The sequence below is a fragment of the Pelodiscus sinensis genome, unplaced genomic scaffold, assembly GCF_049634645.1.
Source record: "Pelodiscus sinensis isolate JC-2024 unplaced genomic scaffold, ASM4963464v1 ctg34, whole genome shotgun sequence".
NCBI lineage: Eukaryota > Metazoa > Chordata > Testudines > Trionychidae > Pelodiscus > Pelodiscus sinensis.
The window spans coordinates 6,468,725-6,572,219 of NW_027465849.1; the positions used below are offsets into that span (position 1 = coordinate 6,468,725).

At 58.8% G+C, this 103,495-nt stretch overlaps 2 protein-coding genes across 4 annotated transcripts; one reads left to right on the plus strand and one right to left on the minus strand.

Annotated features, from left to right (window-relative positions):
* Positions 1–4,437: 4,437 nt before the first annotated feature.
* MYPOP (Myb related transcription factor, partner of profilin) lies at positions 4,438–7,954 on the minus strand. The gene is made up of 2 exons (XM_075915352.1): positions 7,144–7,954; positions 4,438–5,802 (listed from the first exon to the last, which is right to left on the minus strand). Exons 1-2 carry the CDS (start codon positions 7,574–7,576, stop codon positions 5,105–5,107), a joined length of 1,131 nt encoding a protein of 376 aa, XP_075771467.1. The 5' UTR covers positions 7,577–7,954; the 3' UTR covers positions 4,438–5,104.
* A 19,796-nt stretch (positions 7,955–27,750) lies between these two features.
* On the plus strand, positions 27,751–77,698 carry NOVA2 (NOVA alternative splicing regulator 2). 3 transcript variants are annotated; one of them, XM_075915101.1, is made up of 4 exons: positions 27,751–27,996; positions 42,545–42,688; positions 60,461–60,627; positions 66,787–77,698. In XM_075915101.1, exons 1-4 carry the CDS (start codon positions 27,825–27,827, stop codon positions 67,801–67,803), a joined length of 1,500 nt encoding a protein of 499 aa, XP_075771216.1. In that variant the 5' UTR covers positions 27,751–27,824; the 3' UTR covers positions 67,804–77,698. The 3 variants fall into 3 exon arrangements, with proteins under 3 accessions (XP_075771216.1, XP_075771218.1, XP_075771217.1); XM_075915103.1 differs by lacking the exon at positions 27,751–27,996 and adding an exon at positions 29,223–29,265; XM_075915102.1 differs by lacking the exons at positions 27,751–27,996; positions 42,545–42,688 and adding an exon at positions 59,628–60,140.
* The last annotated feature ends 25,797 nt before the right edge of the window (positions 77,699–103,495 follow it).

Consider the following 103,495-nt stretch of genomic DNA (forward strand, 5'->3'; position numbering starts at 1 on the left):
CCCCTCCCCCCCACTAGGCCCCGGCCCCCAAAGCGGGATTAGCCCGCCCGCTGCAAGCGCAGCTCCCATCCCTGATACCCCGGTGAGGGGCGTGCTGAGGATGGGCACGTGGGGGGGGGGGCATCGGAGAGGGGGTACATAGAGCGGGGGGGGGGGTTGTCTACATAAAGGGGTGGACAGAGGATTGCAGGGACGGAGGGGTGGGGGATGGATGGATAGAGGGGGGTGCGCAGGAGGGAGGGGTGGATAGAAGGGTGGGGGGGTGGATGGATAGAGGGGGGTGCGCAGGAGGGAGGGGTGGATAGAAGGGTGGGGGGGTGGATGGATAGAGGGGGGTGCGCAGGAGGGAGGGGTGGATAGAAGGGTGGGGGTGGATGAATAGAGGGGTGTCTGCAGGAGGGAGGGGTGGATAGAAGGGCGGGGGGTGGATGGATAGAGGGGTGTCTGCAGGAGGGAGGGGTGGATAGAAGGGCGGGGGGGGTGGATGAATAGAGGGGTGTCTGCAGGAGGGAGGGGTGGATAGAAGGGTGGGGGGGTGGATGGATAGAGGGGTGTCTGCAGGAGGGAGGGGTGGATAGAAGGGCGGGGGGGTGGATGAATAGAGGGGTGTCTGCAGAAGGGAGGGGTGGATAGAAGGGTGGGGGGGTGGATGGATAGAGGGGTGTCTGCAGGAGGGAGGGGTGGATAGAAGGGTGGGGGGGTGGATGAATAGAGGGGTATTTGCAGGAGGGAGGGGTGGATAGAAGGGTGGGGGGGTGGATGGATAGAGGGGTGTCTGCAGGAGGGAGGGGTGGATAGAAGGGTGGGGGGTGGATGGATAGAGGGGGGTGCGCAGGAGGGAGGGGTGGATAGAAGGGTGGGGGGTGGATGGATAGAGGGGTGTCTGCAGGAGGGAGGGGTGGATAGAAGGGCGGGGGGGTGGATGGATAGAGGGGTGTCTGCAGGAGGGAGGGGTGGATAGAAGGGTGGGGGGATGGATGGATAGAGGGGGGTGCGCAGGAGGGAGGGGTGGATAGAAGGGTGGGGGGTGGATGGATAGAGGGGTGTCTGCAGGAGGGAGGGGTGGATAGAAGGGCGGAGGGGTGGATGAATAGAGGGGTGTCTGCAGGAGGGAGGGGTGGATAGAAGGGTGGGGGGGTGGATGAATAGAGGGGTGTCTGCAGGAGGGAGGGGTGGATAGAAGGGTGGGGGGTGGATGGATAGAGGGGGGTGCGCAGGAGGGAGGGGCGGATAGAAGGGCGGGGGGGAGGGAGGGGTGTCTGTAGGGGGGAGAGGTGGCTAGCGGGGGGTGTAGCAGGGGGATAGATGGAGGGGTGTCCGTAGGGGGGAGAGGTGGCTAGCGGGGGGTGTAGCAGGGGGGATAGATGGAGGGGTGGGCTACCGTGGGGGGCTGGATGCCGAGATCAGTGGTTATCTGCAGGAATAAACCAATAGCCCCCCCCCGTCGCAGCTCCCCCCCCCAGTAGAAGACACCCCACAGCTCGCAGGGGTTCATATGAAAATAGTTTATTGCGTGTCCCGAGGGTCGGCATTTGCAGCCTGGGGGGGGGGGTGGATCAAGGGGTGCGAAGGGCCCCCCCAACAGCGGACAGCGCCTTCCCTGGCAGGGGGGCCCGGGATGTCTGCCATCCCCCCCCCACCGTCGGGGTGACCTTAAGGGGATGTGACGCAGGAAGGAGGGGCTAGATTTGGCGCCTCTCCCCCTCCGGTCATGTGGGCTGAAGTCACCCCTCCTTTTGGAGGGCCGTTAACCCTTTGCTCCCCAGCGCCTCCCTAGCTGGGCTCCCCCGCCCCTGCTGAATGGGGTGTCAGCTTGTCCGCAGCTGCACACATCCCATCCCTGCGGAAGCCGCCCCCTTGGGCTGGCGGGAGCGGTGGCAACCCTGGCGGAAAAGGGGGGGCAGTGGGTCCTGAAAGTGGAGCCCAGAACGTGGGGCTGGGCCCTCGGCCTGAATCCAGGGATTGTGGATCCTGCCCCTTGGGGCATGGGGGGGGAGACAGACTCAGAAATGGGGGGGGACCCTGGAGGGAGGCCACAATGGCTCCTCCCTCCCCTGGGGGGGCCACAGTTCTCCCCCTCCTCCTGGCCAGTGTGGATCCATCTTACAAACCAGCCGGCGGACACAATTTAGGAACATTTACCAGTTCCGGGAGCAGCAGGGACTGCGGGTCGGTCGGGAGTGAGGGGCGCCAGGGAGCCCAGCGCTGGGCTAGTGGGGAGGGGGTGCAGGTCAGGAGTGAGGGGCGCCAGGGAGCCCAGCGCTGGGCTAGTGGGGAGGGGGTGCAGGTCAGGAGTGAGGGGTTGGGGGGGAGCCCAGGGCTGGGCTAGTGGGGAGGGGGTGCAGGTCAGGAGTGAGGGATTGGGGGGGAGCCCAGGGCTGGGCTAGTGGGGAAGGGGTGCAGGTCAGGAGTGAGGGATTGGGGGGGAGCCCAGGGCTGGGCTAGTGGGGAAGGGGTGCAGGTCAGGAGTGAGGGATTGCGGGGGGAGCCCAGGGCTGGGCTAGTGGGGAGGGGGTGCAGGTCAGGAGTGAGGGATTGGGGGGGAGCCCAGGGCTGGGCTAGTGGGGAAGGGGTGCAGGTCAGGAGTGAGGGGTTGGGGGGGAGCCCAGGGCTGGGCTAGTGGGGAAGGGGTGCAGGTCAGGAGTGAGGGATTGCGGGGGGAGCCCAGGGCTGGGCTAGTGGGGAAGGGGTGCAGGTCAGGAGTGAGGGGTTGGGGGGGAGCCCAGGGCTGGGCTAGTGGGGAAGGGGTGCAGGTCAGGAGTGAGGGGTTGGGGGGGAGCCCAGGGCTGGGCTAGTGGGGAAGGGGGTGCAGGTCAGGAGTGAGGGGTTGGGGGGGGAGCCCAGGGCTGGGCTAGTGGGGAGGGGGTGCAGGTCAGGAGTGAGGGGTTGGGGGGGGAGCCCAGGGCTGGGCTAGTGGGGAGGGGGTGCAGGTCAGGAGTGAGGGGTTGGGGGGGAGCCCAGGGCTGGGCTAGTGGGGAGGGGGTGCAGGTCAGGAGTGAGGGATTGGGGGGGAGCCCAGGGCTGGGCTAGTGGGGAAGGGGTGCAGGTCAGGAGTGAGGGGTTGGGGGGGAGCCCAGGGCTGGGCTAGTGGGGAGGGGGTGCAGGTCAGGAGTGAGGGGTTGGGGGGGAGCCCAGGGCTGGGCTAGTGGGGAAGGGGTGCAGGTCAGGAGTGAGGGGTTGGGGGGGAGCCCAGGGCTGGGCTAGTGGGGAAGGGGTGCAGGTCAGGAGTGAGGGGTTGGGGGGGAGCCCAGGGCTGGGCTAGTGGGGAGGGGGTGCAGGTCAGGAGTGAGGGGTTGGGGGGGAGCCCAGGGCTGGGCTAGTGGGGAGGGGGTGCAGGTCAGGAGTGAGGTGTTGGGGGGGAGCCCAGGGCTGGGCTAGTGGGGAGGGGGTGCAGGTCAGGAGTGAGGGATTGCCGGGGGAGCCCAGGGCTGGGCTAGTGGGGAAGGGGTGCAGGTCAGGAGTGAGGGGTTGGGGGGGAGCCCAGGGCTGGGCTAGTGGGGAAGGGGGTGCAGGTCAGGAGTGAGGGATTGCCGGCTGGGCTAGTGGGGAGGGGGTGCAGGTCAGGAGTGAGGGGTTGGGGGGGGAGCCCAGGGCTGGGCTAGTGGGGAGGGGGTGCAGGTCAGGAGTGAGGGGTTGGGGGGGAGCCCAGGGCTGGGCTAGTGGGGAGGGGGTGCAGGTCAGGAGTGAGGGGTTGGGGGGGAGCCCAGGGCTGGGCTAGTGGGGAGGGGGTGCAGGTCAGGAGTGAGGGGTTGGGGGGGAGCCCAGGGCTGGGCTAGTGGGGAGGGGGTGCAGGTCAGGAGTGAGGGGTTGGGGGGGAGCCCAGGGCTGGGCTAGTGGGGAGGGGGTGCAGGTCAGGAGTGAGGGATTGGGGGGGAGCCCAGGGCTGGGCTAGTGGGGAGGGGGTGCAGGTCAGGAGTGAGGGGTTGGGGGGGAGCCCAGGGCTGGGCTAGTGGGGAGGGGGTGCAGGTCAGGAGTGAGGGGTTGGGGGGGAGCCCAGGGCTGGGCTAGTGGGGAAGGGGTGCAGGTCAGGAGTGAGGGATTGGGGGGGGAGCCCAGGGCTGGGCTAGTGGGGAAGGGGTGCAGGTCAGGAGTGAGGGGTTGGGGGGGAGCCCAGGGCTGGGCTAGTGGGGAGGGGGTGCAGGTCAGGAGTGAGGGGTTGGGGGGGAGCCCAGGGCTGGGCTAGTGGGGAAGGGGTGCAGGTCAGGAGTGAGGGGTTGGGGGGGAGCCCAGGGCTGGGCTAGTGGGGAGGGGGTGCAGGTCAGGAGTGAGGGGTTGGGGGGGAGCCCAGGGCTGGGCTAGTGGGGAAGGGGTGCAGGTCAGGAGTGAGGGGTTGGGGGGGAGCCCAGGGCTGGGCTAGTGGGGAGGGGGTGCAGGTCAGGAGTGAGGGGTTGGGGGGGAGCCCAGGGCTGGGCTAGTGGGGAAGGGGTGCAGGTCAGGAGTGAGGGGTTGGGGGGGAGCCCAGGGCTGGGCTAGTGGGGAGGGGGTGCAGGTCAGGAGTGAGGGGTTGGGGGGGAGCCCAGGGCTGGGCTAGTGGGGAAGGGGTGCAGGTCAGGAGTGAGGGATTGCGGGGGGAGCCCAGGGCTGGGCTAGTGGGGAGGGGGTGCAGGTCAGGAGTGAGGGGTTGGGGGGGAGCCCAGGGCTGGGCTAGTGGGGAAGGGGTGCAGGTCAGGAGTGAGGGGTTGGGGGGGAGCCCAGGGCTGGGCTGGCAGGGGCTGTGGGTTGGGAGTGAGGGGCAGCAGCAGGGTTGCGGGGAGCCCAGGGCTGGGCCTACAGGGGCTGCGGGTGAGAGTGAGGGGCACCGGCAGATCTGGGGGGGGGGTGGAGAGGGGAGGGGCCAGGGGATGTTGCGCTGTCTCCAACTTCCGACACGTTCAGCCCTTGTGCCAGCGTTTGGTCCTCCGGGCCCCTGGTCCAGAGCAAAGTCCAGGGGCAGAGCAGGAACCGTAACACAGACGGCGCCGCCTGCACCCTGGCTTGGGTGGGACGATTGGCTCGGGGGCTGACGGAAAACTGCCCTGCGAGGGGCTAAGCTCGCGCTGTCCCGTGGCTGGTGCCCTGCACCTGCCTAGGACTGGGGGCAGAATCTGCCCCAGGCTCTGGGGCTTCACACATTCTTCCATCGCCCCCTCCGCTTGCGAATGGGGATCCCCTTTCTTCTCTTGGGTGGCGGGGAGCTGGGGCAGGGGGGTCCCCCCGGCACCTCTGGGGGTCCCCCTTCCTCTTCCAGAGGGAAACCCCCTTGAGCTTGGTCCCTGTTCTCCACCTGGTCGGGAGATGCTTCCACCTTGGGGGTGAAGGTCTCAGCCGGGAGCGGGCTCTTGGCAGGGGCCGCTGGCCGTGGCGAGGCGACGGGGGTTTGCTGGTGGAAGAGCCCCCCCCGGCCGGCATCCAAGCCCGGTCCCTGGCTCGGGAGGAGGGGCAGGAGGGCAGCCACCACCTCGGTGAGACGGTCGATGCTTTGGCGCACGGTGTAGGTCAGGTCACGGATGGCCTCGGCCGTCTCCCGCTGAGCGGCCAGGAAATCCAGAGAGGGCTCCGGGGGCGGCTCGGGGCGGGGCCGCCGGCTCTGGGGAGGCAGGGAGCCCGGGGGCTGCTCCCTGCCCAGCTCCATGGGCGAGTGGGGCCGGCGGCCCAGCCCGGCCGGTGAGGGGGCCAGCCGCACAGTCTGCAGGGAGGGCTCCGCCAAGGGGGGCGCCGGCGAGTCGCAGTCCTTGGGCGGCAGCAGGACCCTGTCCAGGGCGCAGCCCGGGGGCTGGAGCGAGGGCTCGGGGCTGGAGGAGACGGTGCCCCCGGGCAGCGTCTCTGCGGAGAGAGGAGAGAGCCAGCTCTGGAGACAGCACCACGCGGGGCAAAGGGCTGTCCCCTCCCGTCTGTTCCTGCTGGGGCACCCCCTCCAGTCTGTCTCCCCGGCTTTCACCCTCCTAAAGTCCTAGAGCCGGGCTTCCCCCGGGTACCTGCCCGGCTGCCACAGGGGACAGGGGCGCTGTTGCCAGCACAAGCAGCCACCTTGGCAGAGGGGGGTACGGCATGGTCAGTCCTAATGAACTAGCTGTGCCCCCCAAGAGATGCCTGAGTCCCACCAAACTCGACACAGCCGCGCAGAGCACATGGTGGGGGGGCAGAGATGGGGGGAGGCAGCTGGCCAGCTGGTCAGTCAGCGTTTCTGTCATGCCCTGGTGTCATGCTAGGGGGTGCTGTGTGTGCACCTGCTGGGCCCCACCCCCTCTTACTGCATGGGGGCCCCCAGCCCCGCTGTCTGCAGCACAGCGCCCCCCTAGTGTTGCAATGGGCTTAGCACTGACTACCAGCCCCCAGCTGAGCCCTGTGCCCTGCAGCACGGCGCCCCCTAGTGCCACAATGGGCTCAGTGCTGACTGCCAGGGCAGAGCGCCCCCTACAGAGCTCCCAGCCCTGCTCTCTGCGGTACCGCGCCCCCTACAGAGCTCCCAGCCCTGCTCTCTGCGGTACAGCGCCCCCTACAGAGCTCCCAGCCCTGCTCTCTGCGGTACAGCGCCCCCTAGTGCTGCCCTGGGACATTGGGGTCGCACTGCTGCCAGGGCAGAGCGCCCCCTACAGAGCTCCCAGCCCTGCTCTCTGCGGTACAGCACCCCCTAGTGCTGCCCTGGGACATTGGGGTCGCACTGCTGCCAGGGGAGAGCGCCCCCTACAGAGCTCCCAGCCCTGCTCTCTGCGGTACAGCGCCCCCTACAGAGTTCCCAGCCCTGCTCTCTGCGGTACAGCGCCCCCAACAGAGCTCCCAGCCCTGCTCTCTGCGGTACAGCGCCCCCTAGTGCTGCCCTGGGACATTGGGGTCGCACTGCTGCCAGGGGAGAGCGCCCCCTACAGAGCTCCCAGCCCTGCTCTCTGCGGTACAGCGCCCCCTAGTGCTGCCCTGGGACATTGGGGTCGCACTGCTGCCAGGAGAGAGCGCCCCCTACTGAACTCCCACCATGGTACCTGGATTTCTCTCTCCTATCTCAGCTCTGACTTTACCCCATGGCGCTTAGCGTGGCAGCTTCCTCTCTCCAATCCCCCAGCCACTGTCTGGCTCACGAGGGGGTGTTGGCAAGCCCCTGGTTCTAGTGCCCCTGGCCGGGGGAGTCGGTCCTGCCCTCTAATGGCCCGTCCCGGGGTGGGCACTCACCCGAGCCATGGTGGTATCCGTGAGCGAAGGCTGCGCGGTGCCGCTCCGCGCCTCCGGGCCCCCTCACCACGCCAGGCCCCAGGATGGCGAAGATGGTCTCCTCCTCTGCCGAGAAGGCGTCTTCTCCGGCGGCCGGTCCCCCGGCGCCCTGGGTGGAGTGGGGCACCCGCGCCAGCTTCTCCTTGGTGCGCCGCTTGAAATCATTCCAGCGCTTCTGCACCTCCTGGCCTGTCCGCTTCCAGCGGGTGACGGCGTTGATCTTGGCAGCGACGCCCTCCCAGACGCACCGCCGCTCGGCCACCGTCCCCTGCCGGCTCTGGGCCCCGTACAGCTCAGCGTAGTGGGCGCGCACCTCCTGGATCAGGATCTGGTTCTCCTCGTAGGAGAAGCGGGGCTTGCGCAGGCGGGTGATCTCCCGGCCGTCCCCGGGCATGCCTGGCACCGGCCAGGCACCACGCACAGCGGGCACCCCCGGGGGAGGGAGCGGCTGGCGGGGCCCCGGAAGGGGGTGGGTGCCCCGCGCTGCCAGGCGGGCACCACAGGGGCGCTAGCAGCAGGGGGCACGGTGCCCGGCACGACGGTGCCCCGTGGATGGCAACGGTTCGGGGACTTTACGGCCGGAAGAGACCATGGTGTTCATCTAGTCTGCTCCTTCCTGCCGTGCACGCGGCCCAGCCCCCCTCCCGGCCGGAGGGCTGGGGGCGGGGTCTGTGCCCCCCACTCTGCAATGCGTGCCCCTGCCCACTCCGGCTCCTGCAGCATCCCGGCGCCAGCCTCCCCCGTCCTTCCTCCTGGCTGCGTCCCCTCCCCTTCCCCGGCACCAGGCATGCTCAATGCCAGCCCACTCCCAGCAGGCCAAGGGCGCTCGCGGTCTCCTAGCAACCCTGGCTGGGTCCTCACCCCCCCTTCCATGGGCTGGAGGATGCAGGGCCCGGAGCCTGGCACCCGTGGGGATGAGATGCACGCACCCCCCCTCCCACCTGCTCCCCAGACTCCAATGGGGTGTGTGTCTCCAGAGTGATGGATCCATTGAGCTATCAGTATACATCCCTCCAGCCTCCACGTACACCCCTCCAGCCACCCGCATACACCCCTACAGCCGCTCGCGTACACCCCTCCAGCCTCCACGTACACCCCTCCAGCCACCCACATACACCCCTCCAGCCACTCGTGTACACCCCTACAGCCACCTGCATACACCCCTCCAGCCACCCGCATACACCCATACAGCCGCTCGCGTACACCCCTCCAGCCTCCACGTACATCCCTCCAGCCTCCACATACACCCCTCTAGCCGCTCGCGTACACCCGTACAGCCTCCACGTACACCCCTCCAGCCACCCGCATACACGCCTACAGCCGCTCGCGTACACCCCTACAGCTCCACATACACCCCTCCAGCCGCTCGCGTACACCCCTACAGCCACCCGCATACACCCCTACAGCTTCCACATACACCCCTCCAGCCAGCCACATATACCCCTACAGCTTCCACATACACCCCTCCAGCCACCCGCGTATACCCCTACAGCTTCCACATACACCCCTCCAACCATCTACGTACATCCCTGCAGCCACTTGCATACACCACTCCAGTCTCCACATACACCCCTCCAGTCACCCACGTATACCCCTCCAGCCATCTGCGTACACTCCTCCAGCCTCCACATATACTGCTCCAGCCACTGCGTACATCCCTGCAGCCACCTGGGAATACCTCTCGAGCCACCCGCATACACCCCTCCAGCCCCCCTGCGTGCATCCCTCCAGCAATCCACGGACACCCCTCCTGCCAGCCAGCCCCCTAGACACCCCTCCAGCCAGTCCCTCCTGCCGTCTGCATACACCGTTCCAACCAGCCAGCCAGTGTCTGCACCCCTCTATCCACATCTCTCTCTCTGTAATCGAACTACCCGTCCGTCCCCCTTTGTCTCTGCCTGTTGGACTGTGAACATTCCCCCAGGGGAGGGGAGAAGCATCCGAGGAGGAGCAGTCCTGAGGGGAAAGGGGAGGGAAGAAGCTAAGTCCGGGGTCCCTTTTGGGATCCCCTGTTATCTCCCCACTGGCGAGGGGCTGGCTGCATGGGGGATGGGGCTGCAAGATTCCCCTTTTCTATTGCCCCCTGCCCCACGCACCAGGGGAGTCCTGGGTCTCAAAGGAGCAAAGGGGGATTTTTCCTCCCTACACTCAGGAGCAACCACAAGGACCTCGGAGAGCTGGTGGCATGGGGCAGCTGAGGGGCCCAGTGCCTCCCTCTGCAGCCCCTGGGGAAGGGGGCTAGAACCCCCATGCACTTCCTGTCCTGCTGGGGCGGGGTTGTCTTGGCCCCTGGGACGTGGGACTGGGAGCCAGCTCCCCATTGGGGTGCCCGGGGTAGCTCCCCCGCCATAGCGCGGGGCCCAGGCTGTGTTCTCGTGGCTGCAGGGGCTGTGTCCCTCAGCCTGGGTCTCCTGTGCCTGTGTCCCCCTCCCCCAGTTGTTGCGCCTTTGTTCAGCCAGGAGCGAAGGGGACATGGGGGTCCCCTGTATTTGTGGATCTTTGTCCCTCTCCAGTGGCCGCAAGATATAAGGGGAGGAGGCGTCCCTACGGCTGCTAGCTGCAGAGTTATGTGTAGACCCGGGGGCTGGGGCAAGCATTGACCCCCCGACTAGTGACCCCCAAATCCTCACTGATCTATTGGCTGGGGTCCAAAGCCTGAAACTGACAAGAACAAAAGGTGAAATTGACCCGCTGGCGCGTGGCTCTTTGGGGTGCCTCTGTACAGCCCTGGTGCCATGCAGGGCCGGACTAAGGGGTGGGTGAGCCGGGCAGCTGCCAACCGATGGGGGGGGGGTGCCTGATGGCAGCTGTAAGGGGCACGCGGTGCCCCTTATAGCTACCATCAGGTGCCACACACCCAGCTCCCGGCGGGCTGCAGTGGCTGCCCGGGGCTGGGGCCATGTTAACTCCTGCAGTGCCCTTCCCCCCGTGGCTGTGGGGCCCTGCATGGCCAGGCGTAGGTGGCCCCAGGCTGCACGCCAGCGGCGGTGGCCGGCCTGCACCCCTGCGCCGTGCGCCCGCCCGTGCACCCCGAGGGCGGGCTCGCGCATGTGCCGTGCGCCTGGATGTGGGCCCACATGCTCTGGTGGGGCAGGGCTGCACGCTCAGGGTGCCAGAATGCCTTGGGCCGGCCCTGGTTCCATGGACAGCCTGGGACAAGAAGCTACTGTAATACAACTAATAGCAACACAAATGTACAGCGCCTGGCACAATGGAGGCTTGGCCCAGGCCTGGGATGTCTAACTGTTACCATAATGCATCTAATAGCATCACCCATGTACAGTGCCTGGCACAGTGGGGGTTTGGTTCATGACTGGGTACCTCGGCACTACCGTAGTACACCTAATAGCAATACAATGTGTAGTAGAGTCAACCACTCGCATTCCCACCCCCTATATCTGAGACATAAAGGGGAAGGGGAGGGGGGGAAGAAGCAGGAGCTGGTGCTGGGGGGGGGGCGGTTAGCCAGCTTAAAAGCTGTTTCCCCCAGCACTGTCTCTGTGGTGCCGCCTGCTCCCTGTGCACCACATAAAGGGGGAGGGTGAGACATACAGGGGGAGGGGGGAGGGGAGGCTGCACTAGCAGCAGCCCCTGTCCGCGGGGGTCCCAACTCCCTGCTGGGCCCCCCCCCCCCGGTGGACAGGGGCTGCTGGACCCGAGTCCCCTGCCCTGAGCCTTTCTTTATACCTCAGTCCTGGCTCCTGTACCCCTCACATCCCCAACCCTAACTCCTGCACCTCAATACCCCCAGCCTGGCTCCTGCACCCCTCACACCTCCAGCCCGGATTCCTACACCCTCTAGCCTCTTACCCCGGGCCTCCCACCCCCCATTCCACTGCCCTAAGCCCCCCTCCCCCCGCAGGGTGTGTGTGTGGGGCAGGACAGCACCTGTAAGCCACTTAAGTTACCTTCACCCTGGGCATTCCCACAACACAGATACGATCACAGTTACTGACCCCACACCCCGCCAGCATTTCATGCCCCCTCCCATTGCATGCAGCTGTTTTCAGGGTCAGGCTGGGGCATTGGAACCCAGTTACTCTCCCCCCACCCCGCCCCGCCTCTAAGGGTGACCCCTTGGGCTGTGTTCCTTCCCCGCCATGGCCAGCAGGGCGCAGCCTCCCCAGAGCCAGCTGCCCCACGGGACAGGCAACCCGGCGCCCCTTGCTAGCCCTGAAGCCGAGGTGAATCCAGGACCCTGAGACAGTCCGGCTGCCTGGCGGGAGCTTCAAGCCGGGTTTTACCCTCTGTCGGGGGGCTAGGCTGCTCCCGGCTCAGAGCTGACCTGAGCCCAGTCCCGGGCCCGGAGGCTGGACACGGTCTGCCTGGCAGGACGCATGACTCTGTAACCACTGGGGGGGGGGAGGGTTACGCGTGGGCTCCGCGTGGGGCAAGGTTTCCAACAGAGGGGCGCCTGGAGCGACTTGGGGAAAGTCTCCGGCCCGTGGGCCTGTCTACATGTAACACACAGGCACTGGACCAGGGGAGCAGAGCCCCCCCCACACTTTTTACCGGCTGTAAGGGCCGGTGTTGGAGGCAGTCGGTAGGGGGCGGAGCCTCAGTGGAAGAGAGGATATGAGGGCGGGGCCTAGGAGGAAGGGGCGGGGCCTCATGGAAAGGGGCGGGGGAGAGCAGGTGTAAAGGTGGGGACTTAGAGGGAGGGGCAGGGCCTTGGAGGAAGGGGCGGGGCGTCAGGGGCAAGGTGGGGATTGAAGGGGGAGGGCTGGTGGGGGGATCAAGAAGACGGCGCAGTAGGGGCCATGGTTTGAGCCCTGCCCCACTTTTAGGGAACTTTCGCTGCCTCTGTTAAAATACCACACTGGCTCAGCTGCCTTGGTGGGATATCCCAGGGGGGCTCCCTATTGGCACAGGTAACTCACCTCCCCCCCGAGTGGTAGCTATGAATTTTGCCCTCGGCCCAGCACTGCCCACACTGGGGTCAGGTGGGCACCGCGCCATCTCTCAGGCTGTGAGCGCTGTGGCTGGGCCAATGGATGTACCCAGGGCTGGGCACAGTGGTCCCTCCCGGCCTGGGAATCTGAGTCTGGGACCCCTGGAGGTGGCGGTCACTGGACATCCCACCGATCACAGGCCAGGGAGAGGAGGGTAGCCATGCTGGGCTGGGGCAAGAGACCGGGAGGTCCTAGGGAGGGGGGAAGGGTCTGTCATCTGAGGCGAGGGGCACAGCTCCCAAAAGCCATGAGAAGCAGCTTTGCACCTGAGCCCGGGAGATTTCCAAGAAAAAATCCACAGGACTGAGAATGGTTTGAGTTTCCCGGTAAGTCCTGGGAATACTCACCAAGCCCCAGTGAGGCACCAGGGGGCGCTGTGCTGCAGAGAGCAGGCTGGGGGCTCACTAGGGGGCGCTGTGCTGCAGAGATCAGGCTGGGGGCTCACCAGGGGGCACTGTGCTGCAGAGATCAGGCTGGGGGCTCACCAGGGGGCGCTGTGCTGCAGAGAGCAGGCTGGGGGCTCACCAGGGGGCGCTGTGCTGCAGAGAGCAGGCTGGGGGCTCACCAGGGGGCGCTGTGCTGCAGAGAGCAGGCTGGGGGCTCACCAGGGGGCGCTGTGCTGCAGAGAGCAGGCTGGGGGCTCACTAGGGGGCGTTGTGCTGCAGAGAGCAGGCTGGGGGCTCACCAGGGGGCGCTGTGCTGCAGAGATCAGGCTGGGGGCTCACCAGGGGGCGCTGTGCTGCAGAGAGCAGACTGGGGGCTCACTAGGGGGCGCTGTGCTGCAGAGAGCAGGCTGGGGGCTCACCAGGGGGCGCTGTGCTGCAGAGAGCAGACTGGGGGCTCACCAGGGGGCGCTGTGCTGCAGAAAGCAGGCTGGGGGCTCACCAGGGGGCGCTGTGCTGCAGAGAGCAGGCTGGGGGCTCACTAGGGGGCGCTGTGCTGCAGAGAGCAGGCTGGGGGCTCACTAGGGGGCGCTGTGCTGCAGAGAGCAGGCTGGGGGCTCACTAGGGGGCGCTGTGCTGCAGAGAGCAGGCTGGGGGCTCACCAGGGGGCGCTGTGCTGCAGAGAGCAGGCTGGGGGCTCACCAGGGGGCGCTGTGCTGCAGAGAGCAGGCTGGGGGCTCACTAGGGGGCGCTGTGCTGCAGAGAGCAGGCTGGGGGCTCACCAGGGGGCGCTGTGCTGCAGAGAGCAGGCTGGGGGCTCACCAGGGGGCGCTGTGCTGCAGAGAGCAGGCTGGGGGCTCACTAGGGGGCGCTGTGCTGCAGAGAGCAGGCTGGGGGCTCACTAGGGGGCGCTGTGCTGCAGAGAGCAGGCTGGGGGCTCACCAGGGGGCGCTGTGCTGCAGAGAGCAGGCTGGGGGCTCACCAGAGGGCGCTGTGCTGCAGAGAGCAGGCTGGGGGCTCACCAGAGGGCGCTGTGCTGCAGAGAGCAGGCTGGGGGCTCACTAGGGGGCGCTGTGCTGCAGAGAGCAGGCTGGGGGCTCACTAGGGGGCGCTGTGCTGCAGAGAGCAGGCTGGGGGCTCACTAGAGGGCGCTGTGCTGCAGAGAGCAGGCTGGGGGCTCACTAGGGGGCGCTGTGCTGCAGAGAGCAGGCTGGGGGCTCACTAGGGGGCGCTGTGCTGCAGAGAGCAGGCTGGGGGCTCACCAGAGGGCGCTGTGCTGCAGAGAGCAGGCTGGGGGCTCACCAGGGGGCGCTGTGCTGCAGAGAGCAGGCTGGGGGCTCACCAGGGGGCGCTGTGCTGCAGAGAGCAGGCTGGGGGCTCACCAGGGGGCGCTGTGCTGCAGAGAGCAGGCTGGGGGCTCACCAGGGGGCGCTGTGCTGCAGAGAGCAGGCTGGGGGCTCACTAGGGGGCGCTGTGCTGCAGAGAGCAGGCTGGGGGCTCACCAGGGGGTGCTGTGCTGCAGAGAGCAGGCTGGGGGCTCACCAGGGGGCGCTGTGCTGCAGAGAGCAGGCTGGGGGCTCACCAGAGGGCGCTGTGCTGCAGAGAGCAGGCTGGGGGCTCACCAGAGGGCGCTGTGCTGCAGAGAGCAGGCTGGGGGCTCACTAGGGGGCGCTGTGCTGCAGAGAGCAGGCTGGGGGCTCACTAGGGGGCGCTGTGCTGCAGAGAGCAGGCTGGGGGCTCACTAGAGGGCGCTGTGCTGCAGAGAGCAGGCTGGGGGCTCACTAGGGGGCGCTGTGCTGCAGAGAGCAGGCTGGGGGCTCACTAGGGGGCGCTGTGCTGCAGAGAGCAGGCTGGGGGCTCACCAGAGGGCGCTGTGCTGCAGAGAGCAGGCTGGGGGCTCACCAGGGGGCGCTGTGCTGCAGAGAGCAGGCTGGGGGCTCACCAGGGGGCGCTGTGCTGCAGAGAGCAGGCTGGGGGCTCACCAGGGGGCGCTGTGCTGCAGAGAGCAGGCTGGGGGCTCACCAGGGGGCGCTGTGCTGCAGAGAGCAGGCTGGGGGCTCACTAGGGGGCGCTGTGCTGCAGGGAGCAGGCTGGGGGCTCACTAGGGGGCGCTGTGCTGCAGAGAGCAGGCTGGGGGCTCACCAGGGGGCGCTGTGCTGCAGAGAGCAGGCTGGGGGCTCACCAGGGGGCGCTGTGCTGCAGAGAGCAGGCTGGGGGCTCACCAGGGGGCGCTGTGCTGCAGAGAGCAGGCTGGGGGCTCACTAGGGGGCGCTGTGCTGCAGAGAGCAGGCTGGGGGCTCACCAGGGGGCGCTGTGCTGCAGAGAACAGGCTGGGGGCTCACTAGGGGGCACTGTGCTGCAGAGAGCAGGCTGGGGGCTCACTAGGGGGCGCTGAGCTGCAGAGAGCAGGCTGGGGGCTCACTAGGGGGCGCTGTGCTGCAGAGAGCAGGCTGGGGGCTCACTAGGGGGCGCTGAGCTGCAGAGAGCAGGCTGGGGGCTCACCAGGGGGCGCTGTGCTGCAGAGAGCAGGCTGGGGGCTCACCAGGGGGCGCTGTGCTACAGAGAGCAGGCTGGGGGCTCACCAGGGGGCGCTGTGCTGCAGAGAGCAGGCTGGGGGCTCACCAGGGGGCGCTGTGCTACAGAGAGCAGGCTGGGGGCTCACTAGGGGGCGCTGTGCTGCAGAGAGCAGGCTGGGGACTCACTAGGGGGCGCTGTGCTGCAGAGAGCAGGCTGGGGGCTCACTAGGGGGCGCTCTCCCCTGCCAGTCAGTGCTGAGTCCCTGTGCAGGGCTAGGGGGCGCCCTTTGCACTCCTGTGCAGCTTTCCCATAGGCCCCAGTGCTGCCTGGGATTCTGGGGGGACCCTGAGGCAGTGGGGAGCGTCCTGCCCACTTGGTGCCCCACGGGCAAGCCCCCTTGGCAGACAGAGCCTGTGCCAGGGACACCAAGGGGGGGGGAGGTCTGTGTCGCAGGAGGCGGCGTGGTGGGGGAGGGGTGCGCGGCGTCCAGATGTGGCGGCCGTGGACAATAGCCGAGCGGGAAGGGACAGATGGGGCGGCGCACACAATGCGGGAGCCGCTTAGCATTCAGGAGCCGTGCTCGGCCGCCTCCCCTCCTCCCCCTGCGCTATTGAGCCCGGCCGAAGGCTGCAGCTACGCCTGGGGGGATGAAAGGGCCCATCTGCTCCCAGCGCCGCGGCTCTCGGGGCACGGCGGGACACGGCCCCAGTGATCCAAATCCCCCTGCACCTGTACCCCTGGCAGGGCCGTCTGTCCCTCCCGGCCGGTTCCCCCGCGGCCGCTCCAGCGAGGGGCTCACCCCCCGTCTGGTTCCCCTCTGCCTGGCCTGGGGGCCCTGCACCCCGAGGAATCTGGGGCCTCTTTGCTCTCCCCCAGGCGGCTCTGGCCACCGGGCCACCCTCCCGGCGCGTGCTGGGAACAGCAGCCAGGCACCTGCCTTCCCAGCCCTGCAGCGAGGGAAAGAGCCCACGAGCAGACCCGCCAACCCTCAGAGAACCTCTCCCTTTCCAGGGCCTGGGATACAACCCAGGAGTCCTGGCTCCCAGCCCCTCCCCTCCCGGCTCTAACCACTAGTCTCTCACTCCTTTCACAGAGCTAGGGGCAGACCCAGGAGTCCTGGCTCCCAGCCCCTCCCCCCTGGCTCTTACCACTAGTCTCTCACTCCTTTCACAGAGCTAGGGGCAGACCCAGGAGTCCTGGCTCCCAGCCCCTCCCCTCCCGGCTCTAACCACTAGTCTCTCACTCCTTTCACAGAGCTAGGGGCAGACCCAGGAGTCCTGGCTCCCAGCCCCTCCCCTCCCGGCTCTAACCACTAGTCTCTCACTCCTTTCACAGAGCTAGGGGCAGACCCAGGAGTCCTGGCTCCCAGCCCCTCCCCCCTGGCTCTTACCACTAGTCTCTCACTCCTTTCACAGAGCTAGGGGCAGACCCAGGAGTCCTGGCTCCCAGCCCCTCCCCCCTGGCTCTTACCACTAGTCTCTCACTCCTTTCACAGAGCTAGGGGCAGACCCAGGAGTCCTGGCTCCCAGCCCCTCCCCCCTGGCTCTTACCACTAGTCTCTCACTCCTTTCACAGAGCTAGGGGCAGACCCAGGAGTCCTGGCTCCCAGCCCCTCCCCCCGGCTCTAACCACTAGTCTCTCACTCCTTTCACAGAGCTAGGGGCAGACCCAGGAGTCCTGGCTCCCAGCTTTCCTTCCTCCCAACCGCCAGATAGCACCCCCTTAGCAGAGCCAAAAAGTCCTGTGCCCACATAACCAAGCCAGCCCTAAAACTTTCCTATGGAATCACCCCCACCCACCGAAGCAGACTACGTGGGCCCTCCTTTAGGGTGAGAGGGAGAAACATCCTCTGGGGTTTGGGGGTGGTTGGGGAGCCATCCTAGAAGGAGTCACTGCTGGGCTGTGGAAATACAGCCCGGCCTCTCCCTCGGGGGTCACTGGAGACAGCTGGGAGCTGTGGCCCTGCTCTGGGAGTGGCCGCTCCAAAAGTCCCCTCGCCACCCCACCACCAGCAAAGGTGCAGCCCAGGCCCAAGAGGTGAGACACACCAAGAGTGATGGAGTTTCAGGCTTGGGGAGGGGGCACAATCCCTGTCCCTCCCCTGCCCCAGTACAGCCCTGGCTGCTACATTCCCCCCAGCTCACACATGCACAGTCAACCTGTGGAACTCCTTGTCACAGGATGTTGTGAAGACCAAGGTTTTAACAGAGTTCGAAAAAGAGCTAGATAGATTCATGGAGGTGAGGTCCATCAATGGCTATTGGGCAGGAATGGGGGGAGTGAAGCTGTTCGAATCCTGGGTGATCTAGGCCACGTTGCTTCCCCTTGTTGAGTCTCTGTTTCCCCACCCGTCCAGTCAGCTGTCTCCCCTGTTCTCCGCCCGCAGTTCACCGACGCTCGGCCTCCTGGGACAGAAATGATTCGGCGGCGAAAGGGTCGCTGAGGTGAGCTGGGAGCTGCAGGCTGGCTCGCGTTTCCACAGCGTCCAGCCTCTTCTGGGGGTGGAGGGGGGCAGCCGGGGCTAGCCGAGGGCCTGGGGAATAGCTGGGAACGCCGAGGGAAAGGCAGGGATTGTGCCCAGAAAGCCACGTCGGGCTGGAGGTGAGGCCCAGGGAGGGGATGGGACACTGGAGATTTCTAAGGGCAGGTTGGGCACGCACCTGGCAGGGGCGGGGGAGTCATTACCTGCGGGGGGCTGGCCTCTCTAGGCCCAGGGGTACACGCCTATGGCTCTGTGGTCTGTGCTGCAAATGGGCATCTTCCCACGGTCTCCTCTGGCACCGTCCCTCAGCAGCCCCCAAAGTGCTTAGGCACCACTGGGGAAACTGAGGCAGGGGGCAGGTCACACACCAGGCCAGCGCAATATCCACTAGGCCACGGTGCCTCCTGCAAGTCCCGTCCTTCACATGCTACCCCGACTTCTCAAAGGGGGTCCGGGGCGAGGGCTTGGCCCTGATCTCCAAGGCACACAGGGCTTTGGGCCCAGGGATGGAAAAGAGCCAAAAGTGCTGGGATGGGGCAGACCTGTTTCTCTGGCTCAACAGGGATCCCCACGGTCGGGGGGTGGGAGAACACGGGACAGGCGCCCATCACCTCACTCGCTGCCTCACCCGGAGGTGCCCAGACACTATGGTGATGGGCACCAGAGAAGAACCTGGGAGAGCGCGAAAGGAATTGGAGCTCAAAGGTGACATTTTTGGAAGCAAAAATCCAACCACCAGCCCCTGACTGACACCAGCGAGGGCAGGGGGTTGTTTGGCTTCTCTGGTGCACTGCCCCAGCTGCTGGGATCGGGCATTCTGTCCCCCGGCCAGTGGGGGAATAACGCTGGGGAATCCCAATGTGAAATGGAGCCAAACTGGAAAGTGAAACTGACCAGGCACAGGCGGGTGCAGAATGCTGTAATGCCTCGCTGATCAGTGTCTCGTTTATCAGTTCTGCCGCTGACTCTAGTGGAGTGACTCTGGAGTCACACCTGGCTCAGTGCGAAAGGAGCTAGTCCCATTGACACCAGTGGAGTGACTTCAGATTCACTCCTAGCTTAGTGAGAAAGGAACTAGTCCTGTTGACCTCCGTGGAGTTACACTGGAGCCACACTTGTCTCAATGAGAGGGAAATCAATCCTGTTGACACCAGTGGAGTTACTCCAGAGTCACACCTGGCTCAGTGAGAAGGGAACCAGTCCTGTTGTGGATTCTGGATTCATGCCTGGCTCAATGAGAGGGAAACCAAACTCCACAAATAGTATTTTAGGCTATGTCTAGACTACAGGCTTCTTTCGGAAGAAGCTTTTCCGGAAGAGATCTTCTGAAAAAACTTCTCCCGAAAGAGAGCATCCAGACTGCAAAAGCGCATCAAAAAAGCCATCTGCTTTTTCGAAAGAGCGTCCAGTGCTTGCTATGGACGGAATAGCCACCAGGGCACCTGTGCTTTTTCCTCTTTCCTCTTCTTCCGAAAGAACTCCCTCTTCCCTGTCCACACATGCCTTTTCCCGAAAGAGCTCTTCACAAAAAGGCTTCTTCCTCGTAGAATGAGGGTTACTGATGCCAGAAAACCCCCTCTGTTCTTCCGATTTTCTTGCGGAAGAGCGCAATTGCAATGTGAACATTCCTTAAGTTTTGTCAGAAAAACATCCTTTTTCCCAACAAAACTCTGTAGTGTAGCCATACCCTTAGGCTATGTCTAGACTGCGAGCCTCTTTCGAAAGAGGCTTTTTCGAAAGATACTTTTGAAAAAGCCTCTTTCGAAAAAGAGCATCTAGACTGCAAACAGTACTTTCGAAAAAGCGGCTTGCTTTTTTGAAATAGAGCACCCAGGCAGTCTGGATGCTCTCTTTCAGAAAAGCCCTGTTTGCATTCAAGAACGCCTGTTTTCAAAAGAGCACTTTCGAAACAAGGCGTTCTTCCTCGTGAAATGAGGAGTACCGCCATCGAAAGAAAAGCCGCACTCTTTCGATTTAATTTCGAAAGAACGTGGCTGCAGTCTAGACGCAGGTGACGTTTTTTCAAAAAAAGGCTATTTTTTTCGAAAAAACCCTGCAGTAAGACACAGCCTTACTGAAAAAAGTCCAGAGTGGGGTTTAAACAAATGACGCGGGTTGAAAAAAAAATACATTACAAAGAAATTGAGGCGTGTGGGAAGGGTGACAGAAAAAGCCTTTTTGGACCAAATGGCAATTTTCACTAATCATGCCTGGGTTTGGTAGAAATGTTTGATTTCTTGTAGACACCTTAAAATACTGCAAGGGACATTCCAAGCCTGCTGACAGTGGCTTGCCTCCTCTAGGTGAAGTAACATGGTCTTCCTGTTCTTTTACCTAACAGAAGGTGACATCACATGTCACTCCTCAAGGATTCCTCCAGATACGGAATCCACGGCCACAATGGAGCCAAGATCAGACGCCAAGCAACCGCTAACAACACCTGAAATCATTAAAAGGGGGAATCTATTTCAACCCATTCACGCGTTACGCTGAACACCCGTCATTTCCCTTTCATTGTGTCCTTAACACCCCCAGACTTTCCATACTGGTGTTTCATTCATACCTGCATCCATCACCTATAAATGACCCATTTGTGCCCACGTGCTTTCAATTTCAAAGCTCCCAACTAAGGCGGTCGATTAATTGCAGTTCACTAAAAAAGCCTGTGTTTTGAAAAATGAATCATGCTGTAATCATGGTTTCAGTCGCACTGTTAAACAATGGAATACCACTTGAAATGTATTAAATATTTGTGGTCTTTTTCTACAGTCTCAAATATAGTGATTTCAGTTACAACCCCGAATGCAAAATGTAGAGTGCTTCCTTTATATAATTTGTATTGCAAATATTTCCACTGTAAAAATGATAAAAGAAATGTTATTTTTTAGTTCGCCTCATACAAGTCCTTTAGTGCAATCTCTGAATTGTGAAGCTGCAACTTACAAATGTAGAGCTTTTTTTGTCACCTAACTGCACTCAGAACAAAAACAATGTAAAGCTTTAGAGCCCACAAGGCCACTCAGTCTTACTTTCTGTTCAGCCAATGGCTTGGAGAAACAAATTTGTTTATTTTTGTGGGAGGTGTTGCTGCTCACTTCTTGTTTACAGAGTTACCTGAATGTGTGAAGAGGTGTTTATGTAGCACTTTTGTAGCCGGCCTAGCAAAGCATTTGCACCCCAAATATGCTAAACATTCATATACTCCTTCGTGCTTTGGACACCATCCCAGAAGACATGGTTCCATGCTGATGACACTCATTAAAAACAGTGCGTTATTTTAATTTGTGACTCAAATCCTTGGGGGAGAATTGTGTGCCTTCTGCTCTGCACTTTACCTGCGTCCTGCCATATCTTTCACGTCAAACCGTCTTGGATGGTTGTCCATTAATTAAGAATGCTTTCCCTTCAGATCTGACAACACACAAAGAAGGTACCAGCGAGAGATGTCTTAAAGCAGCTACAGCACTTGACCCAAGGTTTAAAGATCTGAAGTGCTGTCCAAAATCAAAGCGGGAGAAGACTCTTCTGTGCATTTGGCATGTAAATATCTTGTAATGCCGGCTGCAACAATGACATGCAAGTAGTAAATGGTGCGATAGCTCTCGTCACCATGGTCTTTTGACAGGTGCCCCTGCGAACGCCTGTTCTCACTTTCAGGTGACATTGTAAAAAAGAAGAGGGCAGCAACGTGTTTGTCGGAGCCAGGGGTGGGGAACCTAAGGCTGGGGGGGCGGATACAGCTCCCTCAACCCTCTGTGGGGCAGGAACACACAAAATCTACTAGCTTGCCCTCCCTCCCGCCCCCCGAGTTGATATGCAAGACGTATGTGGAGGAATGTCTTTCTCCTTCTCAGTCAGGAACCACGTCAATGAGGGGTGTTGGTTTCTGGTTTTGCTTCTCACTTGTGTGTGGCCCCCGACTGACTTTTTCCCTGTGGGTCAGTGTCCCCCAACCCAAAAAAGGATCCCCACCTCTGAAGCGATGGGCTGAGCACAACATAGGACCAAGTAGACTCGTAGGCGCCGAAGTTTCACATTGTTTTTGTTTTCCAATGCGGGAATATTTTTATACACAGTTCTACACATGGAAGTTCAACTGTCATGAAAAAGATTGCACTGCACGACTTGGAATAGGCAAATTGACAAATACTATTTTGTTTGGTTTTTTTACAGCAGAAATACTCGCAATCAGAAATGAAGGGAGCACCTTACACGTGGTATTCAGTGTTGTAATTGAAATTGATCATATTTGAACATGGAGAAACCACCCAAAAATGGTTAAACAAACAGCATTCTGTTGTTTGCAAGTGTGATTAATTGTGATTCATTTTTTAATTGTTTGACAGCCTGGCCTTCTCAAATCTACCAGACCTGGCCGGGCAGCTGTCTGTCATTTCCTTCTCCAGGGCAAGAGTCCCATATTTGCTTTCCCCAGCCTTTAAGGATGGAGGATCTGGTCTTTCCCAAAAGGAAGCTATCGCACATGGGGCTGCTGGTAGCGAGTGTTCACTCGGCCTTTCTCCAAGTCAACTGTGTGTTGATGTCCAGTTTCACCTTCAGGGTCCTTGTTAGTGCAAGGATGGGTGTCGGGTACTACAGGGGTGGGTGTTGGGCACTGTAGAGGGTGTGTGGGTGTTGCACACTGCAGGAGTGGGTGTTCACACTGCAGGGATGGGTGTGGGGCACTGCAGGAGTGGGTGTTCACACTGCAGGGATGGGTGTGGGGCACTGCAGGAGTGGGTGTTCACACTGCAGGGATGGGAGTTGCACACTGCAGGAGTGGGTGTTCACACTGCAGGGATGGGTGTGGGGCACTGCAGGAGTGGGTGTTCACACTGCAGGGATGGGTGTTGCACACTGCAGGGATGGGTGTGAGGCACTGCAGGAGTGGGTGTTCACACTGCAGGGATGGGTGTTGCACACTGCAGGAGTGGGTGTTGCACACTGCAGGGATGGGTGTTGCACACTGCAGGGATGGGTGTCGGGCACTGCAAGGGATGGGTGTCGGGCACTGCAGGGGGATGGGTGTCGGGCACTACAGACAGTGGATGGACATTGTCGTTTCAGGGTGAGGAACGTCAGTTTTAAGACATTGGCTTTAACCATTTTTTATTTCTTGTTTTTTTTTTCTTGTTGTTTTCTTTTTAAATTGTTGAAAGATTTCCCACTGGGCTCAGCTCGTACAAAGCTGACATGTTTGGTGGCCTAGATTGTATCTCAGCCCTCAAAGCAGAAAGGGAGCTGCAGCGAGAGGTAGGGGTGTGTGTGTGTGTGTGTGTGCACGCACCCTGGGTAGACAGACAGACAGACAGACAGACAAACACACACATACACCTGAAGCAGTGCTCTGTGTAGCTTGAAAGCTTCTCTCTCTCCCACTGACAGAAGCCGGTCCAATAAAAGTGTTTCCCTCATTCACCGGGGGTCTGTCATGTCCTGGGACCAGCACAGCCCATGGCAACACTGCAGGGATAGACAGATGGGATGTCTAGGGGTGCATGGGTGGGTTGGGGTGTTTGGGGATCGATCAACTGATACTTTGATAGATGCATAGACAGAGATGTGGGATGTAGACATAGGTTGGAGCATGAGATAGATGAATAGATAGATGGATGATGTGTATGTAGATGGATGGATGGATTGGGGTGTTTGGAGACAGACAGGTGTGTGGAAAGAGACAGATGGATAGCTGGGGGGTGTACAGGGATGGATAGATAGGGGTGTACAGGGGTGGATAGGTGGGATGTACAGGGATGAAAACGTGGGATATACAGGGACGGTTATACGTGAGCGTGTACAAGGACAGATAGGTGGGGTGTACACAGACAGATAGGTGGGGGAGTACAGGAATGGAAATGCAGGGTCTACCTGGACGGATAGGTGGAGTGTACAAGAATGGATAGGTGGAGTATACAGGGACGGTTAGGTGGGGGGTGCACAGGGACGGATAGGTGGAGTACTCGGACGGTTAGGTGGGGGTGTACAGGGAAAGATAGATGGGGGGTGTGCAAGGACAGATAGGGGTGTGTATATAGGGATGGATAGGTGGGACTGTATAGGGACAGCAAGGTGGAGGATGTACAGGGAAAGATGGGGTGTGTGTACAGGATGGATAGGTGGGGGTGTAGAGGGAGGGATAGGTGAAGCGTACATGGACGGATGGGTTGTGTGTACAGGGATGTATAGGTGGGATGTACAGGGATGGATAGGTAGGTTGTACAGGGACAGATAGATGGGGTGTACAGGGATGTATAGGCAGGGGGTGTACAGGGATGGATAGGGTGTGTGTACAGGATAGATAGGTGGGGGGGTTAGAGGGATGAAGAGGTGGGGTGTACCGGGACAGATAGGGGTGTGTGTACAGGGACAGATAGGGGTGTGTGTACAGGATGGATAGGTGGGGGGTTTAAAGGGATGGATGGGTGGGGTGTACAGGGACGGATGGGGTGTGTGTACAGGGATGGGCAGGTGAGAGGTTGTACAGGGATGAATAGGTGGGTTTGGGGGCTCTCAGGGGTAGGGATGTATAGATGGGCAGGGGGTGGGGATACAGGACATAGGAGTGATGGATTGATGGGGTGTGGGGAGGGGTAGATGGGTGTGGGGTGGACACAGGCTGTAGGGATGGATCGATGGGAGCGTGGGGGGGGGTTAGGAGGGTAGATGGGTGTGGGGGAGGACACAGGCCGTAGGGATGGATCGATGGGAGCGTGGGGGGGGGGTTAGGAGGGTAGATGGGCGTGGGGGAGGACACAGGCCGTAGGGATGGATCGATGGGAGCGTGGGGGGGTTAGGAGGGTAGATGGGCGTGGGGGAGGACACAGGCTGTAGGGATGGATTGATGGGAGCGTGGGGGGGTTAGGAGGGTAGATGGGCGTGGGGGAGGACACAGGCTGTAGGGATGGATTGATGGGAGCGTGGGGGGGTTAGGAGGGTAGATGGGCGTGGGGGAGGACACAGGCTGTAGGGATGGATTGATGGGAGCGTGGGGGGGGGGTTAGGAGGGTAGATGGGCGTGGGGGAGGACACAGGCCGTAGGGATGGATCGATGGGAGCATGGGGGGGGGGTTAGGAGGGTAGATGGGTGTGGGGGAGGACACAGGCCGTAGGGATGGATCGATGGGAGCGTGGGGGGGGGGGTTAGGAGGGTAGATGGGCGTGGGGGAGGACACAGGCTGTAGGGATGGATCGATGGGAGCATGGGGGGGGGTTAGGAGGGTAGATGGGTGTGGGGGAGGACACAGGCCGTAGGGATGGATTGATGGGAGTGTGGGGGGGTTAGGAGGGTAGATGGGCGTGGGGGAGGACACAGGCTGTAGGGATGGATTGATGGGAGCGTGGGGGGGTTAGGAGGGTAGATGGGCGTGGGGGAGGACACAGGCTGTAGGGATGGATTGATGGGAGCGTGGGGGGGGGGTTAGGAGGGTAGATGGGCGTGGGGGAGGACACAGGCCGTAGGGATGGATCGATGGGAGCATGGGGGGGGGGTTAGGAGGGTAGATGGGTGTGGGGGAGGACACAGGCCGTAGGGATGGATCGATGGGAGCGTGGGGGGGGGGTTAGGAGGGTAGATGGGCGTGGGGGAGGACACAGGCTGTAGGGATGGATCGATGGGAGCATGGGGGGGGGGTTAGGAGGGTAGATGGGTGTGGGGGAGGACACAGGCTGTAGGGATGGATTGATGGGAGCGTGGGGGGGTTAGGAGGGTAGATGGGCGTGGGGGAGGACACAGGCTGTAGGGATGGATTGATGGGAGCGTGGGGGGGTTAGGAGGGTAGATGGGCGTGGGGGAGGACACAGGCTGTAGGGATGGATTGATGGGAGCGTGGGGGGGGGGTTAGGAGGGTAGATGGGCGTGGGGGAGGACACAGGCCGTAGGGATGGATCGATGGGAGCGTGGGGGGGGGTTAGGAGGGTAGATGGGTGTGGGGGAGGACACAGGCCGTAGGGATGGATCGATGGGAGCGTGGGGGGGGGGTTAGGAGGGTAGATGGGCGTGGGGGAGGACACAGGCCGTAGGGATGGATCGATGGGAGCGTGGGGGGGTTAGGAGGGTAGATGGGCGTGGGGGAGGACACAGGCTGTAGGGATGGATTGATGGGAGCGTGGGGGGGTTAGGAGGGTAGATGGGCGTGGGGGAGGACACAGGCTGTAGGGATGGATTGATGGGAGCGTGGGGGGGTTAGGAGGGTAGATGGGCGTGGGGGAGGACACAGGCTGTAGGGATGGATTGATGGGAGCGTGGGGGGGGGGTTAGGAGGGTAGATGGGCGTGGGGGAGGACACAGGCCGTAGGGATGGATCGATGGGAGCATGGGGGGGGGGTTAGGAGGGTAGATGGGTGTGGGGGAGGACACAGGCCGTAGGGATGGATCGATGGGAGCGTGGGGGGGGGGTTAGGAGGGTAGATGGGCGTGGGGGAGGACACAGGCTGTAGGGATGGATCGATGGGAGCATGGGGGGGGGGTTAGGAGGGTAGATGGGTGTGGGGGAGGACACAGGCCGTAGGGATGGATTGATGGGAGTGTGGGGGGGTTAGGAGGGTAGATAGGCGTGGGGGAGGACACAGGCCGTAGGGATGGATCGATGGGAGCATGGGGGGGGGGGTTAGGAGGGTAGATGGGTGTGGGGGTGGACACAGGCTGTAGGGATGGATCGATGGGAGCGTGGGGGGGGGTTAGGAGGGTAGATGGGCGTGGGGGTGGACACAGGCTGTAGGGATGGATTGATGGGAGTGTGGGGGGGGTTAGGAGGGTAGATAGGCGTGGGGGAGGACACAGGCCGTAGGGATGGATCGATGGGAGCGTGGGGGGGGGGTTAGGAGGGTAGATGGGCGTGGGGGAGGACACAGGCCGTAGGGATGGATCGATGGGAGCGTGGGGGGGGGTTAGGAGGGTAGATGGGTGTGGGGGAGGACACAGGCTGTAGGGATGGATTGATGGGAGCGTGGGGGGGGGTTAGGAGGGTAGATGGGTGTGGGGGAGGACACAGGCCGTAGGGATGGATTGATGGGAGCGTGGGGGGGGGGGTTAGGAGGGTAGATGGGTGTGGGGGAGGACACAGGCCGTAGGGATGGATTGATGGGAGCGTGGGGGGGGGTTAGGAGGGTAGATGGGTGTGGGGGAGGACACAGGCTGTAGGGATGGATTGATGGGAGCGTGGGGGGGTTAGGAGGGTAGATGGGTGTGGGGGAGGACACAGGCTGTAGGGATGGATCGATGGGAGCGTGGGGGGGTTAGGAGGGTAGATGGGTGTGGGGGAGGACACAGGCTGTAGGGATGGATCGATGGGAGCGTGGGGGGGGGTTAGGAGGGTAGATGGGCGTGGGGGAGGACACAGGCTGTAGGGATGGATCAATGCGGTACGGGGGGGGCTGGGTGCATGGATCGGGTGCCCCGGGAGGGGCAGACAGGTGCGGGGGGCGGGGCAGCCCGCCCTAGATGAGGGAGGGAGGGGCGTGGGGGGGTCAGGCAGCAGCCCACGCCCCACCTCTCCCTCCCCCACCGTCCCAGCCTCGCCCCCCCCCAGCGCGGCGGACGAGGGGGGCTGAGGCCGGGCCCGGCGGCGCAGCGAGCGGGGCGGGGCTGGGGCCGCTCCCGACGTCGGGGCCGGGCCGGGCCGGGATGCTGCCCCGGGGACCGGCCTCAGGCTGCGCGGCTCGCCGGAGCGTTTAAACCCTTCGCGTGCCCGGGTCTCTGCGCCCCTCCCCGCCGCCTTTGTGCTGCTGCGCCCAGCCCGGCCGCCTCGCACCCCCCTTCCTGCGGCGGGGCGGCCGGTCCCCCCCCCCGCGCCCGACTGCTCCAGCTGCCCTCCTTTGTCCGCGGCGTGGGCAGACGCCTCCCCCCGGCCCGCACCCCGGCGCACCCCCTGCCCCCCTCGCGCACCCCCTGCCCCCCACCTGCCCCCACTCGCACCCCCTGCCCCCCACCGGCGCACCCCGTGCCCCCCACTCGCGCACCCCCTCCCCTCCGCGCCCCCTACCCTCCCTCGCGCAACCCCTGTCCCCACTCGCGCCCCCTTGTCCCCCACCCGCGCACCCCCTGCCCCCCACTCGCGCACCCCCTGCCCCCCACTCGCGCACCCCCTGCCCCCACCCGTGCCCCCCACTCAGCCCCACACCTGGCACCCCCATTCCGCCCCACCCTGTGCACCCCTTCGGCCCCCCTCCCCGTGCAACTCTCCTCCCCCTCCCTGCTCTAAGCCTCCCCCCCCCCCCCCCCCGCGCCTGTGCATCCTCCCTCCCTCCTCCTCCTCCTCCCCCCGGCGAGGCGGCCGGATCCCGAGCAGGGCTGGGAGATTCGCCCGGAGGATGAAGATGATGGCAGGCGGGTCGGTGCACCAGAACGGCATCTTCTCGGCCTCCCACCCGCAGCCCCAGCAGCCGCCGCCCCCCCACATGGAATCGGACCCCCCCGACTCCAGGAAGAGGCCCCTGGAGACCCCCACCGAGGCCATCAGCACCAAGCGGAGCAACACAGGAGGTGAGCGGCGGGCAGGGGATGGATGGGGAGCTCCCTCGCCCTGGCAGCCCATTGCTCTGCCACCCCCGCCCCTCCAAGGACAGGGGTCGTCCGCTCCATCCCTTTCCCTGCGCCAGCCTGACCTACCTTCCCCCCATCCTCTTCCCTCCCTCCCAGCCACCCACCTGGAGAGGGCACCCCCCCACACCTCTCCAGCCTGTCCCCCCCCCAAGGATGGAGATTTCCCTTCCATACCGCTCCCCCCCAGCCAAGCTACCCGCTCGCCATCTAATACGTCAACAGTTCTGCACAGATCCCTCATCTGGGACTGCTCCCCCCCCCCCCCCCCCCCGGCGATCCCAGCGTTAAAAAAATCATAATCCAATTGCCACAAAACCGGCAGGTATCTGCAGCCTTCGAGCCGGCAGTGGCGGGCAGGCGGGGGGGGGGGGGGGGGAGGGAGATGTGACAGCCCAGCCCTCTGGCTGCCTCTTCCCTATGCAACCCCCCCCCCCCCCAAAAAAAATCCTGAGATGTCTATCCAGCTGCAGTGTCAAAATGGAGGCGAGGAGAACTGTCCATTTGATAGCAGCTTGGCGGGGGATGGCGGGAGGGGGTGACACACACACACACACACACACACACAGACACACAAACACACACACGCAGGATGGCAAGGCTGTCAGCTCTTCCCAGGATGTGAAGGGGGCCGAGGGCAGGAAGGAAGCGGCGTGGATGCGGGCAGAGGGCAAGGGACGGAGGCAGCTGGGGTGTTTGAAAGACACTGCGTGCCTGGGGGGGGGGGGGGCGGCCGCCGGGGAGGGGGGGACAGAAGGCTCAACAAACAACACAAATCCCTCGAGACCCTCGCTCTTTGCCAAGGGCCAAGATGCCGGAGCTGGCTGTCTTCCCGCCCCCCCCCCCAAGGCCTCGCCGCACTCCCTCGCCCAACCCCAACCTGCCTGGTGGCCACAGCGGCCCAGGCCCTGGGTTCTGGGGATGTCTTTTCTGCCCCAGATTTCTGTGTCGGTTTCCCTTCCCGGCCCTGGTGTGTCTTTGTTGTGCAGGTGTGCGGCCGGTGACGGGGTGTGTGTGTGTGTGGGGGGGGGTATTCCCAGCCAGGCGCGCCCACCATAACCCTCATGATGTAATTAACATTTGGAGCCGTTTGCATTTGGCCTTTGGGCGAGGAGCGATAAATATTGCCGCCGGACGCAGATTCCTCCAGGGAATCGGCCCGGGCGATTAGCCTCGTTGGACTGATGGGCCTCATGCATCGTCTGGGAGGAGGTAGCCGAAAGCCGGGCGTGAAATGTAGCGATAAGAGGCTGGGGAAGGGCTGGACGGACAGGCCGGGGGCTGAGGGAAAGGACGGCTCCCGGCTGTTACCCGGATATTTGGCTGATGGGTTTTTTGGTCCCTTTTGGGCCGGTGGCGTCTGTTCTGTAGCCTGGGGGGGATGGGTGTGGGATGGAGGGGGGGGTGGATGGATCCCCCTGCACTGAGGCGGGGGGCCCTTTGGGGATCTCTGAGTGGGGGCCGGGATGGAGAGCTGGTTCGGGGCGGGGGGGGTTGGAATCCGGCCTGCGTTGGCAGAAGGAGGCCGGTTGCCCAGGCGATGCGCAAGAGCGGAGGAGGGGGAGGGATCCCGGTGGAGCAGCCAGGGGTAGCTATGGCTTTGAGCCAGCTGGGGCGGGGGGGGGGGGCGGGGGAGGATGTGGGGGGAGTCCGGGGTCTGAGAAGGAAAATATCAGGGGAGGGGAGAGTGGAAATGGGGTGGGGTTTGGTGTGGTGGAGCCCTAGCTTATTTGGGGAGAGGGATCCCCCCCACACCCAGGACCCATGGGAAGACGGATCCCCCAAACCCAGGCCCTATGGGGAGAGGATCCCCCCATTCCAGGACCCATGAAGAGAGGGGACCCCACAAACACAGGCCCCATGGGAAGAGGGATGCCCCACCAAACAAGGCCCCATGGGAAGACGGATCCCCCCAAACCCAGGCCCTATGGGGAGAGGATCCCCCCATTCCAGGACCCATGAGGAGAGGGGACCCCACAAACACAGGCCCCATGGGAAGAGGGATGCCCCACAAAACAAGGCCCCATGGGAAGAGGGGTTCACCACAAACCTAAACGCCATGGGGAGACGGGATCCCTGCAAATTCAGACTCCAGCTTAGCTGACCCCCTCAAAGCTCCTAGGTGGCTCTTGGCCCTGGGGGAAGCCGCGGCCAGGGGCCGGGGCAGCAGGACGCCCTGTGGCTGGAGGGTCCTTCCTTCGGGGGGAGGGCTGGGGCAGCAGATCTCACTGGCAGCCCCGTTGCGCGAGGGGGGGAGGGGGTCTCGGCTTGGCTTGCAGTGAGGCCGTGGCGGTGGGGGGCTCGGGCTGGGAGCCACGGGCCCGGAGGAGCAAAGCCCAGGGCAGGGCGGCGAGGGAGGTGGGCTCGGGGCCCTGCAGCCAGGTTGGAACGAGGGTCCCCTGGGCCGAGGCCGACTCAGCCCACAGACCCAGCGTGGCAGCTGTGAGCTTGGGTCCATCCTGACTGGCCGGGAGGGTCCAGGGGGCTGGGCTGTGCTCCCCCACGGTGCCCTGGTGGAATCTCCCAAAAGCCTTTGCTCCCCCCCCCCCGCATTCTGATGGGCTGGCCAGGTACCCGCAGCCCGTGGTGCGGGGTGCTGGGGTGGCAGGGGGCCTGGAGCCGTGCACTGGCATGGCTGTGGCAGGTTGGCATGGAGTGTGGACAGAGCCCAAGTCTGGGCTCCCTGGTGAGGTCGATCCCCTGGGAGCCAGGCTCAGCACGGCCCCCTCTCCAGCTGGGCCGACACAGCCCCCTGGGCCAGGCAGCAGCAGGATGGAAACAGCCAAGGGGGCTGGGAGCCAGGGAACTGGGACTGGGAGCTGGGCGGGAGCAGGGAGTTGGGATCTGGGAAGGGCAGGGGGCTGGCTGGAGGCTGGGGCAGGGGACAGAGAGCCTGGGAGGGCAGGGAGCTGGCAGCTGGGGGATGAGGCAGGGGGCTGACAGCCTGGGAGGGCAGGGAGCTGGCAGCTGGGACAGAGGACTGGGGGGGCAGGGGGCTGACAGCCTGGGAGGGCAGGGAGCTGGCAGCTGGGGGAGGGGATGGGGGGCAGGGGGCTGAGAGCATGGGCAGAATATTCACTCATTTTGTTGGAAAGTCCCTTCATGGGCAGAGGGGCCCCCTCACATTCCAGCTCCAGGCCCCCCCCCAGATAGGACCCAGGTGTCCAAAGAGGAGGGGGGAGGAGCCATCGGTGCTGCAGACCATGGGCAGCCTCATCTCTGCTCCGTCTGGGCAAGGTGGGGGTTTGAGCGGTGCAAATGTCACATTTGGGAGGGACGTGGAGAGACACCAAAGCCGCCCTCACCAGGGCTGGCTGGCTATTTATGTGCCCTGCCAGTGCCCCTCACTCCCGACCCGCAGCCCCTGCCAGCCCGGCCCTGGCCCCCAGCCCTGCCAGTGCCCCCCACTCCCGCCCCGTACCCCTCCAGCCCAGCCCTGAATTTCCCCTATGCAGACCCTGCCTGTCACTCTGAGCTGGCAGCTGGGGGTGGCACATTTGTTTCACTTGTGACTCCAGCCTCGCATCCAGAGGTGACTGGTCAATACCCAACAGGTCTTGCACCCCTGCTCTGTTCCCTTCACTGGGGCCCCAGGACAGGAGAGTGGGTCTGTCTATCCCAATGGATAAAGGGACCGATAGGACCTTTCACTGGCGATTTATGGGGCCCTGATCTCGGTCACTGTGTGTCTGGGCGGCGCCCGGCCCGACGGGGCCCTGATCTCGGTCACTGTGTGTCTGGGCGGCGCCCGGCCCGACGGGCCCTGATCTCGGTCACTGTGTGTCTGGGCGGCACCCGGCCCGACGGGGCCCTGATCTTGGTCACTGTGTGTCTGGGCGGCGCCCGGCCCGACGGGCCCTGATCTCGGTCACTGTGTGTCTGGGCAGCATGTAGCCCCATAACAGACCTAATAATTAGGAGCAGAAATCCCCGCCTGCCCGCCCACCCATGCATGCATCTCCCCCTCGTGTAAGCAGCGTACGGTACCTTTGCTGAAGACAAATGGGGTTTGGGGCCGAAAAATGCCAGGGGTGGCTGCTCCCTTCATAGGGGCCGGGAATAGGACCTGGATTCCTGACCCTTAGTGCCCCTGGCTCTAACCACTGGCTCCCACTCCCCTCCTAGCACTGGGAACAGAACTCTGGAGTCCTGGAAGTTCTGTCCCGGAATGTGCCTCCCTCGCCCAGAAGGGTGAGGGGCGATGCCTTAAAGGGACGTGGACTCTAAGCTATCTCCTCTGGCCCTCTCTTGCCTCGGGGGCTGCGTGTGGTTCTGAGGCCCTGCTCCCCCGGGTGGGGCCTGTGTCTGCGCCCTCCACAGGCCAGGGCTGGCGCCCAGCGACACAACCCTGGGGTCCCTGCCCACCATGGCTGAACCCCAGTCAGGAGGCCCCAGTGGCCTGGCTGGGGTGGGAGGTAAATTCAGGTGTGAATCTCCCAAGGATCAGGGTTCCCCGGAGGCAGGGCAGGGGCCAGGTCCCGGTCCGTGGCTAAGGTTCTGGTGGAGGCAGATGCTCCGTGCGGATCAGCCTGGAATCTATTGCCTCCTGAGACGACTTAACTGGCTTAAGCTCCCCCAGTGGTGTCTCTTTAAGTGGATTTGGGCTGAGAAGCCTCCCCGCCAAGCCGCTCAGGGAGGCTGGAGCCGTGCCAGGGTCTCAGGGCGGGGCGGACCCCCTGCAGGAGGATGGGCGATACGGGCTCACCCCTCCATGGGCCCTCAACTCCCAGCTCGGAAGGGTGCACTGGACAGGGGCTGGTGTGAAGCGGCGGCCGGGGAGACAGGTAATCACAGCCCTGTTTCCACGTGGCAGAACTAGCAGGCACCTAGGCCTGGTCCGCACTAGGACCTTAGTCCGAAATTAGGCCCCCAAGCTCAAATTTGTAGGCGGTGCCCCCACACTCCCAAGCCTGTGATTGCAGAATGAGGGGGTACGGAATTCGGACCCTGCAGTCCTGCTTTTCACGGGGAATAACGCTAGTCCCATACGAAGCGAGATTAAAAAGACTTGGAGGTTTCAGCTTAGGAAAGAGGAGACGAAGGGGGGATAGGTTAGAGGCCTATAAAATTACCACTGGGGTGGAAAAAATGAATAAGGAAAAGTTATTTACTTGTTCACAATATAAGAACTAGGGGTCACCAAGTGAAACTAATAGGGAGCAGGTTTAAAACAAACCAAAGGAAGTTTTTCTTCACACTGCGCACAGTCAACCTGTGGAACTCCTCGCCAGAGGATGCAGTGAAGGCTAGGACTGTAACAGGGTTCAAAAAAGAGCTAGATAGATTCATGGAGGTTAGGTCCATCCATGGCTATTAGCTAGGCTGGGTAGGAATGGTGTCCCAGGCCTCTGTTTGTCTGGAAACGGGTGACAGGGGAGGGATCACGGGAGGATTCCCTGTTGTGATCCCTCCCTCTAGGGCATCTGGCACTGGCCAATGTCAGCAGACAGCATACTGGGCTGGATGGACCTTTGGTCTGACCCAGTTCGGCCATTTTTATTTTCTTATGTGCTTAGTCCCGAACGTGTAAGTCCTAAGTAGCATTCATGGGGACGTGCTGGTGCCGCTAATTGAAACTAATTGGCTTCCGGGAGGCCTTAGGGTCTGAGTCCGAGGTAGCACGTCCACATTAATGGAGCCTGCTTCGGACTCCATTCGAGTCTTTCCCGTAGTGAGGACGCAGAACTTCACATTTGTAAAATCAGGTACCCAGCAGTTGAATTTAGTAAATTCGAAATAATCTCCTTGGCTACGTCTACACTGGCATGATTTTCCGGAAATGCTTTTAATGGAAAAGTTTTCCGTTAAAAGCATTTTCGGAAAAGCGCCTCTAGATTGGCAGGTCGCTTTTCCGGAAAAGCACTTTCTGCGGAAAAGCATCCATGGCCAATCTAGATGCGCTTTTGCGCAAAAAAGCCCCAGTTGTCATTTTCGCGATCAGGGCTTTTTTGCGGAAAACACTACTGTGCTGTGTACACCGGCCCTTTTCCAGAACAGTTTTCCGGAAAAAGACTTTTGCCCGAATGGGAGCAGTATAGTTTTTCCGGAAAAGCACTGATGATTTTACATGAGATCGTCAGTGCTTTTCCGGAAATTCAAGCGGCCAGTGTAGACAGCTGGCAAGTTTTTCTGGAAAAGCGGCTGATTTTCTGGAATAACTTGCCAGTGTAGACACAGCCCTTGTGTAGACATGGCCCTAGTGCATAAAGGGGAAAAACAAGGCAATGTCATAGTAGGGGGTCTACACTGGAGAACCAGGAAGAGCAGGTGGATGGAGGAGCCTGAATGTTGAGTAGTAATGAGGGACTTTAACGACCCAGGTATCTTCAAGGGAAGCCACATGGCCAACCTCAAACTCCCCGGTAAGTTCTTGCAGGGTATCGGGGCAGCTTCTTGCTTCAGAAAGTGGAGGATGTAACCAGTAGGCAGCTATTTCAGATTTGATTCTGACCAACAGGGAGGAAGAGGTAGTGAACGGGAAGGCAAGTGGAAGTGACCATGAAAGGTGCAAGAGTCACTGTGGCTGCAATTGGCCACTGTCAGCAGACTGGATGGACCATTCTTAAGTTATAGGAGATTGGCTAGCTCCTAGGACTGGAAGGGACCTTGTAGGTCATTGACTCCAGTCCCCTACCTTCACAGCAGGACCAAGTACCATCCCTGACAAATTTTTTCCCCCCAACTCCCTAAATGGCCTCTGCAAGGATTGAACTCACAATCCTGGATTTAGCAGGCCAATGCACAAACCACTGAACTATCCCTCCCCCCTCCTTATGTTTGTGGTAGAAGAAGGCCCATAGAGAAAAGTCCTTACCCACCTCAGAGAACTGGTAGGGGAGGTCCCTCGGGAGGGAAATCTAAGGGACGGAGGATTTTGGGAGAGTTGGTTCAAGGAGACAATACACAGCGCACAACTGCCGGCCACCTTGCTGCGAAGAAGATAGGACGAAGAGTATGGCTCGGGGAGGAGCCCTTTACTGGCCTGAAAATGAAAACGGGAAGCTGCACCAAGTGGACAGCTGACTAGGGAGGAATACATAAGAACCGCTCAAGCCTGCAGGGGCAAAATCAGGAAGACTAAGGCACCAAACAAGGGACGTATGAGGCCAGAGGAAGAAGCTCTTGAAATATACATGGTGGAAGAGCAAGTGCGGGTCCTTTGATCGGGGGGAAAGAGAGCGAATAAGTGTGGACAGCAAGAATGGCGAGGGGGTTTGACACCTCTTTTGCTTCACTAAACTGGTTAATGGTGACCAGACGCTCAACACAATTAATATTGGGTATGCCTACACGGCATGGCTATTTTGGGGTACTGGAGGTATCTTGACATAGCTACCCTGCGTCTATACAGGTCGCCTGCTATTTCTAAATGTTTTTCGAGATAACGGGAGCGCTATTCCACCATCCTGGTAAATTTCGTTGTATGAGGGATAAGGGATGGCCCGAAAAAGCGTGTTATTTCAAAATTTGGCACTGCCAAATGTCAAAACAAGCCATTTCGAGATAGATTCGAAATAAGAGACGCAATGTAGCCACGCCTCCCCTCCCATTGGTAACCTCATGGTCACGCCTCCTCTCCCATTGGTAATCAGCTTCATACCATAGATTCAGCCATGGCAGCAGCGGATATAACTCACTTGTGCCACGCCTCCTCTGCTAGTGGGCGATCTATACAACAACCTGCTACTGCTGCCAGCCATGGAGCGACTCCCTTAAGCAAAGCGGCAGAGGTTCCGTGTGCTGGTCCTTGAATGTGAAGGCTGCTGACGACGCGGAGCGGGGAGAGGGGGTCGTTATGCTAAGCTGCAATAGTAACGAGGAAATTATTTAACGAGCAGCTGGGATGCTGGGGTGTGGCGTCGGCACCGTGGGAGCAGCCCACTCTGCATGAGAGTTGCTGGACTGGGCTCGAGGGCAGGACGTCCCAGGGGAAGACTCGGGGTCCGTGGCACTGATGGGCCTTGTTAACGAGGAGGAAACCAGGTTGGCCACTCTGGCTATTGTCCCAGGCCTCAAAGCTTGGCTAGGCGGGGCCCTGGGACATGTTGGCCAGCTGCATTGCGCGGGCAGAGCTCTGCGTCCTGATTGGCTCCCTAGCAGCCAAAAATAAAGTTAGGTGAAGTCAAGAGGCAAAATAGGCAGATCTCTGCATCCTGATTGGCTCTTCAGCTGTCTCATATAAAAATACACAATCCCATGCAATATACGCTCAACACACAGAGTACACGTTCAGTACACACATATTCAATCACACAGTCAGTACACACACAACACACATGCAATCCCATTCAATATGTATTCAATACACACAACAATCCCACACTCAGTACATACACAACACACATGGAATCCCATTCAGTATATATCTGATACACATAACAATCCCATACTCAGAACACACACAACACACATGCAATCCCATTAAATATATATTCAATACACACAACAATCACACAGTCAGTACACACAACACACATGCAATCCCATTCAATATATATTCAATACACACAACAATCCCACACTCAGTACACACACAACATACGTGGACTCCCATTCAATATATATCTGATACACATAACAATCCCACACTCAGAACACACACAACACACATGCAATCCCATTAAATATATATTCAATACACACAACAATCACACATTCAATACACACAACACATACGTGCAATATATACTCAATACACACAGTACACATCCCATAACATGTATACAATCACACACACAACACACACATGCAATCCCATGCAATATATACTAAATACACACAGTACACATTCCATACACATATATGCAATCAAACGCAATATACACTCAACACACACAGTACACATTCAGTGCACACATAGACAATCACACACAATAGACACACACAACGCACATATGCAATCACATCCAATATACACTTGATGCACACAATACATTTAGCTTGCAATGTGCATTCAATACACACAGAATATACATGCATACAATCACATGCCATAGACACGCAACACGCATGCACATGCATATGCTCATGTGCAACGAGCACTCCCTACATACACACACCGCACACACACGGACACGCAACACATGCTCCATACATGTGCACGCCCATCCACTGAAGACACACCACTCATCCCCACACAGGCTGTGATTTCCTGGTGAGATGCCGACGGCCAGATCCCAGCACCGTTAACCTTGAGCTAGGAGAGCAGCGCCGCCGCAGTGCCGAGAAATCGGAAGCTCAAATCCCTAAGCTGCTTTGCAGAAGTGGAATGAGGGCAGCCACTGGGCCTGTGCCCCCTGCGGGTGAGGGGGGGGGGCTGTATTCTGTGTTACAAGCGGCAGAGGAACTAGGGAGCGAATGGCTGGAGCAGAAGCAAGGGAAATTCAGGCTGGAAATTGGATGCATGTTTTTCCCAGGCAGGAAAATTGCAGACCCTGCCTCGCTTGGAGATGGGGTGTCTTTTTCTCTGCCCTAGTTCGACCCCCAGAACGTGCATCAGCGCAGCAGGGATCACTGGGTGGAATCTGTGGCCGGCATAATGCCCCAGGAACATTTGCGGTGGAAATGTGGGGCCGAGCGGCCGGGGCTGTGTCTGGTGCTGTATGGGAGAGAGCAGCTCCTTCTGGGGCAGGTGCAGGACAAGGCTGCTAGGCTGGTCAGAGGACAGGCGAGCCGATGGCGCGAGAGATTGAAAGAGCTGGGCTTGCAGAGGGACTACGCTCTAGAATTATGCTGGAGGGGGTGGTGTCTGTGATGGAGAAGGCTCCTTCCAGTGAGTCACAGAACCCTAGAACCGCAAGGACCTCGAGAGGTCATCAAGTCCAGCCCCCTGCCCTCACGGCAGGACCAAGCACCATCTGGACCATCCCTGACCAGTGTCTGTCCAACCTGCTCTTAAATATCTCCCGTGATGGAGATTCCACTACCTCCCTGGGCAACTTATTCCAGTGTTTCACCACCCTGATGGGAAAGTTTTCCTAATGTCCCACCCAAACCTCCCTTGCTGCAATTTAAACCCCTTGCTTCTTGCCCTATCCTCAGAGGCCAAGCAGAACAATTTTCTCCCTCCTCCTTGTCACACCCTTTTAGATCCTTGAAAACTGCTCTCCTGTCCCCTCTCAGTCTGCTCTTTTCTAAACCAAACAAGCCCAGTTCTTTCAGCCTTCCCTCATAGCTCATGTCTTCTAGATCAGTGTTCCTCAACCAGTGGTACGAGCACCCTTAGGGGTACTGCAGAGAAGTCTGGGGGGGGTACGTCAACACAACTCAAATTTGGAGAAAACAGAATTTTTGTTCTAAGTTTTACAGCGTTTTATTATTTTTGTACTTTTTACACCCAAAAATGTCATCACCCGCCTGGCTACGATTAAGTTGTTTACACAAATACGTTGCAATGGCAAAAAAAAATGTGTGTGTGTCTGAAAACTGTAGATACTGGGGGTACTTATAATTGTTTTTTAAAGGGGTACTTTATAAAAAAAGGTTGAGAAACATCTTTATTTAGATCTAGATCTTTATTTGTGTTGCGCTTCACTGGACCCTCTCCCGTTTCTCCACATTTTTCTTGAAATGTGGTGGATACAGTCCTGTTTCTTAAGCTTCTAGGTGGTTTAAGAGTCCAAGGTGGTGTGTGCCCAGATGCTAAGGTGACGGGCATAAAGGCATGAACCGAGGCCTTGTCTACGCTAACCCCCGCCATCAATCTACTCCAGCTATGCAAATAGCGTAGCTGAAGTAGATATACTCACCGCAGCGTCTTGCATGCAGTAAAGTCAGCGGGGTCTGCTCTCCTAACGGTGCTGGCTACTCTTTTCGTCCTGGTGGAGTACTGGTGTCGAGGGGAGCACACTCAGAGATTGATTTATCGCGTCTAAGTAGACATGATCTCTCTGGAGATATTTAAGAACAGGTTAGATAGACATCTGTCAGGGATGGTGTAGACGGAGCTTGGTCCTGCCTTGAGGGCGGGGGGCTGGACTCGATGACCTCTTGAGGTCCCTTCCAGTCCTATTATTCTATGATTCTATTATTCTATGATTCTATGATAAATCGACAGTCAATCCATCCCCGGCATAGTGGAGACGAGACCTATGCCGTGGCTGGTAGGTTGCTGATAGCAATACAGACCCTTGTGCTTTAGTGGGACATCATGGCACCCCCAGTAACTATCCGCTGGGGGTCGGTGAATCTCGGTTTCCCCCACCTTGGAGAAGACAATATCAGAGTGGGAGCATAATGCTCAGTGAGGCAGTGGAATCTAGTGGGTAGAGCCCTGGACTGGAATGCAGGAGATTTGGATTCTCCTTGCAGACCCATTGGGAGACCTTCGGCAAGGTTGGCGGTTTCAAGCAGAGCACCTCCAGGGTCGGTTCTGAGGCCGGTTTGGTTCAACATCTTTCTGAATGACCTGGAGGAGGGGCTGGGTCGTCCCCTCAGCAAGTTCACGGAGGACACTAACCGAGGGGGAGAGGTAGGTACGTTGGAGGGCAGGCAGGGTCCAGAGTGACCTAGACAAATTGGAGGATTGGGCCAAAAATAATCGGATGAGGTTCAAGAAGGACAAGTGCAGAGTCCTGCCCTTGGGACGGAAGAATCCCAAGCATTGTTACAGGCTGGGGACCGACGGGCTAAGCAGCAGTTCGGCAGAAAAGGACCTGGGGGTTCCAGTGGATGAGAAGCTGGAGATGAGTCAGCAGGGTGCCTTTCTAGCCAAGAAGGCCAACAGCACATTGGGCTGCATTAGGAGGAGCATTGCCAGCAGATCTAGGGATGTGATTATTCCCCTCTACTTGGTTCTGGTGAGGCCACATCTGGGGTATGTCTAAACTACACCCCTCTGCCGATAGAGGGATGTAGATTAGGCACATGGCTATGGCAAATGAAACGGGGATTTAAATATCCCCCGCTTCATTAAAATAAAAATGGCCGCCGCGCTGTGCCGGCTCAGCTGATCGTCGGCACAACACGGCAGTCAAGACGCAGATCGGTCGGCAAGGAAAGCCTTTTCCAACCGCTCCTGTAAACCTCGTTGCACAAGGCATAAGGGATCGGTCGGAAAAGGCTTTCCTTGTGGACCGATCCCCGTCTAGACTGCCGCTTTTTGCCGGCAAAGTGCCGCGTCGGCAAAAAGCGGCAGCCATTTCTATTCAAATGAAGCGCGGGATATTTAAATCCCCACTTCATTTGCATTAGCGATGTGCCTAATCTACATCCCTCGCTCGGCAGAGGGGTATAGTTTAGACACAGCCCTGGAGTGTTGTGTCCAGTTCTGGGCCCCCATTACAGAAAGGATGTGGACGCGTTGGAGAGGATCCAGCGGAGGGCGACCAAAATGATTCGGGGGCTGGAGCATATGACCTATGAGGAGAGGCTGAGGGATTTGGGTCTGTTTAGTCTGCAGAAGCGAAGAGTGAGGGGGGATTTGATAGCAGCCTTCAACTACCTGAAGGGTTTGGAGAGAGGGTGTTCTCAGCAGTAGCAGATGGCAGAACAAGGAGCAATGGTCTTAAGCTGCCGTGGAGGAGGTCCCTGACCTACGAATGGGTTACATTCCGAACACCTGGTCGTAACTCGATTTGGTCGTAAGTCGGAAATACCCTTAAATGCGCTGCCCGCACTGTTAAAAAAACTTGACGTCCGTGGTTCTCAACTCGAAAATATTAGAATAGGGTTTATGGGAGGTTGGTCATAAGCACGGATGGTCGTAAGTCGGTGTGTTCGTAAGGCGGGGAGTGGCTGTATAGGGAAGCGCTGGGATGGGTTCCCTAGGGAGGGGATGGAGTCTCCATCCCTAGAGGTGTTTAAGCCCAGGTGTAACCAAGCCCTTGCTGGGCTGATTGAGTCGGGGTTGGTCCAGGTTTGGGCAGGGGGCTGGACTCGATGACTCCTGAGGTCTATGCTAGCTCTGGGCATCTATGATTCTAGGTCCCTTTTCCCTCTCTGCCTCAGTTTCTCCATCTGTACAACGATGGCACTGACCTCCTGTGTGGAGCACTTTGAGATCTGCGGGCGGAGGTGCTGGGGATCTTTATTCTGTGGCTGGCAGCGTGTCTCCCCACACATGAGACAGCAGCAGCTCCTCTAGAGCTAGAAGAACTAGAGGACACCAAATGAAATTAATGGGTAGCAGGTTTAAAACTAATAAAAGAAAGTTCTTCTTCACACAGCGTGTAGTCAACCTGTGGAACTCCTTGCCAGAGGAGGCTGTGAAGGCTAGGACTATAATAGAGTTTAAAGAGAAGCTAGATAATTTCATGGAGGTTAGGTCCATAAAAGGCTACTAGCCAGGGGATAAAATGGTGTCCTTGGCCTCTGTTTGTCAGAGGGATGGCAGGAGACAAATTGCTTGATCATTGTCTTCGGTCCACCCTCTCTGGGACACCTGGTGCTGGCCACTGTCGGCAGACAGGATACTGGGCTAGATGGACCTTTGGTCTGACCCAGTACGGCCGTTCTTATGTTCTTATGTTCTCTACTTGTGCTGTGTTTGTACAGCGCTGAGCACAATGGCTAATCTCTGGCCCGAATGCAACATGCACGGAGGGCCACGAGTGGCCGGCTGTCACAACCGCATCAGCCCACTGCCAGCTCTGTTAGTGTCAATTCTGTTCTGACCCCCATGCCTGTTCCGGGGGGACCTGACCTCCCAGCTGGGCCTTGGGCCAGGTGGCTGACATCTGTCGTGGGTGGGCTGTTTCACCCTCGAGGGTCCCCGTGGTGATTGGGATGCGTACACCCCTGTAACACTCCGGCAGTGCGACCAGAGTCCAGGAGCCCTGTTGGGAGGCCATGACCCCATTTACGCTGGGTGCGCTACAGACCCCAAAGAGGCCTGGGGAGCAGCACTCCTGGGGTCTCTCTCCAGCTCTGGGAGGGAAGTGGGGCCTAGTGGTTAGAGAGGGGACCGGGAAACAGGACTCCTGGGTTCTAGTCTCCAGCTCTGGGATGGAAGTGAGGTCTAGTGGTTAGAGGCAGCACTCGGAATGAGCATTCCTGGGTTCTATTCCCCGGTTTTGGGAGGAGAGGGGAGTCTAGTGGTTAGAGAGGGGACCGGGACTCAGGACTCTTGGGTTCTATTCCCCAGTTTTGGGAGAAGAGGGGAGTCTAGTGGTTAGAGTAGGGTGACTGGGAGTTGGGATGAGAGCAGGGGTGAGTGGGGTCCAGGACACTGGGGTTCTATCCTCGGCTCTATCCCTGGCCACGGGCAGTTCCCTTCCCCTGCCTCAGTTTCCCCTGCCTCAGTTTCCCCTGCTGTGAAATGGGGGCTGCAGTGCTGTTGCTTCTTGAGAGAGTATTTTGAAGTTGACAGACGAAAAGCCGGATGAGGGCTGAGCATGGTTACTCCAGCACGCCCCAGTCATGGCCTGACACCTTTCGGGGGCTATTCACTGAGTAGGTTGGAAGCTCGGTGGGCAGGGTTGGGGGGCTAATCTCTCCTCCACCCCCCATGGCTTTGCTAATGGGCCACTTCTCTCCTCTCTCTCTCCTCCAGAAGAGGGCGAATATTTCCTCAAAGTCCTGATCCCCAGCTATGCGGCCGGCTCCATCATCGGGAAAGGGGGCCAGACCATTGTCCAGCTGCAGAAGGAGACGGGCGCTACCATTAAGCTCTCCAAGTCCAAGGACTTCTACCCAGGTGAGGGGCCCCCGTGACGCCCTGTGGATCTGCGCTGGGGGAGGGGGAGGCCAGGACTTGGCCCTGCCACGGTGGCTGGGCAGGATGGGGACCAGGTTTGTCTTGTGCCCAGGCTCTGGACCCCTGTGGTCCATCCTGGGTAGACCTCGGGGCCGGGTGAACTTCTGCCATCTGAGCAATCAGCCTTGCCAGGCTTGGAGAGGGGCGGGAAATGCCGTTTGCACGTAACAGCCAGTTGCGAGACAGGGGGCTGCGTCCGGGCCAGCAGCAGCTCTGGAAACGGCTCGGGGGTCCCGGAGGCTGCAGAGATAATGGCTCTTGCGTGAGAAGGGGGGAATTAAGCCCCATGGAGCAATCGGCTCAGGCTCTCTGCAGACTCAGGCGGCATCACTTGGCCAGCCTGGCCGGCATGTATGGGAAGGGTGGGGAGGGGTTTCCACCATGGTAGGACTGAGACCCACAGGTGGAGGGCAAGGTTTGCCCTGCAGCCCCCCCGTGAGGTACATGGAGGGAGCTGGATCTCCCATGCCCCCGGCCTAGCAGAGGACCACAGCCCCACAGCGAGGCCACGTTGGGGCCAGCCTTTCCTTGGGGGTATTGGGCCACCTCCTTCGTACCAATAAAAGAAAGTTCTTCTTCACACAGTGCATAGTCAACCTGTGGAACTCCTCGCCAGAGGAGGCTGTGAAGGCTAGGGCTATAACAGAGTTTAAAGAGAAGCTGGATAATTTCCTGGAGGTTAGGTCCATAACAGGCTATTAGCCAGGGGATAAAATGGTGTCCTTGGCTTCTGTTTGTCAGAGGCTGGAGAGGGATGGCAGGAGACAAATCGCTTGATCATTGTCTTCAGTCCACCTTTTCTGGGGCACCTGGTGCTGGCCACTGTGGGCAGACAGGATACTGGGCTAGATGGACCTTTGGTCTGACCCAGTACAGCTGTTCTTATTTACCGGGGGGTTTCTCTGTCCCGGGATTGGTGCTGCAGTGGGGCTCTGCTCTAGTCCAGACAGGGATCGTTTCTGGGCAGTTTCCTAGCCTATGTTAGGCAGGAGGTCCGACGAGATGATCACAGTGGTTCCTTCTGGCCTTGGAATCTAGGCAGCTGTGAGGGGAGTGGTGTGTAGTTGGGGGGTGCGGGATCTAGGACTCCTGGGTTCTAATCCTGGCTCTGGGATTTGTTGGGGACAAGTCGACATGTTTCCTGCCGTTCCAATCTACCGCAATTCTTTGAGCGGGTTAATAAGCATGTGGACAGGGAGGGGGGTCCGGGGGAGACAGCGTACTTAGATTTTTCCGAAAGCTTTTGACAAAGTCCCTCACCAGAGGCTCTGGAGCAAAGTAAGTTGTTGTGGGATAAGAGGGAAGTGCCTCTTATGGATCGGTAACTGCTTAAAAAACAGGCAAGAAGAGGGTAGGAATGACTGGTCTGTTTTCAGACTGGAGAGGGGAGGTGTCTCCAGGGCTGTGCACTGGAACCAGTGCTGTTCACGTAATCATAAATAAAGGGATACGCAGGGAAGGGACAAAATTTGCAGCCGATACAAAACGACTCACGATAGTTAAGTCCAAAGCAGACTGCGATTTAAAACGAAAGCAGACCAAAAAGCAGGTTTTAGACAAACCAGAGGAAGCATTTCTTCACACAACACCAACAGGCAACCTGTGGAACTCCTTGCCGAAGGATGTTGTGAAGGCCAAGACTCTCAGGTTACGTCTACGCTGCAATGCTGTTTCGAAATAGTTATCCTGCGTCTTCACAGCAAGCCCATTGTTTTGGGCTTGCTATTCCGACGTCCCGGTAAACCTCATTTCACGAGACGTAAGGGAATAGCGCTTTTATTTCGAAATGTGGTGCTGGGTAGAAATAAGCTATTTCGAAATAGCATTGAAATAAGATATGCAATTTGCCTAGCTCAAATTGTGTCGCTTATTTCGGGTTGCAGTGCAATGTAGACGCACCCTAACAGGCCTCCAAAAGGAACTAGCTATATTTACAGAGGTTAGATACTAGCCAGGCTGCTCAGGGATGAAGTTCCTAGTGACAGGGTGGGTGACAGGGGAGGATCACTTAACAATTCCCTGTTCTGCTCGCTTCCTGGGAAGCACCTGGCACTGGCTGTCAGCCGACTGGGTCTGGGTTACGTGGGCCTTGGCTCTGGCCGTTCGTGTGGGGTTCAATGGTTTCAGCACCGGCAGGGGAGCCAGGATGCGTGAGTCCTGCTCCCAGGACTGGGAGGTCTGGGGGGTGTCTTGATGTCAGCAGGCGGACACGGGGAGCCAGGACCCCTGGGCTCGGCCCTGCGCCACGTAGTCCCGGCTCTGCTACGTGCCAGCCCCACAAAAGGTTTCATTTTCAGGTCAAGCAGGGAGATTAGGGGGTGGTGCTGGGTGGCAGGGGAAGCTGGCAGCCCCGGCCCAGACATAATCTGTGCCCTGATTGTGGGGCACACAAAGCCGGACCCGCCCAGCTAAGCCGCTTTTCTCTGCATCGCCCGTCCTCGATTGGGGGATTACTGGGCGGCAAATCCCAGGGGATGGAGGGGTGTTGCCAAGAGACTAGGGGGAGCAGGGGACAGTTCTTCACTTGGGAACTGCCCTGGGAGAAAAGGGGTCGTTCCAATCCCTCGGGAAAGGGGGAGACACCATCCCCCGCCACCCTGACGTGGAGGGAGGGGAGTTTGGTCACTAGGGGTTTCCGAAATCTGAGGGCATGATCAGGAGTGTGTGTAGGAGGCAGAGACTCTTGGGACTGTGGCAAGGCAGCATAGTGGTTAAAGCAGGAGGGGCTGGGAGCCAGGGCACCTGGGTTCTCTTCCTCAGCTCTGGGAGGGGAGTGGGGTCTAGTGGTTAGAGCAGGAGGGGCACTTGGGTTCTGTTCTCTAGCTGTTAGCAATGGCTTCATGCGAGTCACATCCAGGCAGCTCCTCTCTCGTACACTGAGCTCTTAGGCGGCGCTCCTGATTTGTAGGTCAGGCTCAGGATGGGGGGTCGGCCCCATGGGGTCTGAACTGGTGGGGTTGGCAGTGCCGCTCGTCCTTGACCGTGTTGGGGGCCTGGCCTGCCCAGGCTGCCCGCAGGGGTGGGGGAGCTCCAGCCACACGAAGGGTCCTGGAGAGGGGTGTCCGTGCCCCCGCAGCCAGCCCCCAGGATCCCATAACCCTTGGGCAGGGGCCTGGAGATGGAGGAGGGAGGGACACCCCGACACCACAGTGGCTGTCTGCAGCCCTTAATACCCTTGCCCTCTTCCTCTCCCCATCCCCCCTCCCTGCAGCTGCAGAGCTAGGGCAGGAAGCAGGAAGCTGGGCAGGGCTGGACCAGGCAGGGAGGGAAACAGCTTCAATGACAGGAAATGCTCCCCTAGATAAGTCAGCCCCAAGCTGTGCAGGCCAGCCCCTCCCCCCCCCAGCTCTGCCCCTCCCCCCTCCTCACCCCCCCAGCTCTGCCCTGGGCCCCTCCTCCCCCCCCCCCCACCTCTGCCCTGGGCCCCTCCTCCCCCCCCAGCTCTGCCCTGGGCCCCTCTGCCCTGAGCCCCTCCTCACCCCCCCAGCTCTGCCCTGGGCCCCTCCTCCCCCCCCAGCTCTGCCCTGGGCCCCTCTGCCCTGAGCCCCTCCTCACCCCCCCAGCTCTGCCCTGGGCCCCTCCTCCCCCCCCAGCTCTGCCCTGGGCCCCTCTGCCCTGAGCCCCTCCTCACCCCCCAGCTCTGCCCTGGACCCCTCCTCCCCCCCCCAGCTCCTCCCTGGGCCCCTCTGCCCTGAGCCCCTCCTCACCCCCCCAGCTCTGCCCTGGGCCCCTCCTCCCCACCCAGCTCTGCCCTGGGCCCCTCTGCCCTGAGCCCCTCCTCACCCCCCCAGCTCTGCCCTGGGCCCCTCCTCCCCCCCCCAGCTCTGCCCTGGGCCCCTCTGCCCCATCTCCTGGCTCCGTCCTGGCCCCCCGCCCTGTTAAGCGGGCTCCAAAGCACCAGAGGGGTGGCGCAGTTCGTCTGAAACTGGAAACACTCGTCTAGCAGCACCTTGGGGACTCACACAACACGGAGAGGGCACCGGGAGCTGCCGTGGGTGCTGCTGGACTTCTTGTTTTTTAAGTGGATCCCAAGCCCGTTCCAGGACCACCATGGGGCGGGGCGGGGGGGTGGAAGGGGCATGAGGAAGCTTTACGAGTGGTTTCTGTCCCTCAGGCAGGGGTTCGGGAAGCCCCCCTCCCCCCCGCGCTCCAGGATCAGGCTTCCCCGCTGTAAGGAAACTCCACCGCATCCCTGGAAACAATAGGGCCTGTCCCGGCCAAGGGCTAATCACGGCTGGATAAATAGGAAAGGGCGTGGAGAGAGCTGGTCCCTCACTATAGGTGGGGGCGGGGCAGTTCCTGGGAATCGTCCTGCCCCTCGGAGCTTTTCCTCCCCCACTCTTGGTAGCAGATGCTCCCCACCCCCACCAAGCTGGGCTTCCCCAGGAGGAGGGAGATGTGAGGGGGGGCAGCGGGGAGAGTTCCCGGGCAGGGGTGGAGGCCGGTGCTGGTGGCAGGGGTGTGGGAGAGCACAAGGGGCCAGGGTGTGAGCTCCACGTCTCCCCTCCCACCCTGAAAGAGGGCGTGACTGCAGCCACCTCTGGGGTGGAACACAGCCGCTGCTTAACAACCTACAGCGACGCTGTGCTCTAGGGGCGGAGCCAAGGAAGGCTACAGTCTCCAGATGAAAACAGGAATAGGGTCCAGGGGTCTTGACATGCTCCTGTCAATAATAGTGTCAGAAAAGCCAGACGGGTTCAGAGCAATGGTCCAGCTAGCCCAAGATCCGGGCTCTGACAGTGGCTTGTGGCAGATGCTTCAGACAGAATGAAAAGAGCAGGGCAATTATCGAGAGCCCATCCCCTGTTGTCCAATCCCTGCTTCTGGCAGTCAAAAGCATGAGATTATGTCCCTGCCCATCCTGACTGATTGTCGTAGATGCACTTATCCTATACTTTTGACCATTACAACATCCCCCGGCAAGGAGTTCCACAGGTTAACGGTGCTCTGGGTGAAGCAGTACTTCCTTATGTTTATTTTAAACCTGCTGCCTATTCAGTTCATTGGGGGACCCCAGGTTCTCATGGCCTCATCTTCACTTTCTCCCCACCGGTCATGATTTTACAGACCTTAGTGATTCTTTCCAAAGCTAAACGGTCGCAGTCTTGTTAATCTCTCCTCACAAGGAACCTGTTCCAGCCTCTGAATAATTTTTGTGGCCCATCGCTGCGCCTTTTCCAATATATCAGTGTTGAGGTGGGGTGGGGTGACCAGATCTGCATATCTCATTCAAGGTTTTATCTGCTGTATATTTGAGAGAGTCTGTCTGTCTGTCCTGCTAAACAGGAAGCGCTAGGACCGCCACATTTGGTAGGTAGCTTCCTCTTATAACTTAAAGCAAAACCTGGGGATTACAGTGGATGAGAAGCTGGAGATGAGTCAACAGGGCGCCCTTGTAGCCAAGAGGGCTATGGCATATTAGGGGGCATTAGGAGGAGCATTGCCAGCAGATCCAGAGATGTGATTATTCCTCTTTATTCGGCTTTGGTGAGGCCACATCTGGAGTATTGTGTCCAGTTCTGGGCCCCCCACTATAGAAAGGATGTGGATGCATTGGAGAGGGTCCAGCGGAGGACGACCAGAAAGATTCGGGGGCTGGAGCACATGACCTATGAGGAGATGCTGAGGGTTTGGGGTTTGTTTAGTCTGCAGAAGAGAAGGCCACATGCTTGTTGACCCCTTCAGAGAATTCTCATAGATTGGTGAGGCTATTTTCTTTTTACAAAAGCCATCTTGACTTTTCATCCACATATTGTGTTCGTCTGTGTGTCCGGCAAGGTTTCATCTAACTTTTTCCATTCATGCATGTGATGGACCGGGCCGGGTTTGGGCACCGCTGAGGGCATCTGCTTAGGGCAAATTGCTCAAAACCAGGGCTCCTTACAGCCCCCGACTGGAGACCTTTTTCAAATAGGCCACAAATCAGTCACACCAAGCGCTTCAGCTGCCAATTCGGCCAGCAGGAAGCCTCATGAGCAAAACCCCACAGAAACTCCAGCTCTCCCTGTGCCACAATCAGCTGTGGGCCTGCACACAGGTGAGGAGTTATGGAACCCAATCTCACCTACCCCGAACGGGTTCTCCCGGTCCCAAAAGACCAGCCACAGTTCCCAGTCAATTTACACTTTGGATCTTACCCATAAGATCACGCTTGGGCCAATCCTTTAGAATCTAAAATCGAGGGCTGTGTCTAGACTGCCAAGTTTTTCCGCAAAATCATCTTTTGCGGAAAAACTTGCCAGCTGTCTACACTGGCCCCTTGAATTTCCAGAAAAGCACTGACGATCTCCTGTAAGATCGTCAGTGCTTTTCCGGAAATACTATGCTGCTCCCGTTCGGGCAAAAGTCTTTTTCCGAAAGACTTTTGTGCAAAAGAGCCAGTGTAGACAGCACAGTAGTGTTTTCTGCAAAAAAGCCCCAATCGCGAAAATGGCGCTCGGGGCTTTTTTTGTGGAAAACCACGTCTAGATTGGCCACGGACGCTTTTCCACAAAAAGTGCTTTTGCGGAAAAGCATCCTGCCAATCTAGACATGCTTTTCCGAAAATGCTTTTAACGGAAAACTTTTCCGTTAAAAGCATTTTCGGAAAATCATGCCAGTGTAGACGTAGCCTAAAGGTTTATTAATAAAGGAAAGAAAAGGTGGAGAGTAAGGTTGTTAAGGAGAATACACCACATGCACCAATCACCAGGTTCTTGATGCAGGTTCTAAGCAGAGATGTTACAACCCGCTATCTTAAAAGTCTCTGGTGTCCATCCTATGTCAGGATGGGTCGGCGATCCTTCCCGGCGCGCTGTCCCTCGCAAGGCTGCATCTGGGATCAGTGGCAGAATTGAAGACAAGATGGAGTCCGCCTCATGGTCCTTTATATCCATCTCTGGGACCTTCCAAGCTGGAGCAGGTCACATGGCCGAGTGTCCCATCCCTGCATCCCATGTCAGCAGCCATTAGATACTGACTGGCATACAGGTTTCCAGAACCATTCCTCGGGTGTGTATTGGGCACCTGGAGAGCCATTGTCTTTAGGGCTGTGCTAGTTAGCATAGTCACTCACGACCGGCAGTCCAGGCCCAATACCAGCACAGAGTCCATATTCATAACTCCACATACAGACATCATACCAGTATATGGATAGCACATATAGAATCAGTAGAACGTAAGCTTTCATTTGATACCTCACATGGCCCTCTTTGTATAGACTTTGGGGCAAACACCGGCCCCCAGTGGGTGCAGTAGTGATCTGGCTGTTCCCCTTAACATTCAGTAACATGACAATGTGCAGAATAAATTTTGTTATGTGCACCCAGGTATGTGCACCACCAATAGAAACACATGTTGTCGGGTGTAGACGCTCTGCTAATCAGCTGGGCAGCATTTGAATCTCTCCTGGGCAGCTGGCCGAGTGCTGAACTTACAGGGAACGCTGGTCTGATGATTCTGTTCTAGCGTCAACCAATTTGCTACCAGCCTGTAATTGCCAGGGTCGCCTCTGTAGCCTTTTTTAAAAACCAGCATTATATTAGCTTCTCTCCAGTCACCAGGTACGGAGGCTGATTTAAGAGAGGTTAAATCCCACAGTTTGCCATTTCTCATTCTGAGTTCCTTCATCTCTCCGGGGTGAATGACCTTGGATCCTGCTGCCGTATTACTTTTTCATTGATCAGTTTGTTCCTAAACCTCCTTTACTGATACCTCAGCCTGGAATAGTTCCTTAGACTTGTCATGGAAAAAGAATGGCTCTGGTGTGCGAATTGTCCTCTGTGGTGAAGATTGGTGCAAAAAATTCATTTAGTTTCTTCCCCAAACACCTTGGCTGCATCTAGACTGGCAAGTTTTTCCGCAAAAGTGCTTGCTTTTGCGCAAAAACTTGCCAGCTGTCTACACTGGCCGCTTGATTTTGTGCAAAAGCACTGACGTTCTACTGTCCGAAATCAGTGCTTCTTGCACAAATGCTTTGACGTTCCCGTTCGGGCAAAAGCCCTTTTCCGGAAATGTTTTTGCGCAAGAAGGCCAGTGTAGACAGCTAAAAACTGTTTTGCGCAAAAAAGCCCCGATGGCGAAAATGGCGATCGGGGCTTTCTTGTGCAAAACCGCGTCTAGATTGGCACGGACGCTTTTCCGCAAAATGTGCTTTTGCGGAAAAGCGTCCGTGCCAATCTAGACGCTCTGTTCCGCAAATGCTTTTAACGGAAAAACTTTTCCGTTAAAAGCATTTGCGGAAAATCATGCCAGTCTAGACGCAGCCCTTGTTTTTCTGGAGCTCACGGCCAGGGATGACTCTAAGCATCCAATTTACCTCCTGATAGTTCCGTAAGTTTCCTGCCTCTGACGTATTTGAAAAAAAAATTGGTTTTAATCTGCATGTTCTTTGTTAGTTGCTCTTAAAATTCTCTTTTGGCCTGCCTGATTATAGGTGTATACTTCACTTACCGGAGTGTATGCTCCTTTCTACTTTCCTCAGTAAGATTTGGCTTCCAAGTTTTAAAAGATGCCCTTTTGCCTCTAACTGCCTCTTTTATCCAGCTGTTTAGCCATGGTGGGATTTTGTTGGTCATATTACTTGGGTTTTTTTTTTCATATTTGAGTTCCTTCAGTACTCTGGGGTGAGCTATTACTTTTTAATTAATCAGTTTGCTCCAAAACCTTTTCTATTGACATATCATTCTGGGAAAAATTAATTGGGGGGGACGACGCATTTAGTTTGAGCCTCTCTTAGGGCGCTTTAAAATCATTTCCATGCAGTTTGCAGGCGTTTCTCGGTCGTGCCTGTTTTTGTCCATTTAACTAGCTTCCTTGTTTTGGTGTGGTTCCCCTTTTTGCAGTTAAATACAACTGTGATGGGTGTATGTCCCCCTAAGTAATTACACTAAGGCCTCTTGGTCCCAAGTGGTTCAGCTGCATTCACCTCTTGGCCCAGATCTTAGTCAGTGCTTAGGACCAAATCAGGAATTGCCTTGTTGGTTCCAGGACTAGCAGCTCCAAAGAGAGGTCGTTAACAGGGCGTAGAAAATGTTCTCTCTGCATCCCATGCTGAGGTGACAGGTATTTAGTCCAGGAGTGGGCAAAAGGACCTGCATGGGCTGGATCTGGCTCGCCAAGCAGGCTGATCCGGCCCACAGAGACTATGCCGCTCTCTTGCCTGCAAGGCGATCAGGGCAAGGGGGGCTGGGGAAACACGGAGTCTCCTGCCCTGCCCCCTCCCTGCAAGGAGTGCTCAAAGTGGCACATGCTGCTTGCAGGGCGGGAGGAGACGTAGCCCCCAAGCCCTGATTGACCTGGGGGGGAGGAGCGTGTGAAATCTCCTCCTACCACCAGCAGCGCCAGCACCTAGAGGAAACCGCCAGCTGTTCCAAACAACTGGTGGGTTTTCTCTGGGGCGGGGGGCAGGGGAAAAGACTTTAGGCTCCTGCACCCCCAGACCAATCAGGGTTTGTGGGCGGGGAAGCACTGAAGTGTTCTGGCCCCGCCCTTCCGCCTGAGGCCCCGCCCTGGGGCGACGTCAAACATTTCTGGAGTGGCTCTCAGTAAAAAATGAATGCCCACCCCGACTCAGTCCCTAAGGGGATGGCTGAACTCCCCCATTAATACTGGAATTTCTGGTGTTGTGGCCTCTCTTATCTCCCTGAACATTTCACAACTAGCATCACCATCCTGGCTAGGTGGTTGGTAGCATATTCCTCCTGCTATCCGCTTCCTGTCCAAGCATGGAATCTCTGGCCCTAGAGATTTGATGGTTGAGATTAATTCATTTAGGATTTTAACTGGGTTTGGACCTCTGCTTTCTTTCACAGATAAAGCCACACCCCCCACCCGCTAAGTTTCTGTGAGGTAAATATCCTCATTTAATGCCAGGCCCTCTAGTTCCCCCAGTTGAGGATTTCAACCCCTGACGATTGTATACAAGCACTCATAGAATGTGTCCGTATTTAGGTGCCTGCCTTTGTGTGGTGTGGTTGAACGGGGCTCTTTTGACTATTTTCTAAGCGCCTGCCTGTATTTTACCAACTTCTACCCTCTCCTCTTTACTAGCGCATAGACTCATAGACTGTAAGGCCAGAAGGGACCATTATGATCATCTAGTCTGACCCCCTGCACAACGCAGGCCACAGAATCTCACCCACCCACTCCTGGAATAATCCTCTCACCTGTATCTCAGATAATGAAGTCCTCAAATGGTTTAAAGACCCCAAGATGCAGAGAATCCTCCAGCTGTGATCTGTACCCCATGCTACAGAGGAAGGTGAAAAACTTCCAGGGCCTCTGCCAGTCTACCCTGGAGGAAAATTCCTTCCCGACCCCAAATATGACGATCAGCTAAACCCTGAGCCTATGGGCAAGACTCACCAGCCAGACACCCAGGAAAAGTTCTCTGTAGTAACTCCTATCATCCCTCCATTGGCCTATTTACCACTGATAGCGAAAGGTCAATTAGTTACCAAGATCATGTTATCTCATCAAACCACCCCCTTCATAAACCCATCTAGTTTAATCTTGAAGCCAGATAGGTCTTTTGCTCCCACTACTTCCCTTGGAAGGCTTAGGCTTAGGTGGGCGGGCATAGGGTGACCCCTTTCAGAGATCCTCCCATAAGGGACATCTCTGAGCTGTGTGCTCCTGCGCCCCTGTCTCCTTCCCCCCAGGCCTTAATTTAAAACCTCCTCTACGACCTTTCTCATCGGACATGCCTGCCGTCTGCTTCCCTTTTGGTTTAGGTGCAGCCCATCCTTCCTCTACAATGACGGGGGCGGGGAGCAATATTTTTGGACCGGGGGCCACTTCAGAAATTTTTGAAGTGGGCCCGGGCTATGTGGGGCCTCCGGTGGAAGGGGTGAGGCCAGGACACTTCTGTGCTTCCCCGCCCACAGACCCTGATTGGTGGGGAGCATGTGAAGTCTTTGCTCCTCTCCCCAGAGAAAACCATCAGCTGTTTTGAACAGCTGGCGGTTCCTTCCAGGTGCCTGTGGGCCTCGTGATGGGAGGAGACTTAGCGCAATCCCCCCTGGCCAATCAGAGCCTAGGGGTGGGGGGAACATGCAAAGTCTCCTCCCCCCTTGCCCCCGTCCTGCAAGTAGCGCATGGCCAGGGTTGACTCTAAGCGCCATGTGCTCCCCAGACCCTGATTGGCTTGCCGGTGGGGGAACGGTAGGGCCTCTGCGGGCCGGATCAACGCTTTGAGACCCTGCATCTCCACCTCCCCGAACTGGAAACATTTCAGACAATGCTGCTAGGGGGATCCTGGGCTCTAATCTCTTAGCCAGCAGACCTGTCCTATTTTCCCCGGAGTCAGTGGCACCTCCGTGTCCCCCCACCTGAAGTCTGTCCAGACGTCTCCTGAACTCTGCAGGCTTGGCACCCGTCCACCATGCGCTCACCAGCCCAGCTAGCTGTAACCCCAGCAATCGTCTCCCCCATTGCTGGGACCTGGCTTTTCCTCAGACTCATAGACTCATAGACTTTAAGGTCAGAAAGGACCATTATGATCATCTAGTCTGACCCCCTGCACAACGCAGGCCACAGAATCTCACCCACCCCCTCCTAGAATAATCCTCTCACCTATATCTCAAATATTGAAGCCTTCTCCGGTGCAGTCGCTCTGGTCTCCGGAGCCTGTGCTCCGTCTCCGAGGGACACAACTTGCTCGCTCTGACCTCAGTCCTCTTCCGGAGCCAGGATAGGACGCAGGAGCTCTGGCTCCCAGCCCGCTCGGCTCTGACCACTGGGAGTTGTGGCGCGACTGGTGGTTTGTGTGTTGGTGGGAGTGGCCCGTGGCAGTGTGTGGACAGCAGCTGTGGTTTGTGCGGTGGGCAGTGCTGGTGGGCGGTTGGTGGTCTGTGCTCTGGGTGCTTGTGGCGGATGGCAAGGAGGGAGGTGTGTAGCGTTGCGAAGGAGGTTTGCGGTGCTGTGGGCTGCGGTTTGGTGCACATGAGTGATGGGAACGGGTATCTGGTTAACTGGTTGCCCAGTAAGCATCACACTTCATGGGTGATTCCTCCTGAGTAATAGTTAACCCTCACCCGGAGCAGCCTTGGGGACTGCTCCAGCCTCGCGGGGCTACTGGCTCCCATCCCACGAGGACTGGGAGTCGGCAGCCTCGGATGGGAGATGGGAGGGCAGAAGTGGCGGAGGGAGAGTTGCCAACTCCCAGACCAGGATCAGAAGCAAGATTGAGCGCCGCTCCAGTCTGACCATGGTGGGCACGGGCAGGGAGCTGCTCCTCCCCAGTGCCCCCCCCCCTTGTTTAATTAGTTAATCATTTAAGATTAATGTTTAACTGGTTAACTAATTAAACAGGATCTTACATCCCTCATGCACATGGTTTATGAAGGAGGGCATGGGTCATGGTATTGGTGGCTGGTGAGCATGGGCTTGTATCAAGGGCCGTGGTTGGGGAATCATAGAATCACAGAATACTAGGACTGGAAGGGACCTCGAGAGGTTGAGTCCAGTCCCCTGCCCCCATGGCAGGACCAAATACTGTCTAGACCATCCCTGATAGACATTTATCTAACCTACTCTTCAATATCTCCAGAGATGGGGATTCCACAACCTCCCTGGGCAATTTATTCCAGTGTTTGACCACCCTGACAGGTAGGAACTTTTTCCTAATGTCCAACCTAAACCTCCCTTGCTGCAGTTTAAGCCCCTTGCTTCTTCTTCTATCCTCAGAGGCCAAGATGAGCAAGTTTTCTCCCTTCTCCTTGTGACACCCTTTTAGATACCTGAAAACTGCTCTCATGTCCCCCCTCAATCTTCTCTTTTCTAAACTAAACAGCCCCAATTCTTTCAGCCTTCCTTCACAGGTCATGTTCTCTAGACCTTTCATCATTCTTGTTGCTCTTCTCTGGACTCTCTCCAACTTCTCCACATCTTTCTTGAAATGCGGTGCCCAGAACTGGACACAATACTCCAGCTGAGGCCTGACCAGCGCAGAGTAGAGCGGCAGAATGACTTCTCGTGTCTTGCTCACAACACACCTGTTCATGCAGCCCAGAATCCTGTTTGCTTTTTTTGCAACAGCATCACGCTGCTGACTCATATTCAGCTTGTGGTCCACTATAACCCCTAGATCCCTTTCTGCCGGACTCCTTCCTAGACAGTCGCTTCCCATTCTGTATGTGTGAGACTGATTGTTCCTTCCTAAGTGGAGCACTTTGCATTTGTCTTTATTAAACTTCATCCTGTTTCCCTCAGACCATTTCTCCAATTTGTCCAGATCATTTTGAATGATGTCCCTATCCTCCAGAGCAGTCGCAACCCCTCCCAGTTTGGTATCATCTGCAAACTTAATAAGCGTACTTTCTATGCCAATATCTAAATCGTTGATGAAGATATTGAAGAGAGCCGTTCCCAAAACAGACCCCTGCGGAACCCCACTTGTTATACCTTTTCCAGCAGGGGGGATTGGCCGTGGCATCAGCGGCCAGCCAGGCTGGCCCATGGCATTGTGGCGGGTGAGGGTGAGGTCAGTGGATGGCAAGGCCAAGTTGTGGTATTCATGGTGGGTGAGGCCGGGCCGTGGTGTCAGTGGCGGATGAGGCCTGGCCTTGGTGTCCCTGGTGGGTGAGGCTGGGTCGTGGTGTTGATGGTTGGCAAGGGTGGGTCATGCTGTCATGGTTGGGGAGGATGGGCTGTAGCTTTGGTGGCAGGTGAGGGTGGGCCATAGCACAGTGGCCAGCCAGGCTGGCCCATGGCATTATGGCGGGAGAGGCTGGGCCGTGGCACCAGTGATTTGGCAAGGCTGGGCTGTGGCATTGGTGGGTGAGGGTGGCCCGTGGTGTAGGTGGTATGGTTAGGGTGCCCCCTGGTGTTGGTGGCAGGCAAGGCTGGGCCGTGGTGTCAGTGATGGGCGAGGGTGGGCTGTGGGGTAAGTGATTTGGCAATATCGGTGGATGACAAGGTTGGGCTGTGGCCTAAGTGGCATTTGTGGAAGGCGAGGGTGGCCTGTGGTGTTGGTGGATGGTGCGGCCAGACCATGGCATTGGTGGCGGGTGAGGTTGGGCCATCGCATCAGTGATTTAGCGAGGGTGGGTCGTGGTGTCGGGTGGTTTGGTAAGGGTGTCCTGTGGTGTTGGTGGCAGGTGAGGACAGGCTGTGGTGTCAGTGGCTGGTGAGGGTGGGCTGTGAGGTTGGTGATTTGGCAACATCGGTGGTTGGCAAGGTTGGGCTGTGGCATAGGTGGCGAGTGAGAGTGGCAGATGGTGTTGGTGGATGGCGAAGCCAGGCAGTGGTGGTGTTTGAGGGTGAGGGTGACCTATGGTATTGGTGGATGGTGAGGCCAGGCTATGGCATTGGTGATCTGGTGAGAGTGGATCGTCGTGGCAGTGATTTGGTGAGGGTAGGCCGTGGCATTGGTGGTAGGGGAGAGTGTGGCATCAGTGGCTGGTGAGGGTAGATGATGGTGTCAGTGTCTAGTGAGGGTGAACCATGGCACCAGTGAGGTTAGGCCATGAAGTGGGTGGCTGGTGAGGGTGGGTTGTGGTGTCAGTGGCAGGTGAGGGTTGCTTGTGGCTTTGGTGGCAGGTGAGGGTGTGGCATTGGTGATTTGAAGAGGGTGAGTCATGGCGCCGGTCATTTGGCGGGGATGGGTCATGGTGTCTGTGATTTGGCAAAGGTGGGTCGTGGCATCGGTGGCTGATGAGGGTAGGCCATGGCATTGGTGATTTTACAAGAGTGGGTCATGGCGTCAGTGATTTGGTGAGGGTGGGTCATGCTGTTGGTGATTTGGCAAGGATAGGTTGTGGCATTGGTGGCTGGTGAGGATAGGCCATGCCATCAGTGGCTGGTGAAGGTGTGGCATTGGTGATTTGGTGAGGGTGGGCCATGGTGTCGGTGATTTGGCAAGGGTGGGTCATGGAGTCGGTAGCTAGTGAGGGTGGGCTGTGGTGTTGGTGATTTGGTGAGGGTGGGTCGCGCTGTTAGTGGCTGGTGAAGGTGTGACATCAGTGATTTGATGAGAGTGGGCCATGGCATTGGTGATTCGGTGAGGGTGGGTCCTGGCGTCGGTGGCTGGTGAGGGTAAGCCATGGTGCTGGTGGCTAGTGAGAGTATGCCGTAGCATCGGTGGCTGGTGAGGGTGTGCCATTGGTGATTTGGTGACGCTGAGCCGTGGCATCGGTGATTCGGCAAAGGTGGGCCGTGGCATCGGTGATTCAGCGAGGGTGGGCTGTGGCGTCAGTGGCGAGGGCGGGCCGTGGCGTCGGTGATTCGGTGAGGGTGGGCTGTGGCATCGGTGATTCAGCGAGGGTGGGCTGTGGCGTTGGTGATTCACCGAGGGTGGGCCGTGGCATCGGTGATTCAGCGAGGGTGGGCCGTGGCGTCGGTGATTCGCCGAGGGTGGGCCGTGGCGTCGGTGATTCGGCGAGGGTGGGCCGTGGCATCGGTGATTCGGCGAGGGTGGGCCGTGGCGTCGGTGATTCGCCGAGGGTGGGCCGTGGCATCGGTGATTCGGTGAGGGTGGGCCGTGGCATTGGTGATTCGCCGAGGGTGGGCCGTGGTGTTGGTGATGTGGTAAGGGTGTGTGGTGTTGGTGATTCGCCGAGGGTGGGCCGTGGTGTTGGTGATGTGGTAAGGGTGTGTGGTGTTGGTGATTCGCCGAGGGTGGGCCGTGGCGTCGGTGATTCGCCGAGGGTGGGCCGTGGTGTTGGTGATTCGCCGAGGGTGGGCCGTGGTGTTGGTGATGTGGTAAGGGTGTGTGGTGTTGGTGATTCGCCGAGGGTGGGCCGTGGCGTCGGTGATTCGCCGAGGGTGGGCCGTGGTGTTGGTGATGTGGTAAGGGTGTGTGGTGTTGGTGATTCGCCGAGGGTGGGCCGTGGCGTCGGTGATTCGCCGAGGGTGGGCCGTGGCGTCGGTGATTCGGCGAGGGTGGGCCATGGCGTCGGTGATTCGGTGAGGGTGGGCCGTGGCGTCGGTGATTCGCCGAGGGTGGGCCGTGGTGTTGGTGATGTGGTAAGGGTGTGTGGTGTTGGTGATTCGCCGAGGGTGGGCCGTGGCGTCGGTGATTCGCCGAGGGTGGGCCGTGGCGTCGGTGATGTGGTAAGGGTGTGTGGTGTTGGTGATTCGCCGAGGGTGGGCCGTGGCGTCGGTGATTCGCCGAGGGTGGGCCGTGGCGTCGGTGATTCGCCGAGGGTGGGCCGTGGTGTTGGTGATGTGGTAAGGGTGTGTGGCGTTGGTGATTTGGCAAGGATGGGCCGTGGCATCGGTGATGTGGCCGTGGCAGCAGTGCTATAGCTGGCTCGGAGAGGCCGGACGGGGTCCAGGGTTACGGTTTGAGCTAGCCTGAGGGTTCCTGACTTATTCCGGGCCCTTCCTCCCATTTCTCTCCTGTCCACCCTGAACCACCCGACTCTGTGTGGGGTGGGGGGGGCTCATCTCTCCCCCCCCCCCCTGCCTTGGTGCCAGGCCATGGGGTGAGGGGATCTCAGCATTGGGCCTGCCCCTTGCCATGGGGCAACGGGGCCCCCCCGGCCACCTCTGCCCCTCCCCCTCCCGCCTGGTGGCCCTTGCCCCACCCCGGCGAGGGCCTATCCTCATTGCTGGGGACAAAGGGTCCCTCATCGCCCAGGTAACCACCGGATGGCAGATGAGGGGGTGCCGGTTGCCATGGCAACGGGCCCTTGCGCCTTGGGCTCCATCAGGGCTGCTGGGGGGAGGGGGTTTTGAAACGCTGCAGGTTGCCATGGTAACCTGGCTGTGCCTGTTTTGTCCAGGCAGCCGCAGAGGAGGATGGGGAGGGGCAAAGAGGGGGAGGTGGGGAAGGAGGGGGAAGGGACGGGGGAAAGGACCATGTGCCGGGGGCAAATTGGGAGGGGCAGGGGCATAAGGGGAGATACAGGGAGGGGGACGACGGATGTGGGGGGATAGGGGAGGAGGAATATGGGGGGACACGAGGGGCGGGCAGGGGAAGTGGAGAGAGGCTCTGGGGGGACATAGGGAGGCAGGTGATGGGGGAAAGGAAACGCCCTGGTTTCCCTCCCTCTGCCCCACACACTGTGGCTCCCCCCTGCATCCCAGCAGCTGGGGGCACCTGCCCCACAGGGCCATTCCCCACGCACCTGGGGATGAAGCCTCCAGCCATGGGGAAGCAAATGCAGGGGATGCTAAGATCTCTCCTCTCTGGTGGTGGGGGGGGGGGGGGGAGGCATGGTACTTCTTATTCTACTGTATCGATTGTCCCGGGACGCGAGGCCTGGGGCAATCCCGCCCCACCCCTTCCCCAGGCGCAGGGCTCAGGGCAGATCCCCTACCGCAGATTCGCCCCACCCTTGCGCCACCCCTTCCCCAAACCTTGCCCCTGCTTTGCCCCACCATGCTGCCCTCCCAGCCCGCTGCACCCCGCTTCTCAATGGGTGGGCGTACCGGAAAGGCTGCCTGACAGCTGGATCCCAGTGCCATGGTGAGTGTGCCCTGTTGCCGCCCCACGCCAGGCCCCGTAATCCCCCAGGTCCCTCGGTGACCCCAAAGTGCGGGGCCCATGGCGGTCTCTGATTGCTCCCCTCTTAAACACACCCTCCCCTCTTGCACACTCACCTTCCTCCTTCTGCCCCGTGTGTTAGGTCCCCGTTCTGTTGCACAGCGATTCTCCGTTTGCACACTCACCCCAGTGGTGTCAGTGTTCTCCCCTTGCACAAGGGCTCTCGTTTTGCACCCTCCCTCCCTCTCCAGCACCGTGTCCATCCCTGGGTAATAACCCATCCGTGCTCTCTTCCCTCCCAGGCACCACGGAGCGGGTGTGCCTCGTGCAGGGCACGGCCGAGGCCCTCAACGCCGTCCACAACTTCATCGCGGAGAAGGTGCGCGAGATCCCCCAGTCCGTGGTGAAACCAGAGTCTGTTAACATCCTGCAGCCGCAGACCACCATGAACCCGGACCGTGCCAAGCAGGTGAGACCTGGTGGAGGGAGACCCTCCCCCTGGGAGTATCCATGCCTCTGGGGTGGGGGGGCGGCTGGAGTTGGACAGACCCTGCGATTGTCCTGAGCTGTGCAGTGCCCAACCGACACTACCCAGTGTCACAAATCAGGGGCTGTGTGTGTGGCACGTGCTGCCAGGCAGGGGGAGAAGTACACACTCTTCAGCACAGCCACGGTCAGGTGCAGAGGCAGTAACACACCCACTCTCCCTTAGCAGCCATGGCCTTGTGGTGTCTGTGACACTGTAGCATGGGGAGTAACGGTAGTTCGGAGGAGTAACGGTAGTTTGAATTAGAGAGCCTAATCCGAACTACCTACTCCATGCCGCGTGTAGCCGCGGGCACGGAGTCTGAACTACCGGGGGCTTTAAAAATGGCGGCGCCCGGCAAGATGCAAATGAAGCCCGGGATATTTAAATCTCAGGCTTCATTTGCAACTTCAGTTGCCTACATTAACCACCCTAGTTCGAACTAGGGTGGTAGTGTAGACATACCCTCAGTGAGTTGGTTGCATCTCCTTTCTGAGTGGGGAATTTGCTGCAGGCTGGGGTAACCCGGGACCGTGGGTCTGGAGTGGGGGGCGTGGGCAGAGCTGGGAGGAGACCAGGGCTGGGCTAGTGGGGGGCTGCGAGTCTGGGGGAAAGGCCTGGAGGGAACGACACCCCCCCACCCGGGCAATGAGAAGCGCTGGCAGAGCTGCAGGCATGGAGGAGGCTGGGGCCGGGGTCGTGGGTCAGGATCGGATCCAGGGATCTGGTTTAGTGTCACAAAGGCCCCAGTACAAACTCTCCCCAAGCCCCTCCCCCTCCCTCAGGTTCACGGGCACGTGTGACATCATCCGGTGCAAGGATGAGCCACATCCAGGCTGGGACCCGGGTGGTGGCCTTGGCGCAGATGCCAGGGTCCCCTCGGGACAGTGCTTGTCACTCCCAGGAAGAAAGGGAGCAGAGATGGCGTCATGTCTCATTAGGCATCATACAGAACCCTCCCTGTCCATCCCCATGGGGTCAGGGTGGGAACCTTGTGTTACTTGGGGGGGGAGGAGGAGGGGAATCCTCCCCCTCCAGGCCATTTCCCCGTAGGGTGTTGTTCCCTCGACAGAATTCTCCTGTTTCCCCAGCTACAGAAGCCCAGCCCCTGGGTCTATAGGACTGTCGGGTTTCTAGGGGTTAAGGACCGGGGCTGGGAGCCAAGGACACCTGAGTTCGTTCCCCAGCTCGGAGAGAGAGGAAGGGTCCCACAGGTTAGAGCAGTGGGGCTGGGGGCCACAACACCGAGGTTCTCTGGGCTTTAATTCTCCTCTCCCGGGGGAAGGAGTTTGGCACCCCCGTGTCCTCGCTCCCCATAGTTCTTGCAGGATGCCAGCCCCACCAGATCTCTTTGCCCCCTTTCTCATATCCGCATCCTGTTCTCCAGCCCTGCCCCCCATCTCCTCCCACAGCCCAGCTCAACCCACGCAGTCCCTTGGCAGGGAGGAAGCGACAGCAGCACCTGCCTCCCCTCTCCAGGCCTGGCTGCTTCAAAGGCAACAAAGACTCACTTGACCATCCCACTCCTGTCAATGGAACAGGGTGGGAATGAGTCCAGACACTCCCCTGCCTGGCTCCTGCCCTGCTCCCCACAGCACTCCCTGCTGGAACAGGCTCCCTGCACAGCCAGATCCTGCCTTGCTCCCCACAGCGCCCCCTGCTGGGACAGGCTCCCTGCACAGCCAGATCCTGCCTTGCTCCCCACAGCGCCCCCTGCTGGGACAGGCTCCCTGCACAGCCAGATCCTGCCTTGCTCCCCACAGCGCCCCCTGCTGGGTCAGGCTCCCTGCACAGCCAGATCCTGCCTTGCTCCCCACAGCGCCCCCTGCTGGGACAGGCTCCCTGCACAGCCAGATCCTGCCTTGCTCCCCACAGCGCCCCCTGCTGGGACAGCCTCCCTGCACAGCCAGATCCTGCCTTGCTCCCCACAGCGCCCCCTGCTGGGACAGGCTCCCTGCACAGCCAGATCCTGCCTTGCTCCCCACAGCGCCCCCTGCTGGGTCAGGCTCCCTGCACAGCCAGATCCTGCCTTGCTCCCCACAGCGCCCCCTGCTGGGAGAGGCCAGGATTGCTAAGCTGTCCCAAGAAACCTCTTGCTGAACAGGAGGGCTACGTCTACACTACGAGTTTTTGTGGCAGAAAATATGCTAACGAGGGACTCATTAGCATAAGTCACAATTTCATTTGCCTATTTTCGGCCGATCCGTTTTTTCAGTAGGGGGTTTTTGTGCAAAAACAAGCAGTATAGCCATTTCCTTTTTGCGCACAAGCCCCTTTTTCCGCAAGATCGGTATACCTCCTTTTTTGAGGTCACCAGTGGGGATGCCTCAGTGGGCTGTGTTGTAGCTCCCCATCCATTCCAGGCCTGGCTACCCCTGAGGGACCCCAACTCCCAGGCCAAGTAGGGCAGAGTAGGGGGTGGTCTCTGTGCTGAGGAACAGCAGGGCGGGAGCAGCTGGGAACCTGTGGCAAAGCGGGCACCATTGGGCACCCTCTGCTCCCCTCACGGATCTCCAGCCTCGGGCAATCAGCCAGGCGGGGTAGGGGCGGGGGAGGCTTCAGGCTCTGGAAAGCCCCTGGAGTGTGTTAGGAGGAAGGAGGAAAAGGGTGCTCAGAAGTTCTGGGAGAGGAGTGGAGTCTAGTGGTTAGAGTAGGGAGCCAGAACCCTCGGTTCTATTTCCTGGCCCTTGGCTTCCAGCTCAGATGGAGTCGACAGAGGCCAGCCTGTGCCCAGAGCAGGGAAGTGGCTGGATCCTGGTGGGGAGGGTGCCCTTGGGGTGGAGCTGAGGCCAGCACCCAGCTGCTGGAGGGAGGGGGGTTGCCAAGCAGAAGCAGGGATGCGGTGGGGCCTAGGGACTTGGAAAGGGGCCATGGGATGCCCAGGAGCTGGTCTGACTAAGGGGGGCAGCTCCCACCTCTGCAAGGTCCCCTAGCCATGGGGGTGGGAGGCTCTGTCATGTGTCAGGCTGCCTGGCCACTGTTGAGAGAGGGAGGGGTCTGGGGGGCTGGGTGCGGCACCTGGGGCTCTGTCCTGGCTCGTGGCCCCGAGCAGAGACTGGGGGGGCGGATCAGCTTTCCCCAGACTTGTCACTTGACTTCACCCCCCCAACTGTCCATCTCTCCTCCTCATTGTCCTCTCCTGCCCCCATTGGAGGCCATCAGCCCCCAACTGCCCCTCACGCCTTCAGAGGTTGGCAGAGCTGGGTCTGGGAAGCCCCCCACTCCCCACAGAGTGAGCTCATCCCTAGTGGTCTCCCAGCCCTCACCACAACCCGCATCCCCTGCTAGTCCAGCCCTGGGCTCCCCCCAGCTCTGCCAGGGCCCCTCACCCCCAACCCACAGCCCTGGGCTCCCCTAGATCTCTTCCAGGTCCCTCACCCCAACCCGCAGCCCCTGCAAACCCAGCCCTGGGCTCCCCCCAGCTCTGCCAGGGCCCCTCACCCCCAACCCACAGCCCTGGGCTCCCCTAGATCTCTTCCAGGGCCCTCACCCCAACCTGCAGCCCCTGCCAACCCAGCCCTGAGCTCCCTCCAGCTCTGCCAGGGCCCCTCACCCCCAACCCACAGCCCCGGGCTCCCCTAGATCTCTTCCAGGGCCCTCACCCCAACCCGCAGCCTCTGCCGGCCCAGCCCTGGGCTCCCATCCCTGGCTCTGTTGAAGAGCCTGGTGTCTCGGGGAAGCGTAGGGCTGGGGCAGCAAAGAGCAGTGTGTCGAACTCGGGGGCACCCACAGAGCCAAGCTGCAGCTCTCTCCCATGGATGAGTCTGGCCTGACGGCAGAGCTGGGGCCTGCGCTGCAGCTGGTCCTGTGAGCTATGTTCTTGCCTGAGTCGCTGGCGTTTTCCTTTGCTCCTGGGCTGTGGTTATAGAATAGGGTGGGGGAGCTGCATCTGCCTCCCTTCCCAGGCAGAGCCCTGGAGCCTGGAGCCCCAGGCTGTGTCAGTGCAGGTGGCCGAGCTGGGAAGGGCCCGAGGGGACCTCCAGCCCCAGATCATCCCCCAGCCCTTCCCTGACCCCTCCTTTAGTCTGAGTTTTACCTAGGGCTGGTGTACTGGTCACAGAGCTCTGGGCGTGCCAGGCGCTGGGCATGCCAGGCAATGGGTGTGCCAGGAAATGGGTGAGCCAGGCGCTGGGCATGCCAGGCAATGGGTGTGCCAGGAAATGGGTGAGCCAGGCACTGGGTGTGCCAGGCAATGGGTGTGCCAGGAAATGGGTGAGCCAGGCACTGGGTGTGCCAGGCAATGGGTGTGCCAGGAAATGGGTGAGCCAGGCACTGGGTGAGCCAGGCAATGGGTGTGCCAGGAAATGGGTGAGCCAGGCACTGGGTGTGCCAGGAAATGGGTGAGCCAGGCACTGGGCGTGCCAGGAAATGGGTGAGCCAGGCGCTGGGCATGCCAGGGAATGGGTGTGCCAGGAAATGGGTGAGCCAGGCGCTGGGCGAGCCAGGCAATGGGTGTGCCAGGAAATGGATGAGCCAGGTGCTGAGCATGCCAAGCAATGGGTGTGCCAGGAAATGAGTGAGCCAGGCGCTGGGCATGCCAGGCAATGGGTGTGCCAGGAAATGGGTGAGCCAGGTGCTTGGCGTGCCAGGCAATGGGTGTGCCAGGAAATGGGTGAGCCAGGTGCTGGGTGTGCCAGGGAATGGGTGTGCCAGGAAAATGGGTGAGCCAGGCGCTGGGCGTGCCAGGAAATGGGTGAGCCAGGCGCTGGGCGTGCCAAGGAATGGGTGTGCCAGGAAAATGGGTGAGCCAGGCACTGGGCGTGCCAGGGAATGGGTGTGCCAGGAAAATGGGTGAGCCAGGCGCTGGGCGTGCCAGGAAATGGGTGAGCCAGGCGCTGGGCGTGCCAGGAAATGGGTGAGCCAGGCGCTGGGTGTGCCAGGCACTGGGTGTGCCAGGAAATGGGTGAGCCAGGCGCTGGGTGTGCCAGGCAATGGGTGTGCCAGGAAATGGGTGAGCCAGGCTCTGGGCGTGCCAGGCAATGGGTGTGCCAGGAAATGGGTGAGCCAGGTGCTGGGTGTGCCAGGCAATGGGTGTGCCAGGAAATGGGTGAGCCAGGCGCTGGGCATGCCAGGCAATGGGTGTGCCAGGAAATGGGTGAGCTAGGTGCTGGGTGTGCCAGGCAATGGGTGTGCCAGGAAATGGGTGAGCCAGGCTCTGGGCATGCCGGGGAATGGGTGTGCCAGGAAATGAGTGAGCCAGGATCTGGGCGTGCCAGGGAATGGGTGTGCCAGGAAATGTGTGAGCCAGGCTCTGGGCGTGCCAGGGAATGGGTGTGCCAGGAAATGGGTGAGCCAGGCGCTGGGTGTACCAGGGAATGGGTATGCCAGGAAATGGGTGAGCCAGGCTCTGGGCGTGCCAGGGAATGGGTTTGCCAGGAAATGGGTGAGCCAGGCTCTGGGCGTGCCAGGGAATGGGTGTGCCAGGAAATGGGTGAGCCAGGCTCTGGGCGTGCCAGGGAATGGGTGTGCCAGGAAATGGGTGAGCCAGGCGCTGGGTGTGCCAGGGAATGGGTATGCCAGGAAATGGGTGAGCCAGGCTCTGGGCGTGCCAGGCAATGGGTGTGCCAGGAAATGGGTGAGCCAGGTGCTGGGTGTGCCAGGGAATGGGTGAGCCAGGCGCTGGGTGTGCCAGGCGCTGGGTGTGCCAGGTGCTGGATGAGCCAGGTGCTGGGTGCACTGAGCTCTGAGTATGCCAGGTGCTGGGTGAGCCGGCGCTGGGTGCACCGAGGTCTGGGTTTGCTGAGGTCTGTGTGCCGGGTGCTGTTGCTGCTCTCCATGGTGCTGAAGGGGACCCCAGCTGTGGTAGGCAGTGTCTGGCAGTGCCCGTTCCCAGCCCGTTCCCTGGGAGTCCCCGTCTCCGGACGGCTCCGATACGCACTCGAGGCCCATCCATGGAAAGGGGCAGGCGCATTGTCTCTGCTCAGTTCTAGGGGGTGATGTGCTGCAGGGAGCAGGGGCCAGGTGAACCCGGAGGGGGCTTCTGTGCAGTGTTGGGTGCTCCCTGTAGAAACAGCCCCATGCCCCACCCCAGAGGGGGCTGCAGCTGTTGGTGCTCATTCCCTCCCTCCCTGCTAATGCCCCCTCCCCTCTTCCCCTCGGCAGGCCAAGCTGATCGTGCCCAACAGCACGGCCGGGCTCATCATCGGCAAAGGGGGCGCCACGGTGAAGGCCATCATGGAGCAGTCGGGGGCCTGGGTGCAGCTGAGCCAGAAGCCGGAGGGCATCAACCTGCAGGAGCGGGTGGTGACAGTGAGCGGGGAGCCCGAGCAGATCCGCAAGGCGGTGGACATCATCGTGCAGAAAATCCAGGAGGACCCGCAGAGCAGCAGCTGCCTCAACATCAGCTACGCCAACATCACCGGCCCTGTGGCCAACTCCAACCCCACCGGCTCGCCCTACGCCAACTCCACGGACGTGCTGCCGGCCGCCGCCGCCGCTGCCACCGCCTCGGGCCTGCTGGGACACACCGGCCTGGCCAGCGTCGGGGCCTTCCCGGCCGCGCTGCCCGGCTTCTCCGGCAGCGACCTGCTGGCCATCAGCACGGCGCTCAACACCTTGGCCAGTTACGGATACAACACTAACTCGCTGGGGCTGGGGCTCAATTCTGCCGCCGCCTCCGGCGTGTTGGCCGCGGTGGCGGCCGGCGCCAATCCCGCCGCGGCCGCTGCCGCCAACCTCCTGGCCTCCTATGCCAGTGACGCCTCTGCCAGCACCAGCACGCCAGCTGGGGCTGTGGGGGCCTTCACCCTGGGCTCCCTGGCAGCCGCCACTGGCGCGGCCAACGGCTACCTGGGCACAGCCTCGCCGCTGGTGGCTAGCTCCTTCCTGACCACGGAGAAGCTGGTGGAGAGTGCCAAGGATATGGTGGAGATTGCGGTGCCGGAGAATCTGGTGGGGGCCATCTTGGGCAAAGGGGGCAAGACGCTGGTGGAGTATCAGGAGCTGACGGGCGCCCGGATCCAGATCTCCAAAAAGGGAGAGTTTATCCCGGGGACCAGGAACCGTAAAGTCACCATCACCGGCACGCCGGCAGCCACGCAGGCCGCCCAGTACCTCATCAGCCAGCGAGTGACGTACGAGCAGGGGGTGCGAGCCACCAACCCGCAGAAAGTAGGGTAGGGCAGGAGGGAGCCGCAAAAGGGAGCAATCCATTTTAAATTTCAAACAAACAAGCAGGCACCCCTCCCCCGCCCGGCCCATCCCCCGCACGCCCCCAGACATGCGCCCCCTCTAGTAGGGAGGGGCTCCCCCCAATCTAATGACCAGCTCCGATCCAGACGCAATCTCCGGATCGGCCCGCGGACCTTGCCGTGCGTTCTGTCTGATATGTATATATTGCACTTCTTCTTTTTTTTTAATAGAAAAAGAAAATGGGTCAAGATTTCTCTTTATTTCCTTTCTTAACAATTTTCCTTTCTGCCCCTTCCCAGCCCGCCCCCGCCCCCGCTGTCTGGTCTCTGAATTCAGGGAGCAGCTCACACGTGGGGAGCGGATTCATTTAAGACGGGGGGATTGGATTTTGATCCATAATTGGGGGTGGGAGTTGGACCTGAACTGGACCCATGCTGAGCCTGGGATGGGGTGGGGAATGGGGTTTTTGCATGAGCTGTAGCTGCCGTGCACCCCCCACATGCCCCCTCCGTAGCTGGTCCCATTGAACTAAAGCTGCGATGCGGCATTTCACAGATACGGTTTATTTTCTCTGTGTAGATAGTCAAATTGTGTTGAACGCTGGGGTGGGAGGGGGGTGTTATGTTAGGACTGGGGGGTGGTTTTTATGGGTGGGGGGGTGTAGTTATTCATATCTTCAGTAAAAGTGTGGGCGGGGGGACCTAGTCCCCCTCTTCCTCCAGATATAAAGCAACAGGTTTTAAAAATATCTCGAGCTGTGTAATTGGAAAGATGGCAATGCTGCCCTCATAGGGGTGGGGGTGGGAGTCTGTTCATGGAGTAGCCACTGGGCAGTTTTATTCCCATCTTGCTTGACAGGGTCTGCTGGACCGGGTGATTGGGAGGTTGGGGCATGAGGAGCAAAACATGAAGTTATGACAACATGCATGACGGTCTATGGTGCAATGTGGCTTAGGGGGCTACTTCCTGTGATGTCATAGGCTATGTCCTGTGACTTCACAAGTGTCTACCAGAGAAGTAGTATGCTGCTTCCTGTGAGGTGGGAAGCTATTTCCTGTGATGCCACAGGCTACATCCTATGACATCACAAGTGTCTACCAGAGAAGTAGTATGCTACTTCCTGTGAGGTAGGAGACTACTTCCTGTGATGCCATAGGCTACATCCTGCGACATCACAAGTGTCAATCAATGATGTAGTATGCTACTTCTTGTGGTATAGAAGGCTACTTTTTGTGGTGTCATAGGCTACATCCTGTGACATCACAAGTGTCTATCGGTGATGTAGTATGTTACTTCCCGTGGTGTAGGAGGATATTTCCTGTTATGTAAACGCTGGCCTGTAGCATGTCAGGCTGCTTCCTGTGAACTCATAGGCTCCTTCCTGTGACATCAAAGGTTGCTTCCTATGATGTCATAGGCTGCTTCCTATGATGCATCCAGGTGTGGTTTTATTTTCCTTCTGGGCTGTTGTGCTAATGTGGGTGTCACACCTGCCTATTGAGGAATCCCTTCCCCCACATGCGCCGGGAACGTGCGCGGCAGAGCCCTTCCCGCCAGAGCAGCGACAGGGCAGGGAGCCGAGCCATCCCTGCCACTCGCACAGGCCCCAGGGGCTGGCACGGCCAGGGGACCGAAGCACCAGCCAGCTGCCTCCCTGCAGCGACCACTCAGTATTAAAGCCCGACGGGGGCTGTGGGTATTTTCTCAGCATCTTATCAACCTTTGAACCTCACAACCTCCCCTCCCCCATTGCTCCAGGGAAGGAACGTTGCTCCTTGCCCTCTTCCTGGCCCCTCCCCCGGATCTCCTGGAAAGATCGTGCAAGTATTATTGCCCCGAGCCGGTTGGTTTGGGCAAATTCAAGGGCTGCTGGCAGCACGGCCTGTGGGCAGCGCAAACAGGACCTGGCTTCACATATCAGTGACTCTGGGCAGTGTTGCGAGAGCCAGATGCCCAGTAGCTCCAGGCGCGTGCCGGCGTATCCATTAGCCTCTGGGCTAGCACAGGGATCAGGCCCAGTAGCCCTTGGGCTAGCGCTGGGGCATCCAGGAGCTATTCTGGGATCAAATCAGAGGGGCCATTCTCCTTGCCATGTTTACAGCTGCCCCCTTTTTAATGCACCACTTTTCCCAGCCCCACCCCCAAAATGTTTTCCTTTTGACCAGCTCCCACCACTGTGTGCACTGGCTTTGATTGTAGGGTTTCTCCGGAGTGCCCCGCTGCAGGCTGGCTTGTTATTGTAGGGTCTTTTGGAAACTTCTGGCTGCACAGGCTGGTTTGTTATTGTAATGTCATTCATGTGTGTTAGGCTCCTTACACTGGCTTGTTATTGTAGGGTCGCTCAGGAGCCCTGGGTTGTATACGCCGGCTTGTTATTGTAGGGTCGCTCAGGAGCCCTGGGTTGTATACGCTGGCTTGTTATTGTAGGGTCGCTCAGGAGCCCTGGGTTGTATACGCTGGCTTGTTATTGTAGGGTCGCTCAGGAGCCCTGGGTTGTATACGCTGGCTTGTTATTGTAGGGTCGCTCAGGAGCCCTGGGTTGTATACGCTGGCTTGTTATTGTAGGGTCGCTCAGGAGCCCTGGGTTGTATACGCTGGCTTGTTATTGTAGGGTCGCTCAGGAGCCCTGGGTTGTATACGCTGGCTTGTTATTGTAGGGTCGCTCAGGAGCCCTGGGTTGTATACGCTGGCTTGTTATTGTAGGGTCGCTCAGGAGCCTTGGGTTGTATATGCTGGTTTGCTTCCAGAGGGTTGTTTGTGAGCCTGGGGCTGCGTTGGCTGGTTTGTTATCAGAGCAGTGGGCAGGAATCCTTTCCACTTAGAAGAGGCAGGAGTAAAATAACCATATCGCCAGTGAGTGTCTCTGTGCCGCTGCCGTGCTCGGAGAGACCCCCAGCGCCCAGACCCTGTGCCCGGGGAGGCAGGCTGTCGGCTGGTGCTTCACAGGCCCAAATGCAGACACAGCCTCTGGAAAGTTCCCTGCCTCCCTCCGAGCCCTGCATGAACCACATTGCCCTAGAGAACTCCCCTGCCCCACAGACCACCCCCCACCTGACCCTGCAGCCCGAGGGAGCCCGAACCCCCTTTAGCATTGGCACTTATCCCATTATCCTCCCAGCCTCAGGCACTTACCCCATAACACCCCGCCCAGAGCCCACCGGACTCCCTCCCCACCATGTTGAGCTGTGGATTTGTGCAATATTTTACCCTGACCCCCGGCTGGCCGTCAGCCCCGGCACAAGCGGCTTTCCATGGCACTTTGCAGTCTCCAGAGCTCACCGGCAAGGCACTGAGGGAGCGGCTGTCTCCATCTTGCTCTGGCAGGTAGACAGTCGGATCAGAATGGGGACAGACTCTGGACGGGGCTAGTGGTGGGTCTGGGATTTGGGGAGGGGAGAGGAGTCCCTCTGTGTTCGTTGGCAGAGATCAATCGTTTTCCATTTGTTCGTGGGGGAGCGGGGAGGGGGGAGGGAAGGGGGTTTGTAACCTTTTAAACTAGGGAACAAAACAAATGTGAAAATATTTACTACTTAAAAGGAAGCAATATTTAAGTAGCATCTTGCACTGAATCTTGGAGCTGGCATGAGAGGCAGAGGCAGGAAAACCGGCCTTTTACAGGGCCCGGGCCAGATCTTGTGCTGGGGTAAATTAGCCTTGCTCCTCCCACGTGGGGAGCTCCGCCCATTCCTGCCAGCTGTGGGAGCAGCCCGCATGGGTCTGGGAACTTGCGTGTCGAACAAAACGTGCTGCTGCAGTCTTACGGTGGAAGTATTGCATATCAGCCTTTGTGGCGGGAGGAGGGAGGAGGGAGGTGGTTTTTGTGCCAAACTATTTGTCTGTCTTTTTCGATACATGCCTGCCGAGGGGGTTCCCCCAAATTATCACCCAAACTACCCTGCTGGTGGTGCTCACACCGCCCAAGACTATGCTGCAAAACCTACCCTACACTGGGTAACACCGGGGGAGTTTCACATGGTATCCTCACTGAAAAGACTACAGTCATATCCGAAAATTCGACAGTAACACCCTAACACTACAATGCCTTGGCATGTTTTTGTAACGATACCCAAATAAAAGTACTACAGCAATCTCCTAAAATCCCACAGTGACCACCCAACGTACTCTCGTATGATCAGTTAGGCTGTGATTTCATAAAGATGCCCTTCTAAAAGCACAAGAGTAATAGTCTATCATACTACAACCCCCCAAAATACTTCAGTAACACGACGATAACCTGGACTGTTTTCATAAAGGTACTCGTGCGAACATGCGACAGGAATACCCTAAAATACTGCAGTAGCATTAACCTGCACTGTTCTTCAGACACTGTGGTAGCAAGATGTCAGGATAACCTTGTAAAAAGAAATGTTCCAACATTCTTCAATGCTGCCCCAAATCCCGCATGGAGAATCAGCCACATAGTTGTGTGATTTTCCAATTCTTCACACAAAACTATTTTGGTTTTTGTCACGGGTCCAATTTTTCTAAAGATGCTTTTCCTCCAAAAAAAGTCACTTTACACTTGCCATGTTTCTGGCCAGCTCCTTGGAACCGATCAGTTTCCATGCAAGAGGGGATCTATTATGCAGCATCAAAAATGTATTTACCTGACATTAGAGAATCATAGAGTACTAAAACTGCGAGGAACTTCAAGAGGGTCTTCCAGCTCTGGGCGGGGAGAGAGGAGTGAGGGCAAAAGGGCTGCGGGAGGAGGGGTGAGTAAGAAATGTGGGGCTCCATGCCCCAGTGTGCGAGAGGGGTGTGGGGAAAGGAGGAGAGACAGGGGGTCCATGGCTGCAGGTTGCCCACATCTGACCTCGACCGTCCCTGACAGATGTCCGTCTAACCTGCTCTTAAAAATCTCCAACGATGGAGACTCCGCAAACTCCCTAGGCAATATATCCCAGTGCTTCACCACTCTGACAGGAAGTCTTTCCTAATGTCCAACCTAAACCTCTCTTGCTGCAATTTGAGATTGCCCATTTTAACCCCCCTCCCCTGAGTTCTTATGTATTAGCGGTATTATAACAACATCTGGGAGCCCCAATCATGAGCCGGGGTCCCCTTGTGTCAGGCGCTGTATATCAGATGTACGATTGTGACACCTGCGGGTCCCAGTCATGGGCCAGATCCACTTCATGCCCGGTGCTGCCCAAACATAGAATAGACTGGTGTCCACTGCCACGATTAAACAAATCTTTCCTGAGCAACTAGGAAGATGAAAAATCCATCAAATTCCAAATGAATCAGGCCAAAAATAGCTTCCAGATTTTCCAAATCCCATGACATTTCTTTCCTCCACTGCTGGAGCTAGCCGTTTAGTGAGATGTAGTATTTGGGGTGATCACTCTGCAGTGCCGTGGGAGTTTTGGAGGATCAGGATAGCTGAATAAAAAATACCCTTATAAAAATACTGTGGCATCATTCAGTAACTGGGCAAAATGCTGCAGGAAGATTACCATACGTTGTAGCCTGTTCGGATTAGCGCCCGAGTGCTGTCGAGTTTCGGATCATCTGCAGGATGCTGTAAGTCTAACCCCGCTGTGCTACACAGCATGGGGGGAGGGATGTCATGCACGCACACTGCTGTAATTTGGGGTCCATCCTGCAGAATGTGGTGAGTTACGCTCCAAAACAATTCCAATTGTAAATTATTTCTCTCGCGCTCATCTGGAAAACCGCCCCGTGCTTGTTTTAAGGTACAGCCTGTGGCAAAGTCAATATTCAGATACGGGCGTGTTTGTGGCTCGTCGCTAAAGGCAGTGATGGGTAGAGAATTGGAGTCAAATTAGTCTGCGCTGCTCTGTGCCTCAGTTTCCCCATTTGTATAGTAAAAACAGCAGCTTCTTTTGCAGCGCGTTTGGAGCGCTCTAGAAGGGCAAAACCCTGGTGGCACTATTGCTCACAGCAAACCCTTAGAAAATACGAGCGTTCACCAGGACTGTCCCAAAATACGGCAGCGTGTGCAGCATCTTGAGGCTAAGGTGGAGTATTCCAGGCCCTTCCTAGGGGATCCGTTCCCTCTGCAGCATCTATCTGAAAAAGACCGGACTGTTTTTTTGAAGTGCCAAACTTTTTATTTATAGAGAACATGCAGCTACTGAAAGGGGGGGGGGGAGAGAATGAAGTTTTTAGATGTTCTACAAGATTTAAAAAAAAAATTAAAAAGGGAAAAAAAATAATATAGCGACGTAAATAAACGATAGCTCGTGTTAGTGGATCTGAACCCTGGGTCCTTTCTTAGCCGCTTTTGAAGAATATTAAATAAAATAAGTATAAAACGCATCATAAATGGAAAGAGAGAGTCATGGGGCCGGGTTGCCCAAGGGCGTTAGGCACATGGCTGCAATTTTTTTGGTGCCTAATTCTCTTGGACCCTTGGGCCCCAGGTCTCTAGGCTGTCTGTCTCAGTGACTAGGGAGCGAGACCTCTCCCGAGTGCTGGTCCTATGTGTGTCCTGCCTGGTGGCTCCAGGGGACACCTTGCAGTGTCTTGTGTCTCCTCTTCCTCCCCCTTGCTGCTGTCTTGTGGCCCCGAGGGTAGGGGCTGGGGCTGGCATTCTGAAACACCAGCAGGGCGCTGGGGCCGCTGTAACTCGGTCTGCGCCCGTGGGTGACTCCAGGGTGCAGGGACCGGAGGAGAGAGGCAAAGGCTGTTGTTTGTGGGCGGGGAAGCCGAGCGCGGTCCCCTTGGAAATCCACCTCCGGCTGCCGTCAGGGGTGGGAAGTGCTTGGAAGTGGGAGAGCCGGCCTGCCCACCACTCGAGGGGCGCTCCCCCAGCCAGCTGGCCCCTCCAGCCACGGTGCGAGCCCTTAGCAGCCCCTCCAGTTTAGGCTCTGTCTTGTCCCGTGGGCATCAAAGCCAGGCCTGTGGGGGCCAGGTTGAGGGGCCAGGTCCCAACTCCCCCTTGGCCTGTGGGGGGCCAGGAGTGGCTTTGGGAAGAACAGCCCCTGGCCAACTGGTGCAGAAGCCGTTCCCCAGGGGCCAGGCAAGATCTGCTGCTGGTGGAGGACCAGCCAGAGGCCTGGATGTGGGTCCCCCACTTTTTCTACCCTTCCCGCCGTCTAAACAGAAGCGCCTGCTTCTGCCCCACACCGCTCTGGCTCTGGGAGCGTTTGCAGTGCCAAATGGAAGTCGTGCTCGCTCTCCCCGGCCTCCACCCTCAGCGGAGCGTGGGGGGCGCTCTTGGGGGAGGGGAGGCCACTCCGGTTGGCGGCGCTGGGGCGCCCCCTCTTGTATTTATAGGCAATAAAAGTCCAAGACTGGAGCAGGAGGGGCGGGGTGGAGACAAGCTTGTGCTATGCTCTGAGCCGGCTCCGGGTCCCCCTGTGCTGTGCGTGAGCGCCTTGGGACACTGCGTCTCTGTCTGGGAGTCTACCTATAACCCGCACGCCCCGGGAGTGGGGGGGGGGGGGCAGGATCTCAGCTGGGAGGGGAGGACAGGCACCCCTGTCTTGTTTCCATTTGCTCACCAGTACCTTGTTCTCTCGCATCTACCATGTCACTGTTTGATCTCCCAGAACGTGATACTGACGAGAGCAGAAGGAGGCACCAGCCCGCTCTGTCCCCGACCCCTTGTGTTTGTCTCTCGAAATAGCCCCTGATCATTCTAACTCCCTTTTAATTTCTGTCCGGACATCCATCTGGAGCACCCCTCCATACACATCGATGAGTTCAGACACACTGGCAACACACAAATCTCTATAAATATATATAGCCACACTATATATATCTATATATCCAAAAGCCTACACAGCGAGGGACTAAAGACACAGTAGCCGGCTACCTCGGGACTGCTTTTCTAAATCCACACTCATCTCCTCTGCATCGAGAACATTTCTAAGCTGGTTGCTTCTCAGAGACAACCTGTCACCAAACTCTGCCTCATCTGAACGGGATTCATCTCGACTTTTTGTCGCTGCTGCGGAGAGCCATCCTGTTTCCAACCACCGTCTCCTGAACTTTTGACCTCCACCCCACCCTCATCTTGAACTTTTTAACGCCCCCTCCACTTCCCCACCCCCCTTTTTCTGTGTCCATCAACTCTGTTTTCTGGATTTTTTTTTCCCCTCCCTCCCCCGCATCTTCCATGTTAAAAAGATCAACCAAGAAATTCTATATCTGACGAGTCTCTTTCTAGAGCAATAGATATAGAAAGGAAGCAAAACAAAGACTGTTGAATGGTCACCCATAATCTATTCACTTGGACTGTCAGAGCCATCTCATTTTTTCCCAGGGATGAGGGGTGGGGAATGGTTTTTTTCCCCCCTTCCCTTTAATCTCATTGCTTCATTGTAAATACTCAGTTTTGTTCAAATGTCAGAGGGAGAAACCTTTTGCGTTCAAGGTCCAAGAGCTGATGCATAAAAATGTTGGTGCTTGGATGGACAGGGTAGGGTGACGCTGTCTCAGAAAAAGAGGCTTTTGTGGGGAAGAAACCTGGCAGGTGACTCTAACCACTCCCCGGCCACATGGTCAGGCAGCTGTGCTGAGAATCAAGCCAAACAAGGATGTATGGCTGGAGGATGTTGTGAAGGCCAAGACTATAACAGGAACTAGATACATTCACAGAGGATTGGTCCATTAGTGACTGTTAGCCATGCCAGGCAGGGATGCTTAGCAGAAGCTGGGAACGGGTGACAGGGGAGGGACCCTGGGATGGTTCCGTGTTCTGTTCCCTCCCTCTGGGGCCCCGCACTGGCTGCTGCCGGCCGACAGGGTTTCAGAGAGGTAGGCAGGAGAGTCTGGTTCAGCCAAGCCAACGAGCAGTCCGGTGGCACGTTACAGACCAGCGAATGCGTGCAGGCGTGCGCGTTCGGGGGCTACAACGCGCTTCGTCGGGATTTCGGAAAAGGCAGCGTGATTCATTAGGAATCCGTGCTAATTACACCAGGGCTGCCCAGCCTCTGGGGAAGTGAACTGTCGCTCACGAACGCATCTGCCCGACTACCGTAAAGAATTCCTTAAAGGGCCACCGGACTGCTTGTTGGCAGACAGGGCCCTGGGTTAGATGATCTGGCCCCGTCTGGCTGCTCTTATGGAGAAGGCTGGCGGCCCCTTTCTTCCTGGCAGGACAGGGTTTGGTTGGGAAATGAAGGGCTCAGTCGGCAAAACTGGGCAGGCTCGACTGGCCCGTTTCCCACCTTTAAAGGAGATGGTTTGACGTGGGAGGGGGTTCAGGAGTCAGGACTTCGGGGTTCTGTTCCCAGCTCCTGGAGTGAGGCTAGTGTAGGCCCTAGAAGAGAGAGCACGAGGAGCCAGGTGTCTGGAGGTCAACTGCCTCTGGGAGGCAGTGGAGTTGAGTGGATAGAGCAGGGGTGAGCTGAGAGTCAGGGGCATTACCCCCGGAGTCATTTCAGGGCTCACAAGCCAAATCTAGATGCTCAAGTCAAGCTTGTGCGGGGGAGACCTACTGATCTCTTCTGGCCTCAATTCCCTGAATTGTTCTTGGATGGCAAATCTGTCCCAACGAGACGGCCAACGCCTCCTCCCACCCCCAGCAGAAGCAGGCCAGACAGGTTGGAACTCTCAAAGCCCGACATGTTTTATGAAACAGCCTCTGGTCATTTTTTTCTCCCTCTCCATTGACTCTCTCTTTAACGGCCTATTTATTTGATTCATTCTTTATCATTTTTTTTTTCTGGGGCTGGGTGGGTGGGGGCGGGAGTGGGGGTGATCTGCGAAAGGGAAGGGTCGAGACTATGTGTCATTGTTTTAAAGAGCCAAGACCTCCATTACCATGGCTAAGTAGCGAAATCTGAGTGTTCCGGTAGGTTTGTGTGTGTAAAGTTGTGTATTAACTTGTGCTTAGTGGAGTCAGCCTTTTTAGTGCTTAATACTATTAACTCATTTCTGTCATGATAAATGTTCACTCACGGCATCACTTCCGTCTTCTGTTGTCGTTTTTTCTTTGCATTTCACGACACTTTTAACCCATTACTAATGGAGAGGAGCGGGTGGGGGGAGCCCAGGCCCAGGTCAGGGTGCCACGGGGTGGGGCAGAGGGGGCAGAGTAGGCGTTGCTGTGGGCTCTGCCCCTCCCCGGTTTTGGCAGCACTCTTGGATGGGTCGATCAGTGTTTTCGGCTGCTGATTGGTGCCGGATTTGCCAGGGGTGTGAATCAGCAGAGCACCACTGAGGTAGAAGAATTGATTACACCAGCTGGGATCTGGCCTATGGACTCCAGTGGGGCTACGGCCCATTGACAGCAGCAGGGATCTGGTCCCATTGACCCCAGCTGGGATCTGTCCCATTGACTAATGGAGCTACGGCCCATTGCCAACAACTAGAATCTGGCCCCATTGACTCCAATGGAGCTACGGCCCATTGACTCCAGCTAGGATCTGGCCCATTGACTCCAATGAGGCTACGGCCCATTGACCACAGCTGAGATCTGGCCCATTGACTCCAATGGGGCTACGGCCCATTGACCCCAGCTGGGATCTGGCCTATGGACTCCAGTGGGGCTACAGCCCATTGACCACAGCTGAGATCTGGCCCATTGACTCCAATGGGGCTACGGCCCATTGACCCCAGCTGAGATCTGGCCCATTGACTCCAATGGGGCTATGGCCCATTGACCCCAGCTAGGATCTGGCCCATTGACTCCAGTGGGGCTACAGCCCATTGACCACAGCTGGGATCTGGCCCATTGACTCCAATGGGGCTACGGCCCATTGACCACAGCTGAGATCTGGCCCATTGACTCCAATGGGGCTATGGCCCATTGACCCCAGCTAGGATCTGGCCCATTGACTCCAATGAGGCTACGGCCCATTGACCACAGCTGAGATCTGGCCCATTGACTCCAATGAGGCTACGGCCCATTGACCACAGCTGAGATCTGGCCCATTGACTCCAATGGGGCTACGGCCCATTGACCACAGCTGAGATCTGGCCCATTGACTCCAATGGGGCTATGGCCCATTGACCCCAGCTAGGATCTGGCCCATTGACTCCAATGAGGCTACGGCCCATTGACCACAGCTGGGATCTGGCCCATTGACTTCAATGGGGCTACGGCCCATTGACCCCAGCTGGGATCTGGCCCATTGACTCCAATGGGGCTACGGCCCATTGACCCCAGCTGGGATCTGACCCATTGACTCTAATGGACCCATTGACTCCAGCTGGGGTCTGGCCCGTTTGACTCCAATGGAGCTACAGCTGATTGATGCTGGCTGGTACCCTCTCATCTCAGCAATGACAGATCCCAGACCACAGTAGGGCAACCTGCCCTTCCCCCAATCCCAGCCATGTGCCCCTCGGAACTCCGGTGACAGCTGGGCTCTGCCGCCTGCAGCCTCAGCCTGGGCTGAGACCCTCCGGCGGATTTCACCGCGACAGAGAGGTTGACTTTCAGCTGCAGGGCGGGCTCTGGGACGGTGGGGAGAGGGGCTTCACGTGTCGGTGCCACAGCACAGCCTGGCATGGGATGCCCTGATTGTAGCTCCAGTCCCCACCCCCACTCTGGCCCCCTGTGCCCCCCACATGCCAGCACCCCATGGGACAGAGCTGAGAGTGTGCAGTAATCCAAGCTGACTCAGCAGCTCTCCCTAGCGGTGCCCAGAAGGTGGGGGCAGTCTTGTGGTTAAAGCAGGGAGTCAGGACTCCTGGGTTCGCTCCCCAGGCTCTGGGAGGGACGTGGGGTCTAGTGGTTAGAGCAGGGTCCCAGGACTCTACCAGTTAGCAGTGCTTTCGTGGGAGTCACACAGACAGTCCATCGCTTGTGAACTAAGCCACGTTCTCTCCCTGGGGCGGGGGACACTACCCGGCCGAACCCAGAGCCCCAGGGGTTCACACCCTGCCCAGTCCCCCTGCCCGCGAAAGGGGAATTCCTTGCCCCATGTAGCTCTGTCTGATTACACTCTCAGCTGTGCCAGCCCCGGGGCAGAGGGCAAGTATGCCCCTGAGCACCCAGCAGGGACAGGGGACCCTCCCCAGACAGAGCTCGGTTTGGGGGTTGCTGGCAGTGAGAATCCAGAGAAGGCAGCGGCCTCAGTGGGTAGGAAAGGGGGGGGGGGGGTATGCTCCCCCCCCATTCATGGGCTACAGGGCTTCTGATCAGCACCAGGCAGTGGGTGGGGGAAGGAGAGACGCAGCCTCTTGGACCACCTGTGCTCATCCTCATGCCTCCAATCCTGACCAAGCCCCCCCCAACCCCCCACCATTGTTCCATCCAGCATGCAGGGCGGCTCCATCGGCACCTCCCCTCTCCATCTCTGCTGTCTGTGAGCTCCCCCCCCCCCGCCCCGACCACCGCAGCAGGCCCCTCCTCTGGGTGCATGTGTCAGACCAGCAACGTAGGGCGAGGCCGGGATCTCCGGGCCAATGGTGGACCATATTGCCCAGCAGAATGGAGCCCCGCTGGTGCCGCGCTGCCCCCTGCAGGGCAGAAGGGGATGGGGTCAGCAAAGAGGACGCGGGGGCTAATGCTCCCGGGCCACTCTGTGACTATGAGGCTGGGAGTGGGAGCCGGCCCGAGGGTGGGTGTTTTAGATGCCGGAGGCCAGGAGGCCTTTGGGGAAGGACTGAGATGCAGGTGCCATGTCCAGATGCCACCGGCAGGTGAGTGACGTGTTCAGGACTCTGGGGTGACAAGGCACATGCCCAGCCACCGCACGGCGGGAGGGCGGCTGCCACCAGGGGAGTGACGAGGCCGGGACTTGCCCTTACACACTGGACGGAGCCCCTGGGGTTTGACGCACCTGGCTCCAGCGCCGGGTCAGAAGGCACTGGGGGGTCTCAGCACCCCCGTCAGCAATGGGCGTGGCACCCAGCCAGGCTGCCCAGCAATGGGGGAGGAAGCAAGAGACATGGGCCCCGCAAGTGGAGCATCCCCACCCCCCACCCGGGCCTTCATCTGGTGTAAACAGGCGAGATCCATGGACGCCCATGGCATTACGGCCCAGTGACACCACCTAGGATCGGCCCCATTGACGCCAAGGCCCCTTGACCCCTGCTGGGATCCAGCCCATTGCTTCCCATGGTGTTACAGCCCATTGAGCCCATCTGGGATTGGCCCCATTGTCTCCTATGGAACTACGGTCCATAGACACCACTGGGCTCTGGCCCATTGACTCCCATGGTGCTATGGCCCATTGATGCCACTGGGATCCAGCCCATTGACTCCAATGGAGCTATGGCCCATTGACCCAGCTGGGTTCCAGCCCATTGACTCCAATAGAGCTATGGCCCATTGACCCAGCTGGGATCCAGCCCATTGACTCCAATGGAGCTATGGCCCATTGACCCAGCTGGGATCCAGCCCATTGACTCCAATGGAGCTATGGCCCATTGACCCAGCTGGGTTCCAGCCCATTGACTCCAATGGAGCTATGGCCCATTGACCCAGCTGGGATCCAGCCCATTGACTCCAATGGAGCTATGGCCCATTGACCCCAGCTGGGATCCAGCCCATTGACTCCAATGGAGCTATGGCCCATTGACCCAGCTGGGATCCAGCCCATTGACTCCAATAGAGCTACGTCCAATTGACACCAACTGGGATCTGGCCCATTGACTCCAATAGAGCTATGGCCCATTGACCCAGCTGGGATCCAGCCCATTGACTCCAATAGAGCTATGGCCCATTGACCCCAGCTGGGTTCCAGCCCATTGACTCCAATAGAGCTATGGCCCATTGACCCAGCTGGGATCCAGCCCATTGACTCCAATAGAGCTACGTCCCATTGACACCAACTGGGATCTGGCCCATTGACTCCAATAGAGCTACGTCCCATTGACACCAACTGGGATCTGGCCCATTGACTCCAATAGAGCTACGTCCCATTGACACCAACTGGGATCTGGCCCATTGACTCCAATAGAGCTACGTCCCAGTGATCCCAGCTGGGCTCTGGCCCATTCATTCCCATGGTGCTATGGCCCATTGACACCACTGGGATCTGGCCCCATTGACTCTCGACAGTTAGGCTCAGAGGTGTTGGGTCAGAGCCTCCTCACAGCCATCGGGAGAGACCCCCTCCCCTCTTGCGCTGCCCCTGAAAGGACTGGGGCACAGGCCATGGCAGGATGGGCCACACAATGTTGCCCCCACAAACTGGGGAAGCCCCCCTCTCGTTCTCACACAACTGCCAGCCATGCTACCCCCCCAGCGCCTTGCCACACTAATGCAGGGGGTGTGCTGGGGCTTCCTGTCCCCTCTCATAATCCCTCACCTCCTAGTGGGCGGGAGGGGAGAGATGGGGAAGCTCCTTGGGGGGCGGGCGGGAGATGGAGGGTGACGAGAAGGGGAGGAAGGAGCGCTGGAGGCCTGGGGGATTATGGGAGAGGGAATCTCTGCACTGTCTTTGCCTGCAATTGTTCTGAAGCGCTCCCTGAGGATCCCTCCCGTGGTGACCCCCTGGGGCCTGACACCCCACCCCTGTGGAACAGGGGACACTGGAGATGGGGCTGGCCAGAGGTGGATGTTGGCCTCACACACACTTCAGGCCAGGCCATCTGGTGGCAGGTGAGGTTGGTGGGTTTTCAGCTCAGCATCATTCTCTGGCCCCTGTATTGTGCAGAAGCGGCGAGGAGTCCTGTGGCACCTGAGTATTGGCAGAGGGGCCCATCTCCAGCTGAGGGGGGCTGGGGGGAAGGATGCCCAGCCGGGCCCCTGGGCAAACTTCGGAACAGCCAGGTTGGATCCATCTATCTCAGTGTCCTGTCTACTGACAGCAGCCAAGGCCAGATGCCCCAGAGGGACGAAACAGAGCCAGGAATCCTCATGTGATCCCTCTCCTGTCACCCATTTCCAGACAAACAGAGGCCTGGAACACCATCCCTGCCCATCCTGGCTAATAGCTAACATAACCTAACCTCCATGAATCCATCTAGCTCTTTTTTGAACCCTGTTAAAGTTCTAGCCGTCACCGCATCCTCTGGCGAGGAGTTCCACAGGTTGACCGTGTGCCGAGTGAAGAAAACTTCCTTTGGTTTGTTTTAAACCTGCTCCCTATTAATTTCATTTGGTGACTCCTAGTTCTTATATTGTGAACAAGTCAATAACTTTTCCTTATTCACTTTTTCCACGCCAGTGGTGATTTTATAGGTGATTTTATAGGCCTCTAACCTATCCCCCCTTAGTCTCCTCTTTCCTAAGCTGAAACCTCCAAGTCTTTTTAATCTCTCTGCAGTCTGCCACAGCTGTCCCCTCCAGGAGCCAGATGCCCACTGCTCCCGTACACAGAGACACGCCCGCCCACGTGCGTGCCCACACAGAGTCTGGGAGCTTCCCAGCTAGGGCTGGAGATCTCTCCAGGGGAACCCTCAGACACACACTCCCTTCGGCTGCTCTATGACATCAGGGGTGATGTCACAAGGGAAGGAACCTTCAGAGGGGGGCCCTGGACGTGGAGGGCGACCAGCAGAGGGGCTGGGCCAGGGAGGTGGCGGCCAGGTAATAAGCCATCTTGCAGGCCCTGCGGAGAGGTTTCATGGGAGTTATTCAGAACCAGATCCTGGCTCAGTAGGTTGCATCTCCCTCTTGTTCAGGGGGGCCAGGAGGTCCCTGGCCTGGGCCCCAGGGTAGATGGCTCATGGCCCCATAGGTCACCCCACTCTCACCTTTTTGGTTTGGGGGAGGGCGGGGTCTGGGTGACCTGGACAGCTGACCCCCAGGGAGCAGGCCCAGCACTGCACAAGTCCCTCCTGACTTGGGGGGCTGAAAACCGGTAGCCTAAAGGGCTCTATCCTGTTTTAATCCTGCCTGTTTACTGCTCCTAAGCAGCCTGGCTCTCCAGCCAGGGCCACACACCTTACTGGCCTACAGTAGCACAGCAACCTTTAAGCCCCTGTCAGTAGCATGGGTAAGCAACAGCATCTATTGATGTCACCCATCCAAACGCAGACCCAGCTAGGCTCTGCTTAGCTTAACATGATCAATGGTGCTACAACAGTGTGAGCTATTGAGGAAAAGTCAAAAGAGTGCTTTTTGGGGAAGGAAAAGGGGGGGAACTAGCTCACAGCAGAACACTGTTAGGCATTCAAGGCTGATCTGGCAGCCCCCCCCCCCCATCCCCATCCCCATCCCCATCCCCACCCCCACCCCCGTTCCTGTTCTCTGCACAGCGCTCCGGCATGGCTGGGAGGGGCAGCAGCAGGATGATCTCCTTGGAGCGGCGCAATCAAGCCCTCGTGAGTATCCCCCCCCCCCCCCACCTGCTCCCGGTCCCCTGGTGCCGGATCTCTGAGGGGAGGAGTCCATAGGGGAGGTGGGGACATTCGGGGGGAATGAGCACTGACGCAAACCTTCACCCTCCAACTGTACCCCCGAAATCTGTGCCCCCACGTGGGAGGCAAAGCCTCAAATTCCTTCCCCCCAAAATTCACATCGGCCCCCACCCCCCCACACCTGTAGGGCTCATCTGTGTGACTGGGGAGAATGCGGCTATTTCTGGATCCGACTCCCCCGTTGTTATTGACTCTGGATTTCCCTGTGAATGGAACGTTTGGAGTTCAAGGGGAGGCAGGAGCCATGGGCCCAGGTATCCCAAATGTCCAGAACATTACTGAATACAGAAGCCCTTCCCCCCCCCCCCCCACGCACACTATGCTGCACTGCAGCAGGGTTAGAGGTTAGAGTAAGGAACGCTGGGAGTCAGGACCCCTGGGATCTGTCCCCAACTCTCTGACTGCCCTTGGGCAAATCCGCGCCGAGTGCCTCAGTTTCCCCATCTGGCGAGACTGGCTCCGACTCCGCTCATGGCGGAGGAGGGAGTTATACCTCTTAGCCCTGCTCCCCAGACAACCCTTCTAACCTCTGCTCTCTCCCTCCCGGATGACCGTCCCTCCAGATGGAGAAGATCAAATCCCTGCAAGTAGCCAACGCCAACCTGCGCTACATGGTGAGTGTGCCGGCCTCACGGACACCTGGCCTCTGCCCTGGGGGGAGCCAGGCTCCCCTCCCCCTGCTGGAGGTGGGGTGGGGTCTGAGTTGTAGCCCCAGAATGCCCGTGATCAGACAACCCTGGCCCCGCAGCCAATGGCCAGGTTGGGAAAGGCCCCGCCAAGCCCCATGACCAGTGCCCAGCCCGGGGCGGGGGGGGGAGGGGGTCCAGACCTGGCTCAGAGTCAGGTGCTCATCAAGGCCGGTAGCCACACAGTGGCTGTTCCCCTCCCCCGTCACTAACCTGACCCGTCTCCCCTTGTCCCTACAGAATTTGCGGCTAAAGGAGGAGAACGAAGGTGAGCGGACACAGCGTGTCGGGGTCCCCAGGGCATGGCAAAGGTCTCCAGGTTGGCCTGGTCAGGGGGAAACGGCCCAGTGTGGGGTGAGAGACGTCAGGCTCTACCCAGGGTACCAAACCTCCCTTGGCCTACGCCCCGAGCTCCGTCCGCCCGCCATGCTGGGGACAGATCCGTCAGTGACCAGCTCCCAACTCTGGGTGTGTGGGACCACCCTGGGAGCTACACAACCGCAGCTCTGCCCTGGGTTGTGGTGACTGTAACCTAGTGGTGTGGCAGGGCACATGCTGCGCTGATCCACAGCGGGTAGGAGTCTGTTACACCCCTTGGCTTGGAAGTTTAGCTCCACTTGTGTTGCTAGTGAGCTGCGGAAGTCCCCGCCTGAAGCCCCGCTGTGTCCTTTATGATGGTTTCTGTCCTGTTACTTATGGAAAGGCCTGAATAACCTTAACTCTGCCCTGGGTTGGGTTACTTACTTTCAGTTAAGTCTATACACGTAGGCTGTGTCTACACTGGTGCGCTCTTGCTGCCTGTCTACACTGGCCACATGTTCTTGCGCAAGAGGCCAGTGTAGACAGGCAACAGGAATTTCTTGCGCAAGAAAACCCTATGGTTAAAATGGCCATCAGAGCATCTACACCGGCATGGATACTCTTGCGCAAACGCACATGCCCGCGTAGATGCTCTCTTCTGGAAGCGTTTTTGCACAAATCTTCCGCAAAAGAGTTTCTGCGTGAGAACGCGCCAGTATAGACGCAGCCGTAAAGTCTATCAGTACCTACCTGGGGAACAAACGGTTACAATTGGACTCTTCTGTTGTGCAGAGGAAATTCTAACGTGACCCGGTGGCTGGAGGAGGTAGCTAGACGAATTCAGGCTGGAAATAAGGCGTTGGCATGAGCCATGCATGTAAATAACCCTCTGGACAATTAACCACTGACTGTTAAGGATTCTCCATCACTGATCAAATCAAGATGGGAGAGATAAGGTGGGAGAGAGAACACCTGTGATTGGACCAATACGGTCTCTCATACCATGGGACCAAAATATCTACTGTAGCACTACCTACATCAAGCTGGGATGTTTTTTCTAAAAGATCTGCTCTAGGGATTATTTCAGAAGAATTTCTCTTGCTGGATTATCCAGGGGGGTCAGACTCAATGATCACAGTGGTCCCGTCTGGCTTTAGACACAGGGTGGCTACGTCTACACTGGCATGATTTTCCGGAAATGCTTTTAACGGAAAAGTTTTCCGTTAAAAGCATTTTCGGAAAAGCGCGTCTAGATTGGCAGGATGCTTTTCCGCAAAAGCACTTTTTGCGGAAAAGCGTCCGTGGCCAATCTAGACGCGCTTTTCCGCAAAAAAGCCCCGATCTCCATTTTCGCGATCGGGGCTTTTTTGCGGAAAAGAAATCTCAGCTGTCTACACTGGCCCTTTTGCGCAAAAGTTTTTCAAAAAAAGACTTTTGCCCGAACAGGAGCAGCATAGTATTTCCGCAAAAGCACTGACAATCTTACAGGAGATCGTCAGTGTTTTTGCGGAAATTCAAGCGGCCAGTGTAGACAGCTGGCAAGTTTTTCCACAAAAGCAGATGATTTTGCGGAAAAACTTGCCAGTCTAGACACAGCCAGTATGTCTAGACTACATGCCTCTGTCGGCAGAGGCATGTAAATTAGACTACCCGACATAGTCAATGAAGTGGGGATTTAAATATCCCCGGCTTCATTCAAATAAAAATGGCCACCGCGCTGTGCCGGCTCAGCTGATCGTCGGCACAACACGGCAGTGAGGACACAGATCGGTCGACAAGGAAAGCCTTTGCTGACTGATCCCTTATGCCTTGTGAAATGAGGTTTACAGGATCGGTCAGCAAAAGCTTTCCTGGCCGACCAATCCACGTCTTCACTGCCTCGATGTGCCGACGATCAGCTGAGCCGGCACAGCGTGGCGGCCATTTTTATTTTAATGAAGCGGGGGATATTTAAATCCCCGCTTCATTGACTATGTCGGCTAGTCTAATTTACATACCTCTGCCGGCAGAGGCATGTAGTCTAGACATACCCACAGTGAAACTAGGAACTCTGCCCTTGGGTCTGTGTCACTCGTTTTGGATCCTCCACAACCTTAACTCTGCCCCTAGATTGCTGGTCCCAGAGCCCCATCCCACGATGTTCATTTGCTTTGACTCTGATGGGATGGAGGATGATTTTGTGCCACTCGAGGCTTTACAGAGAACCCTGGTATTCCCAGCTGGAGCAGATGGAAACTTGGAGCTCTTCTCCAGGAGATGCCGACATTTCAAAATGTGAAAACGAGCTTTTTTTTTTAAACATGCCACTGGGTAAAATTAAAAAAAAAAAAAAAAACACGTCCGGCCAGTTGGCATGGTCCATTTGGAGAAAAGTGAAAAGTTTTTTTATTTGGACTTTAAAAAAAAAACATTCTGTGGATTAGAATAGATCTAAAACATGGAAGGGAAAGATTTCTGAAAGGCCCTGGTAGCACAGGGACCACTGGTCTCTTCCTCTCCACAGTCACTGTGGGTATGTCTACACTACCCTCCTAGTTCGAACTAGGAGGGTAATGTAGGCATACTGCACTTGCAAATGAAGCCCGGGAAATTCAAATCCCAGGCTTCATTTGCAAGTGCGGTATGCCTACATTACCCTCCTAGTTCGAACTAGGAGGGTAGTGTAGACATACCCTGTTTTATATTGCATTATGCTGGTCATTCACATCTACTGTCAAATCCAGTTAATCCTGAAATGACAAGCCAGACAGACCCACAGCCCTACGGACCTTGTCAGAACCCGGCCTTTCCATCTTCTTAAATGAAAGGCTGTCGCAAGCCGGAGGAAAGTTCTGATCTCGGCGAGAGGCTGTTTTCCAAGACAGATGCTCAGTGGAAAATATTGTGTAGATTTATAGACGCCTAGAAGAAGGGATCAATCTTTCCAGATGACAGTACCCCTTACGGGAGTCTGATTTGTCTTGCGTCTCCCGGAGGTACTTAAAAAACATCTTGCTTACAAAATCGGACTTCAAAAAGATCAAAGGGCCGCTACCGCTGAACAATCGCTGGCTTTCTCATTTTTGCCACATAATTGTAAAATAAATCAACTGAACTATAATATTGTACTTACCTTCTAGTGGCTGGTACACAGGGCTGTATAGATTAGTCATTGTCTGCATGCCCTGTTAGCTGGTACTGACTTTGCTAGTGGTTTTATATAGCCTGCTGTAAAATGAGGCCAATAGCTAGATGAGTGGATGTACCCCTGGAAGGCCTCTGTGTTCCTTTTGACCGGGGGCCACTTTACAAATTTTTGAGGTGGCCCTGGGCCATCCTGGAAGGGGTGGGGCCTTGGGCAGCAGGGGCGGGGCCAGGATACTTCTGTGCTCCCCCGCCCACAGACCCTGATTGGCCGGGAGGTGGGGGAGTGCATGAAGTCTCCACCCTCGGCCCCCCGCCACCTCCCATGGCACCTAGAGAGAACAGTCAGCTGTTCTGAACAGCTGGTGGTTGATTCTAAGCACCTTGCGCCCTTTACAGAGTGGGAGGAGACTTAGGAGACTTTGCATGCACTCTCCATCCTCAGGTCCTGATTGGCCTGGGAGCAGGGGAGCGGCAGCGTGTCCACAGGGCACATCAACCCGCTTGCTAGTTCAAATCCGGCCCGCCCGTGCCCTGGGGTATGCATAGCTGGATAACCTCATCTGCTTTGCAATATGTCTACACTGCACTCCTCCGTCGAGAGAGGGATGCAAATGCAGCTAAGTAAAATTGCAAATGAAGCGCGGATTTGAATTTCCCACGCTTCATTTGCATAATTGCGGCCGGCCGCTTTTTCAAAATACCTTATGTCGAGATACACGCCGTGTAGACGTGGTTATTTCGAGGAAAAACACGTATTTCAAAATAACCCTTACTCGTTGGTTTAAGGGTTATTTCGAAAGAAGGGTTTTTTTCTCAAAACAACCGTGTCTACACGGCGTTTTTTTATCTCGAAATAGGGTCTTTCGAAAAAGCGGCCGGCCGCGATTATGCAAATGAAGCGTGGGAAATTCAAATCCGCACGTCATTTGCAATTTCGTTTGTCCGCTTTTGCATCCCTCTCTTGAAAGAGGAAGTGTAGACATACCCCAAGAGTTCCAACAGCCGATCTTTTAGGAAACCATCCCAGACTGATTTCAAAGTTGTCAGCGCTGGCAAATCCGGCACGGCCCTTGGTAAATGGAGTGGGGCAGATTCCCCAGGGCCGGCCCTGTGTAAACCCGGCTGGGATGAATTTCTAACAGATCCGCTCCGGGGATTATTGTGGGGCAAGTCTCTGGGCTGGGTTATCCAGGTTAGAGGGTCGCAGCGCTCCCGTCTGGCTGTGGGAGCTATGAACAAAGCCTGCATTGGCCACTCCAACTTCTGCAGCAAGGGGAGGTGAGAGAAACCTGTGTCTGGGGCTTCGCCCCGTGTCTGGGGCACTGACATGAATGCAGCTGGCCCTATATGGTAACAAGCACCACTTTTTCATCCCCTTGCCCCAGTCTTCAAGTCAACGGAGGAAGTCCTTCTCAGGTACGTGACCTGCTAACTCTCCCCCCCCCCCCCCGCCCCCACTGTGCCTGGGCCAGATCCCCCCCCCCACCCGATTTTCCCCCAGATCTGGCCCCATCTCTGAAAAGAGCTGAACATTACAGAGATTATTGGGGGTGAATCACTGAGACTCAAGGGACCTGGCTCTGCCCCTTGCCTCCTGGGCAGCCTTGGGCCAGTCACGTCTCTGCCTCCATTTCCCCATCTGTAAAATGGACTCGCTGATACCGCCCTCCTTCAGAAAGCCCTAGATGGGCGCTAGGGGTGGTCATTGTTGAAGGCTCAGGGGCAGTGACACCCATTCAATGTGTCTCGGAGATGTGCGTGGGTAGAGCACTGCGGGATGGAAGGCAGGACTCCTGGGCAGTGGTGTCTAGGGGTTAGAGCAAAGGCCAGACACTCTAACCTTGCTGGAAGCTGAGTCCAGAGCATGATCACACCTTGGGAATCATCTCAAGAGGAGAATGGGGGGTCACACAGGGCACCCTCCACCCTCAGTCATAAGGCTTCCCAGCTACCAAATCCCATATGCACTAAGGACCAGCCCTGACCATCAGGGGAGAGCGCCCCCTGCAGCACAGCACCCCCTAGGGCTGCATGGGGCCAGTATTGACCGTCAGGGGAGAGCGCTCCCTGCAGCACAGCACCCCCTAGGGCTGCAGGGGGCCAGTATTGACCGTCAGGGAAGAGCGCCCCCTGCAGCACAGCACCCCCTAGGGCTGCAGGGGGCCAGTATTGACCGTCAGGGAAGAGCGCCCCTGCAGGACAGCGCCCCGCTCTGGCAGTGAGCTCCCCGCCACCCGCGGGCCTGTCCAGGCGCCATGGCACAGCGCTCCTCGCCCGGGGAGCGGCCGGGAGGTGATGGCGGCCGTGTGCCCTGAATTCCAGGGACAACGACAAGATCAAGCAGAAGATCATCCAGCTGACAGAGCTGCAGGAGAGCCTGGTGAGCAGGGCTCCCTGGGAGGGTCCGACAAGCCGGGGCGGGGGGAGGCGACACGCCCTGGTCCCATTTGGCATCCTAACCGGGCAGCCTCTTAGCTCGCCCTCCTCCCAGCAAACCTCGGCTGGGCGCCTGCCCCTTTGAATGCTCCTTGACGTTTCCTTGCGCCCCGTGATTCGTCCTCTAGGACTCCGCGGAACTCCTCGCTGCAGGGATCGAGCCATCAGGAGCCTAGACGAGGGCTCTTGCCAAACAGCTGGGAGGCATTCGCTGGGCTGCTTCCCAGCTCCCCCATCCTGCTCCCGGCTTCAGGCATAAAGGGGTTTTGCCCTCCCTATACCCCGGGCCCTGCCCCTCGTGTCACCCCGAGGCTGCTCTCAACACGCTCTGCCCCCGACGGGCCCTGGCGGGCTCAGCGTAACCACATCACAGTGCGCGTTCGCCGTGCCAGCAGGGCACAGGGGAGCGTTGCCACAGGGGGGGCGCCCGGCTGCCCACCCCATTGTCCTGGGCCGGGCTGCAGGGCCAGGGACCTCGGGGGCAGATCCCGAAAGCGCAAAGGCGGACCTGGTTACTGACAGCGCGGCTCATTCTCCTTCTCTTCCAGCAAGACGACATTTACATCCTGGAAGAGCAGCTGTGTAAGTACCGGAGGCAGGGGCCGGAGTGGAGAGCCTGGCCTGCCAGCCCTGCCCGAGCGACCCAGGGAGGCAGGAGCCCGGACTGGGCCCTTCTTAGACATCAGAGGCTTTTCAGTTGCCTTAGTCTGCCCTGGTGCTGGCTTGTAGGGCAGGGGGGCTATTTCCTGGGGGAAGGGGTCAATTTCCAGTGTCAGGGACTACCCAGACACACAGGCAGCGGCGGATTTAGGGCAGGGTGAGCGGGGCGGCTGCCTCGGGCCCCGCGCTTCCCGAGGCCCCGCGCATGCGCCGTGTCAAAGAAGGGGCCCCGCAAAATTTCGCTGCTCGGGGCCCCGCGGTGCTGCCCTGGGCTCCGTGGCACTCTCATCGCCCCTGCACACAGGGAACGAGATCAGGGCCCCGTCGGGCCGGGCGCTGCCCAGACACACAGTGACCGAGATCAGGGCCCTGTCGGGCCGGGCGCCGCCCAGACACACGGTGACCAAGATCAGGGCCCCGTCGGGCCGGGCGCTGCCCAGACACACAGTGACCGAGATCAGGGCCCCGTCGGGCCAGGCGCTGCCCAGACACACAGTGACCGAGATCAGGGCCCCGTCGGGCCGGGCGCCGCCCAGACACACGGTGACCGAGATCAGGGCCCCGACGGGCCGGGCGCCGCCCAGACACACAGTGACCGAGATCAGGGCCCGTCGGGCCAGGCGCTGCCCAGACACACAGTGACCGAGATCAGGGCCCCGTCGGGCCGGGCGCCGCCCAGACACACAATGACCGAGATCAGGGCCCCGTCGGGCCGGGCGCTGCCCAGACACACAGTGACCGAGATCAGGGCCCCGTCGGGCCGGGCGCCGCCCAGACACACAGCGACCGAGATCAGGGCCCTGTCGGGCCGGGCGCCGCCCAGACACACAGTGACCGAGATCAGGGCCCGTCGGGCCGGGCGCCCAGACACACAGTGACCGAGATCAGGGCCCGTCGGGCCGGGCGCTGCCCAGACACACAGTGACCGAGATCAGGGCCCGTCGGGCCGGGCGCCGCCCAAACACACAGTGACCGAGATCAGGGCCCCGTCGGGCCGGGTGCCGCCCAGACACACAGTGACCGAGATCAGGGCCCCGTCGGGCCGGGCGCTGCCCAGACACACAGTGACCGAGATCAGGGCCCGTCGGGCCGGGCGCCGCCCAGACACACAGTGACCGAGATCGGGGCCCGTCGGGCCGGGTGCCGCCCAGACACACAGTGACCGAGATCAGGACCCCGTCGGGCCGGGTGCCGCCCAGACACACAGCGACCGAGATCAGGGCCCGTCGGGCCGGGCGCCGCCCAGACACACAGTGACCGAGATCAGGGCCCCGTCGGGCCGGGTGCCGCCCAGACACACAGCGACCGAGATCAGGGCCCGTCGGGCCGGGCGCCGCCCAGACACACAGCGACCGAGATCAGGGCCCGTCGGGCCGGGCGCCGCCCAGACACACAGCGACCGAGATCAGGGCCCGTCGGGCCGGGTGCCGCCCAGACACACAGTGACCGAGATCAGGGCCCTCGGGCCGGGCGCCGCCCAGACACACAGCGACCGAGATCAGGGCCCGTCGGGCCGGGCGCCACCCAGACACACAGTGACCGAGATCAGGGCCCCGTCGGGCCGGGCGCCGCCCAGACACACAGTGACTGAGATCAGGGCCCGTCGGGCCGGGCGCCGCCCAGACACACAGTGACCGAGATCAGGGCCCGTCGGGCCGGGCGCCGCCCAGACACACAGTGACCGAGATCAGGGCCCCGTCGGGCCGGGTGCCACCCAGACACATTGTAACACAATCAGGGACTTGCTGTTCTGGGCTCTGCACTGACACATAGTAACGAAATCAGGATCTTGCTGTGCCAGGCGCTGGCTGCATGGATACATGAGCCTGCTTCCGGCACCGACTCTGCCTGGGTTTGCAATGGGAGTTTTTGTTGCTACTCCTGCTACAGACACAGCGGGGCTTGGCCTACACTTACATTTAGCTCAGTGCTGCTGTGTATTGGGATGGGGGGAGGGGGAGAGGGTGGGGTAGCACCCCCTCATCTCCAAAGCTCCACTGACCGAGCCCCCCCATGTAGACACGGGTCGGGCAATGGGAGCAGCTTCCATCTCCCTGGCTGCCATCTCTCCAGGAGGTGGCTTACGCACAGCTCTGGAAACCCCCCTCAGCATCTCTGGTGCTGTGCCCCGGCGAATACCTACGGTGCTGCCGCAGCCTCGTTAGGGCCTGCAGTGTAGACCTGCCCGGAGGCTGCCATAAAGGTGTCTTAGATCCAGAGCACTGAGACCCCTTCCCGTATGGAGACAGTTGACCCGGGAGCTGGATATTTCTACTGCCCTAACTGGGGCATTTGGTCTCCTTGAAGTGCCGCAGGAGAATTGAAACCCATACGGAGAAGATTTCTGAGAGAGCCAGGCCCTGCCTCGCAGAGCTTGCCCTCTGAATAGACACTGGGCGGGGAAACTGAGGCACGGCGCATGGCTAAGGTCTAGGGCAGAGCTAGGCCTAGAAGCCAGATCTCTCATGGCCCATGCACTGACCCATTCAAGACGTGGACCCTGTTCCCACCTTATTACATAGGGTCCGGCCCATTTTGCTTTCCTGCCCTCCTCAAGGGCATTTGAGCGCTGGGTGGTCCCCATGCAAGGGGGCCCCCGACTCCAGCACCGAGCTCCACAGCCTGACCCACGGAGGCTGTGGCACAGGGGCTGCCAGCCCCAGAGGCCCACGGATGTGATCTCAGGCCGTCCGTTCTGCAGCAGCGTTTCTGGTTGGTTTCAGTTTCCTTACCCCCATTGGGGGTAGTGGGTATTTTTTTTTAAACTGTAGGGCTAATTCACCCTGCCTGCATCTCTGTAAATTTCACGGGGGCGGGGGGACCGTCAAGGGAAGGGGAACGGAGCCAGGCGCTTCGCTGCTGCTTGTGTGGGAAGGGCTCCCTCCCGTGAGCCACGGAACCTAGAGTGCAGCGTCGATTTCACTTCAGCCACGGAACCTGGAGCGTGGCGTCGATTTCACTTCGGCCACGGAACCTGGAGCGCGGCGTCGATTTCGCTTCGGCCACGGAACCTGGAGCGCGGCGTCGATTTCGCTTCGGCCACGGAACCTGGAGCGCGGCGTCGATTTCGCTTCGGCCACGGAACCTGGAGCGTGGCGTCGATTTCGCTTCGGCCACGGAACCTGGAGCGTGGCGTCGATTTCGCTTCGGCCACGGAACCTGGAGCGTGGCGTCGATTTCGCTTCGGCCACGGAACCTGGAGCGTGGCGTCGATTTCGCTTCGGCCACGGAACCTGGAGCGTGGTGTCGATTTCGCTTCGGCCACGGAACCTGGAGCGCGGCGTCGATTTCGCTTCGGCCACGGAACCTGGAGCGTGGCGTCGATTTCGCTTTGGCCACGGAACCTGGAGCGCGGCGTTGATTTCACTTCGGCCACGGAACCTGGAGTGTGGTGTCGATTTCACTTCGGCCACAGAACCTGGAGCACAGCGTCGATTTCGCTTCGGCCACGGAACCTGGAGCGCAGCGTCGATTTCACTTTGGCCACGGAACCTGGAGCGTGGTGTCGATTTTGCTTCGGCCACGGAACCTGGAGCGTGGCGTCGATTTCGCTTCAGCCACGGAACCTGGAGCGCGGCGTCGATTTCGCTTCGGCCACGGAACCTGGAGCACGGCGTGGATTTCACTAAGCAGCGGGGGGGGGGGGAGGGCGTAAATCGGCACCGTGCTATTGGCTCCTGCAGAGCGGCGCCAGCTGGGATCTGCCCCTGGGGAAGTTGCAGGGCCCCTGTGGAGATTGGAGGAGTGGGGCAGGCAGGGGGACCAGGGCAGAGGTAGATGGAATTGTGGGGTACAAGATGGGGGAAGGGGTGGGGAGCTGGGGAAGGGGACGACACAGCCCCGAGCTCTCGGCAGCCAGCTGAGCCCTGCTGTCCTTGTGTCCTTTCCAGGTGCCTGCACTTGCCGCGAAGGGAAAAGGTTTGGCTTCCCCGTTCAACTCTCCCCACCCCGCTCTGAGCTGCCAGGAACCCCCTGCTCTGTATTTCCATCCCCCCCCCCTCCTCATCCCACTCCAGCCCCGGCATCCCCTGGCTGCCTCCTAGGGTGGCAGCACAGTCCCGAGGCCCCACAGGAGCCGCCCTGCCTGCGTCAGCGACAGGGTCTCAGATTTGGAGTTTCCAGACCAGTGCCAGGGGCTGCGAGCCTGAAAACAGCTCCCCTGGCTTAAAAACGCCAGCTCCCCTTAGCATCAAACGCCCCCCAAATCCTCTGCCTCAGGGGCCCTCACAAAGTGCGTGCTGGGGGCCACTCTTGACTTTATAGACGCAGCCATCTAGAGCCCCTGAATTCACCCCCCCTCCTTGCCCAGAAATGCAGCCACCTCTGGGGTGGGGCCCAGCAGCTGCTCAAACAGGGCTCCCTTGCTCAGTGCTGAGATGCAGCCACCTCTGGGGTGGGGCCCCACAGCCGTTTAACACGCACTCCACGCCTTAGGGCAGGACATGCAGAATCCTGCGTCAGAGGGCCCCTGCAAGAGGGGTTGGACTCACCCAAAGGGAGAGCAGGCTGGGCCCCCCACGGAGCAGCACAGTGCCCCCTAGTACCACCGGGACTGTGAGGAGAGAGCGCCCCCTATTGTCCCTTTTGAATACTGAGTCCCAGCCTGTGGGGACCAAGCAGATGACCCCTGCTGAGGGCTGCAGCAGAATGGACACAGCTGGACAGGGAGGGGGGCGTGTTCTGGGAGGTCCCCGGCCACTTCCTGACCCTCGTCCTCCCCCCACGTCTCTCCGCAGAGAAGAGAATATAGAGCCTCTCCGCAGATGAGGGCGAGCCACCTGCCGCGGGCCCCTCCTCCGCGACAGACGAAGCCAGCGGGAGCCCCGGCCTATTCGACCAGCCGGGGCCGGAATAAACTCCCCTCCCGCCTGCCAGTGGTGGTGACGTGCTCAGTGGGACAGCGGGTTACGGGGCCCCCGGGCGCCTTTGGGGCCTTTCTCAGGCCCCCCTGGCAGCACTGACAGGGCAGGGTCAGCTCCTGGAGAACGGTCCCTCGTCCCCCCCAGGCATGGCTTTCCTGGGCCCTGTGCGTTTGGGGGCTGCCTGCTCTTAAAGGGGGGAACTTATTTGGGTCGGGGGGCTGCTGACCCACAGAAAAATCAGCCGGGGGCTGCGCAAAAGTGAGAAGCAACCTTCCCCTCCCCCCCAAAAAACCTCAACCCGGACATTCCCCTACACACCAGAGCCTGGGGGGGGGGGGCAGGTTAGTAGATTTTATGGCCCCCTACACTCTGGGGTGGGGCCAAAATGAGGAGTTCAGTGTGTGGGAGGGGGCTGCAGGAATGGGTTGAAGGGCCTGGGAGGGTGCAGGAGCGGAGTGGGGGTGCACCGTCTGGGCAGGAAGGGGGGGGATCCTGGCAAGCTGGGGGCCGGATCTGGTCCCTGGGTTCCCCACCCTGGCTCCTGGCCAGAGGCAGCTACTGTCACTTGCAGGGGGGCGTTCCGCTCTGGGGGGGATCCTGTCCCTGGAGGTTTTGAAGGCCAGGCTGGGCAGACCCCTGTCAGGGCTGGTCTCGGCCGATTTGCTTTGGGCTCAGGGGCTGGCCGACCTTACCTCTGTGAGCCTGAGACCTGGGGTTTGCCCGGAGCTGGATCTGGCCTCTGGTTGCAGACTCCAGGGCTGGGCACAGGGCCCGGACAGGGTGACTCTCAGGGGACGTGCTCTGGAAGCAGGAAACGGAGCCACCTAACCAAGTCCCAACAGGCCCCGGCGGAGCCCCCGGGGCTCCCACATGCGGCCTCGCTAGCCGGGTCTATCCTGGGCCAGGTGCCAGGCTCACGCCTCTTCTCCGGCCCCTTCCCGGCCAGGCCCCAGTGCTAAGACATCTCCAGCCACTTTCTCCTGGGCTGCCCTCCACTCCTCGAGCTGCGGCCGCGCTGGCTGCCGTGGAACCCACCTGAGCCCCTCCGCCCCCCGAGACAGCACAGGCCTGTTATCTCAGCAGCCTTGACGGCCAAGTATCAGCTCTCCAAAGGGGATAGTCCTCATGGAGGACAGCGATTCCCACCTGGATCCAGACCATTCCTCAAACTGCCCTGTCTCTTTCCCCGGATGCGGGGCAACTGAGAGAGACCCTAATACCCCAGAAGCGCTGGAGGCCTCTTTTAAACAGCAGACCATGCACCCCAACCAGCAGACTGCATCTGTAAATCATTACAGAACGGTTCCTACCCATCTGAGGTGCCTCTGGCCACCCCCAGAGTATCCAGGCACGTCACAATCTCAAATGTACTAAGGCCATTCTCTTCATTCTATACATGGGGAAACCGAGGCACGAGACAGCAATGACTTGCCCACAGTCACAGAGGGTATCAGAGCAGGGTTTGTCGGGTGCCAGGGTGGTACCCTACTCGCCGGACCGTCCTTCCGATTCCTGCGTGGGTGTCAGACCCCTGCAGAGCACCCCGGATGGATGGCACACCGGGCGTTCTCACACCACCCCATGTGTTCATTACCCCAAACCTGTGGGGTTGAACGGTGATCTGATCCGGCCACTCCTCGCCTTGGCTCCCAGGTTTGCCTGCTGTGGAGCATGATAACCCCCGGAGGAGGCCAGCTGCACTGGCTGGGTTGGGGCTCCCGCACCCAAGGATGGGGAGAATGCAGCCCCTGGATCCATCGGGCCAGGACAGGCCTGGGCCAATGCAGAGCTGGTCAGACCCTGGACCCATCCCCCAGCCTTCCCAGGGGGCGACCCCCCCACCCCTTCCAGGGCTGTGAGTGTCCAAGGAATCTTTTTCCACATCCAAGTGTGAACATTTGACACCCCCGGGGCCATATTTCTCTCTCCATCTCCAGTGGGGAGCGATTTGGGGTCCCTGACTGAGGGGGACCCCCGATATCCCCATTCGATCTCTGGAAAGGGTCCTCTGTTACAGGCAGCCAGCTCCTGGCTGCTGGGAGGAATCATGCAGTAAATTCAGTGGCCTCAGTTTCCCCACTGCTGGCAGGAGAGACACAGCTACAGCCACACCCAGCTGTGCCTCAGTTTCCCCACTCCAGCTGGGGTCTCAGCCTGAGCCACACCCAGCTGGAAGGCAAGACCCTTCCCCCGCCCCTTCGCGGGTTTGCACCTGGGCCTGTCTAGGTCAGAGGTGAACAAAGGAGTAGCCCTCATATCTCCCCCCAGCACCTGCCTGGATTTTACAGGGCTCGGAGCTGGCGGCAGATACAGCCGCTTCCCCCTGGGACTCTCGGCCACAGGTCGGTGTCTCCCAGGTTCTGAGGTGGTTTCACCGCACAGGGGTCGAGCGGGGACGCGAGGCTGGGCAGACTGCCCTGTTGCTGACAAGTCTCACTGCTCAGACGCAGTCCGGAGAGCCCCCGTCTGCCGCCTCGGACACTGTGGCTTGTTCACGGGGCCTGGTTTCTCGCCGGGTTTGGGGTTGCGGGGGGATTTCTGATCGGCAGGGACCTTGGGGATTTTCCCCTTCTCCAGCAGAGTAGCACGTGGATCTGAGACCTCAGGCATCTGCAGCACCTGAGTCTCTTCTGGTCCCTGCACGTGGTAGAAACCCGTTAGCCTGCCGCAGACCCAAACGCCGGTGTCTGACGAGGGGCGTTGCGCTCGGCATGCGGGGAAGTGGGCGAACGCCTAGAAGCAAGCCTGGGGTAGGCGGGCGGTCTTTGTGCGCTGCTGCGGGGGCCTGACTCAAAAGGGAGTTACGGGGGGGGGTTGCAAGGTTATTTTAGGGACCTTATTTCTGCACGGCCTCCAAAGCCGGCAGCCGGAGTGTGGCGGCTGCTGGCCAGGAGCCCAGCTCGGAAGGCAGAAACCTACCAGCAGCAGAGCGGTAATAAGGGAGGCGTATCCAGCAGCCGACTCTCTCCAGCGGCCCAGCTCTGACGGGCAGTAAGGGAGGCAAATATGCAGTGCCCCCTACAACAACCTCGCGACTCCCCTCTCCCTACAACTCCTTTTTGGGCCTGGCCCCCCCCAGTCACAACTTTTCGGATTTAAATCGCTGACATCAGGCTGTGGACTAGTTTTCCGATCCAACGACTGTGAAATTGACCAACATGGACTGTGCATTTGGTCGGGCCCTCGTTCCCCTTCCGGCCTCAAATTCCCTTAACGAGTGGCAGCATAGACATGATCTGAACTCAGCAGCCTCTAGATCGTGGCCCCTGCTGGGGAACGGTCTCTCTGTTAGGGTCAGGGGGCCGGCTGCCCCCTGCATGGGCCGTCCGTAACTGGGCAGCCGTGTCCCGCTGCTGGCACCCCCAACACCTGAGCCCTGGGCATCCTCCCCTTTTCTCTTCCCTTGCAGCTGCCGCTAGGGGTCCCCTCTCTGGGGAGCACCCTCCTAGGGCCCATCCAGGAGCCGCTCCCCTGGGGTTTCCTCTTGCAAGCCGGCCGCCTGGCTGCCGAGTCGCCCGCCCCGTACCCAGCCACGTCTCTCTAGGCCGCGAACACACAGCCACAGCTGTAACCCCCCAGGCCTCCCTGGTCCCTCGGCAGCCCCTAATTTGAGCTGCAACCGCAGCCTGACTCAGACCCCGGAACTCTCCTCCCATGCATTTTGGGGCTCCGTTCCCAGCAACGTCTCCTTCCGGGGCCTCTCCAGCGCCTGCTGTGGCTCTTCTCTCCACTGCCCCCCGCCCAGCGGCTCGTCCTGGCTCGCTTTTCCAGCCAGTCGACCGGATCCGCCCGCTGCCTTGTTCTTGCTGAGCCTCAGACCCTTGCAGAAGACCAGCTCACTGCCCCCCAGCCTGGTCTCAGTCCCCCTCTCCTCCACGCAGTCCTCCCATGTGTATCCAACCCAACTGGGTTTGGGGGGTAAGGCCCTGCAGGGCTCCTCGGGCAATTTCCTGGGGTTAGATCGCCCACTGGGCCCTTCCCTGAAAGCTGCCCAGGGCAGGCAGGCCAAAGGCAGGGATGACCTGAATGGGAGCTCTGCCCGAGGGAGAACTGCAGGATCAGGCCCCTTGTGCAAGCCCGAGAGGGGCTGGGGTGAGGTGACCCCCCCCCTTTAGCTGCTCTTCTTGGGTCTCCCGCAGCTGCAGGCGGCTGGTCCCTCACAAATCGCAGACCCGGGCAGAACCCAGGTGTCTGGGGAATCCAGCTCCCTGTCACCGGCCCCAATCCAGCCTCACAGGCGGGGGGGGGGGGGGGGGGGGGAAGAGTGGGGGAGGGTTGTGTGTGAGTGTCACCGGCTCTGTGCGAGGCCTTGGCTTTGAACGTCCTCCCCGCCACATGTCCCACATTGTGACCCCAAGAGCTCTTTCTCCTTCCCTGGGTAACAATGCAAAGCAAAGGGGAAACTGAGGCAGACAGCGGCGAACACGAGCATGGACAATTCCCACTTTCTTTGCCCGGTTTGTGTTGACACACTGAGCCTCACCCCAGCCGCCCAGACAGAGCAGGTAAGTCAGAGCCGTCATCTGACCTTCCGTCCTCACCACCGCGGCTGTCTCGTCTCTCCTCCTTGTCTGCGTCTCCTTTGCTAAGCCCTGGAGTGGGTCCAGGGGCTCTCTGCCAGGGGGCACGCAGAGGACTTCCCCCTAGCTCCTTGCCTTGTTTTACCACCGACTGCCAGGATAGCACCAGGGCCAATTCAAATGGCCAGGGGAGAAAATGAGACAAAGAAGTCACTGGGCGCTGGGGCACGTTCTGAGGTCCGGTTTTGTACCCCGGTGGCTTTGAAGGCAGTTTGGGGGTACGCCGGGCAAATCAGCCTCCAGAAAGGGGGCCAAGTCTCCTGGGAAGATTAGGAGCGGCTGCCGTTGTCTCCCCAGGGCACAGAGGGTGGGGGAGGTATCAGGGAAAGAAACAAACTTCCAACTTGTTCCAGACGGAGTGGAACCAGGGGCGGGGAGCAGACACAGATCCAGACAAACACCCTGGGACTTCCAAGAGCCCCCAAAGCAGTGCCCCATAAGCTGGTTATTTCTAATCACGCTTACTTGTGCCTGGGGGAAGGCTGGATTAAGCGGGGGGGGACTAGCCAGGCAGCTGCCCGGGACGCCAACCTATGTGGGGCACCTGACGGCAGCTGTAAGGGGCGTTGTGCGCCTGGCCGCATGGTGCCCCTTCGAGCTGCCATCAAGCGCCGCGTGCCCAGGGCCGGGGGCCGTGCGGCGCCTGATGGCAGCTCTAAGGGGGGCTAAGTGCGCGCCGGGACGAGTTCGTTCGAACCAAACCCCTTGGTTTGCACTAACGTTACGCCTCAAAAAACGACCTCAGAAGGTCATCAAGTCCATCAAAAAACTAGGAAGGGGTTTGGTTCGAAGGAACGCGTCCCGGCGCGCACTTTCACTTTCAAAACAGCTGTTGAGCCGAGTAACGCGCCGGCGAGATCATGCTAATGAAGCGCAGGCGATTTAAATCCCCGCTTCATTAGCAATTTCGGTCGCCTACTTTTGCATCCCTAGTTCGAACTTTATGGACTAACAAAACAGGTAGATGGTATCATGCGCTTTCGTGGGCGCAGCCATCCAAGGCTGCATTTTGCTCTGAAGTCCGTGGAGCAGCGTCCGACCATAAAAGTGCCGATGTGTGTGTGTGTCTGAGCCCCAAACCGGACTATACTAAACGGTAACCGGGCCTAGCGGTGAGTCTCCATAGTGGATTTCACTATTCCTGTTTTCTCAGGCGACGTTAGCACGGTCCTGGTGTAGTCACGCGCGTTAGAATCATAGAATCGTAGGTTGGAAGAGACCCCCCTGCCCGAAGCAGGACCAATCTCAATGAAATCAACCCATAATTGCCTGGGCGGGAGGCAAACAAGACAACCTCAGCGCTGGCCAATTTTAGGATTTAACCCTCACAGCTCACACCTTTTAATACCGACGGCGCCACGTTTCAACCTGCGCAAGCTTCATTGCGTTTCATTTCCTTGTCTTTCCTCAGGCGTTGTCTACCCCAAAACAAACTCACATTATTCCACGGTCTCTCCCTGATCTGCCCTTCTTCTAGTATAATAATGCCTGCCTCTCTCATTTCCACGCCATGCATCCATGTGGGTTTTTGCCCACGAAAGCTTATGCCAGGTAGGACCAACCTGAGCCTGAGAAGGAGCCACAGTTTACCAATGTACATCGCCGAAGAGCTGCAATAATTTGTCAGTTGTCCCCATCAATTTGTCAGTCTCCTCTGCTTCCATCCCCACCCCTCCTGCCCTCGGCAAGCAGCTGTTTCATGGCACTCAGGAGGCCCGGTGGGGGAGGGAAGGAATGAGGACAGTACACTTGGAGGAGGAGGTGGAGCCAGAAGTTAAGCACTGGAAAGTTGGCACCTGTAGCTGCAGCCCCAGAGTCGGCGCCTGAATAAGGAGCCACATAATAACTTCAGAAGAGCCACAGGTAGGCCACCCCTGGCTTATGCCCAAATCATAGAATCAGAGAACCATAGAGCTGGAAGAGACCTCAGAAGGTCATCAAGTCCAGCCCCCTGCTCTAGGCAGGACCAATCCAACTAAATCAACCCAGCCAGGGCTTTGTCAAGCCGAGACTTAAACATCTCTAGGGATGGAGACTCCACCACTTCCCTAGGGAACCCATTCCAGTGCTTCACCACCCTCCTAGGCTATGTCTAGACTGCAAGCCTCTTTCGAAAGAGAGCGTCTAGACTGCAGCGGAACTTTCGAAAAAGCAAGCCGCTTTTTCGAAAGAAAGCACCCAGTGAGTCTGGATGCTCTCTTTCTAAAAAGCCTGTTTGCTTTCAAGAACGCCTTTTTTCGAAAGAGCACTTTCGAAAGAAGGCGTTCTTCCTCGTGGAATGAGGTTTACCGCCGTCGAAAGAAAAGCCGCGTTCTTTCGATTTAATTTCGAAAGAACGCGGCTGCAGTCTAGACGCAGGTGAAGTTTTTTCGAAAAAAGGCTACTTTTTTCGAAAAAAACCCGAGTCTGGACACAGCCCTAGTGAAATAGTTTTTCCTAATATCCAACCTGAACCTCTCCCACCACAACTTGAGCCCATTGCTCCTTGTTCTGCCATCCGTCACTACTGAGAACAGCCTCTCTCCATCCTCTTGGGAACCTCCCTTCAGGAAGTTGAAGGCTGCTATCAAATCCCCCCTCGCTCTTCGCTTCTGCAGACTAAACAGACCCAACTCCCTCAGCCTCTCCTCATAAGTCATATGCTCCAGCCCCCTAATCATTTTGGTTGCCCTCCGCTGGACCCTCTCCAACGCGTCCACGTCCTTTTTGTAGTGGGGAGCCCAGAACTGGACACAATACTCCAGATGCGGCCTCACCAAAGCCGAATAAAGGGGAATGATGACATCTCTGGATC

Coding starts and splice junctions, on each gene's coding strand:
- MYPOP (XM_075915352.1), bottom strand. CDS start 7,576: ATGCCCGGGGACGGCCGGGAGATCACCCGCCTGCGCAAGCCCCGCTTC. Junction 5,803..7,143: donor CGGATACCACCATGGCTCGG/GTGAGTGCCCAC, acceptor CTCTCTCCGCAG/AGACGCTGCCCGGGGGCACC.
- NOVA2 (XM_075915101.1), top strand. CDS start 27,825: ATGAAGATGATGGCAGGCGGGTCGGTGCACCAGAACGGCATCTTCTCG. Junction 27,997..42,544: donor CAAGCGGAGCAACACAGGAG/GTGAGCGGCGGG, acceptor TCTCTCCTCCAG/AAGAGGGCGAATATTTCCTC. Junction 60,628..66,786: donor ACCCGGACCGTGCCAAGCAG/GTGAGACCTGGT, acceptor TCCCCTCGGCAG/GCCAAGCTGATCGTGCCCAA.